The 144,179-nt window shown below is 35.1% G+C and overlaps 1 protein-coding gene across 3 annotated transcripts; it reads left to right on the forward strand.

Moving 5' to 3' along the window:
• Positions 1-11,504: 11,504 nt before the first annotated feature.
• On the forward strand, positions 11,505-76,825 carry LOC138331643 (T-box transcription factor TBX2b-like). 3 transcript variants are annotated; one of them, XM_069279366.1, is made up of 7 exons: positions 11,505-11,752; positions 55,366-55,653; positions 59,584-59,860; positions 69,289-69,435; positions 69,592-69,668; positions 71,043-71,206; positions 74,569-76,825. In XM_069279366.1, exons 1-7 carry the CDS (start codon positions 11,691-11,693, stop codon positions 75,642-75,644), a joined length of 2,091 nt encoding a protein of 696 aa, XP_069135467.1. In that variant the 5' UTR covers positions 11,505-11,690; the 3' UTR covers positions 75,645-76,825. The 3 variants fall into 3 exon arrangements, with proteins under 3 accessions (XP_069135467.1, XP_069135466.1, XP_069135468.1); XM_069279365.1 differs by lacking the exon at positions 11,505-11,752 and having other exon boundaries at positions 55,095-55,653; XM_069279367.1 differs by lacking the exon at positions 11,505-11,752 and having other exon boundaries at positions 55,095-55,653; positions 59,584-59,851.
• The last annotated feature ends 67,354 nt before the right edge of the window (positions 76,826-144,179 follow it).

Consider the following 144,179-nt stretch of genomic DNA (forward strand, 5'->3'; position numbering starts at 1 on the left):
GTCTCTCTGTGATAGAATGAAATCATGTACATTGTATAATGTTACCTTACTGAAGCATGACACCAAAGACTTAGAACAACACACTCCACCCGGTCATATTATACTGACAACTGGTGAACCAGTCGTCCCACCGCCTTTATGCTGGACAACAGGCAAGGACAGAAACTCTCTTTTATAGAGAATGTTGTGTCTTGATCAGTAGACAGAACGTTTTCTATGTCAAGTTTTGAAAATCCATTGTTGAATTGATAAATAGAATTGACTTGTATTGATATACGACTTATCCACTATGTATAAATCCTCCTGTAATCAAAACGGTATTGTTGTAGAAAAGAACATAATACGCTATTTATACATAAATAGAAACATGATTAAACAAACATTATTTAAAATATGCACTATTTTTTTCTATTGTACCTTTTAAGTGCAATGTGATTGAATACTAGTTCTCCAACTTATATGAAGCTCTTTCCTTTGTTCCCGGTAAGTGAACGTAGTTGGTAACACATTCAGTTTGCTTATAATGATTTACATTAACCGGAAACAATTCATAATACATATAGAACTTAAAATACTATAAGAGTTGTTAATCATATGTATTGAACGACAAGATATAGTTACATAGTAACACTTCGGACGACTTGGTTGAAACACTCGTCATTCGAAATACATTGTAGATGCAAAATATTTGCTGTGAACCAATCATATCTTACTGTGGTGGTCTGAATTCATAGTTAAAATACATCCGGTTAATGCGCACGCACGCGTTCTTGCTAATTAAACCGTGTCCTATATCCTTATTATAGTCCAGTTTACGTATTATCGTACGATGAAAATTAATTATCATTTTAAACGATGTTTCCCGAAGTTTGTTTGCCTGTAATTAACTGTTTGACAAAAAACTATGACTTCAAAAAACTTAATTTAAGATATGCTGATGATTTCGATAAAAAGATAAAAAGATGGCGGATGGGTTGCTATAATGATATGATTACAATAAGGGTGTTTAGAGGCGGGGAAGGCATCGTGTCTCCAGCATGGTGCCTCTCCGAGTATCGCCACGGGAACAAAGGTTTCCTGCATTAGCGCCGTCATTTGAATGTTTTGCATGGGTCTATTCCTACAAGCCCCTGACGACACAGATTCTGATTAAGTTTATTATTTATAACACGTTAACTAACGTTATGTATTAGGCGGGTGAGTTATAATGCGATAGTTTGTTAAGATGGCGCCCATGTATTGGGGAGCAGCCACAAGATGATTCGGGCATGTATCAATACTAATGAAATTAATTAGCAAGAACATAAATTGTTAGTTTGCTATATGGCTCAGACGTTAACATCCGAGGGGCTCCGAATCACAGCCATGTAGCCAGAATGTCTGCTTTACAACATATTTTACAATTTATTTGAAACATTTGATAACTATGTCGATATCTTCATTATGCATAACAGTTAGGAGATAGTTGAGATAAGAGAGCAACAGCGAGACTAACTCCCATCCATAGCGAGACAGTATACTTAGGTAGGATTTGTGTACAGATCAGGGCAGGACTTTTAGTCCCCTATATGTTATCCAAAACGCCAGTAACATATACACTCGCGTATCACTTACTAATCAAAGCATTAAGAAATTTCACATTCAAAGTCGTGTCTTTGACAGATCCTTCTTTGATGTGTGCAGTTAAAATACAAAGCGAATATGACTTGTTAAAGGGGATGACAGCGATAGGCGTACCACACAAAGCTGTCGCCATGTTAGTGCTACCAGGATTAAACCCGTGGCATTTTAAACCAATCAGCGGGAAGAAAATGTAAATCTCGGACTGGGTTCACAGACGGAAGCTTGAGATTGTCTCCTGGGGTCAGAGGTCGAGCGGCCGGACAGGACCCGAGACTACTCCATGTCAAGGCGTCTGTTTGCTCTTGTGAGCTCGCGCAGTATTGGTGGTGCCAGTTCTATCGATTGGCTACCCTAAATTCATGTCTCAAATCTTACCTATTCACCGTACAGTGTATCACATCACTTTATGACACAATTTGAAAGTTAAACAAAGTCTACTTGGGACGTCTGATTTATGAAGGGTGGCACGGATTTGTGGACGACTGTTACAAGGGGAGGTACTTATAACAGCGTCCCTGCTGCTGATGGCGGGGGAGGTACTCATAACAGCGTCATCACTTCTCCACTGCACTTGTGCGAGTGTCTGAACCAGCTGAATCGTTTTGTAAAAAATCAAAGCTATGAGTCCACAGGGTCAATGATACTGTTATTGTAAAATTGACATCTCGATGGTATTGGATGGGACTACTTCCACGTCGAGAGCGATGTACACGGCGATCTGCATTACATCATAGGCTAGGACTCGAGAGATAGCTTTTGTACTAGTCACTGGATCCGTCCGTTTGATAGTATGACACACATCTATATATAAGTATTTACATACTTAAAATGTTTCATTGTATCTGGGTCTAATTTCATCAATACATATTAACTTAAGGTCAAAGCTTTAAAGTTTTCATATTAAAGCAGTTCTTTAATTCCTTAGGATTCATTCCTTTTGCAGTACGTTACTATGAAAAACTTAATGTCAGAAGATTTCAAATCTCATTTAATTAAAAACATTTCAAAACATGATTGAAGATGTGATGCAAACAGGTAAAATGATAAAATTCATTATGATAGGTAAATCATTTTTATAACCTCAACTACTTTATATTAAATTGACTAAATTCATTGGCATCTGAAAAATAAGCAAGAAACAGTAAGCGTAATCCTCCTTACATTGAAGATTCAAATAGATATTTAAAAAAGACAATATAAAATTATATTGAAAATAAACTAAAAGCATAATATGGTATGGGGATTATCATAAACAATAATCGGAAACATGCGATAATTGTTACAATTATGACTATATTACATTACGGGTCATAGGAAGTAAGAACAGCTATATAAATACTTACAGATACTTAAGTCTTTAATTTCCTAAAACTTCCAATAGGGGAGAACTAAACCTATTTACTGACCGTGGTGCTTGACGCCTACGACAAACAAATCCACCATGTATGACAGTTCACTTCATGGATCTACTTCCTTGTAGGCAAAGCTCTTATTTCATAATTTTTAGATAATTTCAAATTGGTGACGGTGAATTCACAACTTCGTATTGTTCCAAGACCTCCTATATCAATGTATTAAAAGAAAACCATCATTACGCGAAAGAAAACGCATTAATGAATATATATCATTAATTTCACTTTATGAAATATCTTGTTATTTTCGTGGATGCTGTTGAAATATGAATAAAACAATGGATTTGTCAAAACGTTATTGGAGTCGTTGTCCTATATGGCAGCCACGAATATTTCTATCCGCGAAGTACTTTGAAAACTCCAAAGCAACGAAAGAAAGTACTCAAAAATATTATACTATCAAATCACACAATATTTAGCAATATTGAATTATACCTTTCGTGTGGTTTGGTTTCATTGGTCATTTAAGGACGTGCCAGGTTTAGATGGTGGAGTAGTACCCGGAGAAAACCCACCGACCAGCACTTAGTACATGTCAACTGCCCCACAGAGGATTCAAACTTGTGACCCAGAGATGGGGAGCCTTTGGTTATATGTCGGGACATCTCCAGTGACAGAAAACACAAATATATGGGTATAAAGCGATATGGGAATGCAAGTTGAAAGTTGACATGGTAAAAAATATAGTCGTTATACCACGTAAGGAAAACTATCAACGAACAAAACGTTGGAAAATATAACTCTTTAAACATACTGAGACTCTAAATCTCTTCTGATTGATAGATAAGGCTATACAGTGGAATACACTCCGTCAATACAGGTATCGTCAGGTTAAATAGAGATATGAAATGTTAGATTTGTTATGTGGAAATATGAACAAATAAAAAACAATTACTAATACAAGTACACCATATTCACTTACAACTGATTATTTTTAATAACAATATACTATATAGTGATGTACATTGTATTAATAGCTTGCAAGCTGTCAGTAAAATGGGGTTGTGATCCGTTCAATGTTTGATAACATGGTAACACAAGAGACGACGAAACACCCAGAACATTCAACAAATCTACACAAATCAATACTCAATCACTACATAAATGGATCACCGGGCTCCCGGCACCCTCCGCCATGTGTTTTCACGTCCCCTGCGATGTTAAACACACATTGGGAATTCCTTTGAAAGTGTTGTTAATCCTATTTAAGACCCTAAAGTCCACACCGATCTTATCCAGGTCTACCGTCCCGACTCCATTGATCTCCACCTACAACACGCGGTGGGTGCCCCGCCTGCTCGGCGTCACCGGCGCGTTCGATACGTGACGTAACATTCGTACTAATGCTGTATTGTAAGGGTGTTGGTACGCACACCAAAGGTATACCTATATGTTATCTGATTCTATCAGTACCCATGTCCGTGCTACAGGGGAGATAATCCCCTAGTTCAGATTTACCATTACGTCATGTTCGGTACCCAGTACAATGTTAACTGTCACTGCATGCTGGGTAGTGGTTGACCATTTGCCTCTGAATTAATTAAGAACATTCTGCCTGATGGAACCATATTTGGGAGGTCATTGATAGGTTTACTTCTCGGTTCGTTGTCAGAGTACTGTGGTTCTTGATTTTGATGATGCAATTTACGTGAAAACATTGTTATTTTATTCTTTCAAGATATAAATAACATTTTATCATTTATCGTTATCATTATTCCATAATAATGTTCTATCAAATGACTGAGTTGCAAGTTTATAATGCTAAAAATACCGACAAAATGATTGTAAATTTCACTGTTTGATACTATTTGGTCATCTCGTAAAGAAATACTATATTTCGTAAAGGAGGTCACACACTGCACTCTTTGCTCTCGAACGGAATTTTAAAATACTTAACTATGCTTGAGTTACCTCTGCACATATTTCGAATACTCACTGCGAAATATAGATGCTGTTTTATCAAATATGCATTTAACTATGGCAAAAATATAATTACTGTTGTCACAGAGAGGAGAAAACACATGCCTCATAACGTTTGGTACCAGTAGGGGTCGCTGCAGTCTTATATGTCTACCCACAAAGGTACATTCGCGGCTGATTTGATTAGTGGAGACGCATTTTGGTCCATTACAACGCTCATGTGTGACACATTCGTCACATATGTGGGATCTGTCAGACAACCCGATGTCACGCGTGCGAGAATGTCGGCATCGCAACAGGTTTTTGGTATGTAATGTCTGGTTAGGTTAGCATTGTCTGATTTTGATGGTAGCGGTTGTTGTGTTTTAATCCTCTGATCTTCTACGTCATTTATGCAATAACTTGCAAGAAAAAAATTAAAGGAAACAAAAGTGACTCTTTAAGATTCAACATTATGTTTTATCTGCAGCAAATACTTATATTCCTCAGTAAACTAACTAGTTTGTCTCCAATACATTTAGGAACGAAAAGACAGTTGTACATCTAAACTAAAAATGCAAATTTGACACGATAGATGCGCATTACACAGTAGGCTTTTAACAGCAACCACCACGCTTTATGTACAAACCATCTGAACCCATCCAGCAAATTAGTCGCCATTTCGGTGCGATTATCACCGCGAGGTTTTTGCGCGATAATGTGCGTGCCAGGAAGATTCTTGTGAGATCAACAATAACTTCCGGTGGATTGTAAACACCATTGTTACGACACATTGTAAAAAATCATAAATACCTCGAATAACATATTCTTTCTTTTTAACATTTTTCATTCTCTTACCTCTGGTGATATTTATAAATATTACTTAAGCTGTCAATCCACATCGTTAGTTTTTTGTCTACTGCAGCATCGCAAGTTTGGCACAAGTGAATGCTGAAAATTGCCTACTGTGAAAAATAACTGGAATGCTACATCTATTTGCAGATGCATGTGAAATAGTAATGATTCTTAGCTTATTTCTTAATTGCGCAATGACATAAAGAAATGTACTCTCCCAGATAGTAGATGGTAGCGTGCAAGTTCTGGACAGTTTCAAGTCGTCTGTGCTCTCGTTCTGCCATAACAAAAATTATGGAAATGCTCATGTTCTCTAGGGCGTCACAGACAATGGGTCTTCATGAATGCCGTTATTGCTGTTTTGACGTCATCATTGGAACACACAAACAGAATTGCACGAATGCCAATTTCTGACAAAAAGTATTAACGACATTCTAAATATAGAAATACATGAGTGTTTAATTGCAAAACATGATGAATTGTTTGTGCCACCTAGACAGTTTTGTTTCTTTTAGTTTTAAGGGGTATTTGTCTTGAAAATAACAATGTATATAATGCCATTTCTCTATACAATGAAGCTAATGCATTTTGGATGTGTGATATTTAAGCATATGTTTAAAATTTCATTAACATATTTTTTGGACCTTGTGTTCAAGAATTGATGTTTATTTTGTAAAATGTACTTTGCCTTTGAAAATAGAACTGTTTTGTTGTTCAGCTTATCGTATTTTTATATTATCATTTCCTTCTTGCTTAAAAATCATAATGTAATGAATCTTCAGACATACGAAAACGATTGTGAATTTAACATTACAAAAAATAATTGTTATCTTTAACAATAACGATGCGTCAATTTCAATAAAGCATTGAACCTATAGAAATTAAGATGGAGGTTACAACTATATTCAATCAGGACTGCACATGAGTTGTTTCTCATTGCTTTCTAACTGTTATCCAATATAATGAAGTAGTCAGGTTGTGCTGGTTCAGGAGAAATCCAATTGATCTATCACTGACATCGAGATATTTATGACCTATCCCCATGCAAAACAATAATGCCATTGTAATAGAAATATAAATATACGCTAAAGATCATATTCAAAATGTAAAATGTCAGTTGAATCCTAACTAAAGTCTTTGTTTTAGTGAATCAACCCGTTTAGTATGGTGTATGTAAGAAAAACCTCTTTAAAATGGGTCATAAAGGTTATATAGTCCCACTATTCCAAGGAGACATACAAGAATATACCGCAGCCTCCTTAAACATACAGAACGCATTGCATATATAGGACCTTATTGTGACGTCAACTGGTGTTTGACATCTACTATCAAAAATACTCATTACATTTTTAATGAGCACATTACAGTTGGTGACTGATATATATCACTGTTGAAAATAGATTTCAGCGTACCATAATCACAACTACCTTCATATTGTATACTCCAAGTTAGGTGTTACAGTTTACAAGAACGATATCAAAGAAACGTTTTAATGGCGAATATGATACAATGTGATTTATGCATTTATTTTGTGAAGAAAATAACATATTACAATATCAATGCTAAACAATTTGTGGTTTTTGCAAATGGTGAATAATGATAAGATTTGCGCAAGCAACGGATATACATATTTGTCCCGGAAAACTCATTTTGTATGTACAACTAAAATATGATGTAAAAGAAGTATTCTAATTTATTACGTTTTAGAGAAAAAAAACCATATACATGTGTTGACGATGTAAGATATTGTCAATTTTAACTTTGATATCGTTAAAAAATCTATTGATGGATTAATTATGTTTTAAGATGTATGTAGGTATACGTTTGCTTATTTGTCGGCATTTGTGGCTTCATTAAACTTTTACCCAATATGCAGGTTAAACTTTTGTTGCAATCACAAATAAGTTTATTGGTTGGTTTCATTTTCAGTTGGTGTATTTCTCTTTTCTTGTTAAATACTTTTTATTTCACGAAATTAACCATTTTAGTATTTGAGCACACTTATATGCTTTTATGGCCCCGATGGCAGTGTGATATGAAAGTTTTTCAACCCGAATGTGTGATATTTTCCAAGAAATATTACATCTGAAGGTAAATAAACCGTCTTATCCCGCCTCAGACAAGAATCTTGTATTCCTATTGGTTAAAATGACGTCACGTGATATCCATGATATAGTCGTATTAGGTTTGTAGAAATCGTATCAGGTTTGGACGATAGATTTATCGTTCCTTGCCCCTAACGTCATTAGCAACAAAAATATCCCCTGCATTTTACAAAAACTATAATGAAGAAACCTCATATTATTGTTCATTACATATAAACCGGTTTTCTTAGAACATACTTTCTTAGATAAAGGAATATATAAGTCTCCTCTAGCCACAATCTGTACGCCTTTTGTGCCGACATAGCAATTATACAGCGTACATTTGGGACTTATCAGCTGGTACGACTGAGTTTGTCTGAGGAATGGAGAATTATCGAATATGACATTACGCGTGTAATTTTCATGTGATTAAATGCATCTTTTAATTTGATTCGTCTATTTATTTTTGTACCTTTGGATTCCATCTCTATGCGCATGCGTGTCAGAGATGTCAGGGTAGGGTTTATGCGGTTCGACTGACAATCTTGGTAATAACTGTCAACACGTGTCACTCACAAAAAGCGCTTATCGGACCAAGATGAACCCGCGACAAGATGTCGGTGCGCAACTTCCTGTGAAGCAGACGACTGATTTGAGTTGCTCTTTTCTTTGACGGTTGGACACGTTAAAGAATACTGCCGCGTCGTATTAAAGTCAATCGAATTGAATCGATGTATGCAGTTTTAATTCAAATATTGATAAATATTATGGACGTCTCGGCACGTCTCGGAATATAATCATATTGAAATATTTATGTTTATTGTAACTAACGCTATTATGATTATTTCATATGTTTTATCTTCACGTTGAAGTTGTTTAAGAAATAACCTAAAGTTAACAAAGTATATGATATAAAAAAAACCTGAAATGTTGTATTCAAATCCCGCTTCAGTAGCATTTTGTTTTAGTACATCGCGTTAGCATTGTTACCTATGGTTTTTGTGGGATTCCTTTTATACCTCACTGCACCACATGTCCCGTCTGACGTGTTTTCAGATAAAACTTTAATTTGAAGGATAGAAAAGGTATGGATACCGAGGGAGACTTGGCTCTGGAGTGCTGTTTTACGGCTATTTCCCGCCAAAACCACCAGGCGGAAGTGCCCCCCTCTCGTGCTGGAATTAATTGGCAAATGTTGATCGCGCTGTGTATTCCCTAGACGCGGATAGAAACCTTATAATTCGCTGATAAAATAATGGCAGAATTTCATATGATTGTCAATCAAATGGATAAATGTTCGTATTTCTGCACTGAGGTGGTTGTGAATTCGACATCCGTTCGGCGCCATTGTAAGAGCGAGGCCAGCGCGTGAAGGCGCGGTTACAGTGCCCGGATTACGAGTCCCCGCTCATCGTGCTTCACAGATTGACGGCAGAGCTGATAAGTAAGGAAAAGATTTGAATATAGTAACTTGTCTCCGTAATGTATAGATGTTGGTGATACCAGTGACGCCTTGCCATCTCTCTGCAATACCTGTAGACAGGGTCGGCCCGACCAGGGAACGAACCTACTAATGCTGCTCGTCAATATTCAACCGCTGGGTTACACAATCATCACTCTCCTGTGATTGAAGGCTTATTTGGTCTCCACATCGATATGTAATTAAATGGCGATTTGGTTAGAGTTTGCAGATAACATTTGGTGAAGAATTTTTGTTCGTTTATCGCAGTTCGTGGGGCTTTTCTTGCAGTCTCACACATGTTTGGTAAATAATTGCGATAGGTAGTAGATTAATTTGCTAATGAAAGCCGTCGGGAAAAAGTTTGTTTACGGAGTAAAGTAGATTATGAGAACCGGCAGATGTGTTGTTTTACCCTCTATTGTTCGGTTCGTGATGAAGACAAAGTCCGTTACTCCACTCTCTGATTACATACTACACAGCAAATGGAAAGGATTAAGATTACAGTTATTTAACTCATAAACTTAAAAGTGTTCTTTTATTATGAAGTCATCTAGGCCTGGTTCTATGTGACAAATGTAACAGAAAATAAATTGTTTAATTAATCGCACAGGTTAAATAAATAATTTAATACATTTCTTTTCCTCCTTTTTTTAAATGTTTCAGACAAAATTGTAAGGGTATATTTCATAATTACGTTTTAAATACCAAATTATACTGATACATTTTGATGTTTTGATAGCCGACTCCATCAGTGCTTACTACGCGGAAAACATTTAATTTCTGCAGTAAAAATATTTCTGCAGCCTTCATATTATTTCTACCTTATTCTCAGAAAGGTGTGTATCTATTAAAGCTATTTTCAATCATGACTAAGTTATCATGAAATTCCATATTATCTCTCGAAAGTTTTGTTAGTATTAAATTATCTTTCAGCAGGAATATATCTACAGTCTACACGGAAACTTCTCTAACGAAAGTGTGGACATTTATATTAGAAAGTGTTAAAATCATTTTCAGTCATGGTTCAGATGTCATGGACATTTTATATTATCTCTAAAAGGTTTGTTTTAAGAGACATGTTTATAAACATCTCATGATCAGGTGTCTAGAGCTATCGATGGAAACAGGAAAGAAGAAATCACTCGTTAATGTTATCCAAAATCCAAAACTATTTATGCCTGGTTATCTGTTGTGTCATGGATGTACATCATCTGATAATTCATTATTTGTCAGTTATTTTCCTCTCCCTTCATCTTTTTGAGGTGATCAATTGTCATTACGCGAATAGCCAGAATCATAGTTTCAAATGTTGTTATTTATATAATTTCGTGCAAAACATTCCACACGAAACAGTTTATGGTATAATTTTCAGATAGAAATTTGCTAAAAATATTGAATTTCAATGTCACGATTATTCTTTGTTCTAGATTTAATAGTAAAATTTCATTTATACTACACTATGATATTTTAAGATTATTTAATCCTTATTATTAGAATGAAACATATTTCATAAAAAATATACAAAATAAAGTAGACAATTATGTTATGATTATCATAAAATAGGCTGATAAGCATGCATGCTGTTTTCGGCATCTGATTTACTGACAACAAATACACATTGTGCATATAAAAAGTTCAGGTTCATGTCCTCGTTTGCTTTGATTATCTCCCTTGAGTACAATGTTTAGGGTGTAGTGTCAACAAAAACGACATGGCAGGACTCGTGTAAAGCGTTCAGCACAAGTCGACATACTGAAATAGTTCATTTTCACATGAAGAATTCTGAAACAATATGTTACTTCAGATATAAACATTTCAACTTGAAATCATTCATTTTCAATCATTGAAAAAAACATAATTATTTAAAACATAATTTCAACCAACAGTAATTGATCTTTATAGAAAAATTTCAATGAAATATTTCAAATTATTTATTTTATTTATTTCATATAAAGTTTATCTTAATGTAAATATCGCAGAAACATTGCTTATCTGCTATTCACCATTGCCATTCATCGATAACAATAGTCATTGTTCCGTTCTGTCATAGAGACAAAATCAAAGTGACCTCGGACAGCTACTCAAAATATGGTAATCCCGCACTAAATGGAACCAGGAAAGGGTGAAATCTCGGTGGCCATTAAAATTGAGTAAAACTTCGAGGACAATGCATGTTAGTGATGCTAGTCCACCCATGAGATAACACCGGTCGGGGCAGGCCAGCACGGTTATACCCATTCACCTATGTAATACTGCGTCACAGCTTACATGGACGCCATGTTGACTTATTTACACAGTTCTGTATCACTGTGGCATTAGACAGATTCCGTGAGGACAGTCTGTGTCCAGAAGGGGATGATGGAGAGACTGTTTGGATCATGGCCTTCTCCTCTCGCGCCCAAACAGTTTCACGTGAGGTAAGGACCACTCCTTCCTATCACAGATGTATTTGGTCCCTTGACCGATCCAACGGTTTTATTAGTACACTTGATATTACACCTTATACTACCCGGAGTGGTGCAATTTTTAGATAAAATTGCGATATTCCTTGCAAAATATTTATAGCCAAAACTATATTGCAAACAGGACTGATGTTGGCTGCAAAATATTGGAATCAACAAAATTAAAATGAACACAAAAAATATTTCTTCAAGTGAAAATGTTTATTATTTATTAACAGAGATACGAATAGAAGGTTGTGGTTAGAAGAAATATTGCAAATTACATAGAATAAACGATGTTTACAATAAAATAACAAATATATTGTAAACAGAAATTTCTTGTCCAGTTAAAATTCCCATGAAATAAATCTCTCACGTGTATGCTAATTGTGCAACAGAACGAAAAGCCACATGAGTTGTAAACAAATATGTGAGGTACAACAGGACGGAAGGCTATGAGCTTCGTAAACACAGACGTAGGTGCATAAACATTTATATCTAAAAAAAACTTTCAACTGCAAAAATAAATGGAAACTATCATTGTCATATGTGGGTGTAGTTGATATGTTCCGGAGAAAACAACATTTTGAGAATTATCAAAATGACATCATTTAATCGCTTTAGTATTCCTCAGACTGAAAAACTGCCAAATAATTCATACAAAAAATTGCATTACCCAATACTAGTCTTGATGGCTAGACGTGATCGTGTATATTAAATGAGTGTTAATTAGGCGTTCAATTAAAATAACTTATTCCAGCTGGCAATAAAACGCAAAATCATTCAGAAAACAATGTAGCTGTAAAACTTTAAATATTTTTTACTATATTTTTTGATGTGCTGAATTAATTTCAAATCATTTAACGTAAATTGACGTTTCTCATGCAATCTCCTTCCTTGTGATTGTTTATAAATAATGACAGAGCTACATGTTCGATGTAATTAAATTACCAACACCATGTTGGCAGTTATTTCACAAGGATTCAATATTTATGTTATTGTTATCGCCTTTTTTGTTATAATTAGATTAGAAAACTTTTTGATTCCCCTGGGTCCCCACTGACCAGATGGAATATTTGAAAACTCCCTCAAAATGATTATGTCAACAGCAAACATCGCCATTTATTGAACAAAAAACGCATTTTCTAGAAGAAAAACACATCAATTATTCAGTACAATTTTACATAATCTATCCCTTTAAAATTAATATTATTTCTGATATTTTGATTTTGATAATGTTTTATCTGAAATTTTAAGCAGCGCAAATAATTAACACAAGAAAAAGAAATGTCAGCCTTGCAATATGAAAATAAAAATTATTTTCCTAAACTATTGTCTGCAGATAATGTTTCGTTGAATGTGTTAAGTGTGATTTCCATTATTGTTGTAACTATATGCATTATAATTTGAAAATAAGCTATAGCAATAGTTCGATAATTTTTATTTTTCAATTTTATATTATCGTGTTTCAAATTTAGAAAATAATGTTTCTTTGAAGCTTCGAAAATTCAAAATATTATTTAATTTGTGGGAAAGATTTAGGCATTGTCATAGTTTTATAGTTATGGAAATAATTAGTTTAAGGTAAAATTGTTTACTGAAAGATGCTCCATCGCTGACAAATGGTATTTTTTCACTATCAAAAACAGGAGCAGACGATTTAGTATTTTTCTTCAGTTTCAAAGGTTGCTTACTTTACACCATTACCATCATTGAAAAGTTTGAGGTTCTTATTTTACTTCATGTTAAAAATATGAAAAATAATTAATTGTATCCCGAAAAAATTCCGTGGCACTATATCTTATATGGAATGAAGTAATCATTGCGCATGCACCAAAGGCGAAATCGATTATTTTATGTTATTTTTTGTGTTAATTAGGCATATATATACACGATTAAACACCAATTATTGTTCAAATGATGAATATCATTTATGCTCTATCGGCGATGGACCATCTTTAATCTTAAAGTAATATCACAAAAGGGACAACTTATTTCAACTGATAAAGTGTGTTTAGAAACATAATAAATTATCACGAAATATGCACTTCCGTGGACTTTTACCTGGGAGATGTATTATCATTTTAATAATACCTGGTGAATTGGTACTTGAGCTATAAACATTATATAAACACATATACAACACACGAACTTACCTGTAAATGTTACACAGTACATGTGCATAGATAATGTAACTTCAGTACACACATGTGCACACCAATTTATCCTCCTTTTATGTGCCGGATATAGTTATACAAGTGAACACAGCGATATCTTGGAGGACACAATATCCCAATCTAATAAATTTAGACTTCGTGATGAATACCTATTAACCGACGCGAATCAGTATCCGTTCTATACTGAAATATGTAATAGTGTATCACCATGCCGTAAAGTCGTAGCAGATTATTAGTTTGAGTGTTTTTTTTTTTTTTTTTTACATAAGATGTCCCTCAGGTATGTCTTTTGAAAATTTAGGAACCTATCCTTTTGTTGATCCACAAGTGTCCATAGTAAAAAATAAGTTCCTCCCCCATCAAAATAAATTGATAAACAAATTAATAAGTTAATAAACAAATCAATAAATAACAGACAATAACTTTCAATAAGTTGTTTAAAGCATTTTACAAGCACATTTTTAGCAATAAAAAACGTATTCGACAGTTGTCTTCTGGAAACAAAATTCAGTTACAGAAATACATTGCATGCTATCGGCCTAATTCATATGGTTGATTTACTGTTAAATATAAGTTGTTAACTACATTAATTTCATTAAGTATTTAATTATCTTGGTATTTGCTTACATACAATTCTACAAATAAATTATTTTCAGTTGGAAGAAACTTCATACTGAGTGTAATGAATTGAACTGGACTATAAAATTTGAAAATGCTACAATTTATTATTACTAATTGTGATTTGTGGATAATATTTTTGTATTTTTTGGTGTTTAAAATTGTATTGGGTGTTGTCAGTGTTGACATAGAATGACAATACAATAAATACACAATTAAAATATGTTCAGAAATCAAAGTTAACCCTAATGATAATGCTCCAATACTTTTTAAATATTTTAACAACACAAATGTCAATAAGCTAAGCATCAGTTCATTATATAGAGGAAAATCATGATTTACCTGCATAAAAATTTTTATTACTCTTGTATTTCTAATACCTTTTCGGAGACCAATTTATCAGCTTGAAATGTAATTGATAAGTATCTACGAGTTTTCTTAATACAATAAGTATTTGTACTCGTGAACACTTGATCTGAAGCTACAATCGGTCGCTTTGGTATTACTGATTCAGGAATCAATTAATATTGATATTTGTTTGTGAAATTGAAAACCGTGTTAAGTAAGAATATCTGTTTTAGATTTTTAAAAACAAAACAAAATGAAGAAAAAGAAAAAAATTGTGTTATGAGAAGGGTTTCTCAATTTGCTATTAACACATTCACAGTATTAATGTTAATTAATGTTAATTAAACATGATATGAAGAGTAATTATTAATTGTCAACTTTTGGTTTGTAATATTTTTCATCACGACAAGAAACACAAAATGTCCATTGGATTTAAAGAAAAAATGTAATGAAAAATATGTTATGAACAGATATTTCATTTTAATCTCACATTTCTCTTGATGATAACAAATGTATGTGTCAAAATAGGATTTGTGATGGGGAGTATTGAATTACTTGTAAAAAGCCATACTTAATCCGGAATTTACGTCACCGGTTGTTTGTTTTACTTGTATGTATATCACAAATTTGTCACCTAGGAATTGAGAATATCGAATGAAGAAGGTCAGCGTTGTTCTAAAATGAATTCAGAGAAATGTTTGGTATTCAATGTAAATCAGATTGATCTTCGTCAATAGAACCATCTAGTCTGAACTGTGAAGGAGTGACAGCTGAAGCCTGATTACTGCTAAACACACTGTCTATCACAAGCATCATAATGGCTTGACAATTTCATCCTCAGTGCGTCGTTAAAGTTAAGTACACTATACAGAGCGGCGATGAAAGAAAAGTGCAATGATGATTCGATGACGACGACTTGGTGAATAAAATCGACGATAATGTTTATAATTGTGGTTATTTCCTTTTCATTTCTAATTGTAAATCGAAATTATTTAAAAAATAATTTTATTATTATGTATTTGGCGACAGTTGTTAGACTAAGAAATAAATTTTGATAAATTAGTTTTTCGCTTAATTAATGATAACCAAAACAGACTGGCAGTAAAGTCAGAGATAATTGTGAACATTAACCCTTGGCGTTTTGAACAGTGTCATTTTTAATATTCATCATGGCACGATTTTAACAACATATCAGATTACGTTTTAAAAAGGAAGTAACACATGTTAACGATGCGCATGACGGAAGTCCCTTGGGGAAAACAATCGCGAGACTGTCTGAAAAGGCCCGGGGAACAGGGAAAGGGCATAATCAGTGAGCGAACGTGTCAACAGCGCGTTACCATGTAAATTAAATCTCAGTTTAAAGCTGGATTTGAGGAAAGAGATCATCTGCCCCCGCGAGATAACCACCACGTGACCGCCATCTTGTCAGAATCGGTTAAACATTCCGAAGACAAATGCTTCAGCGACTATGTATGGACCTAACCAATTATATAATGAGCTGCCCCAGTGGCTCAATCATAGTACTTCCATATAATTAACTATCCTGCATGCAAACTGGTTAGTGTCATATTTGATAAGATTAAATTCTTATTTTTTATTTATTTACAAACAAAACTAAAGATCCAAAGATGATTTGGTGTGACGGTAACTTTCATTACATAGCATTTTATCAGCCCATCAGAAAGTTTCGTTTTATGATAGGATTGCCAGGGATTTTTGTGTAGCGGGGCGGCGGGCCAGATGGAATCTTTCCTTGGCAGTAAAATGGACTAATTACCCTGTCGTTTATAACGTAAGGTTTCAGATTTTTTTAGTTATTAACGGGACAGTCTGTTGTTTCGATCATTCAAGTTTAATGTTAAGTTTACCCGATTTATAAATCTGACAAGACAACAATCCGCTATTGTAAACAGAACAGGAATATGTTTATATCTTCTTTAAAGACACCAATAAAATTTTATTGATGGAACCATGTAATCCGCCATCAAAAAAGTTTAAAGGAAATGAAAGGGAATAATTTCCAATAAAAAATCTGTTTCGGTGTCTGCAATCTGGTTTGTTTCAGCTAGCATGAAGTCACGTGACATGTTTAACTTTAGCATGTCTATCATAGCGTTCATGAAACCACTAATATAGACAGTAAATTGGGTAAATTCAACGATATTTTAATCCGTAAAATACCATTCGTCTGGTCCATATTTCCTCTGAGTCCTTACACATAGCTAAAATTGATATGAAATGAGGTCAATTTCGCAAGAAAATTCTAGGTCAATGCCATAGTAACCACAAAAACGCGTTTCTATGTGACATTTTTGTGTGATATCCAGGAACTGACCGCGGGAAAATTTCTACATGCCAATGGGCATTAATTTCACCTGAAATCAAATGAGTGGGATGCAGTTTTGTAGCACATCTCACTGTCTTATCTTTTAAACTTGATTTTTTTATTCTAAATTAGTATCATTGCCAAGAAATGCGTAGAAGTATAGAGTAAATAGATACTGGATGTAAATCAATAAAACGTACGGCGAATTCTGGCTTTTGTAAACAAGTTGATCATCTATTGTCTTCATTGTTCAAGGGCAAACATTTCATGTGCAAATCTTAATGAGTTTGTGTCATTTAACGTCACATTAAAACCAAAACATAGATTCCAAATATTGTCAAGAATGCATGAATGAGGAAAATGATATAAGAGCAACGAAAGGTGATTTTGCTATAGTTTTAAAAATAAATAAAGGACAGAGAGTGTAGGTTTTACCGCTGGTTGCCAGTTCGAATATGCATTGCTCAGCTTAGAGCGACTGTCAGCGGAGATAACAATGAAAATTATTTTTGAGGACTATAAACAACCAATTGTCATAATGATTGTATTATATATTTTATCTATAAATCATTCCATGCTGCAATATTACATCTAAACATAAAAAGTGACCAGTAATCAAATTCACGTTCCGCTTTCTGCCTGAATTACATATATATTAAAGTGGAGTTTTAAAATAAGAATTCACGGTTTTAGTTAAAATTAAAGTTAAAGTATCGTCGCATCGCTGTTATCTGTCTAATTAAACACGTTTAAATAAATTAATTGACATATTGATATACTTCAAAACCATGCCCTACAATTGAAATCCAATTATCCACTGTGATGTATGGGATTCTTTAAACCACAACGGGGATTTGACCCGTGACCCTTGACATCTAACCCAAATTATGTTGACCGAGACGATCAATTTTTCATATGTTTTAATGCATGCTATTATTTCAAGAAAACAAATAGTAGTTTGCTGCCCTCTTTAGGTTCTTGTCAAGTTCGTAGGATTCATAAATTCCTAAAACTTACCCGGCATCACATGACCTATGACCCCTAACACATTGACCCTTTCCAGACCAGGACTGCGCAATCAACGACACGTGATCCTGAACTGTTGTAATCAACTAATATTACGACCTTGATAGTATACGATAGTGCGTGAGGTCTTTGGAGTTAGGACTAGGTGTTGGTTTGCACACATTGCTATTGTTCCTCACGTTTATGCCATACTCACCTATTACAAACAGACGTCAGTATAAATCAGAAGTCCTCAAAGACTCTTACACCCTTCATTAGAGGCACAAGAATACATTAGACAATGCAGTCTTATTTCAAACACGCCGCCGCCCGATAACAACACTAATAGCCGACCGAGATCCTACCAATAATAATATACAAATTCCCAGTCGTGTTGTTCCTGTCCATATTTTTTGTATCACCATAAAGATATACTCATAGATATGTACTACTCAATCGCTCAATCGGATAGACTAGCACGTTGATGTTTTCAACACTTTAAACCCAGTAATACGTGTCTGTAAACCCCTACTTTTAGCCTTGGTCAATAGCTGCAGTCCTTTACTATAGTAAATCCCCGACACTAAATTTCGTACTTCTTTTGTTTAACTACAAAATGTGTTAAATGCAGCATGAATTTAGTTCTTTGTTTGTATGCAAGCCTTCACAAATTATCGACCCTTGTGGTAGTTTGTCACGCGAAAAAAACAGCAATTTCTTTCCGAAACAGACAAAATTAAAATTACAAGCCGAAAAGGCAAGGCACACTCGGATATCACCGAAGAAATCCGATCTATTCCGTCACCCAGGGTGATCTGGCAACGTGACGTCACAACAGTGTTTATGAATGAATGTTGGGTCTCAAATTTCGGTCAAAACAAGGGGAAATTAAGCCCGGGTCGTAAAGAAGTCTCGGACCAGACATTTAAAGATCTTAGAATTCAATTATACAGTTGTGTGCTATAAAATAAAGCCAACAAAAATGTTTCTCTTAGTTTGCAATTTAAATTGAATGACGATTATGATTGTGATCACTTCGGACAAATCATTGACATATACTATCCTTTAGTCCTACGTTTTCATTACTGATGTTGGTAACCTACGTATTTGTTGAGATGAAACGGGTTATATATATACCACTGCAATTCTGATGTATAACCGCTTATAAAAATTAATTGCTTCTTTGATTTCATATAAGTACGTTCCATGTTCCATTAAGTGTTAAATTGCAAATTACTGATGAACCGTTTCATTATTAGATTTACCTCAACGCCTTTGGATTTGGATAACTTGTTCTACCGATTATATTATTGAATATTGAATATCGGTTAACACACGTCATGATTTCATTTTTATAGGAATATTCGATAAAAAGTAAATTGAATATGATTGAAAAAAAATCGAAATCATTAAATACTGGAAAACTTGAATACCCATCTCACAGTTACAGGTTCTGACATTCCCTGTCATTGCATATAAGGTGTAAGTGAAGGTATGTGTGTGATTGAAAGTGCAAATAAGTCGTCTCTGTGAGAGGACAAATGTGTATTTTGTTGTTTTGCTTATTATGGCTGAACATTTATTTCTAAAAAAAATCATTTATGTTTTTAAATATTGGATTTGCTTTTGCTCAATTATAAACAAGAAACCTGTACGTACGTAATAAGATTCGTTCATGGTTCTCTTTATTCAATAAAACAGCAGCTTATGGTTGGAAAACATATGAAGCCCTACAATAAAACAGTTAATAACATAAATTGGTTGTCATAAAACATAAAACGATGGTTTATTCACATTCATACCAAAAATTTAATTTGGTTCTGACATTTCGAAAATTGAACAAAAGAACCATTGCAAACAAAGTAATAAAATTTGAACAATTTTTTTCTAGAATTATCGTGCTGGTTGTCAAATTAATCAGTTGCGCACACAAAACAACACAAAGTTGTAGACAACAGACGTTAACAATACCTTTTTACAATAAAAAGAAAATTAATTTCTAACTGATGACGAACAAACAATAGTTTGAGCTCAAAGTAGTTAGATCAAACAAAGATATCTTAACAATAAAGTGCTATGTGTCAAAAATTAATTATCAAGTCGTTATATTACCTTAACCCGAAAAATATTGCATTAAGAGAAAAGAATTTAAACTATTCTTCCGTTACTATATTGTATAGTTTGTGATACATTACATGAAATAGACACACGACCATTGTAACGACGTTACGATTACAGCTTCCGTTACTATATTGTATAGTTTGTGATACATTACATGAAATAGACACACGACCATTGTAACGACGTTACAGTCCCAGATTCAGTGGTGAGGTGGTTGTGTTATGCAGAATGATACACAAGAAGGACCACCGGGTATTTTACACAACGTTTGATGTGGTTATTAGTCGACACATCTCGCCATCTCTACCTGGTCAGAGTAACTGTTCATGTCAGCCCAACACATCAAACATCCAATCTCCTCTCGTGTCATTTTTATAGTGTAAAAATGTGGATTTCACTATCTTTCATTTCTTTTTAAGTGAAAGAACCTACATAAAACCTGATAAGAGATCATGCCATTTTGACATTTAAGTTAACTACACGCCGATTCACAATGGCCTAGTGATATTGTGTCATTTTAAGTTTCAATTATTAAAAACTGCAAAAAAAAGAGGTAATGAATTGAATAAACTATGCAATTGTTACGAAGCAGAAAGGAGTTTAAGGCACAACGGACAATAAATCTCTCTCTAAAAAGCAACCCGAAGATCGTATCACCCTTGTTCTGGATGATAAAAGGATAAAAAGGGAAAGAGCCGAACGTCAAACATGACTACCACACAAAAAGCCTGTCTGTGAGTGCCCGGATAGAGCTGCAGAAAGAGTGTGCCCTAGCTAGATGTATCGATACCACCAACCATAAATGCATTTAGGAGATGACGCCTTTTAGGAAGCGAGCGATATGCGCTACAGTCTCGAGGGGCCACGCGTTAGAAGCCCTGCACGCATCCTCGGTGTAACACAGTGCGTAATGTGCAACAAGAGATAGGGCTTTAATTAGGGAGCTCGGACGGCCGCTGATGGAGGGGGTATCACGACACGAATACAGTCGCAGAGGACTCTCAGGAGGACTGCTGATGCGACAAGGTTCCGCTTTGTCTGATGTTTTGCATAAAATCATGACTACTTTAAATGTAATACTCGTTTTCTGAGTTTATATTGTGTGAAATCTTGGCTTGGCATTCCAACAAAAACCGTGAGTGCCATCTCTAAGGACGCGGAGGGTGGGAAAAGTAATTTACACTCGTGTACAGATCGCGGAGGAGCGGGGCCGTCGGGTGGCGATTGGACCTGATGCGAAGATGTCATGCAACTCGCCGATTACTCGTGTGGCACTTTGTGAACGAAAACTTAAGCCTTATGACATTCGCTCTTTGACGGACGCTAATGAGAGATAACATTACGCCAGGATTAGCTGTTCTCTCTGCTGTTCTATGAATATTCATTCCACTAAACACACGGTAACGTTATGCCTGTGAATGGTCCCCTGATGTACGCTAAGTTGTACAAATCGATTCCAGTTCTCTATCATTACGGCACGTGTTGTCCCCTCCATCAACGTCACGTGACCCTAGGGAGACGGTTATTGGCACCAGTAAAATGGCGACCAGCCCTTTAACTCCCCATCAATATACATAATGTTATCACTAAGGCCGATAGTCGATAGCCTATTGTTACTAATAAGTGGAGGATTGATAAAAACCGCGACTTTCCGATTCAGTGTTAAAAGTTATCTGAAAGGTTCTGTAACAACTGTCTGTTGTTGTTACCAGAAAACAATATTATATGTGTTTGTTTCAGTACTGCGCGTGCAGCGAAATGCATTTGCATATGTTGCTTTAAAACTGTTTAACTTTTTTATAAGCTTTACAGAGTCTCTGTTAAACAAAAATAATATGCAAATGTTTTCAAATAATGGAAATGTCTGGTAAGCATTTCTTTCACTGTTCAAGTGATGTATTTATTAGCCCTTGCTTTCAATTATCGTACTGCCAAGGCTTTATCGGTGCCTTTTATACAGATCTGCGTCATCAAATTGTTTCTTTCTGTTTATACTGTATAGTTGTGTATTTTCGCAATTTTCTCATAAACTAATTCTAGAGGAGAGTCTAACATCAATACAGTCTACCCTCGATACACCGCCATTTTTGTTCTTGTTTTTAATTGTCGGTGTAAAGAGGGTGGCGGTAGTATCGAATTGGACAAGAAATTGCAATTCAAATATAATATCTTTTATTACATTCAAATCAGAAAAAAACACAAGTTTACATTACTTTTTTAGGTAGCGTAGTGATCTATTGTTTTGAATGTTTTGAGATTTATATGTGTGATGTCGATTTTTCACAGCAATACATTAGTGTTCTTCATATATACAGTTATCTTACTTGTCCACTTTATTCGTGAGCATCTAACTTCTTGGAGCAAATAAATTACAAATAGTAAAAATCAAGAATAACAAAGTCTTTCTAACGAAAATAGCATTCGTTTTATTTACAGTGGTTAACGTCCTATAAACAAAAGGGTCATTTCAGGACGACCTCCCCCTTATCTGATGTTTATTTGTAGGGATTATATAGTAGATGTATATGTGTTTCGGGATTACTCTTGACTACTTTATAATGGTATCTAAGCAACCAAAGGCAATAATTTGGCTGGATTTTTTTTTTTTTTTTTTTTTTTTTTGCAAAATTGTATTTCAAAGGATAACTCAACGACAATTTAGTACAATCATGATGATTACTGAAGAAAATCATATCTATGTTTTAGCAGTGATTGTTCTTATTGGCATTCAGATCCTTAAAGTTTCATCGCCGCAAAACTATTTAGATTTGCAGTACTGATGAATTAATTCTCAATATGAAACATGGTGTTTTGTTTGCTTCAAATGTACATTTCAAAAATGCTGACAGGTTTACAGATAAAATCACATATTAATGGAAAAACAATTTATTTTGATATTGTATGTACAGTAATTCTATAATACACACAGTGTTGATCATTTCATATTTCAATTCAAACATGATGTATGGTTGGAGATGTGTTCAAATAGCAGAAATAATGCAGAGATAATCTAATTATGACACTGTACACTAATTGACAGCCCATCCCATTAAGGAATTAGTGTAAAGTGATTAATAGTCCATTCTATTTATAGACAGGATTATCTCCCAATGTTTGAAAGAACTGACTAACATGAAATATTTGTGGGTACTTTCTTTCGGAGAGTTTACATATTATTTCGTGAGTAGAAATATTCGTGGTCAGCCAGCCCATATAACAATTTTAACTTTATCATATGCAATAAATCTCACTGTTTTGATAGCCGTGGTTCAAAATTAATCACGAAAACAGCCAAAGTCTGTACACAACGTCAATTCCCAACGTCAATTTATTCATTTGTTGTAGTTTCGTTTTCCTTATAAAATTTATTATAACCGTGTCGCTAATTCCGTGTGTTAGTATGTTCGTTTGTGGAATCATCTTGTTTGTTCTTTGAATTAACGTCCACGACAAATATACAGAAAGCTGATTGGTTGATCGGTATGGATTAGTCTTAATATACTCTTTAACAGATACTGTCCACCCATGAGGAAATATGGTCTTAATGGCCAGGTTGAGTTGAGTTGAAATTGGTCATTTGGGACCTTGGAAAAGTGGTCTTATTTAGCAGGTGGTCTTGATGTTGAAGTGGTCGCTAATCAGGTTTTACTGTAGTTACTGTAAAACACAAATAAAATGAGCAATCTAACATGGATTCTTTTTCGACAGTTAGCCAAGAAACAATTCAACAACATTGCACTCTTTTGTTTTGTAATCGTCCATTGTTCAGAGCATGGAAGGTTCGTACTTTACTTTTTCTTTGATATCGATTTTTTTTTCTTATTTTGATAATTAATTTTACAGTTTAATATCTATCCGAATGTATTTATATGGAAATGTGCAGACATTCAAGTAAGACACACAACTAGTCGATGACACTAGAAACAATTAAGGTAAAATCTTTTATCAAGATTTCTGCGTGTTTGTCATTATTTGATAGGTATAAATTCGTACGTTAACAATGATATATATATATTAATAAATAATAATTTTTGTACCAAATAATGGATACCGAAAACAGGGGAAAAATAACAAAAGCAAGTACAATTGCTATTATAATAATTTATTGTTTTTTGCATTGAAAGGCATTCATCATGTCCAGACAATGAATATCGACCTCACAGAACAAACACTTTAACCAATATGTGCTTTACAAATTACGTATAATCTGAAACCGTCATATTGATGGGTGACGTGCCAGGTTGGCTGCGGACCTGCAGTATCCAATATGGCGGCGCCCCTTCAGGGAAGTGTTCCGGGTGTTCATTTTAACATTAAAAGATTATACACGGCTCCATTCCATTTCCTACACCCGGACCGCATATACACACGGCATCATGCCACTTAGATCGGTCGTAAAAGGGGGTAGTGTGTTTTACTGTTTTACACGTCAAAATATCATTTCGCCTCTGTGGACGGAAGTAGATACGTATTACACGTGCACGATATGTTCTAAACGCGCGCGTGACGATTTTAACGGATATTGGATAGCTGATGGATTATCCACGGAGGATCCAAACCTTTCGTGATATACTCTGAATGCAATCATTCGAATTTGAAACTGAAATTAGTTAGTTTCGAGGTACTTATTGGATTATAGAAATTTTTACTCCGTTGTTTAGCGTTTTCACGGTAATACGATATACGTGTGTTGACCAGGCGGGGCTGTTATTGATTTTAACACTACATATGATATTCTAATGCGCATGCATCAGTATAGCTCACCGGCTCCAATGGTCGGTCCGAAACACGTCTTTGTTATATTACTAATTTCCATTACGGCAAAGGTGCGTCCGAGATAGGCTTGTCGAGTTGTGAAAACATGTACTTAAAGAACATTATATTGCCTTTCAAACCCCTCGTTATGCTTTATAGCCGATTAATTTCGCAGGTTTATATTTCGCGATATATTGACAAAGAGAAAAATAATAATTTCAACCAAAGTGAATTTCGGAACCAGCCTAAAGGAATGTATATGACTAACCTATCACTTCGTGGATTAGATTATCGCGAACACAAAAAAGTTCCATTAATTCGCGTAAATATCATCCCCTCAACAGGTACTGTCTTTTAAAAGACACAGCACCATATCAGTTCTTTAAGACATGTATTTTTCGTGGTGACTTAATTTCGCGGTTTTTTTCCTAATTTGACATTTCCACTACGATTTAACATCACGATTGATCGGCAAAACAGCCTATTACACCTGGAAAAAGTACAGAAAAGTATATGACCAGGAGTGTTCTTCATCCAGTGCGATTGGGTCAGTAAGTTCTCAGATCTCGATTAGTTTTAACTAACCTGTATCCTTTTACTTTATCACATAATCATCAAGGTCCTGTTGTTCAAATGGTGATGAACTTAGTCACTTGATAAGTAAATTTTTTATTTCTCATTTTCTGTAAACCCTGTAATTATAAGTAAGAAGCTTAGGAGTATAATGTCTTAAACATCTTGCAGAATTTTGTGAAGTTAGTAAAACAATAACTTATTTAATTTGATTTGAACAATGTCGTTAAACTGGACCAAGATAGTAGTATATGTTATATATACTGCTGTATTCCTATTTGGGCATAATCATACCCCTAATTATTTTATTGTCAATCTACATAATCAATAGTAGAAATAACCACAAGAAGACGGATATCTATAAATGAAACAACCAGGATTGTCTATGTAAATAAAAGAGGCATTCCGAAACTTTCAGGTGACAATTAATGCCAAGTCTCACCTAGCTCGTGATCTGAAATGTCGATTGATATAGCAGTTTTAGATATCCCTCCTCTTATGGTATATTAAAATGTTCGGGGATCTCCTTCTTCGTCAGGCTATAACGTAATACAGCCACCATAAAACCATAAGTAGGTATAGATTGTAGTGTGAACTGTTTACATTTATTGCTATATATCAAAAGTGCGTATTGTAATTACGTATTACGTAAATTTTATAATTCTGGAATCTTTATCGTCTCCTAACCGTGGGAGATATATTATATATATATACAACCTCGTATGCTAGGAAAGCCCTAATAATACCTTGCGTGGGAGTATATATATATATATTATTGGTAACGTAACCTTGATAATCTGTTTAGGTAAATAGCAAAGCATCCTTACTGAAGAATGTTGTCAAATACAGGTCATACTGTCCATTTAAGTTAGATATTGTGTGATATTTGTGGAAACGTGAACAATGTAAATTTTCACGAGATCGTCATAGAACGGATAACGTATTCATTCTGTGGAGGATTTTTACATGTGTTGATAATTGGTGTTAGATTCTTTCATAAATGAGTATGAATAATTAAGGGAAGGCATACATTTGATGAAACCAAAGTCTTCCAAATACGTGTCTCCTGGTTTCTTATGAAAGAATAATTCGAAATAAAATCAACTAGTAATCAATAAGGTCAAAACTATTAATCATTTTAATGTAAATAATACTACTCAACATAACTTACAGTTGCTCCCTCTCAGACAGTTTATTCAAAGTAGCAAATTTCAAGGGATACTTCATTGTCAAAGTGCCATTGCTGTGACTCAATACGTATGTACGGTTTACTAGATATATAAATTATTCCTTTTCGGGAAGTGTAACTAGATGAAAGAAATAACAGTTTTATAACCTGTTAAAGGTATTTGAATATCTGACACATTCAGTAAACAAAGTCCTCCCATTTGTTGAAATCTACTCAAACTGTATCAAAACATCAATAGAAATATTACAACATTGATTTACAGTATTTGGTGGCAGCGGTGGGATTTTCTACATAATGTAATTTTGGGATGGCACTGATAATGATATGAACAATGGATATGTTAATTTTGCTGACTTTATGTCGTCTTTGCATATTTGATACCTAAAAGATACATAGACTATGGGCAACTTAAATCAAGACAAACATATTCGCACGCTTGTACAAAGTATATTCTTACTCTGTCTAGATAAAAAATGGTGATTTGTTATCGAAATATTGATCGTTTTGAAAGCAATAACATTATTACATCTTTTGGTGCTATGGTGGTTTCTTCATGAAATTCCATTCTTGTCCAAAACAAATGCTGAACCTTTATGATCATTTAAGATATGTATGCTCATTTCGATTTTATCTTTACGGAAAAAATCAATGAATGAAATAATAAGAATATATTTCTCATTGTTACACTTATTTCTTTGAATAAAAATTGTTTTAGAAGCAAATAACTAACTTTCATTGCATCTTCTTGATTGGCATCTGATTTTAATTTCTTATTACTTCCACATCATGAATATCATATTGATACAGCTTGTTATATGCCAACATCCGGTCAGTGAACGTCACTGACCAGATCTCACCCTTGGTCATTCGCTAATCAGTGGCCTTATCACTGACAAGACTTCCGGTCAACCTTTTGACATATATGGCTAGTTCTGTCCACAACTAGCCACTGATGACCAGTGACATTGGTACTCCCCTTCCCTCGTCTCTTTACACGGTGTCTTGATCTTTGTATCATTTTAATTGATTGTTAGGCAGTATGTTTAGCTTCAGGTGAAAGCGATCGCGGCAGTTCAGTACAAAATGGCGCCCGTAATAGCTCAACCACGTGATAAGTCGCGTTGATAGAGCGTGAAGTAGCTGATAACGAGGATCATCCGATGATGTCGATGAGTTAGTTGGATTAATGGCCTTTCTTTGCAGATTAGCGTCAAGATTTAAAAGCAATGAAATCGTTCAATAAAATGAGGTAATATCTGACATCTTGGTATTATGGGTAATTTATTCCAGATATCATTCCAGCACCAGATGGGTAGAACTGAGACGGGTGACACTCTGTTTATCTAGCTAGTCAGACTAGTATCGGTAGACAAATTAATACCGGTTGATTTTATTTGAAACATAGATCATGCTACATTTTTGTACACGAGGTGTATTATCGTCTGTAGTAAAACCACCGATAGGAAAGTCATTGCAATCTGTCAGTAAATTCAAACGTGATTTCGATTATCGAGTTATCACATAACTAGCAAGTATACGAGGTGAATCCGACGTCACTTGGTATGACGGCGGGAATATATCAATATATAGCGCGAACTTAAGTGACAGAGCAAATTTAATTATTTTAGATAATAGAAAGTTAGTCCTATCATCAAATTGTTATATCTGAATATCATTATATTTGACTTTAAAAAATCAGAAAGAACTGATATTTGCATTGTTGAGCAAAAACTGAACGCATTTTAATTCTGAACAATAGAATCACAATTTTGTCAAATATACATAAATTTTTATACAGGGGATGCAAAATAAATGATATCTTGAATGGGTTTTTTGTTTTCATGATAAAAATGGGGCAAAAGTGAGAGAGGCCTCAGTTTCATGGACAATGTTCCCTTTTAACCGATTTCACAGGTTTGTAATTTGCGGCTAACCTGTTATATTAAACAATAAGGTTGTTCATTTGCTATGTTTTTGTTTGTTTTTTTTTTTTTTTTTTTCTTTCTTTCTATTTTTGTGTGGTTTTTTTATATATGAAAAATAACGGTAATGTTTATTGTCATATGATCATTATATCTGGTGTACCTCCAAACGACTTTAACGATAACCAAAAATGTTAATGGTTAGATAACTTCAAAATCCCAGCTCTAAATAAATCACAAATATGCCGAAACCTAAACAAAAGATCTACATAAGATCATACTTTATCATTTCAATAAGCTTAATAATTTTCGACATTATCTGTCAGTAGAATAGAATACAGTGTGGTTCCATGTGTGCTGTCTGAGCTTTAATAAGATTTAAACTTTCTGTTATTATTCAAATTGGCAACAATTTACGTCTAAATAAATGTATACCGCCACATTCAAAGTAAATCGTCTTTCTGCAGATACGTTTAAATGAATATTAATAAAAACTATATCTTCATTAAATGATCGTGAAATTTTCTTCACTCACTTGAGTAGATTTTCCGGATACACAAAACGTCTCCGGCTCCGACAATAACAAGCCGCGTGCTGGCTGGCTTTTATTCTTCCAGTTTGATATTAACAATTTTATTGCACAAGCCGTCAGAGATATATAGCTGATACTATCAAGATATAATTCAGCGGCACTTTACTTGAATCTTGAATCAGTGTTAGGAGCCTTATCTCAGATCTAACCGGCTCGTTCTCCTTCTTAGCTCTCAGTAGGAACTGAAGCGATCGAGCCATTTAAATCGTCATATTTTAAACCCCGCCAGAACACTTCCGTATCTTTTTACACGAGAAAGTAGCTGCATCGAGCCGTAGGTTATGCTGACATAAATATGTATTTGATAAAAGTCTTTGAAGTAAGCTGTTAACAGAATTATTTCCCTTTTCACTGGAAATTTTATGTCTCTGGTTCCGAGTACTAGTGTTCTATATTGAAGGTATTTATGCTAAAACGTCATTTCATTGTGATTAAATGCATCAAAACTTCTACTTAACCGATATTCTTTTCAAAATTACGTTTTTTTCAGATTGCTAAATTTGATCTAACTTTCAATCGCACCAACGTGTTTGCGTTAAAAGAAAATCAATACTGATTCTGCTGTTTCAAATTTGGTGATAATTGTTGATATCAATATTTTGTCTTTTATTTGAAACAATTGATTCCCTTTTATGATCGTGCATGTTCAAGCCATAAATGAAATATATTTTTTTAAGAATTAAAGTCTTAAAATATCTCTGCTTATTTCACAAAGCACTCATTTTTAACATTTTGTAAATGTCATTGAATAATGGAGCATGTTTTACGCCTAGTAAGAGTGATCATGCTAAAGACAATTGGGGATTAAGAAGTTGGAAGAAAAAGTTGGTCGGTTTATCAATTAAAAAAAACGCTACAAAATATTGAATTCCTTGTAAAATTTTCATCCTTTTACTCATATTTGTTTTTTTCAAATATTAGTATTTCCATTGAAGTAAGACTGAGAACTGTGTTCTTATAGAACGGTGCCCATAGACTGCGAGCAACAGATGTATTTGTAACAGGATCTAGAAGTATTTCACTTTACCCTAAACCTCCGACGACATATTTAGTAAAAACACTTAACCCTATCTATTAATATCTTTTCTATTCAAAAACAGAAAAGAAAATACAAGTCTGAACTCTTTGTGTGTCATACGATGACAAAATGCAAGTGCCCGCCTACTGGCGTGACGAAGCTATTGTTATGAGATGACGATTGTATATCCCGTTACATTATATACGAGCCAATACACACTTGATTTCAATAGCCCACGGCGCGTCCTCTATTGTCTACCGAGCTAAGTGGGACCGGAACCACTTGACTCTGGTACGTTCTGTGATGACCCCGTCATCGGTCGTGGCTCCCCTTTGTTTTCGGCCCTTTCCTGTTTAACTTAGACTCTTTCTTCCTATGGCGACATAAATTGCAATATAAGGTGGAGTTATCTCCCTTCCCTGTCTCGCGATCACATTTAAGGAGCAATCCTCCTTAATAGTGTCGGAAAATGTCTTAGTAGAAGAGAGATAAATTCATTTTGATTTCAAAAAGAAGAAGTCATTATAAGTGGCTGTGTTGCGGGGGATGCTCTACTTCCTCTGGCGATTATTTGTTTACACAAATATTCATTATATTGATCCATTGGTTTCTAATGGTATATTTATGATAGAGATATTCGAAAAGAAATGATGAGGCCCGTATTGCATTACATTGAATGCTGCATTGTTGGACAATAGGGGATATACTATCTTGCATCTCCATTCCACATTGTGTTTTATCTTACCAGTTATTTTTACAGAAAAACACATCTTTGTCCAGTATTCACTGCTTCTTCAGTGGTAAAATGATCTTCCACGCCAACTGATTATCATTTAAGATTCATATATATGGCTGCCATCATAAACAAGAAATGCTATTTCTACCAAGGCGCCCTTTCGATTTTTGCTCTTACCGTTTTTCTCGAGTTAAAGTATAGATATAAAGTTTGCTTATACTTTGTAGGTGAATGAATGGATTAAAACTTTTGTTTCATTATTTTATGAATTTTCTATAATGATTTGTACTTTTCGCTCTTGATAGTTTCACCAACAATACATAGAAAATAAAGCTACCCCAAGAGTACGATTGACCTCGGACCACATGTATGATAAGTTCTCGTCATTCCACCTCGTCTTTACAGCTTAGCTTGTCAGACTAGGAAGGTCGTGAATGTTAAACAATAACATCGACTTTGGTAATAAAACATCATCTTTGTTGTGGATCGCTTTAGATTATGACCACTTAGGTTATTACAAAATAAAAGTCGTGTGGTCGAGATGTCAGAATCCAGGGCTTGTATGAGTTATGATATTTCGCCGTTTGGGGTCGTCACAAGTCGACGCCATCCGAATAACCACCATGACGGATTCTTGATTTAAACGCCTTCCAACTGATACAGACATTATTATCTAATTTAATTTTCGGTCACTTACATTTTTTCCTTCTACGTTAGAGTTTCTATGTGTCTGTTCTCAAGCAGGAGCAATGACTCTCTAAATCAAAACGTCAACAAGGCGATGTAATGTCAAGCTGGTAAACATTTTAAAGTTTACAATTAGATTAGCAGTGAGTTTCTCACACATTTCATCTAAACGCTTGCTGTCATTTCGCGGTACACAAGTCTTTCCTTCCTCCATAGTGAAGAGTTCGTGCTGGTAACTTCCGGAAAATGCGGTTATGTAACAGTAAGAATTCAGCACGTTGTTGATTGGTCGCTTACGGGTCCACATGACATCGGCGCCAGGACAACGGGGAACTTCCATCTGCCAAGTTGTGAGCATAATTTCCAATAAACGAAACTATTATTTAATTAGGCTATTTAGAGACAGAAAAATGTGACATTGTTTTGTTGATGGTTGTTTTGACTTTTTGGAACAGCTCAATTAAAAATTGCTATTACATATTTAATATCGCTTAACTTTATGTCAATCCGTTTGATGTAAGTATTAGGAATCTGCAGTTACAAGCTCAACCAATAAATCGTGTTTCCCGAAATTAATTATAGACAATCTTGGCGAGAAAATCATTTAAAACCCGATATACTTTAAAGTAGTTATATGAGACTAAAATATAATATTACGGGTAATTAAGGAAACAATTTCCTTATTCCCTCAGCGCAGTATGACGGCGTGTGCATTTTGCTACACACGAACAAAGTTGGTAGATTATAAAAAAGATGTCACTTTTTTATTTCATTATGGCAAACATTTGGTATATGTGAACGATCAGCCGAACGAATGACGGGAGGGTGGGATGTGAGTGAGTGAGTGAGTGATCGAGTGAATAAATGAATGAATGAATAAACAAATATACGATTAACATTGCTTACGATTTTCAGGATTATCAAATACATGTAGTTCAAATTGACTAAATAGGATTGGCGGCAATTTCTTACCTTGAGAAAATACTTAGTACATTATATGATGTGGTAGCATGCACATTTTAATGCAATAATACCAGTAGACAGCAAACATGCTCGTAAAACATAAAAATAGTTCTACTTCGAAATGTGGAAAAGTTTATACATGCTAGTTTAGCTATATGTTGATTAGGTATCTGATCTCACCATTTAGTGACTGATATCGTTTTGTTGACCAGCATCAAACATCACCAGCCCCTGTCCACCATTTACATGAAGCAGCTGTGGTTGTAGCTCCGGGGATGATGCACACGGCAACATCCTAAAAAGTCAAAGAGTGACATTTTATACACCCTCGGCGTCTTTCCTTCAAAGGCCAAAATCGTTAGCCCCTTTAATGTACGATCAAGTGTGTTAGTTCATGCGTAAGGCTCACACCTCTGCTGGCAGAACTTAACTAAGGGATGATTTGGCAGGTAAAACATCAAAGCGATGTCCCCACGCTGTGACTATTCACACCTGTACACAGGAAGCACGCGTAGATACACTGACACATGCATTTTTTACTCACAGGTTTAGCGGAGTAATAAACGATCAGAAAATAGTCCCGTCAATCACCCTGGATTCTGTCCAGATTTTTCCACACCGAAGGCCTCACGAATTGACGTCACAAACGAAGAGAAACATAGATACAGGTGTTTTCCTGACATCAAATTGTGTTGATGAAAGACTTAATTATCACGTTTAGCCCCGGTTACATATGTCCTCAAAGCCGACTCTGAGTTTGTCTGCTGAGGTGATTATACCACTGAGTAATAAGCGGATGATGTGAGGAAATTTCGTTCAATTTTTGGTGTAGGATTGTTCAGTTTGCTTCAGTGAGATAGATATATTAAACCATCTTTCTTTCGCGGCTGCAAATTTTTGCGATTTCTATTTTCATACAAGTTCGCGAAAATAAGTTTCACGAATCTGAAAATTAAATGCAAATATAATAATAAGATTCATATGCATTCGCGGAGATAAATCGCACACGAATGAAAGTTGGTTTTCTGTAAACATATTAAATGGAAACCCCTATTGATAAAAGAGAATTGATGTTTAAACTAATCAATGGAGATTCGCAAATTTGCTGTCATCACGAAATTTTAAGGGTTTTCATTGAAACAAGGAGACACAACATCAATGTAACATATCGTAGTATTCCAAAACTATCACATGGGATACATCACAAACAGGAGAAGGCGTCCTCAAATGACCTTAGTTGATAGGTCGTTAGGCATATTAAAACAACATATAATTATAGAACATAAAACATTTGACTTAACGCTATAAACGAACATCACAACCTTCTCAACAATGCCTGTTACAGAAATATCCATGAACAAAATATCGTCTTTCAAGCCATAAGACGTCATTCACTATTTCAAATCAAAAAGACCAAAATTTAATCACAACAAGTGCTCTTTTTTAGGAAATCTGTCAGAAATTTGAAGAAGGTTTTTGTTTTAGCGTACCGGGCATCATTGAGTAGATTTTGAATGACAAAGGTATCAAAGAATTGTAGAAAAACAGTATCATACGCTCGCTGTATATTCCATTGTGATGCATGGTTTCCGTTTTACCGTCCAATTTCAGTGATAAAGTTCGTAGTTTAATTTGCACAAATGTAAGATTTAACAACAACTGGTTTTAATGTCATATCACTTTGAGTGGGTGGACAGCTCCGATTGTAGAAGCTTCTAAGTCTTTAAATACTTATGGATATGCTATTGTGTAACGGCTTGGGATGATGTTTATACGTTTAGCCTCTTATCAAGTGCGCTACATAAATAGCATAGCCGATAATGTCGTACCAGGAATTCGAATCCTTGAACCGGAAAACATCACTGCAATGATTGTTTTCTCTTATCGCGTTCGCGGCTTGTTCCCTGGCAATTAAAATGCCTTTGTTTTAAATAATACTTGTAAGTTTCATATTAATTCTTTCTCCAATTAACATCCCAAGGCCAAAGGAATAAGTGTGATTCTACTTAAAAACAATACTGAAACAATAGTGGTGAGAACGGGGACCGGAAGTTAGATAGCGCTTAAATAGGAAGTAAATGAGCACTGGCCCGTATGTAAGATCTGAGAATTCTCACCAATTGATAACACTAAGTGTGTGGAGTTGTCAATGACTTCACACTTCTAGCGTTTAGATTGAGCTGAAGTGGGACTTTATAGGATACATAATGTATACTTACTATCATCCACAATGTATTAATACAGCCGCCGCTACCGATAACATAGTTGTTTTTCTTTCTGAAAAAAAAACTTCAAAATTATATAAATTGTAAATTCAGTTCTTTGAGAAACCAAGTCTTCAAAGTTATTCAAATTGTAAATTCAGTTCTTTGTGAAACCCAATCTTCAAAGTTATTCAAATTGTAAATTCCCTTCGTTTGCTTTGTTGATGTTGTCATCGTTTCTTTTTGGCGTTCTTCGTTTAATATTGTTGTTTCATCCCCGTAATCCTCGTCGTTATAGTTGTTGTTGCTACTGTTGACGTTGTTGTTGTTGTTCCTGCTGCTGCTGCTGGTGGTGGTAATGGTGGCGTTAATGACGAGATCATTGTTTGATGCTATTGTTGTTTGTTATTGTCGTTGTTGATGGTGATGTTTATAATGATATTACCTATTGCTGTTAGTTATTGTCGCTGTTGATGGTGATGTTGATATCATTATTGCCTATTGTTGTTTGTTATTATCGTTGTTGATGGTGATGTTGATATTATTATTGCCTATTGTTGTTTGTTATTGTCGTTGTTGATGGTGATGTTGTTATTGATATTGCCTATTGTTGTTTGTTATTGTCGTTGTTGATGGTGATGTTGATATTGATATTGCCTATTGTTGTTTGTTATTGTCGTTGTTGATGGTGATGTTGATATTGATATTGCCTATTGTTGTTTGTTATTGTCGTTGTTGATGGTGATGTTGATATTGATATTGCCTATTGTTGTTTGTCATTGTCGTTGTTGATGGTGATATTGATTGATATTGCCTATTGTTGTTTGTCATTGTTGTTGTTGATGGTGATGTTGTTATTGATATTGCCTATTGTTGTTTGTCATTGTTGTTGTTGATGGTGATATTGATATTGATATTGCCTATTGTTGTTTGTCATTGTCGTTGTTGATGGTGATATTGATATTGATATTGCCTATTGTTGTTTGTTATTGTCGTTGTTGATGGTGATGTTGATATTGATATTGCCTATTGTTGTTTGTTATTGTCGTTGTTGATGGTGATGTTGATATTATTATTGCCTATTGTTGTTTGTTATTGTCGTTGTTGTTGTTGATGGTGATGTTGTTATTGATATTGCCTATTGTTGTTTGTTATTGTCGTTGTTGATGGTGATGTTGATATTGATATTGCCTATTGTTGTTTGTTATTGTCGTTGTTGATGGTGATGTTGTTATTGATATTGCCTATTGTTGTTTGTTATTGTCGTTGTTGATGGTGATGTTGTTATTGATATTGCCTATTGTTGTTTGTTATTGTCGTTGTTGATGGTGATGTTGTTATTGATATTGCCTATTGTTGTTTGTTATTGTCGTTGTTGATGATGGTGATGTTGTTATTGATATTGCCTATTGTTGTTTGTTATTGTCGTTGTTGATGGTGATGTTGATATTGATATTGCCTATTGTTGTTTTGTCATTGTCGTTGTTGATGGTGATGTTGTATTGATATTGCCTATTGTTGTTTGTTATTGTCGTTGTTGATGGTGATGTTGATATTGATATTGCCTATTGTTGTTTGTCATTGTCGTTGTTGATGGTGATATTGATATTGATATTGCCTATTGTTGTTTGTCATTGTCGTTGTTGATGGTGATGTTGATATTGATATTGCCTATTGTTGTTTGTCATTGTCGTTGTTGATGGTGATGTTGATATTGATATTGCCTATTGTTGTTTGTCATTGTCGTTGTTGATGGTGATGTTGTTATTGATATTGCCTATTGTTGTTTGTTATTGTCGTTGTTGATGGTGATGTTGATATTGATATTGCCTATTGTTGTTTGTTATTGTCGTTGTTGATGGTGATGTTGTTATTGATATTGCCTATTGTTGTTTGTTATTGTCGTTGTTGTTGATGTTGATATTGCCTATTGTTGTTTGTTATTGTCGTTGTTGATGGTGATGTTGTTATTGATATTGCCTATTGTTGTTTGTTATTGTCGTTGTTGATGGTGATGTTGATATTGATATTGCCTATTGTTGTTTGTTATTGTCGTTGTTGATGGTGATGTTGTTATTGATATTGCCTATTGTTGTTTGTTATTGTCGTTGTTGATGGTGATATTGATATTGCCTTCGTTGTTGATGTTGATATTGCCTATTGTTGTTTGTTATTGTCGTTGTTGATGGTGATGTTGTTATTGATATTGCCTATTGTTGTTTGTTATTGTCGTTGTTGATGGTGATGTTGATATTGATATTGCCTATTGTTGTTTGTTATTGTCGTTGTTGATGGTGATGTTGATATTGATATTGCCTATTGTTGTTTGTTATTGTCGTTGTTGATGGTGATGTTGATATTGATATTGCCTATTGTTGTTTGCTTTATGAATTCTATTGATGATGTCGGTAGAAAGTTACACCAACATATGACAAACAGCTATCAGTAAATGTTGTTAGTGCTTAACCCCACGATAAGATTAAAGTCTGATTCTGCACGATTCTTGGAAGTACGATATATGTTTCACTGTAGGAGGTGTTTATAACAGACTGATGCGCCGTGGTCGACACTGATTAGTGACTTTATGAGCTCTGATATGGCTATAGTTGGGGATAATTACACCACTCAAAACTCCAATCAAATTAACTTGATCTGCAAACATATCGGACTTCAAACAGACGACGTAAGATGTATCGGCGGTTCAATATGATATGGGACGAGGAAAAAGACATATTGGAAATAAGATAAATATAATTAGGCATTTTCACGGCGGAACTGTTAACGGAGAAGCTTTAGGATATATTTTCTATACCTTGTGGTGCCGTCGTATCAATGGGAGGGTTGATAATGACACAGAAATGGCTACGGTGCTATCCGTGGTGTGTAAAAATGTTATTTTAATTAATAAAGGCGGAAAAAACAACACGTGGCATGACGTCAATTGCAGTCCAGATAAACATAATGTTAATGAAACGTTCCGATCATTAGTAAATCCATTTTTCCAAAGGGAAGCAAAACTACTGCATCTACCTATTGCACAAGTATACGATGACGAACGCTAATGCTGGAGGTTTTGGTCACCTTTATACACATTGCTTTTATAGATGTGTTGGAAAATAAAATTTGAAAATTAATAAAGGTATTCAAATATTTCAATTTTTTTAATTTTGAATCTTTATTTAACTTATTATAATATTATTTTTCGATATGTTCTAACTTTGATTTGTTTCGTTCCGTCGTTATTACGTACTATCATATCGCCTTATTTGCGTTCTTTCGGATAGCTCTTAAAATAATCTTTAAGAGTTAATGGATCCTAATTGACCTTTGGAATGTCTTGAATTCTCATATTCTGTCTTGCATAATCGAGAAAAAAACATGTTCAGATCAGAAAGACATTCACGTGAAAATTTCAATGTCTCAACCGTTTAAATATTTTAACTCAAAGGTTGAATTCTACGCCCACAAAGTTCGGCGTCTGACAACTTTCAGGAATAGTTGCGCTACTGTTGACACGATAATATCCAGTTAGGCTATTATAGCAAAGTGACATTTGGCCTCTCGATAATAAGAAGTTACATCTCCTCTTCTGATGCTTGTGTAAACACAAAACTCGAGAAGCGACGCCCCCTCGCGGGAACTGTCATCAAAAGACGCGTGCGTTACTCGTGCTTTACTCGCCAAGTTCGTGAAAGTGACAACCATCAATTTACATCTCGTGCTTCTCTATCATTCCATCGTCCACAATTATACACGGCAAACTTCACGCGCTACTCTTAAATTGCTTTTGATTTCTTAAACTTCACCAACTTTACTCCGTTTGTGATCATTTCAAGCAGGTTTTTGTCGAAAATTGGGACATCATATGTTTTTCTTTAAATTGATTTGGCAGAGAAAACCAAACTTCGTCGTCTTGCGTGTATAATCAATGGGGACCTGTCATAGAGGGGGACGGGAGCTAAACCCACAATTTGATCCTTGAAACTGTTGGGATTCGTTTGTTATTATATCCAACTAAGTAGGGTAGGTAAACAGTAATAGAATATGTCAAAAAGTATGCACTCGTGGAAATAAAGGTTTTCATTGGTGGTTATTTATAGCCCATTTCACGTGCATTTTCCGTGTCAAATGACGTCATTCTAAGGCCTTCACGGAGCTCGCCTTTCTTTCCATGACGATGCACATGGAACGTACATGGCGTCATCAATGGTCCAAAATAAACAACCGCTGTCCAAAACGATAAAATGAAGTTTAGGCACTTGTTACTTTTCAAGGAAACATATTAAAGAAGTTGGATGTCTTCTTCCAACATTTTCTACACTTTGTACATAAAAACGGTTCTGAAAATAATCTTACAACATGTTGTCGATATGTTTAGTGGTAATATACTCCAATTTAAGTATTAAGAAATTGAGAACATGAGATCATACAGTCAAGTAGAAAAGACAAAAATTTGAATTGCAAGAATAAAATAGTTTCATGATAATAAATAGTGTGACAAAAGAAACTCGACAGGAAAATATGAAGTCTAAAAAAAGTGTCAGCATACTACGGGATCCGAAAGACTACTGCATAGTAGTAAAAGGTTATTTATTTTTAATGATTTTAAAATTAACTATCAGTCAGTTTAAAAATTGAAAGTCTTCGTCTTTTTTAACTCTAACTGATAATGTTTTAGATAATTATATTTTAGAGTATCCATTAGTATATTATTTTCTTTCATACCTACAGGTGTAATACTGGCTGGTCCAGGGCAATACACTCATGTCGCCTGCGGCTGTATTGCATGTCTACCCATGCAATAAAGCCTCGTGACGTCACGGCGTCAACAAAATATCTATTTCCTCGGTAAAATTTAAACATTTTTTTCACAAATATGACTGGTTTTACTATAAAAGATGCACACGATGAAATTTGTGTTGAAAATATCACATAAAATTTCATGTATGGAAATTGATTTCCATTCGTGGATTTCTTCGAATTTATTTCAAAATGGCTGGATATTATAGTTGTAAAATTTCAATAAAACGTCGAGGTATGAAAGAAATATACTCTTTCATAAGTGGATATGAAGGATAGGGATATTCTACCCTCGGGATCACAAAATGTTGCAAAACCCTCGGCAAGCCTCGGGTTTTACTACATTTTGTGACCCTCGGGTAGAATATCCCTATCCTTCATATCCACATATGAAAGAGTCTTATAGTATTAAGCTAAGAGACATAAAACATTTTTGACGATGAATATTTTCTGACACAAATTAAGAAATTATTTGAAAAAGACGGTTTGGTGTTATGTACATGCGCACAACACAAAAATCATATTGTACTAACATACTAAGAAACTCTGTATGATAGAGTGCTTTCTGGTTGTGTTGTGCAGATCTAGAGCAGATCCTCAGAAATATTCTATCTGGTTTATCCTTATACATCAGTCTAATACCCTGAATTAGGGACTTTGTTTTGTAAGAGTCATTACACAGCCAATCACAAATAACGTAACAAATGGCGACGTCTTTTCTTTACCCTATTAGAATTCATCGTAAATCATGAATTAAATAAAAATGGCCGTTACAAGCAAGATGGCAATAGTAAAACATGTTATCAATAGATTTCATAATGTCATTGGTAGTAAATTTGAAGAGTTTTCTTCTTTGTATCATTCCAAGAAAATGATCGAGGTTTTACTATTTCTATTATTACTTTATTTTGAATTTGAAATCACATGAAAACCGTTGATCCCGCCCGCACATGACAGTAGTAATGTGATAGTGTATTTTATCAGTGTATATATTATATGTATACTAATTATCAGTGTACATTACAGATACTAACAGTGTAATCAGGGCCTTAAGATCACAAAGGTAATTTCACCAAGTGAATGTTATCAACAGTTTACACACAACTTTATAGTGCTAACATAAACAAGTTAACATAACCTAATCACCGTGAGTCCCCAGACTACGGGAGGACTACACCCCCTGCATGGCTCGATCGTGTCTCTGTTGTCATATTTCGGGAGGAGGAGCACCATCGGGGGGACAATTTCCGCGTCTGTTTCGGACTTTCCCGTCAGTCTAATTACAAAGTAATGACCTAATATTCTGATTATAAGATAGGAAACGGATCCGGACCGGACTTTATGGCGGTGTATATTTCATTGTTTATACAACGCCATAACAATTCGGCTATGATACAGCCTGGTTGTTCGTATCCATCCGAGCCAATGATGAGACTATCTAAACACATTGATTACTGCGCTATTGTTTCAGATATCTTCAAAAGTCTGAAAAATAATTAGAGTGTCTCGCAAAGCACGCGCGACGTCGGTTTATGGCCGTGGTAATTACCTAGATTGGATAACCTTCATTATCTATACGATGTTCGACATCTGTAACGTGTAAATATGCCTGTTATAGACAGGACAATGACACCGAAGGCATTTTTCTGTAAATTTTCATTTTTCTTTAATGCGGTTAAATCTCTTATTATTTGTTCTGTCTACCTTGTAGATTTACATATTCTCTTAACATTACGGTTTTATCTAATGTATACAGAACTACTTTTGATGCTCCCTGAATATTATGTATATGTTTACAACTGTCTGAACAAAAATATAGGTGGATATGTTAGTCGTTATTAGATAAATCGTATCCGAACTGCGCTTACAGTGGCTTGAAAGGTCACGAAATGTTTTAAGCTACTATATGTGAACGCTACAATTTTGCTATGATTTTGCGTGGGCTTTAGATGTAAATACGGAATTTCACATATTGCAAATGTGTTCAATCTGAACCCTACATGTTCTCATGCTTTAGTAAGTACATGATAAAAGGTCTAATGCTTTAGTAAAACAATGTTTACAAACCATAACTAGTACATGATAAAAAGAGCGGGTTGTAGGTCTAATGGTTGAAGATCTCCGACATATTATTATATTCAAAACACTAATCATGAGTTCGAAAGCCAGTGCGGGTAGATTTCTTGGTAATGGCCGTAGGGGTAACTTCAGTTCTTTATTTCTTTGAACCTTACGGTTCATCAGAAAAGGTGCATGATTGCTATCCATAGCCAACTAAAAGACCAACGAGAATAGAGCCAATTACACCTTCTTGGCAGCAAAGTTTGCCGGAGACTGTCGGAGATTTCTCCGCGATGTTGCGATTGAGAAATGGAAGATCATTCTGCAATTCATAGTGATACATCAGAGTAAATTCCATTTGTTTGAGTAAACCGAAAGAAAGTAACTTTGATAAGTCGCAATGTCAGCAATCTTAAAAAGACCTATATATCTATATAAAGAAGGATTACGTTGGTTGCGAGTTCCTTGTTCCGAGTCCATCCATATAACAGCAACCATATAATATAGGATGGAAAAATTGAATGAGACGTCGTTGAAAGCATTTTTTTAAAATTAACTTATTGATAAGGATAGAGTTGTGCGGTCGGATGTTTTTAAAAAATGATCCGGAACCTGAGGAAAGTGTCGATTCATTCTGTAGACACGGAACACCTCGCCCAAGTACTATAATGTATAAGAAAAGTTATGATAAAATGACGAGGAGATCCGATTGGAACAAACAGCTTGGGTGGCGCTCAGCGTTTGTAACTTTTATTGCTTTATTACGATCCATAACTCGAGTTATATCGGACTTGGCTAGTTATACATTCGGCAACACTGAGACGACAGTTTGTGTATAAATACTAGTATTAAAACAAGCTAAAAAACATGAATCGTCATGATAAGACTATGTTTTATTTTATGTCGAAACAAGTTACGTCATACTCCTTTGAAATTTCGATATAAAATTGACACTCAGGAACAAGTGTTGAGTTTGTTTACAGTGTCGTAAAAGAATCAAAGGAGAAAGTATGGCGAGTAAATATCACCGTCGTGTCCGCGGGTCGAGCGAGAAACATGAAGGCAAAACGCCAATCTGTCACAGGGTGTAAAAGCACAAAATGGTGTCAAGCTTTTTTTATTATAAATAATGACAAAACCACCATGGAACTTTAACAAGGATAAGAATATTCAAAATCTCAGCCTAAATAAGATAAATATTGTTCTGTTCATAGCATTCTACAAAAATGGCAATCACATAGAAATGGCCGTTCGTCTTATTCACCGCAGGTGATATGATATATTTAAGTGTATTATAAAGTAAACACTATATATGATATCTAAAGCTGACTATTCATCTCCGTTCTTTTACCTGACGGTCGTAAAACCTAGTTTCGAATGTTCTTGCAACTGCTGGACGCAGTTACAGCTCCTCTACTGTAAATATCGCTAACACTGTCCGCTATAAGTCTGCGTGCTTTGTTGGACCAATCACGTTTATGGAGAGTTTGTTAATGTTCCAATGTGTTTCTACAAAGACTTAACGTTTATTTTATAGTCACCAATACGAGATCTAAAGCGAATGTGAACTGTCGATGTTTAAAAAGTTCTATATCTCTCTATCGGATTTGTAACACCTGTCGCCCTAATCGAACTCACCGGAAGTGGCGCCGTGGAGGGTGTAGTGATTATTAAGGAAATGTAACATACCAGATATGTTTGTTTATAAACAAGTAGGTATAGAATGTGTGTGGTATGTGTGTATATGTATCAAGCGTTACCTTTTTTATGGTGTAGATTTGTCGGTTTTATCGTTCTTAAACGCGTTTGAACATTTCCTTTCTTTTGCAAACCAATCTATACGACTATCTACATGTATGACGGGACACACGTATATGGTATTAGGCCTATATTGATTTGCGTCTAATCTGTACTGTCCCACACCTCGAAAACACTCCTTCATGCTATTTTATTATCTTGACACATTGTCAAAGATATCAAAACTATCGAAAAAAATATATCTGCGTAAAGTGATGAACAAAACACAAAAGATTAAACCAATCATGTGACAACCATGGAAATGCAGGAGAAGAGTTCGAAAAACAGTATTTCATCTAAGATTTTTTTATTTGTGTCCGTAATCTGGAGTCATGAAGGCAAACACCTAATGCTTAGACATAATCGTAAAAGGCGAATAGAGTTGAACATTCGTCCCATGAGAAAAGCTCTTAATTTTGTCTTTTTGCCAAGTTACACCTTAGGTAATAGAAAGGAATGGTATTTACTGCCCTATAAGGGGACTAGGACAATCTGCCCACTTGTATGTCTTTTGTCAGTATATTTGTTGTTTTGGCAGCATGTGTTTGTAATGTAGCACTAAAAATGCCAAGAGGTTCATGATTCCAAAAAGACACATCACGATCGCGAATATACCACAGTCTCCCAAAATTTCTGGGATTTCCCCATTTTTTATGCGTTTTGAATGCTGTAACTGGAGTTGTTTATTTGGTTGTTTACGTCCAGAAGTAATTACCCTCTTGAGATTTCATTCCTTCTCTTTTCTCAACTTTTTTTTTTCTCAACTTGGGCTCGGGAAAGACTATTGCGGAGTTCGTATCTGACGTGACGTGACTTGAACCCAATGAAATACACAGTTGAAGTCATAACAGAACTTTACACCAGATTTAGTCGACGTAAGTATGCCTAATTTATATTAATACGGTTACTACAAAAGAGGTGATACCAAGGCAACATTTCCCAAACAGATCACATTGATGGGCATATTGACATTTTTTACTAAAGATAAACAAATCGCATGATATGGATGGTGTTTCTATGAAGTGCATTAAGTTTGCGGTGATGTCGTTGGTTGCTCAAGTTGATATGGGTCAATTGATATATTATCTAGAATATCATTCATTAATGACTGATTTAACTACCACAGGATCGCTTTGGTTTCTTGTTCTTGGTTATGCATCTCTAAAAAAGGATACCATATGGTAGTCTAAAGTAGAAAAGATTTAGTTAATGAGAGTGTAATGAGTAAGATATCTATTGTAACACAACGTATTCCGAATCTGCATATTACAGAGTTATCTACACTTGCAGGTAGGTATTGATTGTGACGTCATATGTTTGCGAGCGTAACGTCATACGTTTCGGTGAAAACGACGTGAATTGCGCTCACAAAATAATGACGTTACAATCGATACCTACCCGCAAGGGAATTAACTCTGTAATATGCAAAGACGGAATAATATCGTTTTTTTTCTGATATGTAATGTATGTCCCAGATCTTTTTTGATGCAACTTAAAGTGACAAATAGCTGTAGTTGTAGTCACTGTCATCAGTTTACTTAAGTAACTAAAGAACAAGTTGGCTATCAAATTGGTTTGTTGTGGGTTTTCTTTATAAGAGAGGAAATACACACCCTGGGATGAAGTGTTTGAAGTTGCAGTGTTCTTGTTATTTGTACGACGTCACCACATAAACATGCCTGACCAGATAATGCACACTATTACATGATCACAGGACATCAGAGGCTGGTGTAATGATGATTTTATAAATATAAAATTAAACACGATGTATTCTCATCAAAAAACGATGTGATTTGTGTGTCGCTTTTTTTGTTTATGGTCTTCTTAACAGCTCAATCTGAATAAAATACATATCCTTTTAGTCACTTTGCTTCTTAGAGGTCATCACGGGTTACGTTCTGGCGACCTCTCATATTGCTCGGTCAAACTATTACTTTCAAATTTGTTGACTGGGACAAAATAGTTTGCAGAGCTGTCAGAGGAGGCATAGCTCACAACATGCATATGCATATGTACATATTGTAATGAAATGTCTTTTTCAGTTGATATAGCAAGATAGAGAAAACGCATTTGAAATGAAGTATACAGTAAAAGGAACCACGTGATCGCACTTAAACTGATGACATGAAAATGTAATACTTACTCTCAGTAGTTGATAAATCGCATGGATAAGAAAATATTTATTTCATTAAAGAAACATTACTGATGATAGAAAAGGAATATACTTCAGCAGATTTATTCCAATGATTACTGTATTTTTCCGGTTTTGTGTGTGCATAAGGGACCATGTCGATATTTAGAAGAATCAAAGCGCATCAAACATGTTACGATATGGGGACTCCTGATCAGTGCCAATCGATATCTCTGGTAAAAGTACAAACGACACAATAGAAAATACAAAATCTGTACATGTTACTATAACTAGACAATAAAACAAACGTGAAATACGTTGATAAATACAATTTAAATAGATTTTATTTCCAACACATAAAATGTAGTTTATTATTATTATTAATTTACGTATTCACGTCAGTATTTCATGTTTTGTTTTTACTTGGTTTTTTAATGTAATTAGATCAAAAACATTTCATTTCCAAAGCGTATAAATCATGACAAATTAAAACATTGCGTCATACCTTGATATTTATTGATATCATTATCTGATGTTGTGAATGAATATAAATGTGTGCGAGGCAGTAGTAGCCTGATTTGAACCCAAACTCAACTTTAGACACAGTAGTGTGTGACAACTGGATACAAAAAATGTCAATGATTGATATATTTATCAATATTTCCAAATATATATCTAAAAAGTAACGCACTTTCCTGGTTCAGACTTAGATGTGTGTATTCCGTGTTTGCATATTTCAGAATTAACTCCCTTGCGGGTAGGTATCTATTGTGACGTCATTATTTTTCTACCGCAATTCACGTAGTTTTCTCCGAAAAGTATTACGTTATGCTCGCAAACAAATGACGTCACAATCAACACCTACCCGCAAGGGCAGGTAATTCTGTAATATGCACAGAATATCTTAGACTTCCTATGGTGAGAGTACGACCCATTGATAAGTTTTCAAAATCTTCTATTTACATAAAAAATATTAATGTGTGTCCAAAATTCATAAGATCTGTGTAGTTCATCTGTATAGATACAGATTATGACGACAGCTGTGACATCAATGTGCCACTGTCTGTATTATATGAAGACCTTGTTTTTGGTAAAAACAAATGTTGACTCATTATAAGATTTTACTATGTCAACGATGTACTGAATTGGTGAACTTATGCTATCATTTCACCATAGCGAAAACCTGTGCCTGACATGTTATCTTCCTTCAGAAATCTATCGTATGTCATACGTTTTGATGACATAAGCTGCGAAAATCATTCAAATGAATGGACTAGCATGTAAGATAATATATAGACATTAGTTACAACACAGAACTTATGCACCGTTATAGTTCTTATCTTTATGCTTTGTGTATGTTTCCATGAAAACGTATCTGACGAAGTAACTTTATGATTATTGATATCACAGTAAAATATTAAAATGAAATAGACCACAACGTGGCTTCTTGGTTTGACTGAGTGTACTCATTGTATGGTACTTCAGACGTCAATATCATGATTTTTTGGAAGTACAGCCAGATCACATGAATACCATATTAAAATCTCTTTTTGATTCGTGAGTATAAAAATTACTGTAGATATAACTTAAAGGGTTTTTTCTGTGACTTAACATTCGTTCTTAGTATAAATACATATTGGGTATCTGTTTATGCGCAATATATTACACATTTACGATACACGAAATTTACTTCCTCAGTTGTAAGACTTTAAAGTTACATCCCGTATCTTAATAGGAAAGAAAAAGATAAAAAAAAATATACCAATTTGAGTGTATTGTTATGTAGATTATTAAAGGACTAAGTCCAGATTTTATATTTAAACATCTTCCTGAAACGAGTCATAGTTTCACACTTTCACGACAATTACTGCGATCACCGGTACCAACACATGTTATAAACGACATGTGCCTCATCAACAGCTCCTTTCCGCTCGTCCTCTCACTGGGTAACAGTTACAGCTTACTCATGTAACATAGTGATAGTTTGTGGCGCTAGGATAGGAACCCGGTACTTAATGTAAACAAGAGTACCTGACGCCAATACTGTGGCGAGGAAAACATCAATGGATTATGATATCACAGTAAATTTCCATGTAAGTTTCCGAAAGGGAAAAATATCACTTAATTTGAATAGTCCATTGGAGACAAATGTCTAATAGCTGTCATGTTTAAATTACATGGGGGTGTTTTTAAGAATGAAATAACGTAGATTTACGTAATGGTAAAATTTTCTGTAAATCGACATGAATAGATAAATTATCAGAACGCTGATTAAATGTGTTTAATTAGCCGAATTCTGAAGCTAATTCGAAGAAATCACCTTGTACATCAAGTACTCATTAAAACCGCAATATCGGGTCATTATGTAGAACAGTTATAGTTTTTTTTTTAATTTTCACTTCTTGGGTAATTTTTCTAGGGAAAAATTGATCTTGAGTCAAGAATACTGTTATTTCAAATCGACTATTAACTTATATATGTATACTTGTCATAGAGATATTTTTGAAACGTCAATGAATTCGCAATCGAGCTCTTGTTGCGAAATTACGCGAAAATTAATATAAAAAATAAAGCTGTTTACAGTATATAAATGGTTTAATATCTTGTTAAATATATACCATTAATTTGTTTAACACCATTTCTATATCCATGTTCAACATTCGTGAAAGAAAAAAAAATCATAAGACTTACGTTTTGCTGAGCCAATCATAAACAACGTAACTTACGAAATCATTTGTGATTAGCTTTATCTACACCTAACACTGTTTAAGACTTTGGACCAGTTCATGATCGCAGGTCGAGGAGAAAAGCAATATGTTTCTAATGTTAATGCTATATTATGTTGAGTGCCTTATGTACAATACTCACCATATTATATAACCTTCTAGCAATATACTTTCATATAAATCCCCGTTCACGAAGATGATTGAAGACGTTGTAATAGTAAAACTTGCCTCAGCGAACACATTTACACGTGTGTACACACCATCTACTCACAACTGTCTTTGGGTTAAAAAAATTTGACCAGTGTATTTCATCTAGACATTTTTACTCTAAAAATTATATTATTATATGATACATAGTCCTCTTTCTTCATATCAACACTTATACAATCATTTAGATGCGGTGTATCTATACTCTTATACGATCTGATAGAAAGTAATGATAAAACTGATTTTATTAAAACTGTTATTAAAACTTCAAAGATATCGTTACAGAATCGATTAAGACTCAACCATAAGATAAGACAGTGTTTTCCTATATGACTTGTTTGTGCTATATGTTCTGTTTCTGTATGAGAAGCATAACAGGGATAATCAATATATGTTTTCAGTAACAAAGAAAAGCTACTCTCTTGGGGAAATATTGTATGTCTTATAGACAACACACATCACTAGAAGAAATGATTAGAAATCTGAAACATACATAATAATGTAATTTAAGACCAGAGAACAACAATATGTCGTTCGTGTTATCAGAAATACATAAATGAAGATAAAACTGTAAAACTGTAAACCGTCAGTTATGGAATGAAATCCAAATAGAATTTTCAATAACTATGAAAGGGGATAATCAAACCATGATCGTGTTTGGTACAAGCACGTGCAGAATTATTAGTTATTAGATGACGTCACAGAACTATACATATCACACGTAATCCCTGGTCGAAATTACCATTTTTGTTAGTCATTACAACTCTTTATGTTAAATATACAATTAATTGGAGTATTCAATGTACATGTATAATATTAAATCAGTTTCTCTCGTCATAGGTTTGATAAAAATGAACTATACATATCACAACCTTAAACATATAATCTCGATAGAAAATAAACTCTCGATATTGCTTTATCATTACAGTGATTATGTAATTAGTTTCATATAAATAAAAAAAAAGAAGAAAATTGTCAATATACACCTTTATGGAATATGGTTATTATTTCACAAACTATATTTTTATAAACAGGAGTTCACTTATAAAAATGAGGTTTATTTGATAAACTTGATATCCTATAGCTTTTTATAAACAAAACGTGTACACTATAGTATAATTCATATAGTTATATTTGATATTTCATAAGCCATTTAAAGTGAATAGTCGGGCAAAGAAAACCAGTCTAAATGCGTTCATTGCCCTTCCAAAAGTTCTCACATATTAATACGACGGCCAAGTTCTGCTTACGTTTCCAAGTTCTGACCATTAAAGTAAAGGAAATTGAAAGCATTGAAAGCGAGGCTGCGTGTAAATGTAACCACGGACATAGTCAGTCGGGAGGACGTTTTAGGATTCCTATACTTTAAATTAATTTCTTCGTACGCAGACAGATTTTGGCGAGAGATATTCTATTTCTATTTCATAAGAAATTATACTGGATACATTCACACCATTTTTACCGACTTTAGCCATCCTTGCCCGACTGTTCACTTTAACTCACTTGTCGCCTAACTGTTAACAACACATTTCAAATAACCAGATACAATAAAAAATACACATAAAATAGTAGATCGATTTGATAGACATATAATGTGGTATTCCATATACATACCTCATCAACAGCACGTCAAACTATATCTGAGTGAAACTTATATAATTATTCTTCTTCTGTGCTTTTCGGCTTCCGTAGATCTACCTACTATGTGTTCGGGGGCATTTCCATGTTCAATGGTGTTGAATCGGTTTGATGGAGAAGAAAACGTTTTAATTTATGCGTTATTCTACGACATAAAATAATTATAACATTCCTCTAGATTCTATTTTATTTCGAAATATATTATCGTTAACGAATTCCACAGCAATACCAAGTCTCATCACCAGTCTCTAGAATATTAAACTCATTACTAAAATTTGGAAACTAGAAATTGATTATTTTGTCTTAGCGAAATGTCTGCTACCTAAGCTTCAAACAACGGGGAGATAATCTAGTGTTAGAATTCGGTTGAAGAAATCTTATCGATCACTTACATGTAGGATCTGGTAGACAGTCTACAAAGGCAGAAGAGTTTCCTACTAATATTTGATATTCGAATATTTATAAAAGGCACTACAAAGCTTGGGAAGGAGAGTGTGTTACAACGAATCGGTTGTTGTTCAAAGTTTTGTTTATTTATCGTAATAATTTTATTCTATGATATAGGAACACTAATCATAATCATTTATCATTTTCCTACATAACTAACTTACCTATTACCTTACCATTTATAAAAGATCTTATATCATTTACAGTGTTCTACAGATGTTTTGAATAATTAGATAGAAATTATTTTAATGAAAACTGTTACGTTTTACAAGTTTACAAGTACATACAAACATCAAATTATGAAAAATATGTATGTATATCAATTATACGAAATGTATATTTACAATTTTAAATTCGAAAAGGTTTATTAACATAGCAAAAATATCACTTTTATGACAAAGTAAAACAGCTAAAGGGGTGTGAAATCTACAATACACATCATATGGATTAAAACATGAAGTTAAGTCAAATCATATTGATTAAACTTGTACATGTAGCATTATTATTATTTATCTAAAAGATAAACCGTGTATAACAAAGGTTAATTATTTTAAAAATCTGAATATAGATTAATAAGCTTTTATTTATGAAAATAGAATATGTATTAAATTACATAACAAACCATATAGAATAAAGTGTAATGTCATTTAAAACACAAATCATAAAGATGTATAGCGTTGTCGTTATTTTACAAGACAAACATACGAAATTTATCATAATTATTATGTACAAAATTTACAAGACAAGTTATTTGGAATATAACATAGTATATTACTGTATACAAGATAAACCGTATGAAATATACCACTATCATTACAATGTATTCAAAGAACAAAATCTACTGTATAATTTACCTCAAGGACGTATATCACTCGTAAATCCTTGTTTTACCTGTACTAAAATTTCAAATGAAGTCATCTAGGTATGCAGATAGCTAGCTTGATTAGGAAGTGCAGTGTACAAGTACGACGAGATATTTAAATGGGTCCATCACAGATGTAAACAAATGAATTTTGAAGGAAGTAAAAAAAAGACAATATACTTTATTAATTGTAAATATATTGATTTATATAATGAATTTATTAATTATATGAATGATATGAATGAATGAATGAATTATTAATTAATAATATGAATGATGAATGAATGAATGAATGAATGAATAATGAATGAATAATGAATGAATGAATATGAATGAATGAATGAATGAATGAATGAATGAATGAATGAATGAATGAATGAAATACTAACAATGAATGAATTGTTATGAAACAAATGAGTGACTAAACAAAACAAACGGATTGCCAGAAGCAGAGTTGGGACAAACAGATGTGAAATATACCAACAGTCATAGTGATGAAAATACAGATATATAACGCACTGAGTGTCTTTTTATCACTAAGAAACCGATTTTCTCGTGTATTCACATAATTCACAGGAGTCTGATCACCTTGGTGTTGTCACAAAGTTCGTTACTGGTCTGTATTCTGGCCAGAAGATCCGCCCTCGCCTTTTGTTCTGGCAATTTACCCGACAGTACATGGGAAATATGACGAACCGTTTCTTCCTCAGTAACCCTTTGATGGCGTTCGTGAGCTGAGGATATAGTTATTCTTGGTCAGAAATGTGAGAGATGTTTCTTTCAGTAATTAAGTGAGGCGTAAATCTCTTGTCCAACATACATTCTCTGTACATGGAATACAAAAGGATAAGTAAGGACATCATAGGAATTTATACCGTGATCACAATGTCAAAACATTGTTCACGTATACATAATACTATCACTTCTTTATTTCTGATATAAGGTCGTTACCAAATATTACAATTACTTTCAATTTCTAATTCCTATTCTTCATGTATGATCGAAATTTGTTAAAGATGCTCCACCGCCGACAGAGCATAAATGATATTCATTATTTGAACAATAATTTGTGAATAATCGTGTATATAAAGGTAATATTATCACAAAAAATAACATAAAATAATTTATTTTGCCTTTGGTGCATGCGCAATCAATACTTCATTCCATATAGAATATAGTGCCACAGATTTTTTCCGGGATGCAATTAATTCTTTTTCATATTTTTAACTTGAAGTAAAATTAGAAGCTCAAACTTTTCAATGGTGGTAATGGTGTAAAGTAAGTAAGTTTAGTAACTGAAGAAAAATACTACATCGTCTACTCCTGCTTTTGATAGTGAAAAAATACCATTTGTCATCGGTGGAGCATCTTTAAGTCTTCGACAACTCTTTTCACATACGTCCAATGTCAAATTTTCATAACAATGACATTTAATTTACATGGAATTGATCCTACATAACGTTAGATATGTTTTCAGTGACTTTCATTTCTATTTTAGCAATATATATGTATCTAAAGTTGACCATTCAAGCAAACGCAAAGACCAATGGTATTGAATGATGATTTCGTAGACTTTATCTCTGTTTTTGTTTTTTATTTGTTGTTTTTAGAGGGGGTTGGGTTTAGATTTTAGCGTTTTTTCACACAATTACTATGACTTGTAAGAAAACCTCTTGGCAGAGAAAACATATTTATCAATGACGAAAATTTCTCTCTCAAAGAAGAGTGAGTAAGTCCACACTAAGGCCCTGGAGGTGTCCAGTCGTAAAAACTCTAAATCCTCGCTAGGCCACATACCACAGCTCCTTATGTAAGTATAACAAAACTCCCTTGAAGCCATATTGTGATTCAGTTGATCAAAATACCTAACTTTCACTGTTTTGTTTTGTGCGGAATTGGGCAAGTATAAAGAGGGTGTAGTGCGAGCGTGAACGATCGGCGCCGGGCCTTCCAGACCTAAGTCATGGAGGCTCTGGTCTGATCTTACCACAATACAAAGTCACACCTCGGCCAGGTCTTGCTATACTTTTTAATTGCGTTAACACTTCAACGGTTCATGGGCGATTATTTTCGTAAGTAAGATAATTGGTTTATTCCTGCTTCGATAACCAGCACTGTGTTTAGTCCTATAGTATAGACTAGTTGTAGAAATCACCTTTATCAACTAAATCGAGTAATCCCTAGAATTTGGGCATATTAGTGGCGGTTTGGCGGCGACGAAAACCTGTGTGTGTCTGCGAAAATCGCCAAAGTTATTCAAAACAGAGCGTTAATGCTATAGGATTGAACCATCTGTTATTTTAAATGATTTTAAACATACGTACAAACACAGGAAGATCAAACGCGGGACAATCGCGCTACCTATCTCGTTAAACTTCTTCTATCCGATAAACTGATAAAATCCGCGCATCATTTCATTATAAGTAAGAAAGGTGTGGCAATCATTTAAGAGCTTAACTTTATGATTTCTTTTGATTTTTTCATTAATTACGACAGTGGCACGCGAATCAATTCAAAGAAAAAACTTTCGGGCGATTTTCACAAAAGATAGTCACATATGAATAGGTTTTAAAACATCGTTAAAACGTGGGTAAATATTGTTGGCGTTTTGTTGGTGTATCTCGGCGAGTTCGTACTCGGTAGTCTGGTATGTATTACTCTTCATCTAACTGGCGCCCGTGACGTTGGCTTTCCCTGTCACTGTCTCAGTCGCTCGCACTTGCATCTGTCATTTAACCGGCGCCAGTTAGGGATACGCCCACTTTCAAAAATTCATTTTTAGAATTTATGATGATTCATTTTAAACTTAGATCCGAATGGGATCTGAATTTGTTTCAGTTGTACAACGTTTTCTATTTATGGAAGATTTACATTTAAAAATTTCCAGTTTTTTGTTTTAATAATATTAAAATGGTTAAATTATTGTTAAAAACATTGACTATATAATGAAGTTGTCTTCGCTGTGACGTCATACTCTCCCACGGTCCGATCTGTCAATCAGTTTGATATCAGCGTAAATTACTGACAGAACAATACGATATGTACAAAAAACAAAGCAAAGGAAACGGCAAATGTTTTACTTACCAAACGGCGATCAGCCGTCACGCCTAACCACAAAATACAAGAATTCGTTACGGTGATAATTTGCGTACACGCTTGCGTTTTCTACAGGCGTAAGTGTGCGCTCAGTGAATGATAAAGCGCTCTACCAGGCAGGGCGATGAGAATTGTGGGCGTGGCTTAATGACAGATTTACACGATAACAGAACGACTCGAGCTGGCGCCGACACGACTGAAGGCTTGTTCGCAAGTGGACCTGTCATAACCGCACTTTGCCTGGCTATCTGATTGGTTTAGAGGCACGTCCGGTGACCAATCACGACAGTGTACACATAGTATAGTAAATAGTTTACCGTATACATGCCATATCTCAAGGCTGAGGTACTCAGTACTAAATTGCAGTATGTTAAAACACACGAAACGTGTTATTTGACCACACGCGAGTGAAGTGAGGATACACTCTATATAACACCTATAGGAATACGGACTCCATTTCCGATGTGATGTTTACCTTCTAGTGTCATAACATTTAATTAATACAGGTGTTTTCCTTATAAAAATATGATTTACCAAGGACCAAATCCGGATTTAGCGATGACATATAATCCATTTTTGCTCCACAGACCGACGGATTACACGTCTCTGCTACAGCAGCATTATTTGTCGTCCATGTCCCTCCCGGTCCCCGGGGGTGTCCCTTCGTCTATCCTGCCAAAGTTACAGCAGACCGTCGCCCGGTCGCCCCTCAGTCCCGCGGATCTGCTCCATCACATGCACCCGAGGCCTATCCGGAGCTTAGAACCCCCGGAACAGGACGTACAGGATGATCCCAAAGTGGACTTGGAAGGGAAAGATATGTGGGAACAATTTCACAAACTCGGGACCGAGATGGTCATCACAAAATCCGGAAGGTTTGTATATTTTTCATTTATTAATTTTGTGTCTGGGCCCTGGGGTCGTGTGTGCCCCCGGAGAGGGCTGAGTGTGGGTGGCCTCCGTCTGGTACAGATCAGTGTCACACTCATTCGACATTTATAGTCCAAGTTACATACAAATACGGCGACCTTTTAGGGATTAATTAACACTACTCGACTAATTATCCTCTAGTTTATATCTATTTATTATATACAATGTAGTATAAATAAAAATTATATTAACAACTGTTTTGTTTCAACTCAAACAGAAAATTTAAATAATGATAAAAACGCATTATATTAAATATTTTATGAAATGTATAAGCGTCAGTTTTGATTGATATTTTCCATATTTATTAATTTATTATATGACGTCAATTAAGGTATGAAATATATTTCCCTTTATCAGAGATAGGCTTTTCTCTACAGTGCACGGATGTTTAATACACTCTAAAACTTATTAGTGTATCGTTTGTATTGCGGCCACTTTATAATCTGCGGTCAGCGCCAGTGTGACTAGCAGATTGTCAACAAAACTCAACCTTGTACTTTGTATACTGCGATACAATCACCGATTTATTCTCGCTATGATACTGGGATATAAACTATACCAGATAGTGCCCTGTAAAGTTAAACAATCCTAGCATAATATATAGATTTAAAACCGTTATTATCTTGCATATTTTGCCAGTAAAAACTGTAAAATGATATTCAGGTTTAAATAGGAATATATAGTCTGGCGGTCTTTCGGGAAATAGGTGTAAATAAAATTACGAGAATGTAATACATTATTCAAACATATTTACAAATACGAGAAATGCACAATAAACATAGGATTGTTATAATTGTTAAATAGAAATAAATAATTAATTTAATAACAACAAGGTAATTGAAACAGGTTTGTATTATGTTGTAATTGATATAATTTATTTTGAAATGTCCGTGATCAATACAGATAGCAGTATAATTATTAATATTTCCGTTGAATTCTGTAGCTCAAACTACAGTTAGAGGGGTGAGTTTGAGAGAATTTCTATCAGTATTCCTATGTAAATCCGAAGTTTTACAACAGGCTTTTTTTATCACAGTTAGTTTTATTAATTCTTTTGCTTATTTTAACCAAATAATACGGATAAATATTCTACAATTGATGTTAAAAATTACGAAATTAAAAAAATATATATCTTTGTGAATCCCTTCTAAGAGATGATTTATAAAGCAAAATGTGTGTTAAATGATATCTAATTACAAAAACATTTATAATTGACAAAATTGATTTCATTTTCCATGAGTGTCCGGTGAAAATAGATATGATTTATGTTGACAATATAATCGACAATGCCAATCAAATGTATCTAGATACGGTTATGTTGTTATGAATTTCAGCGAGGTTGTCAAACCTGTTTGAAATTTAAGGAAATGGGTCGATTAATTATAGCTAACGACACACAGATTTATACTAAGTAAATATAAGTAAATCAATGATAATTCTCCGGAGTACTGCTGACAGATTCTCGTATATTTATGTACGTATGAATGATGTGTGACACAGCCCGTCCCCGGGGACAACCCATACACACCTACCTAATCACACGGCCCTGCCCCCCGGACACCACCCTAATCATCCTCTCGGCTACTTATCATTACCCTAACGATAACAATTATAGAGTAAATCAAACTCATCTGCCTCCTTAAGTAAAACTAGGCGATATGTTTCTCGCCGTCTTAAACAGATTAGTGTCAACAGCCTTAACTCTGCTGGTTTTGATAAAATTCCCAGTTTGTTGATAGTAAGTTCCTTTCCCTGTGTCGTAACACCGTCGTCCCTCACGTGGTACCGGGGAGGATAATTTACTCTCGGTAATTATAACGTCCTGTAATTGTTCAAAAAAAGTCTTTCTGCTTTCCCCACTTTAGACATTTTTTTTGCTTTTACTTAGATTTACTGTACCAGAGGACGTGTGTTTTCAAACAAGAAATCGGTCGTTCTGTACGCTTTGTAAACAAAGTCTAGTTTTTAAACACTTATTCTCGTGAGCTTATTTACCCTACATGTTTTATTTATTTACCTGATTTATTTTACACAATCTTGTATGCATAAACTTTTACACTTTGCCTATACTGTATTTGGCGTTTTATGTTTTAAGTATTAACCTCCTCCCCTGTGCTAATTCGAAGGAAACACTTCCTTCTTTATGAATCGGATATGTCTCCACCGAGTTGTGTTTAGTTTAAACACTGTTAAAATAAATAACCGTTTTACAATTACACGTAAATATAGCATGAAAATACAAACTGCAGCTCATATTCATTCCTCGGTATCAGTTTAAAGATTTCACTTCACAGTGACAAATATCCTTGTGAAATGTTGTTTTTAAAATTCAATCTGTATTCAGTGGACCCCTCCCACAGATTTATTTTTTCACAAACTTCATATAGTTAATTCAGTTATCCACCGTTCCAGAATGAATTTGTGGATAGGTTAGAACTCTATCAATATAGATCCATACTTTTGAGGGTCAAATAACCAAATGCCCTCCATTCAATTAAATAAGTTTGAAAAAAGTTTGATGTTTAATTCATGGTGTCAACCCAGAGTCAGTACATTAAATATATCCCACTTGTACTCACTAAGGAGGTGCCCTTCACAGCTTTAAGTCAATTGTATCCCCTCCCAGTATTATTCAAGGATGCCCCAGAATGCAACGAAAATGTCCACTCCAAGTATAATTCGTTACCCCCTCTCTTAATTTGATGGAGATGTCCTCTACTTGAAGGATTTATTTACCACCACCCCCCCCTCTCTCCCTTTCTCTGTAATTTGATGAAGATGTCCCTTTAATTCGTTGATACCCCTCCCTGAATGGGATGCCTTAAGGGGCCCTCGTAACGCCCCTGTTATCGGGATCACTTGGTTGGCCGGATAATCAAGCTTACGACGTAGCCCTCGTGTCACTGATACACTGATTGGACATATCAACAACTTCCGAGTACTTTTACACTATCTTTTATACTTGTTTCAATAGTTCACACATATGTATTAATCTAATTATATTTAACTACAATTAAAAATAAATTACCATGCTTATTTTACCAATGTAATTTTTTTCTAAACTATTTAAAAATTTACTTGATATTTATTTTCTTGCAAATAAGAATTTGGGGAAAAGCTAATTTGATTCGGATGAAAAGGTCACCATTAAATAATTCCGTTTCTATTATTATAATTACATTGCTATCTAATAACATAGATCTAATGTATAATGCAGTTTCTTAATTTAGAATGTAGAAGTATGAATCCTATAAAACAATGTCACACATAGAAAATTATAATTTTAGATCCAGTGTAAGTGAGGGATGAAGCTGTCCAGTTTTTAACAGTAATTTAAGATTTGAACTTCATAATACCTGACCATATCTCCTCTAAACTATCAGGATTTCTCATCCAAAGAGCTAAAGGTCTAAAAACATTCATTAAACATTTAATTATTCATGACTTTGAAGTTTTTGTAAAATAATTCCTATTGTTTTTCTGAAATACCAAAATGTTACTGTCTTTTTAATCGATTTGATAATTATTAAAGGGGAAAGAGTTATTGATAATAGTTGCTTAATTTTAAAATTTATTCCCCCATATAACATAGTTGAAATGTTAAAATTTAACTTCTTTATTTTACTTCTGAATATTTCGCCCCAGTTAGTTAATATAAATATCTAAAACTTATAATAGAAAAAAAGTTTCATAAAATCTTCTGAGGACATTTTATATTCAAATTTAGCTGTTTCACTTACCTGTCATGTTTTACATAGCAATTATTTACCAGAGGCACTTTGCATGTTTCTATATTATGTGACAACCTATGATTGTTTTAAGACTTAAATAATTCCTACATTATCTTACCATCCATATACATTTATTTATTTTAGACGGATGTTTCCTCCATTCAAAGTGAGAGTGTCTGGTTTAGACAAGAGAGCAAAATATATTTTATTGATGGACATATCGGCTGTCGATGACTGTCGTTACAAGTTCCACAACTCTCGCTGGATGGTTGCGGGAAAAGCGGATCCGGAAATGCCAAAACGGATGTACATCCATCCGGATTCTCCTAGCACTGGCGAACAATGGATGCAGAAAGTCGTCTCCTTTCACAAACTCAAACTCAGCAACAACATTTCCGACAAACATGGGTTTGTAAGTACAGTAAGTCAATCTTAATATTCTTTATTAATTATCTTTATTTATTTACATATAGTCAGGTTTCTAAATAAGAATGGTTTTTTTTTTTTGGTATTAAACCATTTGAATCCCATCAAATTTTCTCTACAACCAGGACTCTTGAATCAATTACAAGGAAAGCAGTATGGCTCAGTTTAATGTTTAAAGGGCCATAATTAGGGCATATTAATTTCAGTTTAATGAAAAGTTTTCGTAGAGCAATTAAAGCTCTCATAAGATAACACTCAGAAATGACTAAAAAGTGCAGATGGTGCATCGACCAGGTTAGGCTTTTAATGGAGAAAAAACTTCGTACATCGCCATCCCCCAAGTCGCGTGCACTCCAAGCCTCCCTTTGTATGCAAGGACAAAGAACGCTTGTAAGAGATAGGCAAATGTACCGAGAGAGTAAAAACACACAACTGATTCTTTTTGGTCGTATGCATGTGCTAGCCACAACACTTTAGACATCTTGATAGAGGTCTAGATAGTTCTGATGCAAACTAGGATAACTTAACTTCAAAGTGGGTTCTCAGTCATCAAAACTGGCCATCGCATACCAGGCGCTGTATCTAACACCTCCAACAAGTGTATCCTCTCGGTATCGTGCGAGAAAGGCCACGGAACAGATCATTTGTACTATTCTGAAAAAAACCCAAGCTAGGATAATATTTATACCACCGAAGGGTCAACAAACAGTGTTTAGAACTGTATAGAACTAGATACCAGTTTATGTTACATGTCTCTATATATAGGCAGATTTTTGCAAGGGAATAGCTATAAATACTTTACGAAACGACCGTAATTTAATGATTTCTTAATTGTTTTTTAACAAATTTATGTAATGCCGAACCAGAAAGTTTAATGCGCTGATTTTGTTTTAGTCAAATTATTTTTAATGCAGGTTGTAAAAGCAATTAAAATGTCTTCTCCATAAAACTTTGGTTACAACTCATTATGTTGTGGAGGGTTATCTTAGTTCCTCTACATAATAACTATCCATTATGTCAATGATCTAATGCAATTTTCACCAGTTTATTGTAAAAACCGATATGATTGTGTGTAGCGATGCCGTACGATATGGCTGATGATGGAAAAGGTGCCGCAAAAACATAGATCGTTCCTGATTAGCTGGATTTGTCACTGAATCTGCTGAATATTCATGATTCTCTCTCCAGAATACTTTACCCACCTGCCCAGAAATAATTATAATTCAAAAGAAAGGTAATTAACTATAACTTAAAATCAATTCGAATCTGCATATATCACTCAGCGTGGTGTGAACAGAGCATGTGTTCGTCTGGAAGATATTGCGTGCTCTTGTTCTAAGTAACGGTCACTACAATAAAGGAGCCGGACTGCGGAGTGAGGTGTCGCAGTGTCCGCAATTATAACAATGAGGCCACCGGAGGGGGTACATCACACAAAACAATAACAACATAATGTAATTATTGACGTTAGGTCAGTGATAAAGGCAAATACAGCCGCATCTGGCACCAGTCGGAACTGTTTTACACCTCTTGAGTCTCGTGTAAACAGGTCCGACTCATGGTGATCGACGCGATATTTCATTTGGAGTGATGTGTCAAAATTAAATAAGAAGTTTTTTTTATCTCATATTGCCGGAAAATTAGTTTTAATATGTCAGTAACAAGGAATTGATGTGGTCCGCCGCGGGATGGATTGTGTAATGGTCCGCCGCGGGATGGATTGTGTAATGTTGAGATGAGGCGATATGAATATCACCGCGTTTCTTTGTCTCAGTGTTGTAGTTATCGCCAGCGGATCGTGATCGAACAGAAAACGAGCACTTTCTCCACTTTCCTTCCCAAATTACTCGCCGTCACTGTTTTAATAGGAGCATCCACTTTCCTTCCCAAATTACTCGCCGTCACTGTTTTAATAGGAGCATCTGGTCCCAATTAGGTCCGGATCAAAGAAAATTTTCATATTTACACATATCGAGAGTGACAATTTTTCCGGAATGGATATCCCGACTTTGAAATTTAGACACTACCCGAAAAAACGGCGATAGAACTACATCAAGCTGTGAAGATATAATTAAGCTTATCCAACACGGCTTCCGGGAAATAAATCTGTCATATATAAAACATTTCTGTTAATACATATACTGAGATATTCGTTTGAGTGTGGCTAACGGCAATATCTTTGCTAATTAGAGAAAGAAATACAAAAATGCTGGCGTTTTACAGGAGGGGCATATTCAGACAGATTCGCAGGCAATACAAATTCCGTTGAAGAAATGTAAAATTCCTCACGTGCAAAAAACAAATTTAAATCAAGAAAGGATTTTGAGCTTTAAACAACAAGTTGTGAATAGAAAACCAGAAAAGGATTTTGTAGATTTTTATCTGGGAGTATAGGTGCCAGCGATGTCATTCAAACGACAAAACTTCAAAACTTATGTGATTGTACACAATTAACTCGTGCTCGGTATCGATATTCACGACGAAACAATAACCTCTCTGTCCAAAAGGCGACAAAAACCTTTTCAAATATGCTGAATATGTGTCAGGATAATTCAATTAGTTAAGTAAGGCATTACTTACATATATAGAGCCAGAGGCATGACACACGGCCATCATAAAAATGCCGGGTCGTAACTGGGTGTCACCTCTTGGTCAAATTACAAACATATAGTATTGCACGACTGCAATTAGTTATTAATTAGTCATTTAATACCTAATTTTGATAGAAGAATCATTAGCATTAATAATCATCTTTTAATATTTTATCATTAGAAACATCTCAACTTAACAACAAAAATATTGATTTTATCATTATGTGCCCATGCTCCTTGAAATGAAAAATAAGTTTGATAACATGAAGCAAGGATTTATAAGTGAGACTTATATATATATTCTTGGATAAGTAAAATTAATAGAGAAAAGGGGATATTTGTATTAAAAATAAGTTTATTGTTTTATTTCTTTCCAAATCATGTAACAGAGAAAAACAAAATAAGACACCAAGACAAAAAAAAAAGTTAATTTACCAGATCCAGATTATTATGTATTGCAGTTTCAACAATGATAATTGTTATAACTAATGATTTTCACTGAATTCAATGTTGACCTATAATCTATCTAAACACGCTAGTTTGTTTCTTACAAAGAATATAACAGAAGGAAAAAAACATTAATTCACTAAATCCAGATTATTATATACTAAATAAAATAATTTTATTATAATTTTTGAACTGATTTAAATATAATATAAACTTGACTTGGTTTCGTTTCTCATCTACTAATAAAATGTAAAGACATCTGTGAAAGTATCCTGGCTTGCTATCTAATTAAGGGGCGTACGTAGATGTTTGTCAGCGATGCATATTTCATGACATAATGTCGTGATTTAAGACACCTTACCTGTAATTAACATGCAGTATCTTTCTGTGTATCACCTGTCAGTGATGGCCAGGTAGCGGTCAGGTAATGATGTGGCCCTCAGAACTGACCAGGGATTACGGTCATCGCGGACATATCTCCGGTCCGGAGGTGTTATGATGTAGTAGGGTGGCACTGGCCAGTGGTCAGAAATGTCCGAAAAGTCGCCAGCCAGACTGGTGACCAACACGTCTGAACAATATGTGATTAAAATGACCGACAGGTCAGTAGACTTACGTCAACCATCGCCTGGTTCCGGGGTGATGAGCAAAGTTCTGGTTTTAATATTAGTTTATACCCACAAATACTGTGGGATTATATATCTATACTACCAACACACCGAATCAAGGACGAAGATGAGATCCTTGAGTGAATCTACCTTCACATAACTGTATATAAATAAACCTGTAAACATATAAGAAATATATCGAATGCATGTTAATGACTCGGTGAACGACCCTTGTAACTAGAAGCAAAATCTATAAATGCAAGATTCAGTAAATACAAATGAAAAGCTTTACTAATTTCAACACATTTTACCAATGATATTAATATTTAATGAAATCATATCATTAAATATGTTCTTTAATGCTAAATCACACATGTGTATAGGGTTAAAAATGAGGTCTTCCAAGTACACTTACATTATATCCTGTATACTGACCCAATAATTTCCTGTTTCTATATTGTGATAATATAATAACTGTTTATAACTATATATTGTACAGGAATAGATCAAACCATTGACTTATACATTGTCATATTGCAGGGTTAGTTGAGTCAGTAATCTATAATTCTATTTGGCTATTAATAATTTTGTGGGCCACAAGTCATTTAAAGTGTTCTAATTTTGATAGAGGTTTGCTATTTACTTTATATAATTAAATCCATAATAATATTTTATATCAATGAATTCAGTTCTTCAGAAACATTTGTGGAAGTTTTTATATAAATACTTGTTGCAGATTTCAATGTTTTAGTGTAATATCAGCTTTATTAATCAATGTGTTGTATCAGTAAATCAAAATTTACTGAAATTTATAGAAGATATTGCATCAAATTATATAAAATAAAATTTAAATAATAATTTGTGCTATTTATGGAGATTGTAACTTACATCAAGTTTAACAATAACATAATATAATTTTAGTTAAAAGATATTTGTGATTCAGATAATTATGAAAAAAGGTACTAAAGCAAAAGAAAATAGAAAGATTTTTAAAACTAAATTCAATTATTTTTATTTCATTTATTTTCCTGTATTTATAGTAATTATTTTAGGCTTTATTAATTATCTTAAACAATAATGAAAAATGTTGCATTATTTAATTGAATTCTATTTATATTCCTTTCCATAACACAATCTAAAATAGATGTGCTAAATTCAAGGAAAATTAATGATAATTTTCAGCTTTTTCCATATATAAAATAGCCCAACAGCCAATGGTTATATAAATTACTGACACACTTAACAAAACCTCACACTATGATGGATGACAAATCAGTTTTTACCTGAGGAAGACTACACTGTGATATTTGAATTTAACTTTTAATCAGAATACCAATTAGTAAGGACTGTATTTGCTTGCAATTAAACAAACTGCACAGAAAACTAATTATTATCAATCATTAAGATATTTGGAATAAATGTGTATCTTAATTTAAAATTTACAACAATATGATACAAATTTTCCAAAATATTATAACTAGTATTGAAAACACAAGCTGCAATTCTTTCCATCTCTCTTTCCCCAACACCTTTCTTTCTAAACTAAAAATTACATTGTGTTCAAATTGCATATACTTATTTATTTTGTACCATATTGTTGAAAGTGTGTTTATATAAGTAGTGCCCAATTCGTTTGTCAGTTATTTACAATGAAATATGATGAATAGAATTTACAATGAAATATGATGAATAGAATTTACTAAGAAATATAGAATTTCAGTAAATTAAGATGTCTCCTTACATGACAGGGTGAAGTTGGACTCCATGTGACATGGAGAACTTCTGTAATTGGCTAGCCTAACAAAGCGCAGAATCACTGCCCAGGTCAATGGGGATAATAGCTTCGGCCATTGTCCAGCATCTGACGACCTCTGGTCAAGATTGGCCACTGTAAGGCCAATCAGTCCAGTTATTGGCTGGGTGGTCTTGCTCATGAATATCCATTGAGCGGACAGATGGTCCATCTAAAAATAAATACGAATTTATTGTTTGAATATTGGGGAACAGTACCGACCGAATTAGTGCGTCTTTAATATTTCATATTCAGTTCGCGTCAGGCGCATCAGATCTTTACTTATCAAACATGACAACGTGATATATAATGACAATTTATGGCGTAGCTTTATGAACAAACGCTTTAAAGTTTCACTGTCGATGCTGTAAAATTAGATTTATATAAAGGTTATCAATAGGCCTGCACTATTACATTATGATTGAAACTTTATATTATCATTAAAACCACACAAGGGATTTTTTTTCTATTTCAGTTTTTTTCTTGTTACATTGATCAACATAAAAACACTCTTTATAACAGCATTATAGTTTAACAATTTAATGAAATGCAAATTAAGTGTAATGGACTTAAAATATAAAGATATCTTTATTTAATTTTCTCCAAATATGATACTTCCCGATTTTGTTTCTGAAACACACTTAATGTTTTATTCAATATTACCAATAATTTAAAATCAATATTAATGCTTATTCATATTGCTACACTGACAATGACATTTCCTTTTTTCCACAAACAATTCATACATTATTACGAAGACATGGATGACAATATTATATCTTGGAGAAATAATGGACAATTTTTTGAATCAAGTTAAAATTAGTCAGGAGACTCAAAACATTCTAGAAAGGCTTCAACAACTTTTATCTTATGTCACAAAGAAAATATTCTAATATATATATCTATATTTTTAAATAATATACTGCTTTACTTACCATAATCATCTTCAAATGAAATATTCCATAAAGGCCAAATATTCAAACTTATTCCTGCACCTATTTAGAAAATAAAAAATCTTAGAATTATTATAAAACATTTGCACAAAAATAATTTTCCTATATAATTCTAAAACTAATGAAACTCGATCGAATCTGAGTTTTTAGCAAGTTATTTTTATGTTGATATTGATTTATTATCCTATTTTTGTTTCAATACTCGGAAGTAAAGCTGTATTTTGAGGAAGGTTTTTGACAAATTCCCCGTACATTAAACAAACGTCTGGTGTCTGGGGATTGTTTTTGAGTTGATTTAGGAACTGTTCTCTTGTTGTTTCATCTCTGCTTTAGTTCTCTGCTACGATTCGGAGTGTGGACTGGTCGCCTTCAGTTATTCGGCGCCGAGGCGAGTGGCTAATTGTTCGCTAACGTTCGCAACCAAAGCCTAGTCAACTTAATCATATACCACAAAGTTATAAAATGTTATCTTGTTTGTCCGTGCGTCAAGATGTCTGACAACTATTGGGGTATGATTAAAGAACCAGTTATATGCGAATCAATTAAATACGTAATGAAATATGGTTTGTCTTTATGAAATAAATTACTATTTAGGTAAATGATGTGTAAAGGGTCTCATGCTTGGACTGCATGTCTTTAGTTGTATGTCGTACATTCATCTATTGCTCAACTTCAGCTCAATCCCTTTGTCAAACAGCCCTATTCACTTCTTGCCCAAGGGAATTGTCAGCTTTAATAAGCTATCATGCATTGTGAACAGGGTGCGACTAAAAGAAAAAGCAACGACGGTCGGGCATGTATGGACAAACGATACCCTAACAATATCAGTTTTAATAAAAATGTCTTTAAAATGCATATGCAGACGAAATAATTGAGAATGAAAAAAATTATATATAGAGATTATGATGGTGGACAACAAGTAAAGCATACGTAACACACGACAGACACTAAAATTAACACTAAAATGAAAACTTTCTTTATTTCTATGTCATACAAAATATAATATTTGAATATTAAATTTATTTGAAGAAGCAGACACGTTCTAAAGTTCCTATACTGAAACACAATAATTTATTACAATAATATGATACTGTTTATCTTACGATTGTGCTGTAAGCGACAGATAATTTATAAACTTTTTGATTTATTCTTTTTCCACGTAGATTTTATGTAATTTAAGACCTTCGATTCTAAATGAAATGTGTAATTAATGTTAGCTCAAAAGATTAAAAAACTGTAAATTTGTATTATTTTTTTTAAATCTAATTTTATTATCGTTTTTGAGAATATCACAATTTCACAAGAAACAACAAAAAAGTGTACTATGTTAGGAGCATTCAATTTTTGAACATGACATAAATGAATTATCTTCCACATTTACAAGACAAGTTGAGAACATAACTTTATTAAACTTGAGTGATGCATAAAATACTAATTTCTCCAACCATACCGTGACAAAGCATGCAGACAAATAAACAGTATTTAACAAACAAACAAACTCGAGATTTATTTAATGCCTTTATATTATCAACACAAGATTTAAAAAAAAACCACAAAAATGATGAAATTTTAAATTTAGTTTTTATTCTTTATTCTTTTATTGCGTTAAAATGCAAACCGGTTAAATAGAATACTTTCAAACTTAATGAAATACGTCAGTAAACATTTGACTTTTAAAACATATCTGCTATCTAATATAAACAGCCATTTACCCTGAGTTGTTCTTTTGTGTGAAAAAGATAACCGATCTTTTGTTTTTACTAACAGACAACTTCAACACTTTCTGAAGCAATCACTATAGCCTATATTTGATTTAGATCGATCATAGATTTTTCGTGAGTAAAAACACATAGATACGAATGAAAATAATAGGTCTGCCAACTGTTCTCTGACCTCCTGGAGGCTTTTGGAATGACAAACATATGAACGCGCAATAATAAACAGTCTTGCGGCCGTGTTGCCAACGGTACAACGAGCATTGGGCATGAATGCTCATTGACAACAAAGACAATTATTATACATATGGACTGTGATAATATTTTCTTGTGGCACTTAATTGTATCTAGCTACCTGTGTGATGTAATTAATTAAGAAACACAGGTGCAAACTGCATCACCTTTGAACATTGTGCAGTCCCCGTCCCGCAGCCTACGGTTGGCGATAACGGCCAATGATAACGCCGTGTCTGGCGCAGTCATCGACCTTCCGACCCTCACTAATTGAAAACCGTAATTGTATACGACTGACAATCAAGACTTTGATTTCGTTTTCCTTTAGTCAAGACATTTTGTTTCATTTCTTACATCTTTGAGGCTTAATGTTTAACGACATGATAGTATGATTTCAATTTTTGATCACAGGTTCGTTGATTTAATTTTTTTATTTAATTCACCAGCGCAGGCTATGGCCTATCACACCTGCACGGCTGTTTTTGTTTACGATCCGTAACATAACGCAAAATGTAAATAATTGAACTGATAAAATGTTGTGTTCAAAAGGATGTATAGATCTTTTACTAGATGTACGATACGTTATCGAAATGTTTTTAGCGTTTTACCTGGTCAGGTGTACACCAACAATCACGAGCTACGCACGCGCATTGATTCATTACGTTTATGAGGTTGTGTGCACTTTTGAAATGGAAAATCAAGAGAACGTCAGAAACGTTTTTCTGTCTCGTTTGAGAAAGTATTTATAATTAATTAACAGCATTTGTTCCAAAGAGTGAGGTTTCTATGTGGTTAACTTTAGACGCAAGTAGTTAAATAATTGATTATATCTTGTAATAGATAGTCTGCAGCATCCAATATTTAGTATTTCACAATACAATGTTAGCAAATTAAACGTGAGGTCACAGATTTATGAGTTTGATATAAAAATAACTGTCACGAGAATTCTCTCGAGGCCTTTCAGTGACTTATATAGATACATATAAACAAATCAGTATTTTTATCTATGAGTACTATATTGTTTACTTGTGAAATTTATACGAAAATATCGCTCAAAATTGTTCACTTTGTTGTGTTTTGCAGACGATACTGAATTCCATGCACAAGTACCAGCCTCGTTTCCATCTAGTCCGTGCCAATGATATTCTCAAACTGCCATACTCCACGTTTAGGACATACGTATTTAAAGAAACAGAGTACATAGCAGTGACAGCTTATCAAAATGAAAAAGTAAGTATTTATTTTCGTAAAAACTTAAAACAAATATTATGGCATTTACTTACAGAGGATTGTATAAATTCGTCATTCTCTACTAAAAGCATTAATCTGTGATTCAATATAGATATATCTCGTAAAGGTTTTATATTTAAATTATCTACATTTCAGATCACACAGTTAAAAATCGACCACAATCCCTTCGCTAAAGGATTCCGAGATACCGGAAGTGGAAAAAGAGAGAAAAAGTAAGTCACCTTTTACCCCCGCCCCCTCAATCATCTCACTTAAAAATACGTAACGCTAGAGTAACCAAATACCATAAAAGGGCATTACACCTAACATGCCACACATCGGATTGATTTGTCAACATTACCGGAGGCTCCGAGCGAGGATGGGACCACACACTCGAGTTGATATGTGTGGCGTTAGAGGGTATGGATGAGAGAGAGACCCGCACTTTAGTCTTAGTTCACATGTTTTCTCAACGCCGACACGGGTAGCGTAAACAAACCACAAATTTGTATGACAATTCAATTTAACGCGTTGGTTGTTGGTTATTGAATGGCGTCTCTCACCTGGTTGTACGAGCAGACGACCTATGCTGGCTGATGTCAACATCTTGGCCGTAACGGATACAGTAGCCCTGTAGGGACCCGTCCTCTGTAATAAACGTCAGCTCTATAACTCACACATTGGGGATAATTATACCCCCAAAACCGCAACAATAAGATCACCTCTCCCAACCCTGTTGATATCTTAGTTAGGGCTGGTGAGTGTACCAGTAAAACACGGAGACTTTATTCATTCTACCTGCTTGCATATTATAGCGAAATTATTTCAATCCAAAAGGTATGTTATTATAAGACAATGACTTTTTAAAATAGATTGATGAAAATATAGTGATTTCTCCTTGTAAAGTATAATTATGTCTGAATCAAACAGTCATTGTAAACAGAAGGTATTGTAACCATTTCTACCAATCATTGACAAGGACCATCGCAATTTCCTACGGGGTTTCCAATTGTTTCTTCCAACGATTTAAACGTATTTGTAAAGCAGCCGTAGCTTTTAGATCTCTTACACTAGCCATTTTCACCTATCTGGTTCCATTTCAAATAGTTTATTTGATAACGTCACTGTGACGGGCGACTCGTGCCTGCGCCATTACTCAAGTTTGTGTGAATGGGGATAGAAGGTCCAGCATAGCTGTGTGTCCGGTCGGTCGCCCCCTACAAGTACATGTCCCCCGTGTAATAGGGAAATGTTAGACATAGTTACCGGGATTATATGGACTATCAAACTTTGTTTTCGTGGCGGCTCGGTATAGACTATATGGTCACAGCGTCACGATGGGTGCCAAAGTTTGTAAGAGTTTATCTCAATACAAAGGCAACCCTCTCTAACTATCTCTGTTGCTAGCCAGAAAATTGCTACCAAAGGACTCTATATGAAATGTCTCGTCGAAAGTCTAGCTTTATTTACGGCCATTTTCGTTTTAGTGTAAAACTTTTCAATCAAATGCTAAGACCAAAGAAAACAGTTCAAACCCTTCATTTCGCTGCGACCTTCCTTATGTAAACCTTATGCTCTTAATACTGATTTAATGTGGTTATTTTCAGACGTTTGATGTTGCAATCTTCCCAGCAACACTCCGCCATTACACCGGACGGTCGCAGGGACGACGCGCATAGCGAAGATGAGGACGAGGCGGAGATATGTGTTGACGATCCGGATGACGGAGATCCGGAATCTATGCCTACAATGAGCTCTCGAATCATAGAAGGTATGTATACATTCAACAGATCGCATTGCCTTAAGTAAATTGGTAAATATATGGGCGGGGAAAGTGAATTACTGGCGGCGCCTCTCTCAGGCGCGAAACCGAGTTCATTGTCTTGTACAAACACTTATGGGACCAAGTGTTCCAGTTTGCCTCTCATCGCCTCACCGATTGATCACGCAATGTGACGTAGAAGTAGCTGCACTTTTTAAACAGAACACTCCCAAAAGTACCCTAATAATGTATATATTTTAATTAACAATTTAAACATTGATTTCATTCTTGACAATTTTACTATTTGAAGTTAAACTCTTTATTGTAGTTTTTATTGTCGACGCAGTAAAATGAAATGTGTTAGATAATGCAAGACATTTAATTCTTTTGTGCATAAGAATATTACTTTATTTATTGAAAGATAATTGTGTTCATTCATTAGGAAAATTTATTTAAGAATTTAAACTTAAAAAATTTGATTATTATAAAGATAGTTTTAAATAACAACGTACTTTGTCAAAAATTATCATTTAAACTATCGCGTAAATCCTTGCGTATATAAACGAAAGTTATTAACAAACAAAAATGGATTTTCCCTCAAATTTAAGAAACTGAACCTGTGATTGCGATTGCTAAACAACATGAAACCACGACTTCTAATATGTAGAGCTTAATGACACCTTCAGAACAAATTACGTCATTTGATGAATAGCATATGTTGTAATTTCAAAACGAGTTATCGGAATTATTAGAGATAAGTTGGGTGATTCCGTGATCGCGAGTGTGGGGCCCCTGACCCCGGGGTCCCGGGACATGGAGCTTTAAAGGACACTTTGATAACCTATACTGTCTGGCGTCACCGACAAGTGTGCAGTGTATCTGGCTAGAAAGTGTTTCTCCGCTCACCCGAACGTAATTGTAATTTCGGTATGGAGCCGAAATGTTGTTAAGAGATAAAGCACTGCCTGAGCAGATACGCAGGGCGACAATTATGGGCAATTGAAAAGATATACATCTGGAGAGAAAGTCGTTTTCTTGTTGACAGTACGACCCGCCAATGTTGATACCTTTAATTTTAATTATAGCCGCCACTGCTCACGTAACGCCATCATATATACTTATAATTGACATTCGCCAGAGGAATTGTCGCTAAAACCCACAGTCGGCCCAGGAATTCCCATCTACATCACGGTAAATAGTCCCGGCATTTAAGGCAGTATTTAGTCTAGGCGGATGTTCTTCCGCGGTCGTACTTGACGTTCGTGGCGAAGTCAATATGTGTGGTATTCCGTTCTAGCGAATGGCGTGCTTATCATGACAGTTCTGCCTAGCTCTGTCAAGCTCCGACACTTTTTGACAACACGATAACAACTTTAAGTTCTAACTCTATTACACCACCGCAGCCGTATACTTCAATTCTGATAGACCGTTGGGTCCAGCCGCTGAAGTCACAAATTACTCCACGGCGTCAAACTAGGCCCTATCACTAGATCATAGGCAGATAATGTCCTTTACCGAAATTATGTTTATTTATTTTTTTACAGATAAACGGGTTTGTTTACCTAATTACAGACATTATATGGTAGAAATATTCCGCTTTATAAAGAAATAGAAATATATCAGCATGCCAAACAGTTGTGGTGGAAAGCGCAATCATTGTATGTCATAGTGAATTTTATATTTATACCACTCTATCCTCTTCATGTTACATTTTCCCTGCTTTTAACAATTGTATTACTCATTTCTTTCACCAGCAAACCACGCCCAATAAAACGTAAAATAGTATTTAGTATTTCAGCAGTGGCCAATTCCGGAAATATCTGCTGGTTATGACGTTATTTTAAAACTTAACGGTTAATATCTTATTACATAGATATGGAATTAGGATTAGGTGTGCGATAGGAGAAGTAGAGTTTGTGATATTAGAAATTTTGGAATGGTTTTACGTAAGTGTTTATTCTCATGCTAAGGGGATAATGTGATAATGTCTTGACCGATACCTTGGTTTTGTTTGTGTCCGTCTACGTTAGCAAAGGATTACTTACATTTTATCGTACGTCTGTCAAACTGTTAGGACCCTTATCACAACTAATCACGACCTGCTAAAAGAACTCGGCTAATTTAGATAACATTGGATATTTAACGAAAACTTGACAGATCCTTTAATCGACGATAATTATGAAGCAATTTTACCTTAAGCGTCCAAACACGGTTTTCAGGGAGCTAGAAAGTCGGGAACGTTTCAGTCTTTATCAGAGTATTTGTACAAACGTGGATAAGAAAGTAAACAACAACAATGGTGTTAAATTTCTCGACCTATCGCGTTAAATATGATGTAACTGCTATTTAACCCATAGCTAAAGTCTATCAGCATTCCAGTGTATATACAGCTTCCCTATCAACATTTTATTGTTGTCATAGTACTAAACAACCGAAAGACCAAACGTCAGCGGCAGGTTATTCGTCTCTATCCATTGAATACTTTACAAGTTATCGTTATTCTTGTATAGAAGTATTTCGGTTTCATCTACTTGTCTCGTGTGCAGTTTCGTGTCAAAATATTTCACCTGAGAATATCTTACCTAAAATATACCTGTAAATATCACGCCTAAAATACACCTGTAAATATCTCACCTGTAAATTATACCCGTCGACATCTCAACTGTTTGCTTAAAGCTTAAAACTTTAAAATGATGAACTGTAATAAAAACATTTCTACTTTCATATATTAAGACATTAAATTGATAAAATCTAACGTTTCACCATACCACCAAAGAGATGGTGTCCTATGTCATTTGATAGTGATCGCGAAAGAAATTACTCTATTCAGACATTTCAATAAAGACATTATAAAAACCGACACAGTAAATAACGGAATCATTAAAAACTTTATTTTTCCGCATTTCATCTTTTGATAAAGCGTCTATTGAAACAGATTGGCGCATCGCTCACGGTATGTGTCGAGCAGGAGAAAGGCGACTGCAAGGTGCTATATTACATAGGGTGACTCCTCCTGATTCAAGCACTGAATGGGCGACACTTGCTTTGTCAACTCATTTAGCTGTGTCTATATAGACAGTCTCGGGGGATAATTAAGTTTACGTGAGGGGCGGTGTCGTCTATTCTTACCGGGTCGACAAGAGGTGTTACAGAGGAGTAAATAAGGGAGAGTGTTTGGGTGGTGTATAACGGAATGATATGACCGGACCACCTCGATCGCTAATCTTCTACCCTAAGCTTTATAATTTTAATCACCCATCAAGTAGAAAATCAATTACAGGTCGTAAAACTAATTTAGATTTAAAATGAGCACAGCCGACATTTTTGTCTGATATGTGTTATTCAAAGAAAACAATATTTGTGTTTTTCAGAAGCTCAACGACTTCGAACAGAAGAGACACTCGCCCGACAGGCACTTGAGCGAACCTCGCCCTCCCCTTCACCAGACTCGGAGTCAGAAAGGGACCAGGGATCAGCTGTCCCTTCAAGTCAAGAACCAAAATCTGTAGAAACCCCCTCAAAATCATCGGACGCAGTTGTGACCTCCTTCGTTCCAAATCAAAAAGACTTACGGCGCGAAGAACATTCGCCTCCCGTTACACCACGTGATTCTCCATGTGACTCATCACGTGACCATGAATCATCTTCTGTGAAATCAGAAACAGATGACAGACTTTCTCCTTCCCATTCAGAACGGGAACGATCTCCACATAGCTCTGAAGAACGCAATTGTAAATCACCAGAAAGACCGTTCAATGAGCGCAGCCATTTTCCTACTAAGGACCATACGAGTCCTCCAAACGTCACAGTGATACAGCCGTCAGTGACACATCCGATGTTCCCATACTTGTACCCCTACAACACTTCGGCATCTTCTTTACCGTATCCGATGAGTCATTTGTTTTCTGGAACTTCGTCTCTTCCAGCACCACTGCCATTTCTTCCTACCTCAGGACATACGGACATTAGTAGCCATTTACCTCACGGACATCCAAGTGCGCATGCGTTGTCTGCATTAGGTCAACTTCCGTTTCCTGGTCATCCTTTGTTGCAATCGAATTTTTCTAGTCTGAGTCCGTCGATGAACGCTGATAGTGCACTGTCTCCGCCCTCTTCACTAGGACCAATCTTTCCGTCACGGAGCAGTCCTCGATTTACCCCTTACTCTTTACCAACCACAAACACTACCATGGTTACCAGTACGTCGCCTGTTGCGGCACCGGGCCACCATATTAGTGCTCATTCCCCACCCCATTCATCCAGTGTCGGAATCACTCGACCTTCACCAATACGGCCACGTAGTCCATTGTCTTCTCGCATGCCTCGTCACATTTCTCCAATAGCAAATCCAAACAGTGAACTTAAAAGCATCGAACGCATGCTTAATGGTTTGGAAAGGAAACGGCTGGCCAATCGCGAGAGACAGTCTATAGGCAGTGCTAATTGAAAGGTTTGGCTGGAACAATGGCGAGCTAAGTCGACCTTTACTCCGACCACGGCAGTGTTTACGACGATTATCCTGGGTTCATACGGTGCCACATCAAATAATGCGAGTGCTGTACAAGTATTTGGCTGAAGGCTGGTAGTTACCCGAAGGATTTACTGCAGATCATTGAGTGACAAACAATGAGCAGGAGTAGATCAGATTTCTCAGTTACACTCAATGGACTCAGCACCATGTTTGTATCAATCGGTTCCATGTCGCGGGTGCATTTAGTCACTATGTCGTCCGGACATTTTCAATATGTTAAAAAATCATAGTGCTGTCTCGGCAGGAACATTATTATCGTCTGCCACCCGAGATATGTGCTGAACAAATAGTGCAAGATCCTGTCAGAAGCTCAAATAGAGCTTCGAAACTACAAAGAGTCATTTTTAATTTATTTTATATAGTTAGATATTCCTATGCCAATTGATCAATATTGCTAAGTTTAAAATTATGTTTTTTGTGTTGCGGAAGATACGCAATATTATAATTATTATTATACTTATAGAAATATTTTATGGGAGCAGTGCAGATATTGATTACAAGAAGTATGTGATAAGGTCTTTACGCATGCTTCTTTTTCTGGCGTCTGGTTGGTTGTTGAATCGTGACGTCATTCGTTTTTTCTCAGGTAAAAACTTCTCATTGTATTGTCCGTCTTTCACTGTGTTCTTTTGTTATACGAGTATACAACTTTTACTACGATCTCAGTCAATCTTTGTTCGTTCTGTTTCTCATTCGTTTGTTCTTGTAAGTGTGTTGAACTAGAGTGTGTTTACAACGATCTTCTAAAGTACTAATATTTATTTCAGATTTATACAAACATACCTATTCGTTCCCTCATGACTAATATCGAAATACAAAAGTTTTGCAGTGTTCATTTCTTGATTGAACTTCATTAACAAAATATTTATAGTATAGAAACTATTCTATTTGGGTGATTCATTTTTGATGTAAAATTATGTTCGCGGTTTTATTGTTTATATCCAATTAAGAAAATAAGTCTGATACCTTGTCACATCTAGTTCATTGCATTTTTTATGTGTGTGCTTGTTCTAACTGTTGCCAACTAATTAATGTTACAAATATTTCATTTTCTGCAAAACTGAATGAGAAATACAATAAAATGTATTTGAAATATATTTCCTATAGTTTTATTATTATTTATCGTATAAAGCAGACATGTTGTTATTTTCTTCTCTTCTGCTGGTAATCACATAATTTTGGTTTAGTTTAATTAAGGATGCTCCACCGCCGACAGAGCATAAATGATATTCATCATTTGAACAATAATTAGTGTTTTATCGTGTACATATATGTCTAGTTAAAGCAAAAATGATATTAAATAATTTATCTTGCCATTGGTGCATTTGTAATCAATACTTCATTCCTTATAGGATATAGTGCCACGGATTTTTTCGAGATGCAATTAATTATTTTTCATATTTTAACTTGATGTAAAATTAGAAGCTCAAACTTTTCAAAGGTGGTAATGGTGTAAATTAGGTAACTTTTATCACCGAAAAAAATACTAAATTACTTGCTCCTGTTTTTGATAGTGAATAAAATACCAGTTGTCAACGAAGGCTGACATTATATAATGGCTTTAAATAAACAAAAGCATCTAAATTTCCTGTTTAGGTGATTTCCGAAAAGGTTTATATATACACACTTGTATGTATATTATCATATGTAAAATATGACGGTTGGTAGTATCCTCTGTCGTCTAAAAAAATCTTGTTTCCCTGACTAATGCAGAAACTCTGTTTTAAATTACTTAATTTAAACTTGCAATCGTTATTATTACATCAAAGGATGGTACAGAAGACATTAAGCGTTAACGCTACTGTCAATCATAATATAAGTCAATTAATATGAATATGTATTCTTTTGCAAATTTTCGACCACTTGGCGATGCTCCGACACATTGAATAAAACAGCAGATATAAGTAAAAGTAAAACTCGTCTTGATCTTTTGTGTACAATATCAATTTGAATTGGATATTCAGCACGCACTTAGCTGGGTTTTGCAAAAGAAGAGACATTCGCATTGATTAATTATGTATGTCTTTCCTCAGAAGGACGCTAGTACGAAAAGCAATGTATCTGCTGCGAATTCTAAGTGTCAAAAGTACTGATCAAAGCCGGCTAAATTTAATCTCAAAATGCATATAATTAATGTTTTTAAAAAATCTGATGGATGGGGAAGAATTAAAAAAAAAAATTTTTATATTCAGTAATATTAGGAAATCATCTTTACTAAAATTAAAGATAATCAAAAGTTTTGCTAACGGATTTATGCTGACTCATGTTTACTTTACAGTGTATATGAAATAGGATATGCAGAATTAAATAGCAAAAAATGTGCTATGTCCTCGCGGACATAAACAAATAAAAGTCCAGGAAAAACTTGAGCTCATTAAAATATGTTTTTGTACATATTCTCGCTCAGAGCTTTCATTCAACAAAACACAATGTATTGAAATTATTTTAAATTTTTGTCCAAGAAGACATGTTTCTTAAACAAAAGACGTAGAAATGTCATCTGGTAATGCTCGTCATATCAAGATTCCAACAAACATTTTGCAAATTTTCTGAATTATAAAAAAAAATCAGTTAAAAATACAATCTAAACAAAGACAATAAAGAAATAAAATGAGTATATTTTAATAATGAACATACTCATAAAACACCCAACGAATCAGAAACAACATCATATACATATAATTTGCATATGAATTATAATGAAACACCCATTCAGAGCAAACGACGCATACTGGTTTGCATTAACTTATGAATATCACTGATATTGTTGAATACGAAAACTGAATGAATAATTATAATGAAATTCATTAAGAGATAAAGATTAATAATGTATGTCTAAAGCAGGAAATAAAACGCATTTAGTACAATAAGGATTGAATACGCAGAACAAAGCAGCAATGTGTATAATGAATTAATCAGAATATGTAAAGATATCCTTACATCATAAAACTGCTGTGGATATGTAATGAAATGAAAGTCATAATAACAACAATACTGGCGAAAAAAGAATAAATGCAAATAAGCGTTTAATTTTCACTGTATGGAACAATGAAACAGAAGTTATTTAAAGCAAAACAAAATAGTAAATATTGATTAACTTTGTGCATAGTAAATATCTCGATATTGAATTATAGATAAGTGAATTGACCTCACCGAAAGACGTTGTCGCACTCTCCTTTGTTCAATCAAGCAATAAACCAAACTTTACAGTTCTATTGATATTTATATTTACATATTCTTACACGAAGATGATCAGATAAGACTAATAATTCTACTGTGGTAGTACAGCCAAACTAAATAGGAATTTGCTATAAATGAAAGAAATCCTCTGTGTGTCATTTTTCAGTATGCAATGCACCGCGATAAGAGGTTGAATCCACATACTTTGTAGACTGTGTCCGTAGTATGCTACATTTATGTGGTGGCAAACATCCATCAGTAAAATGATAAGAGATATGAAATCATATCATTTAGTATACACTTTTAGACAGGACGCAAAAATTGAATTCGTGAACATTAAAGTGAATAGTCGGGCAAAGAAAACCAGTCTAAATGCGTTCATTGGCCTTCCAAAAGTTCTCACATTTTAATACGACGGTCAAGTTCTGCTTACGTTTCCCAGGTCTGACCATTGAAATAAAGAAAAGTTGAAAGCATTGAAAGCGAGGCTGCTTGGATATGTAACCACGGACATAGTTAGCCGGGAGGACATTTTAGGATTCATATATTTTAAATTAATTTCTTCGTACGCAGACAGATTTTCACGAGAAATTTTATTTTTCTATTTCATAAGAAATTATACTGGATACATTCACACCATTTTTACCGACTTTAGCCATCCTTGCCCGACTGTTCACATTAATTTTCCCGTTTGCACTATAAAAATCGTGAATTATTGGCACTTCAAACATAACCGCATATGCAGTATAACGTTCACTGATAACTTATATCTGATAAACAAGTCCATTGAATGGAACTTTAATGACAAGAACTTAACATTATGGCCCTGTAAACCCACTTATTTTCAAACAATCGTCATCAAGAGTGAGAAAATATCTTATTTAATCTATTCAAATGTCTTTTATTTTTTTACCTTTCGGTCTCTTGGTAATCCTCAGATTTTCATGTACCTGCGGATGACCAAGAGACCGACCATTTTATTGTTTAAATTCCATTTATTTTCACTGCTACCTTATTTTGCGTTTTCAAAGATTTATCGTAACTGTAATACTATCGTATAGCCTCTTACGCGGGTCGATATTTTCGCGATTATTAGTAAAAACTAGAAATTCCAATTTTAACGGTTTTCAATTTTCACGACTTGGTTTTTAAAATATTCCTGGTCCACTGCAGTTCGAGTTAAAGTAGTGGTACTGTACAGGAGTGAACCATTTATCAACAATTCGAGAATTAAATTTTCGCGTCCAAGGCATTCTATCGCAAAATCGCAAAAATGTCCCCGTGAAAACAACCGGCTTATACGGTATATCAAATGCGAAAAATGAGAAAATAAATAGGTTAACACTAATATTTTAGTGTACCAGACTCACTTGTCACAGTAAAACCTGATATGTCTGACAGATAAAATTTATTTCATCAATAGAAATACACACCATCATCTCCAGTCCTTTGTCTCTGTATATACTATTATAAATATTAATCTATACATACCAATAAAAAAGCAAGTAAAATATAATACGTAATGTGCTATATATATAACCTATCGATCTTGCATAAAACAAACACAAATACTTTTATTAGAATGTCATAGAATTTTTTCCCATCACATCTAAAATGTATTGAGTTATTTTATACCATACCTGTTCTGTTTTAACCAAGAAAGCTTGCAGTTTCATGAGAGTCTCCTACAGTGACAACGAAGGGATATTATCAACGTGCGCTAACAGCAGGAAAATATAAAATATAAATATAGCAAAGCGCTTCCTTTCACGATTGATTTGCCTTTTAAGTTCTTACTAACATAAGTCAAGACGCATCACACTTATATTGTCTGCTTCATATTTGTATCTTTCTTTGTATAGCTTTTTCAGATCTGTCTGTAACTCTTACTGTGGATTTAACCTTCACTCCCTGAAGTTTTTTGTGAAATGCTTCATGGCTTGAAACTTCGAAATATTTGAATATGCATATACAATATTGAAATCGTAAACCATATTAAAAATATTGCCATCTAGCCGTCTAGATTACAGCTGATGGTATTTATATCCGTTAAATGCCTATTTCCCACGCTTAGCATCGTTATCAGTTTCATTAACTTTAGTGCATCTAATATCAAGTTATGCGTATTGTGGCATCAGAAACTGGTATACACATATATTAAAAAATAAAAAACAAATGTCTTCCCAGATGCGATCTTGTGAATGTTTTTGCTACAATATATAGTTAAGACTGGGGAGCTAAAAGTCCTTGAAACATATAAAGCCATAAATATTACTTGTAAACACGACTTGAATATTGTAAGAAAAACGACAAACAGTTTATAATCCCAGCCGCAAATAATCTTAGTAAATTACACAGTCACAAAACTGTCAAACGCTCCTACACAAGCCATTTGGACGTTTTTCCTGACATAAGCGCGTGCATCACAGTCTGTGGAAATCTTGAGACTTTTTTTTTGACAAATAATAGCCTACCAAGAACATGACAGATTTGACACCGGGAGAGTTGGTGGAAAGCCCCACGCACTCCAATGACAAACCTCACATAGCGTAACACCGTCGTATCGCGAGATCTCGTTCTAATGGCGTTTATTTTAGAACTCTCGGTATATTTTGGGAAGGCCTGAGACCATCCTGATGCGGAATGAAGCACACATCCTGACGGTTAGTACTGGTAACGCGTTATCGTGTAAAAGACAAGGCACTAGACCTGATACCATGTCTTGTCTTTTCCATAAATAATACAACTGACATATTACCTTGGGAACATGAAAGTGTTGACGTTTTAAATGTACATTTATGTTTATACCTGATCTTGTTTTAGCATGGGACCACACCATCTACACAGCAATAACTGTGTTATTCGATGATGTAATTTGTTAATAATTTGTAGAAATTTGTCAAATCTAAATGATAAATGATGATATTCCTTATTTGAAAGTCAATTACATATAGTTTGCATTGTGCACAGAATAACACTATCAGCACTATTATGAATAAAAGTACATCAATCAAAACAATACCTGTCGTGTTATTTATGTTGTAGCATGTGTCCAGTCACGGACGAATATTAATTACATATATCTCTACTTACATTAAAACTATGAACTAACATACGTATAATTAGTGGAATTGCACGTCATATTAACATACACATTTAAAACAGCGCATGCGTATGTTCTCTATTGACAACTACTTAAAACATACACGTACAATCAAATAGCATTTCTAACTTAACCGCAGCCATACCAGCAATAACGACTACCTACAGTAAGATCGTTTAGAATGGTACCTGCTGCTCCATTGGATTATTATAGAACGCGACTATTTGGCATATCATCTTTGCTATTCTTTCTGATTCTCCATTGACATTACATTACTTTTGGCTTTAGCTTAAGCTAACATCCCTGCTCGCCTTTTGGTTCTGTCTTCTGGACAAGAGAGATCACAGCCTATCAATATGTTAGTTTCTGCTCCTGTTAATTGTTCCATAATAAAAACAAAATCTACAAATAAAGCAAGCCAACATTTGGTTGATATGTATAAATAAGGAATAAACACACACGTAGAAAGTGTTAGAACTTGGGTCGGACCACCCTGGGTTTTGACGTGTGAAGATGGATAGTAAGTACTATACTCTATGACAAGTCTTATGTGTCATTATAGTCTCACCGCAGGATCGCAGTCTATAGTACGAGAAATCACCTTCACTCACCTCAATTCGTACCTATTTGTTGTTGGTTTGAAAACCCAGTATCTATGAGGACGCCGTATTGACCTCTGGTCATAGAAGACATGTTAAAGTCTGTGTATTATCTATTCTCTCATATAAGACCTTGAGGGAAGATATAAACTGTTGCGTCATCACTTTGTGTGAAAAGATGAAGTCTTTGTCAAGAAAAATGTGACGTCACGAACACAGGCCGTAAAATAAATACATACCCACAAAAGCAGATAAATCGGTACTGTGCAAAGACGGGATACCTGAAGCGAACTTGATTGCACAAACGACACACACGATACTAGCATACTACTACCTTAGGACTTCACCTTGTAACTGTTGATTACCATACAACAAACACAAAAATAGCATAGAGTTTTTGACATTCACAAAATGTCTGCTAAGATTATTCTATATTATGCTTTGTTTCCTCAAAATATGTATATAAATCTCAAGGAATAAGTAAACAAACAAGCAAAAATATGGGTCAATAGAGTAAAAACATCGGAAGTCTTGACTATGAAATTATTTGATGACAGTATACCAATCATGATTTCTATTCATTACACTAAAAGCATGTCGTCAGTCTGAATAGTTTGATTGGTACCTAAACTAAGACTTTATTGTGAAATTACTAAGACTGGCGATGTGAATAAAGAATTTCAACATGAACGAGGCATTATTAATTTCTTAATGTTAAAATTCATTGTGGCAATGCACATTTGATTATAGAAGAACAAAACAGTAAGTGTTTCGTATGTGAGCACTCTAACTTGTATACTACGATATTTGTTATAAGAGATGTATTAAACAACATTTTCATAGTTTAAAAATTAATTAGTACTTTTGATATCGTTAAACACAATGGAAACGTTTTCTAGTAGGCACATGTTGCAAAACGATGTTGCAAAAACAATAACGCGTACGATGTTCTTGATTTTTTTTCATATTACCTACCTAAACCCGCTCCAGTGCTCAATTTAACAATAATATGACATCTTATGGTTTTCGTTTTAGCAATAAAATGTTCTAAGACAAAGCAAATTAGACCAACATTCGAATGTTAAGTCCGATTAAAGGCTATAGGTACCACTTGATGGTTTTCTAATTAGTTATTCCATTTTTTAATTATTTTGTTGCCTTTGATGAGAGAGTAATTATAAATGTCACTAATGAGGTTGATTTAGAACATCGAGAAAAAACTTCTAAAAACGTTTCATAAAAGAATGAAAAACTCAAACGGTCTTTGATCGTTTTAAATCGTAAGTCTCACCACCCTAGAGAGATGTTACTTCCTTTGGACCATTGAGTTTCGTGTCGATAACAGAATCGATGTCGTAATTAAGTGTCAGCGTGATCAAATTCTTTATTAGTAATCTGTCGATACACTGAACACCTTTGCTGCCACCGCCATATTGATTATGACAAGTTGGCCGCCATTGTTAATGCCGGATCACGTGTTTCGTCCACATCTACAAAGACAGGTGCGAGCTTATAGTGTGATTACTAATGTGGTACCTTACAGACAGGTGTAAACAAAACAACATTGATTATTTAATGTCTCATCAAACGTGCTCAACTTCTATGAATGTACATCATACGGTCCTTAGTCAGAGTTAGAGGAAATACTACATCAAGAACTGTATTCCGAAAGTTTGTACACATGCAAAACTACGGAAGATCCTAAAAATATATTAAAAAAATTGTATAATTTAGTTTTTAGCATATGTTTTATATCATAAATATACGACGAAATGTGCTATTGAAACATTCGGTTATAAAAGATCAGTTACAATTCAGTTCCATCTTACTAAGGTATTGATTTTTAAGACTGTGAAATAACAAAAATCTGATTGGTTACCATGGTTGGTAGAAGTGTTTGATTGGCTATCCTGGTTGGTAAAATTGTCCGATCGGTAACATTGTTGGTAGAAGTGTTTAGTTGGCTATCCTGGTTGGTAAAAGTATCTGATTGGTTACCATGGTTGGTAGAAGTGTTTGATTGGCTACCCTGGTTGGTAAAAGTGTCCGATTGATTACCATGGTTGGTCGAATTATTTGTTTGTATTTGTACTTTCGAAATTCTACTTATTTTGAATAACTTGTCGTCTGCCCCTGCTGCTGTAACTGTCTTTGTATCCTACTATCACCTTTTGATGCTGATTCCATGTACTGTTAATTTCGCAGTTGCCATTCAAAACAGGTTCACGAAGATTAATATTCGCGGATTTAACTATTGAATGATAATTCCTATCAATATAGATGATGCAGATATTGATTCGCGGAGATAAACTTTTGCGAAATCACGAAATTCGCGAAAATAAATCGCACGCGAATGAAAGTTCATTTACAGTATCTTTTTGTTAACATTGTTGGTTTTAATTTGCCGATGACACAAATGTTGTTGTTGCTACTGTTACAGCTTCTTGTGTGTTTGCTGCTTCTAATCTTGTTCTAGCGTTGTTGCTGCTGAAGCTTCTAACTATATTGTTATTTGAAAAGTTGTTGCCGTCGGTAATAGTCCTAGTGTTGTTGCTGTCACTGTTGCTGCTTCAAATGATTTTGATGCTTCCATTGCTGTTCCCAATACTGTTACCGTAATATTTCTCGTGTTGTTTCCACTAGTATCGTTGCTTCCAGTGCTTTTGCTGTTTTCAACATGAAAATGAAATCACTCTGAAGAACAATGATTCGGTTTAAGTTATATATTATTGCATTGACCTCATATTCATTTATTCAGATTTCACAATTGCATTTCATATTGTATTCTGTTCTTTAGCAGATTCAATACATGACTTATATAAACCCAAATATACCTGTCTGATTTTCTACCTGTATGGAGGAAACATTAATAGAGAGATCGCGTGCTGGCTGACGCTGACGTCTGACATTGCATGACGCCATAGGTGTCAAGCTCGGTCATGGTCGATCTTGTCGCGTGATGTTCTTTTCGTAAATTACTCATGTCTATTTCATCAGCAGTAGATTTGAGTCGACATTTGTGCCATTGAAAGAAAATGATTACATTCAAAGCGTTAACGATATACGAGTCATGTTTCTTTTACACAACATATGCCTTTCACGCAAGGTTTATAATTACAAAAAAAACGGGTTTCAAAGAAGAAAAAGGTACGGCTTGTGTAAAAGGTTGATTAGGTAAAAAGGAAAATTAGAACATAATATGTTATTTTTTTTGCTAAATACGGTTAATTGAGATACAATGATAACTTCAAAATTGAAGAAAAAAATCCATTACAGTAAAGTAAAAGAGAATACAATATAGCATACAAACACACAAAATCTTAATTTATTTTGTGATAAATAATTATTATAACTGATGTGATCAATGGATTTTAGATTTTTTTAACAGTTTGTATTAGTTTTTTGCGTGTAAAAATTTACATTCGAATTGCGCACTGTAGCTCGTGCTGATTTCGCTTTGCTTTTTCCGAATGTTTTATAAGTTTCAGTATCCTGAGTTATGATAGTCTATATAGAAATGATGATAGCGAAGAAAGATTGCCACCAAGGACGTTGAATCTTGTTGCTAACAAGAAATTTTCGCTGAAAAAATAGCAAGGATTTGGAATTTGCGATAATATACCATATTTAATTTTGTTGGTCACTGTATCTGTTTGTATGAAAATATTGCGGTAATAATATTGACACTAGCTATGTTTATATACACTGTATATCATTATACTGGTTTGTAGGGCGTTGACACCAGAGGCAGTCACGTGCACTTCATGGCGACCACAAAATTGCCCTCCAAGGCAATGGAATCACCATGGTTTTATTGACAACATGACCTTGTTAATAGCTTGCCATTACATTTTGTACTTGTTATAGAATATACCTAATCTTCAGTTTGTTTCAGTCATCATATCTGTACTGTGATTTGGATAAAAATATAATTCAATGAAAATGAATCGAAGTTTTGAGTCAGATAATGATAATGAACATACTAATCAAAATTGTTTGATAAGTAAAGACTTATTACATATATAATGTGGAGATATTAAAATATTCACTAGTGCTGGGCAACATGAAGTATTTCATTATTTTTTGGATATATCAAAGCTATTTGAAAAAAAAAACCTTTTTACTCGTTCGGTCAAATGCACAATGTTAACAAATAATCTACAACGATTGAACTGTAAGTCCTGAATCAAAACAACGAAATATGTAACCAATGGACAATACATAGAATATGGTATCATAAAAATACTTAAAATATATACAAAAACATGCATGTTCCATTTTACATTGCATTAAAGAGAGCAATAGAGAGAAATATTAGGACTGCAGCGTTTCAGTGTTGGTTTTATAAATATATTCGGCATCAAGAATTTACATAATCGTCTGTACAATTAACACCTCATTAATTAACTTGACCCACACGAGCCGTCATGGTGAGGTATGCAGGTGTTTTCTATAGTGTCTGATAATACCTGGACATCTGTGTATCTATTAGAGACTTTATTTAATTAAGGTTAGTGTTATACTGTCCATCACCTACATCCCCTCATCTAACGGACTTAATTTACAACTAACGTGCGACATCAACACTATATTATCAGAGTTGAATTACAACCTTACACCCGGCCCTCTCTCATGACGCCAAGTCTCACACTTTATGCTCGATATTATTTCCATCCAAATATATACATTATCACTTCCTCAAAGCGGGTTTATACATAACAGGTGAGAGTAAATCACAGCCTGATAACAGGCAAGGCTTGGTGATCAATGCAAGTACTGGACACCGTGACGCCAGGTAGAACGCCGAGGATTCACGACCTCTTACATATCTACCACTGCTTAGCCATGTAGGTATTATTCAGGTTACAAAATCTATTAATTAAGGACTTATTACCGGTAGATAAAATATTGTGAATAACTGTAAGATATCTGATAGATTGGCGGCAGTGTTACCTTGAGGGATTACGTTATATACAGTCCAAATTAATGCGCGAAAAACAACAGCTTTTAAACACCAACATGGCTTTGATAGCATGCAGAGTTTTCATACATTAAATATTAATCATTTGAGAAGAATGATGAAAATTTACACCTAATCCTGAAAATTTAACCATATACTGAAATTAACATAGGACATTATCAATTAAAATATACCAAATACTTTCGACAAGACGTCTACTTATTTGAAGAGCAAATATTATTTTGTTGTTTACTATGATGGGTAGATTTTAATAGACACACATTATTGCCTTGGAAACAAGGAAATGTGAGGATTTGTTAACCCAGTAGGAAGTATCTAAACACTATCTCCCGGATAGACTCGACATAACGTCATAGTGTTAGCTCGTCTAGAGATATCTAGATATTTTTGTATCATCTAGCAGAATGTAGACAATTTAGGGGAAATATGACACCTTTTAAACAGACGTAAAGAAATATATACGTAGAAGGAAGTAATAAAACAATGTCTGCATATGAACTTTTAAGGTATATGCAATAATCTGTTAATAGTCTGCATTATAAATATATGTTAAATGTGTCAAAAAGGTAGATTCGTGTAAATTTTATCTTGCCGTAGTACCATAGCAACTAACTGTAATATAAACTCACAATTTATTGAATTTGTTAAAATATCAACAACATGAGGCTATGCAGTCGCAGGTATAAGGCGCTACATACCAACTCTCTGCAACTAAGATGTAGACCAAAGCATAGTTTTCTGGTTTGATTGGCCACGGGTCGCGTTCGTACAATCCTAGTACGGGTCGCGTTCGTACAATCCTAGTACGGGTCGCGTTCGTACAATCCTAGTACGGGTCGCGTTCGTACAATCCTAGTTTTTTCGACTCTTTTAACACACGGTTTCAGACCTCTTACACTGCAAAACGGAATATCGCAAATAATTTGTATCACAATCAAGGAATAAAACGTTCTCCTAAACTATAACGGATATAAAACGTCCTTAGACCAGACATTGATTTCATGCAATTTTATTATGTTTTATTATCAAAATACTTGTCTGCTTAGTTTGGCATCAACCATGGCCTTCTGAATTCAGTAGGTAATTTTCATAATTTTCATTGTTTTAATTATGAATAAACTGTTGTCTTGGAAACAGGTTTCTTCTGAAAATAACTTATCTATGTCAACTATAAATAATACTTTTAATACAGACTTGGTCATATTTGTAAATGAGCAATATCATTATGGTTTAACAAAACGTCAGAGAATATTTTGTATTGCGTTTCTATAAGAACAAAAAAAAACCTCTCAGTTAAGTCGCGACATTATGCCACATATTCAAAAAACATTTTATCGAGAATTAAATTCTAAACTTAAAACTGAATACAGTAGAGGTAATCAGGCATGCAACATCTACACGATATAGTGGTAGTAATCATCAGCAATTTGCCAGGAAATAATGTTTTTATCGGTAAAAAGTGATACTTTTGATCTATGATTGCATTTACAGTACCTAACGTTATAACGATTTTCTGCTGTCCTAAGGTTTTAAATTTATTATCTAGCATTGTAATCGATGTGCGGGTTATACTTTACTACATTATTACATATACTACATAATTACCGATTTCGTTTCATTTTCAACACTATTAAGAAGGAATGACCCTTTAAATACTATAGCCAGAACTGGGCATACACCTAGCACACTGGTCAGGGCTGGACAAACACTGACCACTTCGGTTGATTGACGGATGGAAATGTCATAAGTCAAGATCTCACTTCTTACTTAATTCTCTCTTAACTTGTGTGCAGGGAATTAGTCTATTATGTACAGAGAAAGCGCCGCTTAAAGTTTGGCGACTATGTGTTTGCTGATCGCTGTCGTTGTTGACGAATTAAGCTGTCGATAAAGATCAATGTCTTTTTTACGGATTATTATTTGAATTGTTATTTTATCAGATCCTTGTACTTAAGACAGTTAAACCTGTGATTTGTTTACTGTCTACATTTTGATGTAATAATAAACAATTGTCTTTGTGATATAAAAGTCTACTGACGTATTAATAAGTTTGGTCTTTTGATATGTAAAAAATAATAAGTCTTCGTCGTCTGATTTTTATCAAACTGTATCAGATTAAAACTTCGCATTCAAACTTAGGGTCAAGTTCGAAAGAGCTTTAGAAAGTTTGAGATATAAATTCCAATAAAATTGTTGTTGGAACATATCTTTCATTTCCATATGTCAGTATAATATGACCGGGTGGGCTGTGCTTTTTGGTGTCCTTGGTGGCATGTTGAATTGGTATATGTTGAAAAAATTGGTCATATTGCAATTAAAAATGAACAATGGTCACTTAGACAAATTAGATTTCGGTCAGTCCAGACCATGATTTGATTTTTATTCGCGACAAACAATATTTCAATACCATTTACCTTCTGAGTTTTGATACAAATTTCTTTAAATCTCAAAATCCTTCCTGTTATGCATAACGTATTTTACAATGGATTTTAATCGTTTTTATGAAAACTAATCATTATATCGACTTTATTGTTTTGTTAACACTGAGCAATACATTATTTCTGACATCAAAATCATAGATGAAATCACTTTATTCCTGATAAATAACATTGTTTTTTTATGTGGCTAGTTCACCATTATATTAGGCCTTTGATTAATCACAATTATTTTTACATTATTGGTGTAGGACACGAATGATGTGCTAATTATCTCCCCTGTCTGCACGAGATCTTGTCTGTGCGCTATGATGGACGTCCATAAGCACGGTCTTTATTACTGTTTGTCCGTGACAGTTATACGAGTTGTTAAATTGGTAATCAATGTAAACTTGGTTCCGGACCCTTATCATTTCCACAGCAGACAAGATATATATTAGCCGGGGATAGTTGCCAATACGGATGCTCCTAAACGGCTAAATTATCAGCCAAATTAAGCATAAATTCAAACCAGATTTCGCTCATTATCTCCCCTACTCGGCCAGTGAATATGATAAATGAAATATCGACTATAGTGTCATGAAGCTCTCGCCTGAAAACGCCACCAGGTGATATGCTGTACACGGTTGCATGTGAGTGAGCTATAATTGTAAAATCTTCCAATTATTATGCCAATATATGCTGACTACCTCGTACATGCCGTGAACGTGCATTTCCCGCCGATGCACGTCAATCATCGTTTCTCATCCACTTACTGTCACTCAAGCACTCAGCACATAGCCTCATGTAAAACACAATTCACAATGGCGAACTCTTAACGCGGATGCGCGGTCTGGCGTCCGATGATCTAGTGGATGCTTAAGTTTTTTTCTTATCTTTTTTACATCGTTTATAAAGGTAGCACAATTCGTGTGGAATATTGACACTTCAATTGTTTAATCAGGAAAACAATAGATACCATCGAAATTTCCTAAGAAGTTTTTTCACCATCATACCTCACACGTTACATACTAGTGCAAATCTTAGATTGCATTGAATTGACGCATACAAAAGGTTTCAAAGTACAATACAGAATTTGACATGGATAAGTACATGTAAGTCATAGAAATCCTAAATGTGTTATTTTCAAATAGGGAATAAATATAAAATAATAGAGAAAACCACACCTGCTATGCAATATACACGATTCATTTCTGTTGTAAATGTTATGATGCAATATGATCCACGTCAAATATTATTGGTAACTAGGTTAAAAGCTGATGATTCTTGATCTCTTTAAAACATTCATGGAAGTTTTATTTTGTATAACATTCCATCACCTAAAACAATGCATTCAACATTAATATCATATGCAGATATTGATCCCTTTTAATGAGCTTTGTACGACATCGATAATGTTACATGTACTATGTAGAACGGAAGAAATTTTAATTTATGACACAGCAAATTAATTCCTAGACATCGAGAGATTAAACTAGATTTTAGTAGATATTGCTAACGAAACATAATCCTGTGCGAGGACGGGAAATATATCAAAATTACGCCATTTGCGCTGTGTTTGGCGTCGAATAACCGAAAGAGAATGATATATCACATACCTTTTCGCCGTAGTTTCGTATTTGGTGTCAATGATAATCCAAAATATTATTGTAATTGGTGTTTTAAAAAGATTTTGACATATTAGATAGATAAAACATATGAATATATGTATGTATATATTATCACGATTTATGTCGGAATGGCGTGTTAATGGTAGATATTTTACACTTATCTGATGTCTATGTATTCAATATCACGTGACCTTTATCTTCTCGCGAGCTTTAATCTCGTTGACATTCAGAGAGATCTGGGAACGAGGCAATGTTTGGTGATATCGGGGAATACATCAGGATATCACTGATTTCCCTTCGATATTACATCATAAATAAAATGGCTGTCGCTGGCATTTTATAAATGTGTTTACAAATTATTCAGTCAACGACACAGTATCTACTGATATTACATATTACGTTTTAATAGATGAAACTTTCACTTATGAAAAATGTCTACAACTAACATCATATAAAGCATATTGTTCACCAACAATTTCACGTTCGATTGAATTTCGCGCGTGATCAGATTTCGTGAAAATAAACCAGTATTTCAAATATAAATAAAGTTTAAAAGCTATTTAACAGAAAATACCGATATTATATTGTCATGGAAAAGTTGTTCGGCATCACAACGCGGAATTCGAGTCACCGCGAAATACATTGGTTTGCGATAACCAATGTATAATATATAATATAGAGGTTACACAACGAGTGGTTGTTGGATATGGAATTTATTCCACATGAGTGAGTTATTTTTTAAAAAGTAACAAAAGACACGAGCTTTAGCGAGTGTGGAATAAATTCCGTATTCAACAACAACGAGTCGTGTGACCTGTTTCTACCACAATTATATCCGCTTTTAGCCTAGAGAAATACAATGAGGATAAGTACGCAATCCAACAGCAGTTTTGGCGTCAAGCGGCGATCACAGCATAGCACGACGTCACTCGATTATTGATGACGTTGACAAATGAGGACACGACACTAAGAAAGTCGTAGTTCGGCCAAGGTTCATCGTGTCAGCCAATCAGAACGCGTACAGAGTTTATTATTGTTAATCAATAGCTGCATCGTTTATTTGATACCCTGATAGTTGCATTATACCGCCTATTGTGGTAGAAATGTAATAAACAACACATCTATACACCACAAACTATCATAGAGGCATGCATGATGATGGTAAAATCGAGCATACTGTAAATGTTCGTATTCATCTGGCACTAATCAATATTAATTAAGGACCTAGTTATTTATTTATTAAATATGCATACTATCCTGATTGCTCATTGCTGTACATGGGAGAGCAAACGAGAGCAAAAGATATGAACGCAAATTTTAATATAAAAGCTCTTCGTGTAAATGTTATATTATCTTATGTTTCGTGTCATAAAAAAGAAAGCGACACACCAATATAGGTAGCACAACCCTATTTCTATTATGATTGCCTATATTTACGGTAGTTTACAAAAATTCCTTAAAATCTATTCTGACACTTTTAATCAACATATACTTTTGTTTGTGACTAAATTTTGTATGTTTTGATGGTGATAAGCATTTGCGAAAATGTATCACCACGAAATAGTTTGAAATACAGGTAGAAAAGAACTCTTACGATTGTAGAAAACGAAATCAAATATCTCAGTATATTTGCAATATTTTCTTCGAGCAAAGAAACGAAGGCATTCTCTGGCAGCAATGTGAGTTCTTCATAGCTTTAACTAATATTTCATGTGGTAGTTACAGAAATAAGAAGTACTCTGAGTACTTGGTCCATTGTAAGGTACATCCCGTCCACTTCTTCCTCGCACTGTTTACAATTAAGATTCCCTCCCCTTATCATCTGCTACAAGTGTCCTTTCACGGTTGAGAAGTGTTGGACAGGTGTCAAGTGGCGGGTGAGAGTAGGAAGACATTTTCTCCAGTGGTCCTAATTCTTGTCCACTTGTATCCTTAACCACACGGTGAGTCTTTCAGTGATGCCATCCACATTTATGACAGTTTTCCGCTTTTCGATACTAAGAAGGAAACGTAAAAAGAAAAACATCTGTCAAAACCAGATTTATTTCAAAAACATATTTCTCGGTAGGGACAATAATGTCATGATAGAAGACACCTGTAATTGGCAAAAGATTTTTTTTCACTGTGAGTACGCAAAAACTAAACAGGTAAATCACATTCCATTTAGATTAGAAAAAAATATCAATTTAAACAAGTTTCGTATTTCCGAGAACAATAATACGATATGGTTTGTAGAAATTGGCATCCCTTTTTAATTAATCAGTCCTTCAAATTATTACTTTTCAAATTAATTTGACATACTACTTTGTTAATAAATGCAAAATTTTATAGTATTAGGTTGGTTTAAAGATGCGCCATCATACGCATAAACGATACCCATCATTGGAACAGTAAATGGTGTTTAAACGTGTGTATATGTGTGTGTGTGTCTAATTAACACAAACGTACATTAAATGGTGGTAATGGTGTAAGTAAGAAACTTTTATAACTGAAGAAAAATTCTAAATTGTCTGCTCCTGTTTTTGATAGAGAAAAATGCCATTTTCAGCGGCGGAGAACCTTTGAACTACAACTGTGACTTTTCGGTAAACTAACATGTCCTGAATAAAACATGGAAATCTGTCAAAGAAAGGTACAATCAATGAAATTATGACCAGACCCCAAAATTATGAAACAGACATACGTCAAAACTTCGGATACATTTTGACTTGCCAATCACATGAGATGTTATAAAAACTACGTCATTTTCGATTGGTTAATAAAATCGAAAGTCTAAGATTGTGTCAGGATCCCAAAGATTGGCATTTCAAAAGAGTAAGTGGCCTCTCGGCATCAACAACGACGCTCATAATACACATAAAGGCAGATCAAATTAAAATTTTAAATATTAATCTGGAAGCAACTACAGAACCAAACAGCCTTTCTACTGCACTTAGTTGACCCCAATCTCTCAAAACAAGTTATTTAATCTGGGATGCAGCTCTCTGATTAAGCAATATCTAATCAAATTCCACAAACACGTTATAAATTAAGATAGATTTGTGCGTCCACACAAATTTTTGATAAGTCACTTCGTCCGTGACCAATGCTTGAAATATGATAGTCCTTCATCTTTGAATCGCGTCATAATGTGTCAGGGAAAATTGTCCATTGTATGCAACACTTTGGTGCTTTTAATGCGCCGGAAAATCCAATAATTGTCGTCTGTTGAGGAAACGCTACTCCAAATTACAAACTTCTTCAAAAGAGTTTGGACAACTGGAAGAGAAAGCTATCTGTGGTGTGGCGATGTATGTGCCACGATACACCACGATGAATGGGATAACTAGAAACAGATAACAGCAATTATATAAATTGTCAGTAATTTTCTGTGAAATACAGGCCTCTGTTCTAACTAATATGGTCACCGATGTGTGACAAAATGCACTAAAGAGGAGAGAAAAAGCGGCCTTTTAAGTTTCGGCTTTCATTAATTTATCCAACGTCAATAAGTTGATGATTCAAATGGGCAATATCGATAAAATTATTGTCAAAGCTTAATTCAGATGAACAGTTCCCTTTTTTTTCTTTATTGAAATCAAATGTCATAAAACTGCAGCGTTGATTCGATCCCAAGACTGGCTCACTTTGTTGCACTCGGAGAGTTAAATGCTTTAAAACGGAAGTCGGAAGAGACAGAACGCATTCGAAACAAAAGTTACAATATTCATTACATAATAAGACAATTTGAAAAGTTGTTAATGTTGCAATTTTTCCAAAAAAAGGGGGAATTGTCGTTTTTACTTAAACAAAGGAAGTAAAGATTTAGGAAATGATATTGCTTTGTACGAATTAACGTATCCTCCTATAAAAAACTTACAAGCCATAATACCAGAGACAACAGGCCTATCACTAAAACTATTCCCTTAACTTTACACACGTGCTAATGACACTTTCGTGTTATCTATCTCCACACAAGTTTAATTAGTTAAGTACACGTGCCAGAATCACTAAACTCGATATATCATGAAAATTAAATTACCCCGGTGTCTTTTGCTTATCTATTCACGTCAATTTCCTCACTCAACATGTCATCCCGGCGCACGTCATAACCGCTGCGCGTTTGTCTTTATTTATTACAATCACCTCCACGTAATGGCGGTTACAAGATGGCGGCACTTGAAAGTGGGCTCAGACGCCTCCTACCGGCCGATAGAAGCACTTGGGTCTTTTAGACAAGCATCAACCTCCCAGGATGAGTAAGATGAGTATAGCTGTCATAATCCATCAATCATTCTCAGCTTAATGCCGATGGATGGAGTCTGCAATACCCCCGAATAATTGTTTACGGAAATGTTTACTCAGAATCACCAACATTTTTCTTTGGAGCAGTCAAGATTCAATTGCAAGAAACGAATTAAATCAATTCACTACATAACGTGGTTAAAAAAGCATGGCATGACATAACAATTTAAGTAAAACAATTATAAATTCAAAAGCATTATCAAAGTTACAATAAAATTAGAATACATGAGTGGTACATTGAAAACACATTTTCATAAGATTACCAGATATAAGTGCGATATCTGAAATGAATAACAATATTCTTTTAGTATTTTGCATATATTTGAAAATATATGTGTTTAGTTCGTGGATTCCTTTTGGAATTTACGTTGTTTAAAGAAGATGACAACGCTTTTAAGCATAACAATTATCCATATATTTATAATGCTACTTCTGGACCGAGAAACAATTTTCAAGTTAAAAGCAAATGTCGTCTATTACGGGTTTGGGACATTATACTCTATATAAAGGAATGTATAATATTAAATATTCTGGGTACTTTTTTGTGGTTTAGAGATTTCAAAGAATATTCCGGGAAGAATTATTTGTGGTTGGCATATGTGACAGAGATTTCAATATTATACTCTTTGTGGGTCAACATCAACGATTGAAACGACAAAAAAGATATACCTTGTTCTATATTTACATTAGTGCATGCATTACTATTTGTGAGCAACACAAAACCTGATCGGTAATTCTGTTCATACTTTTCCTTTATAAGATAAATTAATTCAAATATATAATTACTGTTATTTTGATTATAATAGCATTTGAATCCATAGCCATCAATAAACTCTCGTTATCTTGGTATTATTCATTTTACTTAAATACATATTTAGGGCATAATAAATTTTATCCTTAAAGTGCATTGCTAGTCAATCATTTTTTTTAAATGAATTGCTTTATATACCAATGTGTCATTTATACATTTGTACATATGTCTTTCAGTTTTATATAACTTGTTCTGTCACTGATATACATTTTGTATGTCTAATTTTTTCAAATAATTTCTGAAATAGTACTTTTTCAGTTTTGGGAATATAATTTTTATGACTTTAGTACATTATGAAGTTTGTTTAATCTGCATGTATTTTCTCCGGTTTTATCAATTATTGTAACAGTTCTTGTAAGTTGAATTAAAAAGGATGATTTGGTTTTTTATCATCAAGATCATTTTACATGAAAATGACTGAAAAAGTTGAGAAAGTCAAATCGAAAATTAAGAGTTTTTTAAAAGATACATGACATTTGCATTTCTTCATTTGGTGAAATAATTCGCTGTAACAGAATGGTTTATTTTCAATGCAGACAGTTTCTACAATATTATTTTCAGATAAAAGACGCAAAAATGTATTGTGTGACTAATGTGTCACATAGCCATCTGTAATTTTTCTGACTGATGAACATCTGTGATACAGAAATATAATACAACGGTATATGTCTAGCGTCACATATTAAAACATATCAATATTAACACTAGTACTGTTATTGCGGAAAACAATTAGAAGTGAAAATGTAACTTAAAAAACAAATCCACCAAGCAAACAACAAGCGGCTTCAGGAAGATTCGAAATAATAAGCAAATAAAACAATGCAACTTTAAAAACAGGGAACATACTCTTTCGGTAGAGTCGTGGAAGTTTTGCTATACTAATATACATGTAGCAAAAGGTAAAGTTTAACATTATGACACAGTACATAATTGTACAGAGAGATCGCAAATGGCCACGGCATGTTATCTGCATCATTCTCAAATATCACACAGAGGTGGCTAACAAACAATACATATTCAGTGGTGATGTTTCAGACACAAACGATTTTCACTTTGCTCTGTCGGCTTTGAACGTGTTAAATACACACGCAGTAATAGAGTAGTGCTTCCAACGTATTTATCCGAGGGAGCGTTATTTTGCTACTTCAAAAATATTTTCGTAATCTTAGGATCGAGTTCCTTCTCGCTAATTAGCTAGACGCCAACCCTAGTATCTCCCAGCCTACCACTTTTGAATGTTTTGAAGATATCTCTGATATTCTCAGTCTATCCCCTCTATCAAGTCTGCAATGCAAATTCTGCAAAGTGTACAACAAAGACAAAAAGTTAAATTATCTTGACTGCATAAGCTTGTCTTACGGCTTGCGTCGCGAGAATGAGACAGTCTCAGCGAAAATCCATCACATTTTCACTATATTTGAAAGAGGCCCAGCAAGGATCCTTGATATTATTTAAACATATCTGACAGTATATAGTACCGCACAGGATATGATTATAACAATTAGTATTTTTATGAAAATGATAATGAACAACCCCCTATTTTACCTTTCCTGTCAAATATTGCTAATGTTTTTACTTAAGTTGGCAATTTTCATAACTTCAGAGGCTATCTCTGATAAAAATGAATTATCATAAACAATATTTGCGACTGTCAGTCTTAAGACCGGATAAAGTTTTTGACATCCCTTGTCAGTGGAGAGGTTGAAACCACAGAACCCCTAAAACAACAGCGAAATTGCTTTTACTAACTGGTTCTAATTGTACCAGTATACATGTTTTTGAAGTGGTATAATTTGGTAAGGCTCGTAAACTATTACGTCACAGCCCTTGCCGGAAGTCGTCCTCTTCGGCGCTATCGTTGTAGTAATCACTTGTGTGATCTCCTCTATTATCATTGATTAGAAGCTAGACCTACTCTTTATACATGCATCAATTCACAGGCTTTGCGGTGGCACCTTATTAAATCCGAAGGCGTCAAAAATATTACCCATCTAAAGGGTGGCGTTAGAGAAGGGATTTAGACCGGTACCTCGCCACTCTTACCATAGCGTTCAGTCCATCAAACAGCGTGTTGTAAATAGGACTTAATATCTTTAATAGAAGTGGTGGAAACAAAAATTCCCACCAAATTACATCTATCATCTTCTACAGCTGCCTGCAGCGAGACGTCGGACGGGCAAATTTGAAATACTTTCATTTTGGCGTCACTAATAGTGCCAAAAGTTTGTATCATCTCTTAGATAATGGGAGAAAGCCATTTTGATGTTATTATTCCATAGAAATACTTAACTCTAGCTTAACAGGTGAAGAGAGCGTTAGTTGGGATAGAACTTCCGAGAGTTTAATGTCTAATGCTTCTCAACGAGTAGCGAAACGAACGCAACCGGAAGTAACAGGCACTGAGAGGTACGGAGCGTGGAGCTCTTTATGGGAAAAGGCGGCTAAAATATGGAGGGTAGCACTTTTGAGGGCTCGAACTTCTCAAGATTGCCACATAATGACAGCTATTGACATCCCCTTCATTGATAGTTATGTCACATTTGGAAATGCTTCACTTCGGCGTTAAAGATGATCATAAAAATATTGACGTGTCTGTTTATTACGCATAGAGTCACACGACTTCTAAGTTAAAAATCTGTATTTCTATAACACGACCCCCTGCAAAACCACTTACAGACCATTTTCCATAACTCATATGTATTTCCTCTTCCCTTTTTCTATAAATTGACACTCTCTTTACATAATGTTAAGACTTTTAGCCTCAGTCTCTCTGAATTGAATTATTGGTCAGCGCCACCAGACAGCATATTTCAAATACGTGAATGTTTCATTGTATTCCTTCTTGTAATTCGCCATTTAAAGAACCTTTAACGGATCACGTTGAAATATATATTCTTTGTTTCAAGGTGAAAATTTATCGATTGATGCTGAAAGATTTCCAAACAAAATCAGAACCGTGGCGCTACCTAACCGGAAATTGCATTAACTTAACGGTTCACATCCGGTTTACAACACATACCTGTCGATAGTGAGGAGTTGTCACGGTTTCCACCGTGAGAGAATGTTCAAGGAATTGTTTATAAAATTACTCTGTCAATATGCAAGCTGTTTTCCTTTTTCATCGGCGTCAAATTAAGCATGCAATAGTGACATGTTTCCTTGTCAAAACAAAACGCCACGTGACATAAAAAGTCATCATATCTCTGACCAATAGCAATGTGACCTCGATTTTCCGGTGATACGAGTAATTTCTTGTCATTAATTTTTAAAGAATTCTTTTAATTATCGACAATTGTTAGTCGTTGATTTGCCCATCTGTGACGCGACTAACTCAATATTCTTCTATTCAGCGTTCTCGCTCGCAACTTGTAAATCACAACGATAGGATACAATAGCGGCTCTATTTCTACATGTCATTGTTTTAACACGCGAACTCAACCAGCTCCGTGTTACCAGTAGAGCTATCGTGTAACCGTGCTGTTCAATGAATTAATAAAATAAAGGGAATTGATTGGACGGGTCTTTGTGAGCAAATCGACAACTTCAACCCGCGTTCCCGTGTCATTGAATCCTCGCCCTCCACAACAATCCATCATGTCATTTTGTCGATACGAGGAGGAAGCACGAGCAGTGAAAACATTTATCGTGCATTCTGTTTGTGATTCACGCATATTACGTACGAACTTCAAATGTATTGAATATCTGCTTTACAGATTTCATGTGATAATACGTGACATATGTGTGGATAGGTGTATCTGTTTCATGGCCTGAATGCGTAACGATTTTCAGTCTACACGAACATTCTGTGTTATCTCCCTTTGGATTGTCGTCAGGTGGCTCTCTAGTCGATACAATATGGCGACAAATGCGGATATCGGACAGGAAGATGTTGATGAGATTAACAGAAGTCATTCTCAAGTCACGCAATGGCTGACGAGATTGAAGCCTCGGATCTTAGCTGCCATTTAAAGCTGTGACGAGTTACGAGCCGTCCATGGGACACGCAACCACTGCTCAGAAAGACAACATCACAATGCATCTCACCCACGCGTTGTCAGAATATCATCAGCATGTTGTTATATGCAGATCTAAAGTTGTTCGAGCACATCGCATCGTTAACAAGACAGCTTATTGTGGCTTTTGACAAGACAGTTAATTCTTGTTAAGTTCTGTTTGTCATATTTTCATTAAAACCAGTTGACATCAGAAAATATGTAGGCGTGCATTTGTTGATTAATGTTAAGGAACATAAGCATGTGCTACTTTAGTGTATTGACAGAGAACATTAATATCATGTCTGTTCAAGGTAATGACGGCGTTTTCTGGGTCTTTCTTTCATAAGAAATGTTGTGTTGGATGTTTGGTTTGTAAGTTTAACGTCCAATTAACAGTAAAGGCGACTAAATTTAGGATATTGTCTTTTCTCTTCTTCCTAACTGACTTTATCCTTCCTAATGCCTCCCTTTGCACCGCCTCACTTTTGGCCTTGAGGAAGGCTCTGGGTTCTGTCCCCAAGCCGAGACACAACAAAGTATATAAAGGTGGTAGTTACTGTTCTTGCATAGCGCTCAGCATACAGGGCGTGTGACGACTGGTTCGCCCGTTGTCAGTAAAATGTGACCGGGTGGGGTGTGTAGCTTGGTGTCTTCGGCGGCATTGATAAAGCACTTTAAAACGTGCAACAGTTCCACTATACAAGACACTACATGACTATACCGCAGTCTCCCAAAACATGCACCTCGCACAACATACACGGAACACAAAGCATACATGGGAGGCCGTCTTTACACATTAATTAATCAAACAAACAAATAAGTCCTATTTACAGCTACGGTTATTGGAGGACGGCCTCAGCTGTTATATGCAACGTGCCGAAAGTTTGAGAAAAGTGCGGTATCGCGGTATTTTCAAGGTCAATGCGTTGTACATTGGGTCCTTAGACTAATTCATGATCAACGGCCCTGTAGTATGGCGTCAACGTTGTACCTGCTTCTTAAATTTAATGATCGGAATAGGCGACTAAATTTTCAATAGTATCATTCCTCTCAGCTACTCTACTACTTTTTAAAAGTGTTTGTTTTTGGCAGCAAATTGCGGTAAAATATCACTATAAAGTAGGCATTACATTAGAATTAAAAACAAGATATATATCACTGTTAGAAATGCTTTTTTTAAATTTGATTTAATTAACGTCTTATTAACAGCCAGTAAGATGAAAAATATGTATTTATTATACACATACAAAATATATTCAAATAACCGTCCTAGATAATGTGTTTGATAGGACGAACATCAAACAAAAATAAATATCAACTCCAAGATATTTTCAGTGAATCCCATTCAAGTCCTTACTTAACACCGGGATGCTGATAACAGAAACTCGTGCTCAGGTGTTTCATGTTGCTCCCTACTTATATACAAGTTTCCAAACTGCATTTAAAATGGTAGGTCAAGCCCATTGACCATTGGTAAGAAACTGACCGATCAGCGTGGCTCAGTCGGGCAGTTAATGGTATTATCTACTCATTACACTTACCCGCCTCAGATATTAACAACTCACAAGACTTTGGATTTCCCGACGCCAAAACTTGTAATATATTTTGATAAAGCCACAGCGGTGTGTAAGCTGGCAGCGATCTGTCTCCGGTCGGGATCAGCACATTCACGCCTGTCAAAACAATTTCACGCATTTTGGTATATTCGATAAGTATAAAAGGAAAAGGTGTCATTTCTTTTTTTAAGGCTTAAACGAATAGGGTTGTGATAAGTGAAATAGAAATGTATATACAACATAACTTGACCAGTAAGACATCACGAGACCACCCTGGCGCGGTCAGTGTAGACACGTGGATTCCTTTGACCAGTGCCCAGTTAGCTTAAAATTGAAAATTAAAAAAGTTGTTTTAAGAACAAATACTGCAATTTTATCAAATAAACATACTTGACATATAGCATAAGTAAATAATCAAGTTTCAATTACTATTTCCTTATTTTATACATTGCGTTTCAATTATTTGAGTCATTTTGAAATTTTGAAATAAAGATACATTCTCTTCATTAAAGCAAATGACGGGTAAAGTGAAGTCCGGAATGCGGGGTCTCGTCAGGTAATGGGCTAACGAGATTTGTCTCGCGAATCCAGGGGCGGTTCGTGGCGACACAAACACTTTGAAACAAGTATAAAAGGACTTTCTTTTTATATAAATACCAATACAGAGACGATATCCACTTAGGCTCGGCCTGTCTACTCCCCTTCGTCTGCCGCTAAGTTCAGCAAATGGGGAGAAATTAGCGGTTAGAGTAATTACGGAGGTAAAAAAAAATAAAAAGTAAAACAGTATTTTATCCCTAGATCAACATTTCTACTTATTGTGAATTTTATCACTTACTGGTGATCAGCATTTTTATGATTGATGTAGAGATGTTAGACAGGACTTTAAAACAACACTAATTCTGAATAATTTACGGGATGTATGCTGGATACATGCAAGCCTTTCAGTCACAAGGCCGTATCTGTTTGTAAAATATCATTACAGAACCATAATAACATAATATACTGTATGTATTTTAGATGGAATCAGCACCCAAAGCTCTCCAACATGTATTTTGTGGCACCAAACTGAAGTTAACATCGTTCAAATGCATTAATGATATTTTTGACAAATTAAAAAAATACACAAACACATTTTAAAGATTTTGTTTTATTTCAAAGTTTCAAGGCATTTAAGAAATCTCATTAACATTTTAAGCAAAACTAAATTAAAAGTTTTTAATCCCTCTGGAATTTACAAACATACTGTTCCGACTCCGTATGTTAGAAAGCCCTTTCTTTGAGCTTTGAGAAGTCACTTCCGGTTCAAGTGGTTCCGGAGCGATAACACTTGACATTTTAATGATAAATTTGAAAGACATGATGTTGTCATTGTGTTGAACGTCGTATGTAGGACTTTGTGTGTCGTATGTAGGACTTTGTGTGTCGTATGTAGGACTTTGTGTGTCGTATGTAGGACTTTGTTAGAGTCATTTCTTTCTTTGTTTAATCTACCATTTATCGAAAAAAATCGATTCATAAATCAGCGAAAGTTCTTTGCTGTATAGATATACCTTAATCAAAGAACTGACTTTTTTCATTATATTAAATGATAAATATTTCGGGTATCCTCTTGACCTGTCTTAAAAAGTATATCAATTTTCAGCCAATGGCCATCATAGCATGTATCAATGAACAGAAGACAACATATAATAAACCAAAACAAATTAAATATGGTAAAGGGATTTGTTACGGCAGGGGACTTTAGGAAGAAAGGAAAAGATAAGATATTAACTTTAGTCGCCTTTTACGCATACAATAGGGGTAGCATGTACGTTTACTTACCTACAGGGACAAGGGTTATTGTAAAATGAATTACTGGTATGTAGGGTTATTGATACACGTTACTCCTTGTTATCTATTGTGTTATGGATTATTATCAAATGGTATTGTAATATGTTATCGTGAAATGGGTTGCCGAAACGTCACGTAGAGTTATTGTTGTTAAGGGGTATTGTGATATGTTATCATGAAATGGGTTGCCGTGACGTAGGGTTATTGTGTGATAAGGGTTACATGTACTATTGTGTATGATTATAGTATTAATTTAACGATTATTACAGTGTGGTAACATAAGGTATTAGAAGATTACGTTATAAATAAATTACAAAATCTATCTATTGGAGGTGTTAAGCAGAAGGTATCTTTCATTTAATAGGCATATTAATTTTACACAAGATGTGAACAATAAGATAATTGAAAATATTTGAATATCTTAATTTCAATCACTTAATTTCACGTTTAAGGCGCTAGATATACCATATTGATACGTTTTAGTATTTTTATACGTGTGTTCTCTTTCATCCTGATTTAGCATCATCTTATCAGAAACTATGGAAGTTCAGGTTAAAAGAAGCGTTTCGTATCTTTTGTGTCATATGAGGGGTGTAATTTTCTTTCTAGCCAAAGATATAAAGGTAATTTGATCATAAAACTCGGGGCGCGTGTCTCGATCAACAACATCTAAATTTCCAGCTGCATATAAATGCCAATAATTTTCAATGTACATTATCATTTACAACGATTAAACCATAAAAGATCAGTTAAACTGTAGCAATTCATTCAAGCGTTACCGTTCATAGAAGCGTGACTCATTTTTCTATACAAGTTTGTACGAAATCGGATTTGTTACCAGATTATAATGATTCGCTATATTCACCGTTCCTTGTTTGTATAGCGATGCCTGATAAGGGGTCCCGAACGGTCTCGGTCGCCATCGGATCTCTTTGGCAGACCGCGGAATAGAACGCCTGCGGAAACAGACACAAGACGCGACACAACTGGTTTGTATCAATGCGCGGGTGTCCTCACTTTTTCTGACAGAGTGAACACATTGAAAACAAACTTGTCAAGGTTCACGAATATGTCCGTATCGCTGAGGTTAAAGCTATTAAAATAGGCTTAAGTTGTGTAATCATAGTAAAGAAACAAACCGTCGATCCATTGGCACTGTGTTTTCATAAAGGCGACCAATCGCTTAATTATGTTGTGATCAAATAAAAAAGAGATAGATGAAAGTTAGAAGACTTTCAGCCATTTTGTTTTTCATCAGAAACGTGACATCCTGATAGTATCAATGACAGGGTGGGTTGTGAGGGATATGAGCAGTAACTACAAACTACCATTATCCCCAACGTCGAGTCTTGTTATAGTGCATAACAAAATAGGAAAATCAATTATCTATGTAATAAAATACTATCAACAGATGGATGCAAAACTAATGGTTTGACAAGCGAATGAAAATCTACACAATAAAATCTTGATTACTAAACTGCTTCGTCACTTCTGTTTATGTAATGATGTCTGGAAACGTCCAATATTTATTTTTATTTTTTCACTTGTTTGTTTATATCTACTCTGATTTGTGTTTTACGTTCACATCAGTTTATTGGTAAAACAAAATCTGAACACTAGCTGTGCCCTTTAACACTTTATACAAAATATATAAAAAAAGTGTATTCTTTTTACTTTGAATCTGTTTCACTGTACAAAATACTTTTGACATAAGGTTTCACTGACGACATAATATGTTATGAAAAAATAACAATATTGACACAGGTTATTTGGTTAAGTTTGACAATAAGAAAGTCAAACGCACATTCATATATATATTACATATTCATAAATTACACGCAATTGTTCAATAGTTTTTCAAGATTTTTTTTCCAAAAGTGGTATATATTTGTTTGGGTAGTTATGTTACCTGGAATGAAAATAAGCTATGGCCAACACTAGGATTTTTATAATAGAATTTTTTTTTATATATTTATTTCTTTTAAATGTTTCAACATTTCTTTAATGATTGACATGCGATGGCGGTAATTAGGCCTCCGCGAGGTGCCAATATAAACGCCAAACTTTTCAATAACGAAGATTATCTTTTCTTAACCTTTGTCAACATCAACAATCAGTTTCCATTAACAGGACTATACAGATTAACATAAATATCGATTCTCGAAATATTTGGGTACGTGATGCCACTGATAATAAGTGACAGGTGTATTTAAATCTTGATTTTTAATTGGAAATTAACACGTTAAGTAGTGCAAATGTATTTTTTATCATAAAAATCATTAAATCCCTTTTTCTTTATAACAATAGTGCAAATCTCTCAGACGTATTTCTTGTTGATATTTAAAAAAATTAAATTTCATTACACCGACACTTGTCAAAATAAATTTTCTTTAAATTGTGGCATTCAGTATTCCTCGTTGACACATTTCAGTACATAATTACTTAGGTTGTGTCTAGAGGATCACGAATGGTCGTAATATTGCCTTACCATTGATAGTTGAGTTGTTTACGTATTGGCGCGGAGGGACAAAACATTTCACTGTTTAGTGCTAAGTCGCTGAATATCTTTGTCTTGGCCGCCAAAATGTGCGAGCATGACATTTGATCAGATAACAGATGTATAATTCCTCCCTTCAATAGTCTCTCTAAAGGGGACATGTGTAATTGACTGTCGGGATTTAGTTCAACAATGTCTCAATTACTCTTAACATACTCAATATAAGTCTTATTATCTATAGCCTCCACGTTCACATCAATATGGCGGCTTGTTTCGGACATTTCATCTTTTCACTTTTTTTGGGGCACGAATGAAAATGTTGAAACCCACCATAACTAAAAAGTTGTGCTTGTATATCAAAAACATTATGACCAAGAATATTTCCTTATCTAATTGAACAATGAAAAGAAAAGAAACCTAATTTAATTTCCATACCAAATTATCCTTTTCGTGCAATGATTTAGTGTTTTGAAGCCGACATACATGAACTTTCGATAACGCAATATCATAGGACATACCACTAATTCTTAAAAAATCTTTCTTAATTTCATTTACAAATTTAACCCCTAACTTCAAAACAAATTATATGCTATCCATATCAAGAGCCAATTTGATATGTGAAACGGAACTCACCAAACCGAAAATGGAACTCCAATCGTAAAAAATGGCATTATATTATAATTGATGTTGATCAAAATAATTCAGTAAAATTCATTTACAGGTGTAAGAAAAAGCAAACATTAAAACACAGCAATTTCACTAAAAGTAACCTGGAAAATATCTTCAATATATATAGTCAAAAGATACCAATTGTAATTATTTACCAAGCAAAGTTTGGACATTCATAATCAGTAGATAATATCATAAATTAATTGACCACGTCATTCAAAGTCTCAAGCTCGAAACCAATGTTGTTAAGCTATCATAGTATGGCTAAAACCATAGTTTGTTTTCTATTTCTAGGTACATGAAAGTTTCTCCACGGCTTAGCCTGGTCCATTATGGACCTAATTTAAATGAAACCATAACTTTTTTTATTTAAGAAATCCGTGCAGACATAAAACGTTATATCTTCCAATATTACACTGTATTCATCAGCAGTGAACTCCTCCCTTTATATTTTGCGGTATCTCTCCGCATATTTCTGTCTCCATTTTCTTATTACGTGTAATTGTCGGCACGTAAACTTGTTGATACCGTGATGTGTTGGAGTAGGGGAGTACTGATTATCTCAGTAATGAGCAGGGGAGGGCTGATTATTTCAGATAAATTGGAGAGGAGCTATGAGGAGGTACAGATGCTCACTAGGTCTTTTATCGGGCCTCCTCTAGAGTGTACGTAAGTGGGCGGTGATAACAGTGATAAATACCGACGGGATACGAAGGACACAAGATGGTGATGGCGTTGAGACGCCAGTCAGAAAAGCGAACTGTATTTTGTTGAAATACAAGAATAAAGTAAAGTGTGTAGTTTCTGATAAAGATTATCAAGCTTTTATAACATTTATTAAATTGAATTGTCACTAGTTTGAAGTACATTGGGGCACATAAAATAATTTTATTTCACTTTCAAGTGCAATTCGTCAAAACTACGTCAGTCATGCAGCAAGGATATGGAATAGAAAGAATGATTCATCTGAATACCTAGGAAACTGTTTCGTTCGCGAGTGTAACGTCATGTGTCTGTAGAGATAGCGACGTAATTTACGCACACAAACGTATGACGTAACAATCAGTGTAGAGATAGCGACGTAATTTACGCACACAAACGTATGACGTAACAATCAGTCCTGCAAATAGGATGCTAGAATTGTACCTGCTGCCGCATGATAGTAAAAGGCGACTAAATTTTGGATATTATATTTTCTTTTTTCTAAAACGTCTCCCTTGGCACAGCTTCACTCTTGGCCTTCAGATTAGGGATCGCCTATGTGAAGATTCTGGGTTATGTGCCCTTTTTAAGGCACACCATAGTCTGTAACGCTAAGCATACAGGGAATAATGGAACGACTGGCTCGCCAATGTTTGGTACAATATGACCGGGTGGGATGTGTTGCTTGGTATCTTGCCCTGCAGGTAGGGCGTTAGAATTGTACCTGCTGCCACCTATTGCATGATCGTAAAAGGCAACTAAATTTAGGATCTTATCTTTTCTCTTCCTCCTAACTGACTTTCTGTTTCCTAATATCTCCCTTGGCACCGCCTCACTTTTGGCCTTGAGTTGAGCTTTCGCCCCTGTGAGGAAGGCTCTCGGTTCTGTCCCCTGGCCGAGACACACCAAAGTCTAAAAAAAGTGGTAGTTTCTGTTCCTGCTTCGCGCTCAGCATACGGCGAGTGGGACGACTGGTTCGCCCGTTGTTAGTTTAATGTGACCGGATGGGTTGTGTTGCATGGTGTCTTCGGTGGCATGCTTCAGTGATATAGCACTATAAAAATGGCAACAGTTCCCCTATACAAGAAGATACAACACGGACATACCGCAGTCTCCAAAAACACGCAACTCGCATACGCTACACACTGCATGAATATGAGGCCGTCCTTACATGACCCTGGCTGTTAATATGACGTTAAAATAATCAAACAAACAAACCTTTGCATCTATGGTTATGAAAATAAATAATGCATCGAGGTAGTTGTCAGGAATGCCTTATCTGTGATACTGCACACATATGCATTCCCGTAAAGACACCTTTAAATATGCTCATAAAGACACAAGGGAGTTTTCGATATATTGAAAGTCACATCAGTAACTCTGTCATTGCCTTCCTTGATATTTGTATTTCACGTTCTTACAATATAATATGAAATGAAATAGGTAGCAATTCTTCACTAAAAATGTAAAATAATTATGCCAGCAGCAGTGCACTTACTCTCATTTACAGTTCTAGAATTCATAATTAAATACTCAGGAAATCTCTTTCTATATGCAAGGGAGTAACAAGCAACGCGCCCTCTACATTAATGTAATGGTCTGCAAGGGCCCTTAACTTGGGGCAGTTTTATAGTATATAGGAGCTTGTTACTACTGAAATACAAATAATAAAGGACCACACATAGTTAGGGAGGGTCGGAATTCTTAATGAAATACACTTTAGATACAACAATTTCCAATACTTTATTGTGAATTTGAAAAGTACATCAATTGCTATTCATCCTTTTATGTGTTGGTATTGACCCGAGAGATATATAATGCTCAGATAATTTGTCTGGCTTAGACTGTGATAATATTTACTCTAGCGAGACTATGTAAATTATTTATAACACTTTAGCAGCGTATGTAGTGCTATTTGAAGACTCGCCCTCCTCCTTCTACCTGTCAGCTCTAACACTTGTCCGGCCCTCAGCCCGTGTACACAAGCTCTCTATCTCTACCTTCATATAGCCGGGACACTTGAATCGAGAACCATCGAAATACACGTCTGCCGATGGGAGAAAGAAAGCAAATGGCGCCGACCCTCAAATACCCCTGGCGCCCGACCAGTTACTATACTCACGCGTCTTAATTTAATTCTGAGAGCTGCCGTCAACGATTTGAGCCAGCAAAGGCAGGGCTCTGTTCCTACCACTATGTTTGACGGGTCCTTTTTACGAACGCGAGTTTGTTTTTAAGATCGTGCGGCGAAAGTAAATACTACTCCATTACAAGTCAAACAGATTCAAAGCCACGACAAACGAGAACGGTTAGCTAAACAAATGCCGTAAAATAGTGTACACCCTGCTCTTTTTCACGCAGTATTTGTAATTCATAGATTATATCGCCATACATGTTTAAGCATTACATCATCGCTACAAAAGGCTTGAATGGAATTCTTCAGTTAGAGTAATTAACGAGAATTTTTCCACTACAACACGATGGAGCACTCTCGTCTAGGATCAAAGACGAGATTTGGGGCGATACTTGGTAGATGAAACGGGTCTCCGCACTGGTTGTCTCCGTCCAGGTCTGGTCGACGCTTGTCGTTGTTGGGTGGTAAAGGCTAATCTTTGTGACGTTATGTTTGTTTCTTCACACTTGTCGGTCTGATAGAACAGTTCGTACAACACGAGGACTATATCCATAATCTGCACGTGATAATATCGCCAGTTAAATAGGTTTGATCGCCCTGTGAACACATCCAATAGTTCTCCTACATCACACGCTGTCCTTCAAAAACCCGCCAATAATTGGGCTTTTCTCGGCCTCGCGCGCGCTAACGTGTCGCCCATGGCTTCCGATGGTTCAAACACACATAGTCCCGACAATTGGTTGGGATTACGTTACAAGTACAACACTACGTACATTTGAAGTGCAAGCGACACAAAATGTATGGATGGGGAATCAGAAGAAAGCAGCTGCCGAGAGACTCACGTATCATTACCCTTATCATCGCCAGAATCGTCTATCGTCTTTTAAACGTTTTAATGATCAAGATTATCTTCAAACCTTAACTCCAAACAACAATAAGACTGTGTATCGCGTGATTAAAGCGTCTACGTAACGATAACGTCTAACAGAATTAGAGGAAGCTCAATTGAAGGTTCGCCGTTTATTATTCCGGCACCAGTCCGCCCCGCTTCGGACTGGCTTGTAAAGACTCAGCCCGCATGCACTCGGATCACACGGGTGCGAAATCCAACTGGCGCGTACACAATATTATTATCAAAGTACTTGTGAATTTTACTTGTTATATGGTACCGCTTTGAATTATTTAAACGATAATGTGTTATGTCAGACCCCTTGTGTTATAAAGAGAAAAGAGTGGTTTGATCAAATTTCAGGCGATTGCTAAATATGCAGATCATATAAGTTAAAAACTATTCATTTTCCGACAGTATTACAAAGATTTAAATTAAGCGTGAAAAAGAGATATGAATAAAACGCACTGTGGAGCTCGACATTACACATGAATGGAAATCAACGGCGGCATACTACGAATGGTATTGAAGCGCTAAAATTAGCGTGACCACTTATGAATGAAAAATATATATAATGTCGTACAGAGGGTTAAGGAGACTCTTTGCACCGCGTTACTCCGAGAGGCCTTGGCACATGGCCTTGGAGCTAGTCGGGATCACCGAGATTTATCCGGATTATTATGGAAAAGTCCTTCAAACAAACATTACCAAACTTAGTTTAGTACAGAGTTAGTCCACTAGAGGTCGCCCACCACCCACGTACAGAAATGTGATAGGCTCGGTAATTAATTTAATGAAAAGCTTCCATTTAGTTAGATATATCGAAATTATTTTTGCTGAAACAATTTTTATGGAAATTACAGGGAAACACGCATATCAATACATTATTACTATGAAGGATCAACGGTCAAACGAATTTATGATAAACTAAATTGACTCGACATGTTAATTAAATTTTTTTTTTAGGAAAACTGTTATGTTAAGTCATGAGTGCAATTAAGTATATAGAGGTTGGAAATCATAAAATACTAAACATTATCAATATATATATATATACTTATTAAAACCACATTCGTTATCGTTTTAAAGATTTTTTTGGCACAAATAACACATCTTCTTATTAAAACCGTAATTATTTGACTTTTACTTACAGTAAACCAGGCGTCTCGCAGATTTGATTACGTCCGGCTGTGTAAACCGATATGTAAGAGGACCGTTCATTGGTCAAAAGTGTTGGACGTTGTTACGTCACCGGAAGTGCCATATGATGGCATTGTTGACTCTCAACAGTGCTGGAGAGTGGAGTGCTTGAAAAGAATTGTCTCTGAATTTAAATTAAAGATGCAAATCAATTCATCCGTTCTGATAAACGGATTATCTCAACAATGTGTACATAGAAAATATTACTGACTCCTCAAAGAAGCGAAATTTGAACCAGACGGGCACTTAGGGGAACTGAAAGTAGGGACCAGGTGGGTTTAAACAGGGAACACCTGCGATTTGGAACAATGATGTCATTGAATAATTAACACTCGGTAACAGGATGTTCTACAGATATTTCCAATTCCTAGTCTTAACATAAATTGACACAATGTCACTGATGCGTCGTTTGCTAATACAAATACTTAACTAATCATTCACACTTGCCTTCATATAGGATTTAGGATTTGTTTTGTTTAAAATCCTATGAACAACTTGGGTTCTGTCATCTAACGATCTGGAAAATAATTTTAGTATTAGAACCTGTTCGCAGGTACACTAAAAAGCGAATGTAACTTGGAACGAAAATTATTATCAAAAAGTCCTTTACACAAGTAATAGCAGATTGAGAAAGCTAATGATTTTAAGTCATTCGTGACCTTGGCACTTACTTAATTTTTCCTATTTATTGTAGTGTTATTTTATCCATATCAATTATTTTCCTGCCTTCCAAAGAGGCTACGCGTCAAAGTAACGAACGAATATATATCAGGGTTCATTCCCTTCGTGTCCCTTTAGATCTCAACCAATAGGCTAAACTCCCTACAATAGAGGGGAACTAACTCTTCTGGTTTATAATTTCTGGTAATCGTTGGCTGTCGTTTCCTAAAGATATACAAAGGAGTAATTCTTGGCACTGCAACAACTGTAAATCATAGCGAACGATTATTCCTCCGTACAAATAAAGATAATTTGACATCGACGGATGTCGGGGTCTTTCAATGGCAACTTACATTATTTCTGTTAATAAGACGTGAATATATTAAACAAAACAAAACATTCTTTTAGAAATATCATTTGATTACTGAGTGCTTGTGACAGAAAAATCAAGGTTCACATTTTGTTAATTGTTAATTATCATTTAATTTTGATGTTTAACGCTTATGATATAATTATCTCCTTTTTTAAGCATAATCATATTCATTCGCTTTGTTTTGAATATTTCAACATTCTTTTCTTTCTTTTTCTTCACCAGATTTCTGATTTGAACCGTTGAAGTCTTAACGTGTGTAATTACGTCTATGGAATGATTAATATGAAGTGCCAATAATCCGGACGTCAGCCTCTAGGTGTTAGAATTGACATGAGCGATAACCTACGACCTTTACAAACATCATTACAACAAAGAAACTATAATATGATTATTTTCGGATCGGTTACGGTGAAGTCAAGTACGGAATTATGAGTGAAGATATCGAAATTAAATCGACACCCAAACACGACGGTGCCATTTCAATGTAGTTAGTTTGAAAATAACAAATTAAAAGTCACAGGTTTTCAATTGTGTAAAAACAATGGTATTTATTTGCCAGTTGAGATAAGATTTTAACTAGTCCGTCACACATTAGCGTTCGAAAGCAGACCGGGTTCGCTCGTGTGCCATCACGTAAATTCGTTTCGCCATGGCTTCTGTTGTATCAAAAATATGAATGACATAATTGGAAGGAGAAAATTGAATGGAATATCTGTGAAGCGTTGTAATTTATAAACGCGACCATTAGTGGTCATATAAGGTTAGAAGACGCGTACGTAGTGGCCCCGTCCGGATCTGGGTGGAGACCGTCTCCTGTAGTTAGACAGCACGTCAAACCGATTAGGTTACAAATTGTAGACTTCTTCACATTTCCATTCCTTTAATTGTTTAGACAAGTATTTGATGATTTCTTTGTGGAAGGTGTTTAAGATACATCTTCAGTGGAAGCCCTTTGAAGAAGATCTTGTTAAGATCCATTTATGAATAATTCAGCTTACTTCTCATTAAGTGTTTAAATATTGTACACAAATAGAGGTTTTTGATAATGAACAAATTATACCTATTTTATTCAAAGTTACAAAATTGGCACGTTTTCTGACGTTTTCGAGAAAATAAGTTTACATTAAAATTGTGAGAACGATATGTATCTTCATAATAGTATGAAATAGGCTTGTATCTGCGTTGTAAATAAGCGAAACTACTAAAATTCGTTTCAAAACACATTATTATTTATTGTACAAATGAAGCATAAGTATATATTAATGTCTTTACAAAAGCTCGACTAATCATAAATACATATGTCAACAATTATTGATCATTTTGGCTAATTGGGTGATTAGATTAACAGCCAGGATAATTTGTTCCTTTCTTGTGTAGAAGTCCATTGCTAGTAAGTAGTAAGACATATTTGTAAAAATAAAGATTTTTTTTTTCAATTTAAATTCCGCCGTGAATATGTAAACGAACAGTACCGTAAACTGAAACTGTCAGATATTATATTAAATGTTCAATATGTTGCGTGAAATTTAGCAAAATTTATGTACCTGGAGTTTTGTCTAAAAAATCAAGATATTTTAAGATTTTTTTTTTTTTTTAATTTTAATTCTTGCAAAGCACAATGGTTGATAGGTTGTCCATTATAAGCTGTGTCACATAATGTAAATTCCGGCCAAACATACCGATATCCTGTTCAATTTTCCCGTAACAATAAATATGTGTCTGTGTCTAAAATGTGCACTTGTAATATTACGGTGTCTAGACCCCCGTCCCGGCGGAGACTAGTATATAAAACGGTAAAACACTAAAATCCGCCTTTGATGTTTTCTTTTTACTACACGACTTTTACAGTATTCGTTAAAACCTAAACATTTAATTTTAACGTCAGCAATTAATTTGACGGACTCATTTCCCGAATCGGTGCACTAACATTTTTATTTCGAAAAGTATGTATGGCATTAAGATTCTTTCATTAGAACTGGAAAGTGAAAACTTGATAATTGATTCGGGATATTTTTTACAGAGTTTCGTCAGCTTAACACGATTCTACCAAGATAAACATCCACCGGGGCTGATTTAACTTTGATGTATAATATAGCAAAGTGTTCACTCAACGTGAATATTAATGAGGTTGGAGATTAATTTTCCGGGGAAATTATTTAAAATTGCTATTTAAGTGGTAAAGGTGTTTGGTGAGATTTCCGACTGGAGACTTACGCGGTGGGAAGTGACAGACAAAAAGCGGGGGTCATTTATCGCACTCTCGCGTCTGTATTTACATAAGTATTTCAGATTGTGTATACAACATGTACAATAAAATAGTCCGGCGTCATATACGGCCCTCATCCCTCCAATGGGGCACCTCCAGAGCCTGTGCTCCTAACATCTGTATACAACACCACTTAACGATAATTACGTGCCGTCTTAACCAGAGGCATACCACCCTCCAATCTCGGCGTCAAAACTGACACCCATGTTGACAAACGTATACACAAATTAATGATAAGCCGGGGAATTTATCAGACCCCGAAGTGGCCGTTTCACTGCTAGAACCATGCCTCTGAAACCCAGGTACGCAAAGAAACCTTTGATCTTTATTGTGTGTAATGTCCGGATTCCGCTCCGGGTCACGTCGGGTGACCGCCCCGGTATTTAGTCATACCCCCGGCCATTGATTCTAGGCGCTGACGGGAACAATCTTACGAGGAAACAGACAAGAAAATAATACCCTGGGTAAATATAAGCTGCATTATAACCACATTGGGTGGCTTCAATCAAGATTTTCAATACAAAAATTCCTTACATTTCTAAGTCTAGGTGTCGGACACCGGAGAAAGTACCGATCTTTAATTTGACGAGCAGGCGCGAGGAACAAACTAATTGGTCTACCTTTTTCTCCTCTATCGCGCGTCAGGGCGGATAGGGATGACAAATGGCTGTACAAAGCAAATGGAAACGGGGAAGTCCTCGGTTGGAAACATATCATTAATGTAGATGTTTCATTCAGGAAAAAACCCATACCTCAAACATGAGCTGAAATTGCTCATCCGAGTATCAAAGAGTCCGTTAGGCACGTGTGCTACTCTTCAATAATGCCCCGTGTCATACAAGGACGGCATCAGGTACTAAAATAAGTCCTGTATCACCTCAAATAAATCTACATCGTATTAAGCTATGATTTTATTATATATAAGTAATTACCGTTCACTGTAATGACTTTGTGATTGGTGGGAAGACGATTTTTAACGTCATAACAATACTTAAGTCATTTAAGGACGGCCTCTCCAGGATGAAATGCGTTATGTGTGTATGTTATGTTTAGGGAGACAGTGGTGTATTGTCGTGTCTTTTTCAATTTTACAGTGCTATACCATTGATTCATACTCCTAGACTACGAACCACACATCCGGTCACAAACCAGTCGTTCGTCTCCATTTAGTCAAAACATGTCTAGGCCATATGGCAGAACTCCGAGCAATTAACCCAGTGAATTATCCACGTGGGCAACCTGCAGGTAGGGCGTTAGAATTGTACCTGCTGCCCCTATTGCATGGTCGTAAACGGCTATTAACTTAAGGATATTATCTTTTCTCTTGTTCCTCACTGACTACGCCTCACATTTGACCTTTTGTTGAGCGTTCGCCCTGTGATGTAGGCTCTGGCCTGGGTTCTGTCCCCTGGTCGAGACACACCAAGTCTATAAAAGTGGTAGTTTCAGCCCCTGTTTAGCGCGCTCAGCATAATGTCAGTAAAATATGAACGGGTGGGGTGTGTTGCTTGGTGTCTTCGACAGCATGCTTCATTGATATCGCACTATAAAAAGGTCAATAGTTCCACTATACCATTACACGAGTACACCACAGTCTCCCAAACCACGCACCTCACACTACATACAAGCTATACACCGCACATATGAGAGGTCGTTTTTACATGATTACATGACCCTGGCTGTTAATAGGACATTAATTTAATCTAGCAAACAAACAAATAACTTTGAGTACAACAATTTGGCGGTGTCAAGACAGACATTAAGGCGGAAAAAGAGCCTTGAAGTACAAAATAGAGAAAATCCGAAGTTTAGACGCCTACTCGCAGTCATATTATGAAAAATTTGTTTTGTATTCAATATTCAAATAGACCAAAGAATGAAGCACTAGTTTTATTTGGAAAAAAAACCCACATATATTGTTTCCACTTATTTGCCCTCTTCTATCATATTGTTTATTTGTAAGACCTTCAAGTTGTACCGAATTTTTTTTTTATTCCAGCCCAGTAAATCAGAGTCAACGTCTTCTTTTTTAGATTTTGAAAAAAATAGTTGGTCGAGATGATGTATTGATTACTCATCTATCTACATATAGCTCAGGAGGAAAAATACCAGTAAAGTGAACATGGTTTTGAATATATTGTGTTGTTCTATATTCCTATAATAAAACTGGATAAAATAGAAGTGGATGGCTGATAAAGTGTTAATAAGAACGGCCTCCCATGTGTGCGGTGTATTGCGTATATGGAGTGCTTGTTGCATGTTTTAGGAAACTGCGGTATATTCGTGTTGTGTCACCTGGCATTGTGGAACTCGTGTCCTTTTTATACTGCTATATCACTGAAGAATATAGCTGTAGATGTCGAGTCGTCCCACTCCCTGAATACTGAGCGCTAACTAGGAGCAGAAACTACCAGTGTTATAAACTATGGTGTGTCTCGGTAGAGGATAGAACCCAGAACTTACCTCACGGGGGCGACTAGCAAAGGAGACATTAAGTGGTGTCAAAGGAGACATTAGAAAGAAAAGAAAAGATAATATCCTAAATTTAGTCGCCTTTTACGATAATGAAACAGGGGCAGCAGGTACAATATATATCATTGAATCATCATACAGCCATATCGCAGATCGCAAATAGAACACCCCGGCCTGTCTCTACTTGTAACGGGGGAACTATGCAATCGCCTCGTTCACTTTAGCAGGGATGGATACTAAATGTAACACTTTTTGCAGATTTCGGAGAGTCAAGACTAGGGAATAGAGCCTAGAGTCTTAAAAGCGAACGCAAAGTAAAAACTGAGGCCGTAAGATGTTAGGAAGAAAAAAGTCCATAAGGAAAAAGAGAACTTTTTTTTTTCATTTCCTACGTATATACATTGTATTATTTGGTCATGATATATATTTGTTGTTCTATTGTGGTCATTTTGATAATCATTTGTCCAATTCGATTGAAAAATGTCAATGTTATGACTATTTTTCACTTTTTAGTGAAATTCAAGATGGCGACCATCTTGATGACGTCTTAACCGGAAGTTCATCACAATTTGGGCAATGTTAACAATGTTTTTTTTCTGTTGTTTTTCTGATTTATAAGATGTCAAATAACTGATAAGAAATAATGGTTTGCTGTTGGGAAACATTTTTGCTGCGTCAAGCCAAATATAAAAATTTGCTAATTTTTTAGCCTAAAATCCGATTCGAGATGGCGGGCATTTTGATGACGTATAAGCGGAAGTTCAACCTATGCAATGTTTTTACATTTTGATTTGTGATCAGTGGGTCATAAGGGTTTAGAAAAATATTGGTTAGGAGGTTGGGGGGAGAGGGGGTGCATGTGGGATCCTCCTAGCCCATGGCCTATATCCCAAATTTTGTCGGCTTTGATGTTGTAAATTCAGAATTGCTACGATCAGTTCTTACATTCCAATGCATTATCAATTGTTTCGATTTAAAGAAGAAAACCAACAAAACCACGCTTTTTGTTGCAATTATGAAAAGATTAGTTATCGGATAAGTCAATCGATATGTTTAAGCAGTTGTGTCTGATGGAGAAACATATTCAGTGCATTTCATGAATTGAAAAAAAAGTTGGTATACGGAATGTTTGAAACTATTCATTACTCATAATATATGCCCTTTTTAGGATATCGAAATGAAAATATTATGAAGTATTTAATGAACAAAATCCTTCTTTTTCAATTTAAATTTTACGACCAAGATTAGTTCGATGTTTATATTCAATAAGAAACTGAGAAACATGAAACGGCTATCGGTCTCGCCAGTATTCTGGGCGTACGAGCGTGTAAATATAGTGACCGTCCATCAACGATAAAATACTAAAACATGCTTTGGCAGTTAGTGTATCTGACAAAAGAACTGTTAAAAGTCGCCACCCGTTAATGTTTGTATTGGTCTTATCGTAAAAGTAACAAATTTCATTAGCACGTACATACACAATAGTAAAGAGAGATCTGTGGAGAGGCAGTGCTTTGAGCCCTGTCCGACGCCTCTTCATTTCAAGTATTTCAGTTGTCAATTCAAACCTTTTTATTCGCCAATTAGTATCTAACTTATCCGACATCAGACTTACCTGGACCCAAAACCTCTTTTATCTTCTGTGGTTAAAGGGGTGTCAGTAATACTCAGTTACACATACGTTCTCTTTAAGGATTGTTGACTCTACTCGCGCTACAGCCTCCCCGACGAGCCAAAGCGCCAATATTCCCGCCATAAAGCTGCCGTCGCGCGCTTCCTTTGATGTTAGCTGTTATCACACCTTTTACTCTTTTCACCTGTCACACGTTAAGCTTATCTACCCGTATGTATTACTTAACACCTAAATTCAAACACAAATTACAATTTCGTACATATTTGTCGAATTAAAATTCTTTATCAGAACAAAATACATATGTTAAGGAGAATACTTTCTACCTGTAGATAGGATAAAAAGTCGAAATATGCCAGCTAATTAATACTTCACACCTGGTCACGTTAAGTTGTGGAGACCATGCAAGTGTTGGCTGATCATAAATGTCTAGTATATTGCTGGATTAGCGCTAACGTGTTTAACGAGACTTTAACGAGACTTCAGCGAGACTACATTAGAGTAGGCGTCATCACGATGTATTGTAGACCATAACGAGAGTGACTTCATTACTGTGTAATCTGATCTTATATTAATCTAATAAACATCGATTTTTGATCGGTATCTAGGCTTCATACAAAACAACTTATCAAGCAGTATCAGGTGACGCCAATAAAATTGATTTTGCCAGCAAATTTGTGAAGGTTTTTACATCATAGAATTATTAAAGGGAGATAACTTTAGGTAAAAATATTAATGCGACCGGTTACGGTGTGTTGTTTGATGTCTTCGGTGACATGCTTCAGTGGTATAGCACTATAAAAAGGGGCAAGAGTTACACAATACAAGAAGACAACACATGAATATACCTCAGTCTTTGAAAACACACCATGCACTTCTTACAAGCAACACAGCGCATGCGTGGGAGGTCATCCTTACACGACCCTGGTTGGTAATAAGACTTAAAAATAATAAACCAAAACAAATCAAACTAGATAAGATATCAGGTACTACACACAATGACTCGGTCTGTGATGACATAGCTGTGGTTTAGCTTGTGAACATAAGCTAAGTGCAGTGAAGTAGCCGCCAGTTACGTCATATCAACTCTAATTATTTAGTTTTATTATGGCTACTAATTTGGGGATAGTATCTCAAAAAGAAATTCGTCCAGAAGCACAATACAAGGTAAAGAAAATGATATCTTGGTTTGATTTGGTTATTTAAACTTAGCAGCCAGTCTCATTTAAGAACGACCTCTTCTGTATACAATGTTTCGGGAGGCTGCGGCATATTAGTGATGTGTCTCATAGTTGAATTCTTGGCCTTTTTATAGTGCTATTTAATTGTCAAGGATACCGAACAGCACACCCAACTCGGGACACACCAGTCATATAAACTACTATTTGCATTTTGGTTGATAACTCAAGGCCAAAGATGAGGCTTTGTTTAGAGAGTGATTAGGAGAAAAGAGAAAAAATTAAATATTTGAATAATTTATTAAATAGTTTCGTTTTTTATTATCATGCATTTGGACACCAAAATACAGTTTTAACGGTAAACCTGCAAGCAGGAAATGGCATCTAATCCATGACCATGATCTTGAACGTTTATTCTGACATTTGACATGCAGCATTAGTAAGGGAGACAATTCAAACTCTCTCCAGTCTGATATGACGGTAGGAGGAGACAACCCTTGATAAATCTGTTTTTTTCTGTCTAGGTACCCAAGAAGACTGTCTCTGGGATTACCACCAGGCAATTGAGGAGCCAAGCTGGCTTATCGCCGAATTATTAAAGACCTAGCTTAAATGGATATGACACAATGGTCTCCTGTCCTTTCTATCCTAAATCCGGGTAGATCACCTCGTAAATCCACGCTGATGGGCTAGCCAGCCCGGTTCCTTAGCAGACTCAAAAGGCCAGAAAGGGCTAAAGGTCAAGGAATGCTATCGATTCACGTTATTCGAAGCAGACATTTACAGTGCACCTCTGAGGTAGCTTCTCTGATGTTTCAGAATTGTTAGAATAGATCTTAGTCCGTCAGTCGCCATTGTCCGTCCGTGGTATGTCGGTATGCTATATAGTAAAGTAAGCTGTCATAGATTGAGTCCGTGATCTGTTTGATTTTACAGGGCCCTTTATAGATGAAAACTTGACCCCTCGACTGTGTAAACATGTCTGGTATATGTATATTATCGCTATATCCATCAACTATTTGTAATATTTGTTGTGGGAAGGACGCGAGAAATATAACGAATATGTAAAATATTCAATAAAGAAAATCGCTTACAATGTCTATTGAGGATGTAAGTGTTAATAAGAAAAGAGCGAAGAATTAACACTTGGGCGGAGACCAAGGCGTTGTGTCAACATTGTCGCACGATGGTATGATGTGATTAAATTAAACATCAGTGTGCTTTCCTTTTTTCGTAAAACCATTCACGATGAAATCCATCTTCAGTGAAGTTACTCGACAAGTAATATTTACTGCAAAATGTTGCTTCGAAATAAAGAGTTTTCTCAGTGGATAACAATTTATATCTCGAAGTCGGGTACGTACATGTACCAGCCAAAGATACTAACATTAAAATTGTCTCGAAATAAAGATATTTGCCTTTTGAAAACATTATATGTAAATGATTGACTTTAACCAAACTTCCACGGTTTCAAGACATAACTGCTTCCTGTGACATTCGTGAAACGGCATCCGTATAAGTGGTAAAATGCAATGTGACTTTAGAAAAGATTTTGTAATGACTTAAACTTATCCGTTAAAAGGTAAAACTGATTATGATGAATAAAGAAACACTGCGTTTAGGATTACATTAATATTTTTTGACATTGTACAAATACGTATGAATGTTTGTGAAATATATTGTTCATTTGAATGATTTTAGGTATTAATTAAGTTGAAAGCTTGCCATATATTGAAGACTCTGGGTTCACACCAGAACATTTGGTGTGTTGTTTGGTGTCTTTGGTGGCATGCTTCAGTGAAATAGCACTATAAAAAGGGCAACCGTTTCACTATTCAAGAAGAAAAAACAATAATATACCACAGTCTCTCAAAACACACTCGCAGGACACTGCATACATAGGAAGCCGTCCAAACATGATCCTGGCAAGTTAAGAAAAATCTTCTCTCTATGTGATGTGTATGTGCGTTTTCAGAGGCTGCAGCACGTTTATGTGTATTCTTACAATAGTGAAACGTTGGCAGATCATATAGTTTCTTCACACTGATGCAGGCTTTACCCGGTCACATTTTACTGGCAAGGGGTAAACCAGTCGTCCCGCTCCCTTTATGTTGCAAGAACAGACAGTATCATTTGTATGTCTCTACCGGGAGATAAAACCAAGACCTTTCAAAACGGATCGCCATACTCATTGCCCATTGCCAAAATTGAGGCAGTGGCAAGGGTGAAGTTAAGAAGAATAACCTCAACAAGGAATAGACAAAATAATATCTTATCAATAGTCGCTTTTTCAGCATTTCTCATTCTACCTACTCACTTAGAGAGCAGATTCTTCAAACAGGCAAACTCAGCAGTTTTATTCAATTAGACGACCAGAAATTTTGATTCAATATAGTCACTCCTGCCTCAATTATGATTGAAACTTTGAATTCGTATTGTGATATTAAATATCAGGTCAGTTATCCCCCAGTAAATGGTAACATGTGATTGACGTTAATTTTTTAGTCAATGTAAATATCCGACGAATAACTAATATGGCGTCGACATGACTTCCGGTTTTTACATTTCATATATAGCATTATAAATATATTTACAAGCAATATGTTGGGGCGTTCTTTTGATATATACCACCTGTTCGAGTGACGCGCCAGTCACGACCAGCCTATTAGACTAATTATACTGTAAAGGGTTATAAACCGAACAGTATTTTGACAACATGTCAATTCGTACACTATTCAATGCTGCAAATAGTATGTATTTTAAGAAACTAAATGCAAATACCTAGAAAACAGCGTTTCCATTTGATCACGAATTCGAATTCGATTCGAAGCACACACATAGCTCTCACTTAAGGAAAGCGACGGTTTGCATCAACGATTTCGATTAAATGATGTATTATTTAAACTCTGAAATAAAATCAACATCAAGGTCATACGGTGTCCCCAAGTTCATAGAGGTCAAACTACAGACAATGACATCAATGTAGATACATGAAAGGATGATGTGTAAAGACGAAGATAATATTATGCTCGTCCATATGCTGCGAAACTTAAGGAACTAAAACAAATAACAAATGGCACTGTTTTTACCGCTCTAATTATTAAATGTTTCTGTCAAATTTATATTCACAATGCATTCATTATTCCAAGAGCGACACAACTGTTCAAAAAAGGGGGAAAATGCTATCCTCGACATCGGTCACAGAGACAATTCTGCATAAAAGCGAATTAGTCTAGCTGTTTTTGTTTTTATGAATTATTAAATATCCGCAAATTAGAGAAATTCACTGTAATTTATTCGATGCTAACACATATACCACATATTCAAAGTAGCAAATTGAACCGAGAAATCTGAAGCCGGATTGAAAGAGTTCTAGGAACTGTTACTGACAACAGATGGCGTTGTTGTCGGTTACGGTTTCAAGTGTCCACGCTCACAGAACGTGCCGATGTTCCAAGCTCGGTCCACATGATATCGTAACAGTAAATCACAAAAAAAACTACGAAATAATTAAAACCACATTCTCTTATGCAACGCTTAATACAACACAACGGGAGGATTCTCAAGAACTTCTTCCTTTGAAGGTACGTTCCACGTTTGCAGTCGTGGCACGCCTTCAATGTAAAATAAATAGTTCGCTCTTTGACTGCAGGTGACTGTCACTTCTTTGTTTGATGTCTAATTAATTACCTGAGATTGAATTGCGAACAGGTGTGATAATGTGTCGTCTATTCACCAGAGCGAGTGGCCAAGGCGCCTGGCCGCGTTCTTATCATACAGGTAAACTCCATAAGGCTTTCACACTTTCCACCTAAAAATGAACGCGGATAGAACTTGTATTTACCCAAGAGTAAATTAGCGGTATGTAATATTAAGCTCTCGTGATTAAACTCTCATTTAGCTCAGGAAAGTCAATAACACTCTGAAGGAAATAGGCAGCCTGGTAACGCACGAGACGCCTTTGTCAAGTCGCCGAGAAGAGGCTGTGGTATGGCGGTCGGGATGACCCAGGTGTCAATAACTGATTTGATGGTTAGCAACGTGGATAGGAATATTGATTATTACAATAAAATAGTGTCGGTTTCACACCATCCTATATCGCTAGCATTTATCACGTTACTTACATCACAAAGAAAACAAATAGTTATACTCTAAAGCAGTTTGTTGATTTTGAACTTGACAAAAATGTATTTCTCCCCAGAGAGCGTCCGTTTAGTGTACCATTGTAAGCACCGGGGAGTGTTTATGAGCTAGTAAATATCAAAGCAAGTATTTAATATTAGTAGACACGACAAAACCCTCCATTCTTTCGAAATTGACTTGGCATTCATAGTCAGATTTACTTTGATTGGTTTAATGTCCTATCAGCAGTATTGGGCATTCATGAACCGCTGCTTTAACCTCGAGTGGTCAGTTAATGTAAATCCCGCGTCCTTCCAAATGTTTGTTGTGTAGTACGTGTTGTAATTGATACCGGCTATATTTACTCTGTTAGGACATTACACGCTGTTGAGGTGAATGTCTTTGACGCCACACATTATGACAAAGTAAATCACAATGTTGACCAATAATATGTGAAGGGATCCGAATGTAAATTTACACGGTGTGTGCTAATCGGTGGTGATGTGTCAAGCTTTCCGAAAGTCATCCCTGGACGGATCCCAGATCAATCAGATGGGTTCGGGCGTCAATACTCTTACTTCACATGTTCAATCATAGCGACTTAGCCAAATACAGTCTCAGAGTTCTCCATCTAGGCCGCCAGATTAAACACGTTTGTGAAATCCTCATCACCTGTCCCTAGCTGTCTCGATCCATCACCCCCGAGAGAGTCCCTGTCGAAGTGCTGTCGTCCTATTACTGGTAGGTAAACACAGCAGTCAGGCAGCTTCATACCTGGTCACGCTTCTAAGGTCACGATGATCTAGGGAAACAATGGAGATTTGATCACCTTGACGTTATCATATTTTAAGAAAATACTAAAACTGTGGCTTCGTATCGAGAACAATGGAATCAGGATCTTTTGAGAAAATATTGCAATTGGCCTTCGAGAATATTTAAATCGTGGTCAATGATGTTAATGTTTTAAGAAAAGACTAAAATGTTAATTTTTCGAGAACAATGAAAAAGTTGATTATCCTGTATTGTAATCGTTTAAGAAAATATTGAAATTAAAGAACAATGATATCGTTGTCCTTTGATTGGTTATTTCCGATGTTTTAAGAAAAGACTAAAACTGTAAAAACAAATCGAGAACAATGAAAAAGTTTATTACGATATATGTTTTAAGAAAGCACTGGACAATGGAACCGTGGTGATTTTGATGTTTTTGAGAATAAAATCGTCATCACAATAGTTATTTGATTTATTGTTCAAATTATTGAGTATTTTGCACCCAAACAATATTCATCATACAATTTAGTTTTCGGCATTCCCGTGGTTTTGTTTTGGCTTCAGATTTAGTCGCCTACATGATCATCATGGACGAAATAATGTATGGAACAGAATATATTATCAAGAATGTTTGTTTTGTAAACGTATCATCACGAAAGAAGTGTATGAATTGTGGGTAGACAAAACTATCAGCTAGACATCATAGAACAAAAATTAAGGTTACAAACGCGGAAACAGAAGGACACAAATGAATATAGAAATTGCGATGGTAAAAACTAAACGGAGTTAGGAGCCGTAAACGCATACACAGCAAAGAAACGCCGCCATGGTGATAAAAGAGGAGAAATTTAATTTGAACTTTTAGCATTGTATTTTCATACATACACAAAATATTACGCATGGATGAATTTTTCGTGTAAGTAGGTTTTCGCCTAAATTTCTTACTCGTGTCAATTCACAAGTTTTAAATAACCAGTTACATTCTTTCAGAACAAACAGAAGTACATAGGAAGTAATGGGTACATTTGTATGATCGTGTATCGGCATAACCATTGCCCTCTCTGATAGACCAATACAGGCAGATATACTGTAAAAGGCAATGAGCTATTCAGAAGCAACTTCTAACAATTCAATCAATGATATAGACTGTATTGGGAATAAATCAAAATAATGTTCGCCAGATTTGGAAACTCCCCGAGGAAACAAAGCGCAAATTTCTTAACATTTTGTGCGCTGTTTTGCCACAATTTGGTTACAACAAACACAAAAAGCGATTATCACGAGAACTGAGTATTAAGCTGTTCCCTCATAATTCTCCATTATCAAATGTACTTGACATTGTGATTTTGTAAATCTTACGTTTTATAATACAAATGGTTTGGAGCTACCACCTGATTACGTTACTGAACGTGCATTATACGATACCCATCTGGTCTGCACGCGCCCCGGGCCGCCCTCGTGGCCTGAGGTATAGGTTAAACGTAACATAGATGTGAAGTCTTCAGCTTCTAGTTTTATGGAAATCAAATTACGGAAACAAACATGTCAATCTTACATGCTTGAAATCGAATTATTCCCGATATTTTAAAAAGGAATTTACTATCTGTATAAATCGGTTCTACAAATGTTGTTTCCAAAATCGTTTATGCCCAACTTCATCAAAGTTTATTCTTTATAAATTTTCCTATCAAATTTTCCTGGGGCGACGTAAATCATACGAGTAGTGGCGGAGAGCTATCTCTACAACATAAATGCCGGTGTTATCAGAGTCCCTGGCCTCCCCTATCTGCCGCGGCGCTAATCGGCTTCTCAATTTAATGGCGGAAAAGACAACCTATCGGTGGCTGCGTATTTAATATGAAACAATTGAACAATTAAATAAATTGTGGCGAAATGACGTTTGCTTTTAAGCCTAATAACCGTTCCGATTGTTATCGGGTTGGCAGTGTTTTGCTCTAGGTTAAATATGTAGCTCATCCATTCTCGTTTAAGCAGACCCGGTGCCGTTTTATTCGTTTAGTGCCGGCCCTGGTTTCGATCTTGCGACCGAGGGAGCTAATATCGCATGCTATCTGTGGTCTATCTAAACCATCTGATCGCCCAACACGTGCTCGTGCACGGCCCGCCCCCAGCCATTGTATTGGGAACGTTCCTAATTGTAAAATGGATCATCCGATATTTGGGATGACGGGTGTTGTAAAAGGCTAAAGTGATGCAATCCGTGGTCCCATGGGTACAGGGTCTCGGTGCGTTCGTGTTGGAACACTCATAAAAGCTCTACAATAAACCGAGAAGCAATAGAGAATTCTAAAAGCAAGCAAAGGACCACTATGGGACAGAGAAAGGGAATACAAGCCATCAAAGAATCGTAGTACAATTCAAAATAATTTTAAAGTGTATGCTAAAACAACCATTTGTATTTTTAAGCTGAACTGGAACAAAATGTATTGTTAACTGCATTCATACTCATTTTAACTCAGAATTGTTTTTGTATATTATAAAAGTGCCTCGTGCTTTGTTAATTATTGCTATATCAAAGATTTACAACAAATGCAATAAGTGTAAATATTTCAGCACAAAAATCCTATCTTGAAATGTCCTAACCTGAATATATATATCATTACCGCTTAAATAGTTAATGTAAGTTTAGTTAATAGCATAAGACATATATGAATGTTCATATACATGTACATGTATATTGCTTGACCAGTGGTCAGTTGGACAGTGTTATGATCTAAGTCCTTTTGGAGGTAAAGGTGTTTGGACTGACGCCATCCGTATTACTGACAACACCTATGGATTAGCATGTTTCATAACAAACTTCTAGTTGAGTTTGGATTAAACTTCGGATTCTTGTGGTCATCCACCCCGGCCGGACATCCTTCGTTCTCACTGTTTGGGTGAAATCGTGACTCCAGTTACATACGTACCCGGATAACACTTTACGTCATTATTTAAGTCAAATATTTCCCCAAACATCTCTTAATCTCCATTTTATCCAAATATTTATTGCCGTAGAACAAAATGTGTTTTAGCACTTATTTGCTAAAATGAATTTATAAAACTTCATAAGCTTCATAAGTACTAAACGTATCTTACATTGTAAAATGCGTATTTTTTTTTTTTTTTTAGAATATTTACTGAACGAAATTGCATCAGCGTAAATAGCACTAAAACAAAACCTAATCATGGTAACTAAATTGTTGCTATTGCACACAATTCTTTATTTTGTGTTAGCGAAAATGTAAGACTTTTCTGTTTAAAACAGTTTATTCAAAACATTTTGAAAAGGTACGCATTTCCTCAGCTATTCATTCTAGAATCGTGTCTACCTTAACTTTCTCGCTCTATGCGACTTTTCGTAAATCGCTGCAGTGAAATGTTATAATTTTGTAAACTGATTTGTTGATATGACATTTGATAAACCTGTTGAGAATTACCCGATTCCCTTCCTGGACAATCGGGAACAGACAGCCGTATTAAGATGATAGTATGTGGCTTTTAGTGTGACGTTGCCTGTTTGATATATGCTCATTGTCATAAGACGTAATGCGATCAAGCAAAAACGCATTGTTTATTACTGCATGCAAAGATATTAGCTTGTAAAATGCTCACTTGGCAGCGATGGAGAAAACGCCAAGACCAATTATCGAGGAGAATGGGACGGGTATTTAGTCTTTACGTCCGAAGTCAGTCAGGCAACCTACGACAGTGGGCATAACGCTAAATTAGCATCATATAAATGTACCCCCATGGATCAAATTTGTCAATTGTATTTGCAGCCTGAAACTGTCGACAGTTATTGTGTTTGACGGAGTCGTAGAGACGTGAAGATCTGGGCAAATGAAACGTCATAAAAGGGGATGTAAAACTATTGGTTTCGATGATTTCATATGCCTTTATAGCTAATTTTATTCTTTTCGTTTCTTTTAATTGCAATCATATGATATTTTATATTGCCCAAGATTACACGAGATTTCACGGAGGCTTGCCACGCGCTGCCACGAGAGTCTCGTATCTGATATGAACTTAACTTTAATGTAGGTTTGATAATTAACGTCAACGTGTTTAAAGCTACCAGTCAATCCGGCTGGCAAAACATTTACGATACACTTAGCAATCAACCTATATCACCGATCCCAGATTGATCCGGAATAAGACTTCTCCGGTTCCCGTCTTGTCACTTACATGTATCTTCATGACATCTCTCAAGTGACGGATTATTTCTTCAGTGTACCATATCGTACGAGGCAGAATATTGGGTTACGTATTACGTGCATACGTGATGGTTTTGGCATTTGTTTAATATTGTTTAAGATTGTTCCTTGAGTCATACATAATTCCATATAATGCCTTAACGAAAATATACATGCAGAAACGAGTAAAGCAAAATGGCAAATATGCATGTCAATTTGTGTTATGGTTTACAAGTTCTATTCAATATTTTGAAATATTATATTTTGAATTGACCTTTTTGCAACAGATATGAGTTAAATCAGGCTAATTAATCTTTCTTTTATTGTTAATTGTTTATTTGTATTTTAAACATAAGGAACGCAAAGTCACATGTGCAAACGAACATACTTCATTGGTCAATTTAAACCTAACACTCTCAGATAACACCTGTCTGCAGTATCGCTTCGAATGACACTTTAACCTGCACAACGCGTCTTCAGAGACCCTTACCTCCATGTAATTTACGTGTTGCAACTCTAGTTCTCTAGATCATGGGATTCTACAGTTAGCCCATACCATGGATATACAAAATGTGATTTAATGCGTAAAACAAATGGTAGGATCGCACCATGTTGACACTTTTCTAGTTCATGCTTTACAATTTTACCTTTAAAATTGTATAGCAAAAACAAACATATTAGGGAAATGCCAATGAGTCTTTGTTCGTTATAATGAGTAAAAAAGAAGAAAAAAGAATTTACCGTTTTAATGAGTACAGGAAAAAATTGTAATTACACCGAAGGTTGTTTTAATAATATGTAACATTTCACTTGTAAGAAAGTGCATTCTCATGAAATTTGCTTATAACAACTCAACTTTTAAAACGTCGCTAACTAAAATTTGACTTAATAATTTCTAACTCGACAACATGGCCAGCCTAACGTATGCTATACATTCACAGATTCACGAATAATATATATATATATATATATATGATCAATGATTCTTACCAATACTTAAAACTATTTGAAATTATTTTTATAGTTACAGTTTGATAATATAAGGAGAACTTATCTTTTGAGCAAATAATATATAAAGTCAATGTCATGACGTTCAATAAGGTTTGTTTTTCGACTTTCATAATCATATGAAAGAAAGTGAAATATTTAATTCATTACATTGTTGTGGATGTTGATGTGAAAAGGAATAACGTTTAAGTATTGAAAGTTTAAGTATTGAAACAGATTGTTTTTCACTTAAATAAGCTCGACAAATTTTATGAACGAGGGTGTCGATGGTGGCGTCCCTATTGTGATTGAGTACAGACGTTTTACCTGTGTGATTGGAAAGACTTAACGTGATACATCAACAGCAGAACGTTTATTGGGGCCACAATGGTGCACACTGCGGTAGATATTGGGGGTCTACAAGGGGGATGGTTTGCGGTTACGTAAGCTCTGATACCAGATCACTGAAAAACATCACTTGATTAATGGTAGTTATATAAGGTCGCGTTATAATCGATTGGTTTTGCAATCAATCAAATAACTGATAGCATATTAATTGATTCAAGTTTGAAACTGGCTGTTCATTTTATTTCTAAATCTTTTTTATTCTATGAAGTTTATTCTAATTCATCACACGAAACAAAAATACAACAGAAAAAACGGGATCTGGCACAAAACGTTACCCAAAGAAAAATAGCCTTAAGCAAAAACGGAATACCATAAAATATACAAAAGAATGTCAAATGTTTTCTTAGGCATAAACAGAATAGTTAAATGTTCAATACGGCGAATATTACACGATTTCTTGGTTAGTTCGAAATGCCTAACGCTAGCTAATGTTTATTTTGATTACGGTCTCACTGTATGCAATGTGCTGCAGTGATGAGTACATTTCTGTGTGTTTTGGAAGGCTGTGGTATGTTCGTGTTCTGTTTCAATGTATAATGATAATAGAACTATTATATCGAATAGTTCTATATCACCTAAGCATGCCGACGAAGACACTAAACAACACACTTTTGAACTTAAGTGCAACGAACTGAACTACAGGGTAGATATAATCATCCATTGTGGAAATGTGTTGCAATTAACAAAAATTGTATCACTTCGTCTTCTGTGTATTTTCTTTAACCATTTCATTGCCTTTTCGACATGTTCATGTGTTTATAGATTCATTAATTCTTCTTGGTTCAAACCAATGTAACCCGATTCTCTCTTTTAGCTTATATATTGTTATCCCCGGCGAAACGCGTTTGTGGGGGATATTAAATTGGGTTCCGTCCGTCCGTCCGAGATTGCTTTTCTTGGATATAACTCTAAAACAGTTCAACGTAGTTCCTTGAAACTTGCTGTATATATTTGACATGTGCCTTAGTTGTAATGTGAGCTATTCCGGACCTTCCATTTTAGGATTTTTTTTCTGTTACCATGGAAACTCAGTCACAAATACCAAATTATTGTTACTTTAAGCTGCTGTTATTTTTTCAGTTGTACAATACTCACATACATTTAATTTCATACATGAATAACTGTTACTTTGACCTTGATATATTTTGGTTCTCATACCAACTGCCGGGCGTGGGGTATAATGCCAAGCTTTGCGGCTCCTTGTTACGCATTAGGCAATGCAAGTGTGTCTTCTTAATCACTCTTTATCGTCAACATTTTTTGTAGAATGGTTTCTCTCACCTAGCGAGCCACTTTATCAAATTTTCAACAGTTCATGAATGCGATTGTATTTACTAATGAAACTAATTATGCAATGCTGCGCCCACAATACGATCCATCAGTTACGATATGATACGGTAACAATGTACTTGCATATAGTGCTGCAAGGAAATCTTATTCATGATGTTTTCGTATGACTGGTTAGCTTAACTATACATAACTATGAAGAAGATTTATATAATTGTCAGCATTGTTGTGTTTTCATAAGTTTCACCACCTTTTAATACCTTTATTGATTCCTGATGTTTTAGATTTTTTTTAGTAAAGATGATGATGTGATTATGTAATTACGAGTTTGTATGATACCATTCTAGATGACTGTTTGTGCATTGAGGTAATTTTTATCTTGTTGTTGACAGAAACCACACTTACTGGAATCAACAGGAATCACAATATAATGGAGTTGTGTCAGTTAATTCACTGAAAATAAAAAAAACCTTCAATTTGCTTGAGGCAAGAAGACTAAAACAGTTGTCTTTATTCTTACACGTTTTTGTCTCAAATTTGATATATAAAAAACATCGGTTTTAAGTACCTCCTATTTTCTAAACCATCGGTATATATGGCCAATTTCAAAATTTAAGGTATTACATAATTATTTATTAGCCCAGTGCATGAGGAATTATCAGAAAAGTGTTCCAAATAACTCTCTTCTTTATATATCGTCTTTTTAGAAATATAATATTAAAAATAATAAGGAAATGTTTTTATTACATTTTTGCAGTGAAATATAAGATTTTACGGTATTCAAGAATACAAAGGCGATATACGCCATTTTGATATTTTCACTCGATTTTGACCAATCGGAATAGTGCATTATACAATTTTGATTGTTACCTTATCAGTTTGTGCGCAAAACTGACGTCATATATTTGTGAAGAAATATGACGCTATGCTCACAAAAATGCGACGTAATAATCATAGGGCAAATAACTGTGTAAAATACTATTTCGGAATAACCTGTGGCGGATTTAGTAATTATTGTCTTCTGTAAATGAAAGCGAGAAAAATGTAATAGATATAATATTCCTTGTTTCCTCTATATGTTTGGGCTTATAACTGATTATATGTAACAAAGTAATTAACTTTAAATGGATTGCTGTGTTGAAAATTATGATTATGTTGATTGGTTTTTAATCAAAAGTAGGTCAAAAACAGTTGGTATTTGTTTTGCAGATAAACATCGACTCTATAAAAGCTTAAATACGTATTGCCACAACATATGTATCCTAAATATTCTACTGTTCTTTAAAGAAATGTCTGTCATGTTACCGAAGTATATTTGGTACAGGTGATGCAATAGTAGGGAAGATAATTAGTATAGGTGTTACCTACCCATAATGTATTAACTTAGCATCTACTCCCTATCTTTTTGCCACATGTTGATTTAAGTCCAATGGATGGAAGTTTAAGAAGTTAATCACATCAACGACGAGTTTTGCTCACAATGAGCATTGCAGTGTCCATGGTGTTACCAATATTTTTAGCCCTGACATGTATTTTCAATAAAACGCTGTTTTGTTTTAAAGGAACTACTGGTTTTTGAATAGATATGTCAGAGTTCAGAGCTTGTACTATGATGAAGAGTAGTAACGAAAATCTTTAAAAATTGAAGACAACGTCAATGGTGTTACCGTTCTTGGCTTTTCCAAACAGTGATAAAATACTGTCAATGTTTTGCAATACCAGACATAAAAAGAGTCTTACCAGGAGAAATTTAAGAAACCATGTAACTTAATTGTTATAATATTTGATGTATATATATCCATGAAATATAAATAAATGTCAAAATAATGAATCACAAATACAACCGGAAAAAGTAACACCACATTTAGTCTTGGTAACACTATAGACAAACATGGAAACGCCCCAGACAAGGCTTTGCAATGCAAAGTAATACTGCTTTTTAGTCCTTTTATAATGTTAAATATACTTGAAAGTTTTTGATACTAAAGTAATATTTTTAACTTTTTGTAATCTTGAATTTTGAACATTTCTGATAATCATTCATTACAGTAATTGCTTTTTGTCTCTTCCCAAACATAAAAGATGTTATGTGCATATTTTCAGTGATTTTTTCTTAGTCAATCTTAATTTCAATCGTAAACAGTAGACATACAAGAAAAATAAATTTGTTCGTATTTGTTAATTACAGAAATTTTGTTTCTAAGGCAAATCATATAACATGTATCTGGCAACATTATTAAATGTCATTTGGAAGAAAATAAGTAATGGTTTTTGTTCTTATAACAATCAAATAAAATTGAAAATCAAATAGAATTGATCTTAATGTAAGTCCGAAAAGTTGTTGAAATTATGAGATTTCACATGAAAAAGAAACAAACGAAATTAACGTCTTTTATTTTGATATACCGTTGTTATTTAAGTTTATTATGTTATTTGGTTTATATACACTTTTATATATTTTTTTCATGTAATTTTACTAATTCTTTTCATGATCCTGTCCGGTTTGGACTTTCACTATAAAACATTGATTTGCGAGAATTTTTAAGTCGTGAAACAGACCATTATCCTCCACAACGGTAGGTATACACCATATGTTTTCTTTCGTGGGTTTGATTATCAATGAAAACTGTCAATTTATTATACTAACATTTTACAATTTAGATCTATTACTACAATTGATGTTTTAGTAATTGCGATAAATATTGGATTTTTTATTCTGTTTTAACATACCTATGGAACCTATATGTAGATTATTTTGCTAAATTTACACTTTCATTAATGTTAGGTTTTTCAATATTCTGAATGTCGTTGTACTTTAAGTCTGATGAATTAAAATTTCAATATATTTTGCAATAAACATATAGATAATTCATTATTATTTACTAGATTTATTTCTAGCCTAAAACACATTAAATAAATATCATAATAATGTCATTCAATTCTGATATCTACAAAAATAATTTTGGTCTCGTGTGATAATTTCGGTATCATATTTACTATACTTCAATATAGTCAAGTCACCGATTACGATGGCTTTAATCTTGTTTTTAGCTCACCTGGCCCGAAGGGCCGGTGAGCTTATGTCATGGCGCGGCGTCCGTCGTCCGTCGTCCGTCCGTCCGTCCGTCCGTCCGTCGTCCGTCTGTCCGTCAACATTTCCTTTAAATCGCTACTAGTCATAGAGTTCTGCATGGATTGTAACTAAATTTGGCCACAAACATCCTTGGGGGAAGGGGAACAGAGCTTGTATAAATTTTGGCTCTGACCCCCCGGGGGCAGGAGGGGCGGGGCACAATAGGGGAAATAGAGGTAAATCCTATAAATCGCTACTTGTCCTAGAGTTCTGCATGGATTGTAACCAAATTTGGCCACAAAGATCCTTGGGGGAGGGGGAACAGAACTTGTATAAATTTTGGCTCTGATCCCCCGGGGGCAGGAGGGGCGGGGCCCAATAGGGGAAATAGAGGTAAATCCTATAAATCGCTACTTGTCCTAAAGTTCTGAATGGATTGTAACCAAATTTGGCCACAAACATCCTTGATGGAGGGGGAACAGAACTTGTATAAATTTTGGCTCTGACCCCCCGGGGGCAGGAGGGGCGGGGCGGGGCCCAATAGGGGAAATAGAGGTAAATTCTTTAAATCGCTACTAGTCATAGAGTTTTGAATGGAATGTAACCAAATTTGGCTACAAACATCCTTGGGGGAAGGGAAACAGAACTTCTATAAATTTTGGCTCTGGTCCCCGGGGGGCAGGAGGGGCGGGGCCCAATAGGGGAAATAGAGGTAAATCCTTTAAATCGCTACTTGTCATAGAGTTCTACACGAATTGTTACCAAATTTGGTCACAAACATCCTTGGGGGAGGGGAAACAGAACTTGTATACATTTTGGCTCTGGCCCCCGGGGCTGGAGGGGCGGGGCCCAATAGGGATAATAGAGGTAAATTCTTTAAATCGCTACTAGTCATAGAGTTCTGAATGGAATGTAACCAAATTTGGCCACAAACATCCTTTGGGGAAGGGAAACAGAACTGTATAAATTTTGGCTCTGGCCCCCCGGGGGCTGGAGGGGCGGGGCCCAATAGGGGAAATAGAGGTAAATTCTTTAAATCGCTACTTGTCATAGAGTTTTGAATGGAATGTAACCAAATTTGGCCACAGTCATCCTTTGGGGAAGGGAAACAGAAATTGTATAAATTTTGACTCTGGTCCCCCGGGGGCAGGAGGGGCGGGGCCCAATAGGGGAAGTAGAGGTTAATCCTTTAAATCGCTACTAGTCATAGAGTTCTACATGAATTGTAACCAAATTTGGCCACAAACATCCTTGGGGGAAGGGAAACAAAACTTGTATAAATTTTGGCTCTGAACCCCCGGGGGCAGGAGAGGCTTGGCCCAATAGGGGAAATAGAGGTAAATCCTTTAAATCGCTACTTGTCATAGAGTTCTTCATGGATTGTAACCAAAATTAGCCACAAACATCCTTGGGGGAATGGGAACAGAACTTGTATAAATTTTGGCTCTTGCCCCCCGGGGGCTGGAGGGGCAGGGCCAAATAGGGATAATAGAGGTAAATTCTTTAAATCGCTACTAGTCATAGAGTTCGGAATGGAATGTAACCAAATTTAGCCACAAACATCCTTAGGGGAAGGGGAACAGAACTTGTATAAATTTTGGCTCTGGCCCCACGGGGGCTGGAGGGGCGGGGCCAAATAGGGATAATAGAGCTAAATCCTTTAAATCGCTATTTGTCCTAGAGTTCTGCATGGATTGTAACCAAAATTAGCCACAGACATCCTTGGGGGAAGGGGAACAGAACTTGTATAAATTTTGGTTCTGGTCCCCCGGGGGCAGGAGGGGCGGGGCCCAATAAGGGAAATAGAGGTAAATCCTTTAAATTGCTACTAGTCATAGAGTTCTGAATGAATGTAACCAAATGTAAACCACAAACATCCTTGGGGGAAGGGGAACAGAACTTGTATAAATTTTGGCTCTGGTCCCCCAGGGGCAGGAAGGGCGGGGCCTAATAGTAAAAATAGAGGTAATTCCTTTGAACGCTACTTGTCATAGAGTTCTACATGAATTGAAACCAAATTTGGCCACAAACATCCTTTGGGGAAGGGAAACAGAACTTGTATAAATTTTGGCTCTGACCACCCGGGGGCAGGAGGGGCGGGGCCCAATAGGGGAAATCCTTTAAATCGCTACTTGTCATAGAGTTCTACATGGATTGTAACCAAATTTGGCCACAAACATCCTTGGGAGAAGGGGAACAGAACTTTATAAATTTTTGCTCTGACACCCCGGGGGCAGGACGGGTGGGGCCCAATACGGGAAATAGAGGTAAATCCTATAAATAGGGCCCAATAGGGGATTTAGAGGTTAATATTAAAATTCCTTCAGAAAAGAAACAATGAACCTGTATTCAGATCATTACTTGGCATAACAAACCAGGTGAGCGATACAGGCCCTCTGGGCCTCTTGTTATTTGTCTCATAACTATAATCATTGCAACAATTCAAGTATCATGTACACTAAATATCTAGCAGTTGAATTAATAATACATGAATTATCTTACTTCATTATTAAGCATTTCTCATATTCACTAACTGATTGTTGATGGTTTTTATAATTTATACAATTTACGTGCTAAATTGGTCGTCGTATTGCATATAATATTTACCTCCATATACGATTGACTGAATGACTTTATATTAAGTATAATATCAGGCATTTTGGACAAATTTCATTAAACAAGTTACTTAGACGATGGACCTTAGGGTATATTCACAGAACATTAAATTGAAATAGCAAAAGATATTCGAGGAACTTTTAATAACCGGAAAATGAGAACAATTAATTTTATTTCATTAGGATTTCGTTTTTCAAGAAAGTTATGTTTCATAATTCCATACTATGTTATATTTAAACATACACATTGTTTTGTGTCTACATATTTCAAAAGCATGAAACATGCTTACAACACCTTTACTTACATATTTTACACAATGGAATTCACATCACACAGACAATTGAACACAAAATTATTTTATGTTTTGACAAGATATATTCACATTATTGCTTTTACGTTTCAGTCTTAAAATGAGAAATTTCAATATTCATAAGTGAATGAAAACAATTTATTCAAATAATTCACATTAAAGAACAATATATACATACCAAGATTTCTAAAAGACAAAAACCGACATATTCCGCATGTTGATAACACTTCTGAATGTTTTATACACCATCAAATATAGTAATTTTCTAGTATACGAGGATAATACATGCAGTTCCCGATCAACGGTGAGTCTTCACACTTGAGCCGTGTATTGCCCCCCGGTAATGCTGGCCTCATCACAAATTCACTCTCTCGGCGAAACACCCAAGTCGTTTTCAGAAGATGAGACATAAAATCATTGTCATATAATTGCAAATCGGTGGAGAATGAAACCACAAAAACAATTACTCATTAGCAAAGGAAAAGCTATCACTGCCAGGTAACTCCACAGGCGGCTTATCTCTAACGTGAGCTTTGTTTGAGACAATGACACCATATCTGTAAAAGTGATAGTTTTCTGCTCCTGCTTAGCGCTCACCAATAAAGGAGTGGAACGACTGGTTTGTCTTTTGACAGAATAATGTGACCGGGTGGAGTGTGTTGCTTGGTGGATTGCTTCAGTGATATAACACTATAAAAAGGACAAGGGTCCCACTGTGCAAGAAGACACAACAATAATATACCACGGTCTCCGAATAGATGCACCTCGTACTTTACAAGAAACCTTTTACACGGGAGGCCGTCAACCAATGACCCTGGCTGTTAAAAGAACGTAAATATAATCAATCAAACCAACGTTACCGTTATAATTACCTCGCCATATGATGTATGTATTGGTTTACGGTCTTTATCATTTAACGTCGTATTAACAACCAGGGCCATTTAAGGGCGTGTCATGATAACCAGGAAAAAAACCTACCGACCTATATATAGTTAGTTCCTGACAACTGTCCCAGATGGGTTTCAAACTTGCAACTCGGAGGTAGTGAGCCTTGCGGTATTACATCGGAATACCTTACTTTGTTTTGCATACATACCATTATGCTACCTTTTTGTAGGAAGTGAACATCTTGTGTGAATACTTTTCCCGCTGTTTTATGGGAGTCTATTTTTTCCTAAGAAATCATTATTTTATCATGAAAAGCGTTTGGTTTGGTTTTGTCAGCCAGGGTCATGTAAGATCTACTAGGTTTGTCTATGGAGGAAAGCCAGAGTACGTGGGGAAAACCACCGCCAATGGTCAGTTCCTGGCAACTGGAATTTGAACCAGCAAAATAGAGGTCGACATGTGGTAATATATTGGGACATCTTGCCCACCAGGCCACCGCGGCCTCTTTAAAAGCAAACTTTGAAAAACGTTATGGTTGATGGCAAAAGTAATATCAAGCGTGCTAAAATGATACATAAATGTGGATATAATTTATTTCAAGCCTAGGTGTGCTAATTCGTGTTTTTAACCAGTGATAAAAACAAGTTCGTGATATTTATGTAGTTATCTTTTGTCTTGAAGTAGTAAATCTTAGTGAGTGGCATTTACGATATATAGTATGTTATGTGTGAGTGATAAAGCTTTGCTAGCTGTTATTCAGATTGCGGCAATTCTGCTTAAATTGATTGACTTAACCCATTATAGCATGTAAAAGTGTTTTGTTTTTTGGGGGAGACAAAGAATTAATTTATGACAAGAAGATGAAAAAAATATTAGAGTTGCGTAAAGCTCATTAACACCAGTACAAAAAAGTTTCATCACTGCTATTGTCATTATGTGATGACCCTATGACGTCCCTGATATCCAGTGGTTAAGGTGTACTCGTATGTCTTTTAAAACCTAGTTCCTCGATTCTGGATCGTAAGTTAAGGTGCTGTAATTAAATACGGAATTACGATTGTTGTTTTTTTGTCTCCTATACTTTGTTGTCTTTGTTCAGGATCAATGTATCACAATTTGACACCTTTCTTTTCATTCGGGACATATTTGCACTGACACAAAATACAGCGTTCGGTTAGTCCATTAAATTAGCTCCTCTGTCTTATTTCAATCACATTGATGTTTTCATTTCCGTTTCTTAAACAACGTTCATTTAGTCGTAACAGCATGGAAACTTTACAAGAATTTGAGTCTGAATAACATGTAGAGCTATTGCTGGGCACTGACTGTGTACTTTTTGCTTCCCTGTCAACAGATCGGTTTTCTTTTCAAACATCACTTCACTTCTCAAAACATTTGAAAATGAATAATATCTAAAATAGATGGCCTTGTTTTAAATTTTCAATATTCATTTCAGATTAAAAACTAATGTCAACGATCCTGGGATACATGTATATTGATTCACGAGTTTGTGAATGATATACATGTAGGAATGATTCATCGTCGCTATCATCATATCATTCTAGATATATTTTAATATCTTATTCGAGTGAAATATTTGGTATACTCTGTTCTCGAATCGTTCTTAATTATTTATTTGAAATTTTCATTCATCTCCAAATTCGTATCGTATCATTGTATTTGACTCTATTATCACTAATGACCCAGACAAAGACATATCAGTGGTTTAAAAGCGGTTGTTCTCTGTTCCTAATTTGCCCTCATGCTGCATTTAAGGACCGCTGGTTAGTCCGTTGTAGTAGGGGTGTGCTACTCGGTATCTTTGGCAATATACCTAATAGATATCATAATAAATGAGTAAGAGTTTCGTCTTTCACATGGAGACACAAAACAAATTTGACATGTCCCTTTAAAACACATATAAACAATATGCAGATGAGGCCATCCCTACATGACCAAAGCTGTTTGTATGACACTAAGGAAATCCCCTACCAACACCCATGACTTATCTGAAAATCAGTTTGATATTCAGTCTGTTGGTACATTCCTTTGGCCTAATTCATATTCCGAGTTTTTATTGCAGGTATCGTCTATGGATGATGTCACAATTTTTTTAATTTTTATTTTTATTTTTTGCATTTCAGGATCTGTTACATTTTAATGGTGAAGATTCAATGTCATCTTAGATTCTAAACAAAAAGTAACAAAAATCAATAATATATTTCAAACAGCAAATTATGGCAAATATATGGAAATTGCAGGTAGCAGTTCTAGAAAATTGAATCTTCCATGGGCCTGAAACACAAAATGTCAAATTACAGTGTTTCTGCAAGAGATAAAAAACGATTCCAGATTCCTGAAACATGCATCTATGTCTATCATAACCTGCCCTGTATACCTGGCTGTGATGTCGTAAACCAGCCAAAGGAGACAGCTTTGGAGAGGTGTGATTTAAACCTTGACGGGAACAGGTGTGACTTTTGTAGGCAACCTAACGAGGGCTTGGCAGGTAACAGTAATAGATGACTCTGATCCAGGCGGCTAGTGTCACACACAGCGATGCCTCGTCTTAGGAGGTCTCTTGTCGCCTGCCTGCCATTTCGTGAGCACTGACGGTATCCCTCATCTCGAAGGTGATGGCTTCAACATTTCCTGTTTTCTTTTAAACTTAACGTATATGCATCATATTTGTCAAAATTTTGACATAAGATGATTTGTATTTTATTTTGAATAATTAATGCAGATATGCTATTAAATATATTTGATAATATTCATGAGGGTTGATTTTTCTTTGATGTTAGCGTGTTTGAACGTCACGTTTGCATCGGTGCGATTATTCTAAAGGTAGGCGACCAGGAGACAAAGTTCGCCTTGTGCATCACAACATATATTACCACGAATATCACTGTAATCTAACGCTCCGAGACTTACCTAGTCAAGTCAAAGGTGTACTCAAATTTGATTAATTATGTTGGAAAGTTAAATTGACTAATTTATTGGTCATTTTCGTGAAACTTCCGGTAAGTCATGAAGTCAGCCCCTGACTGAACAAACAGTACGCACTTTGTGTTGTTGTTTATAAAACAATGATACAATTTCTAAGAAACAATTAAGTTGAGGTGTCTTTATAATCAATTAGGGACGTAAGAAATGACGCAAGGCATTCTTAAAAACAAAACTTATAGTAAATCATATTAACCAAAATGTAAATTGAAATCCAAAATGACTACCGATATAAATACAATATATCTGGTTAAGTACAATAATATTATGATTCTACGTACGTAAAGCTCAGTTCTATTTGGGTAATAAATATGTAAAATACTAAAATACATCTAATGGAGATTTATAAATAGGCATTATACATTTCCGCCGTTAACGTGAAGGGACAATAACAGGTGAAATATGTAGAAATCTAACGACCAAAACTTTGGATGACTAAAACATTTATTGACAAACAAACACCTAAACATGGTAGGATGGTAGTTGCATTCTTTGCATTGATCACATACCACCAATTGGACATGTGGAAGATTCAATTCATTTCAAAAGGCGGAACTGTTAATAAGTGGGGAGATGTTGAAAATTAATACCAAACAATTTTTTCACATTACTGCAATAGATAAAATGAAACTGTGACTGATGGTTGTGTTACATGACATAAAAGCGTTAATTTTTAATGATGAGTGCTGGTTATCAACAAGATAGTATTCCCAACAGCTGGAAACCTTTCTGTGATCACACGTTAAGTCACCATGGGGACGCTCCTAATAAGGTAATACTGATAACACAAGACTCCTTATATGGTAATTGTGATAAGGCAAACCACTAAAACCTGCTACTTTTGAAATAAAACGTTCCTGTTTGTGCTGATGGTGATAAATTAACGGAATAGGGTTAAATGTTCACCTTTAATGTGAAATTAGGATTTTATTTTACAGCTAATGTTGGCTAGATGTTTAAGTCACAATGGAGATAAGATTGACAGAATATCGCCTTTACAAGGAAATTAAATCAATGTTCTTTTGCGTTTGAAACTTCAACTATAATTAATATTTAAATTTAGATTAATGTCTTTTGACTCTCCTTTCTTCCTTCCGAAGAATGAAATAATCTTAGAATTTATTGCGTTAACTATAACGATGAAAACCTTTGGGGTACTGTTAATAATATAGGTCAAGGTGGGTTACATTTACCTTCAATATAATCTCTCAGTAAAAAAGGCAAAATGAGCAAGGAGACACAACATTACTTTACCGCATGCGCAGCTTCTCAAAACATACAAAGATTCACATACCCAACATATTACACATAGTGGAGATGGTTCTTCAATTACCATAACTGTTAATAGGATGTCAAGTCCAATCAACAAAACATTTATATCTACATATTACCTATAGGATCCAGTGTTATATGGAAAACAACCGTTGATATTACTTCCTTGACCCATATATATTACCTATACTAACATTACTGTATTAGAAGAAAATGTTTGGAGGTTTCATAACCCTGTTTTGTGAACGTTTATTTTTCACAACGCAAGTCCAGTAATGTTTGACATTTAGTTTGACATCTATTTTAGAAACATTCCATATCTTCCACAATTCGTGATGATGATTCGTGCGAGTGGTACAGGCTATGATAAGCAACTTCTTATTTCCTATTTCAAAGACGTCTTCCTCGTGAATGCTGAGATATTTCGTATTCCGCATTTAGTTGCGCCGGGAACCTCTTAT

The sequence above is a fragment of the Argopecten irradians genome, chromosome 9 (genome assembly GCF_041381155.1).
Source record: "Argopecten irradians isolate NY chromosome 9, Ai_NY, whole genome shotgun sequence".
Classification (NCBI taxonomy): Eukaryota; Metazoa; Mollusca; class Bivalvia; order Pectinida; family Pectinidae; genus Argopecten; species Argopecten irradians.

Bases quoted from the DNA above. Each gene is read 5' to 3' on its own strand.
- LOC138331643 (XM_069279366.1), top strand. From the start codon at position 11,691: ATGATGGAGAGACTGTTTGGATCATGGCCTTCTCCTCTCGCGCCCAAA. The intron at 11,753-55,365 runs GTAAGGACCACT...TTTGCTCCACAG, and splicing joins CCCAAACAGTTTCACGTGAG to ACCGACGGATTACACGTCTC. The intron at 69,436-69,591 runs GTAAGTATTTAT...TCTACATTTCAG, and splicing joins CAGCTTATCAAAATGAAAAA to ATCACACAGTTAAAAATCGA.